At 37.7% G+C, this 137,137-nt stretch overlaps 2 protein-coding genes across 5 annotated transcripts; both read left to right on the top strand.

Moving 5' to 3' along the window:
* Nucleotides 1-21,480: 21,480 nt before the first annotated feature.
* On the top strand, nt 21,481-93,749 carry FAP (fibroblast activation protein alpha). Of its 3 annotated transcripts, XM_034654647.1 has the most exons (27): nt 21,481-21,624; nt 22,884-23,062; nt 23,388-23,472; nt 38,875-38,970; nt 39,893-39,987; nt 41,143-41,217; nt 42,929-42,981; nt 46,405-46,477; nt 47,150-47,270; nt 48,173-48,327; nt 50,312-50,415; nt 52,565-52,700; nt 55,894-55,938; nt 61,894-61,998; nt 62,097-62,167; nt 63,969-64,022; nt 65,973-66,097; nt 70,403-70,450; nt 75,770-75,868; nt 76,346-76,415; nt 77,158-77,352; nt 82,148-82,202; nt 89,817-89,916; nt 90,961-91,025; nt 91,527-91,599; nt 91,862-91,935; nt 93,356-93,749. In XM_034654647.1, the coding sequence occupies exons 2-27, from the start codon at nt 23,057-23,059 to the stop codon at nt 93,455-93,457; spliced, it is 2,280 nt and encodes a 759-aa protein (XP_034510538.1). In that variant the 5' UTR covers nt 21,481-21,624; nt 22,884-23,056; the 3' UTR covers nt 93,458-93,749. The 3 variants fall into 3 exon arrangements, with proteins under 3 accessions (XP_034510538.1, XP_002924909.2, XP_019661098.1); XM_002924863.4 differs by lacking the exon at nt 21,481-21,624 and having other exon boundaries at nt 22,788-23,062; XM_019805539.2 differs by lacking the exon at nt 21,481-21,624 and having other exon boundaries at nt 22,788-23,141.
* Nucleotides 93,750-116,558: 22,809 nt separating this feature from the next.
* Nucleotides 116,559-126,121, top strand: GCG (glucagon). 2 transcript variants are annotated; one of them, XM_034644271.1, is made up of 6 exons: nt 116,559-116,642; nt 119,676-119,776; nt 121,317-121,478; nt 123,137-123,274; nt 124,829-124,972; nt 125,646-126,121. In XM_034644271.1, the coding sequence occupies exons 2-6, from the start codon at nt 119,685-119,687 to the stop codon at nt 125,650-125,652; spliced, it is 543 nt and encodes a 180-aa protein (XP_034500162.1). In that variant the 5' UTR covers nt 116,559-116,642; nt 119,676-119,684; the 3' UTR covers nt 125,653-126,121. The 2 variants fall into 2 exon arrangements, with proteins under 2 accessions (XP_034500162.1, XP_019661097.1); XM_019805538.2 differs by lacking the exon at nt 125,646-126,121 and having other exon boundaries at nt 124,829-124,976.
* The last annotated feature ends 11,016 nt before the right edge of the window (nt 126,122-137,137 follow it).

The following is a 137,137-nucleotide window of genomic DNA, read 5'->3' as shown; positions in this document are numbered from 1 at the left end:
GAGCAGGTGATGTTTTCATCTGGATGCACTGGGCAAAGAGCCACTTCCAAGCTCTCTCAGGCTGTTGGCTGTCATTTCCTTACAGCTGAAGGTGAGGATTCCTGTTTTCGTGCTAGCTGGCCACTGGGGATCACTCTGAGCAACTAGGGCTGCCCTCACCACGTGGCCTGCTCACGGGCCCTTTTATAGCACAGCTACTTGCTTCTTCAAAGCCCGCAGGACAATCTCTCTTTTGTGTGCTAAGATAAAATCTTAACTGTAATCACAGGAGTGACTATCTCATTATATTTATAGGTCCTACCCACACTCAAAGTGAGGGGATTTTGAGGGCATATACATCAGCAGGCAGAAATCTTGGAGGCCATCTTAGAATTCTGCCTCTCACACCACTTGTCCAGCTTTTGTGAGTAAGTGGTGATATATGTGTACCTAGAAAACCACTTTGAATAATATGAAGCACCTTAAAAGGTGAGGTATTATGAAGCAGCAGCATCAGGTAACTTAAGGCTTATTTTTCAGCTTTCCCTCCGTGAACGTAGTAACCCTATGCTCAAGGAAGATTAGCATGTCGGTGGAGATGTCTAGGGCTCACCCAGGATTTAGCAGGGAGCAGATGCTGGATGTTACTAGAGAATAAAGAGAAGATGTCTACCTCCACTTGTCCCTAACACCAGGTAGAAGAGTAACCTCTCCGTGACTGTGATATTTTCAGTGTTTCCAGACTAAGTATGATCATTTGGAGATGGACACAGGGCCCAGCCTTCAGAGTATTCTCCCAGTAGACGAGTAGCCTCTTTTCGCATGAAGACCCACATGATTGACACAGAGCCACAACTGACCATTTTAACCCACACACTTATTTGGATGGTCTGTTGCATGGAAAGTGTTACCTCCTACGACTACGGAGAAACAAAATGTTGGAGGGAGTGAAAAGAAAATTCTTCTGTGGTTTTGATGGATTCATTAAATTCAGTCTAACATTAGCTTTTGTTGATAAGAACCAAGCAAAGATGAATATCAACCAATCAGAGCTCTTGGGAATGCAAGAGGACAAAAGAAGATTGTGGTTTTCTTAAAATACTTTTAAAAACTCCAGCTGACTCCATTTAAAGTATTGCTGTCTTCTAGAACATTTTGGAAACTATGCAGGAAACCAAATGCATAAAATAGCTAAATGTACTACTGTAACATATGTAGACTGTTTTTGAGGTGTCAACAAATATCAGGTTTTTTCATCTGTGTTTTCCAGTAATTTTTTTTCAATAAAGAAGTGTTATTTCTACCTCAAAGTTTTAAAATACGTGTTTTAAATAGTATAAAACTTAACATGTGATGATACCTGAAAACTCAAACTATGGTGCATATGATAATTGCAGCATTTTGATTGAGCGTTACTGAACAGTTTAATCCTTCTAGTATTCAGGGATGATTTACAGATTATGCACATGACATATAGACATCAACTTGGGGTTGGAAGGTCTAATTTTAGTTCCCACAAAACCTTCAGTTGGTTGGGGCACTTTGGGCAACCCCATCTCACACAGGTCCTGTGTTTCCTCTCCCGGAAAATGAGCAACTGGATTAAGTGGTGTCAAAGGTCCCTTACAACTCGTCTATGCTTCTGGCTCCCTGACTGCTTTCATTTGAAGACCTTGTCTAATGACTTGTGGTAATATCAGCTGTGGGCTAAATACCTGGCAAGCACATGACACATTCGAAGGTACCTCATGTCTGCTAAAGGTCGTTGCAGGGGTCTCAACAGGACAGGTACATTGGCTGAAGTCATGTGTCTCAAGGCAGGTTTGAAAAGCCTGGAGGAGTCAGGAAATTTTAGAACAACAAGCCAGTAGATCATTGGCCAACCTTGTGGATAAGAGACTGTAAAGGTTTTATATCAAAAGGTTGAGATCATTTCAGGCCTTATGAAATTAAAATACAATAATTTACAGTTTAAACAGACATCTTGCCTGTGAAGCATTGAGGCAGCACCTAAATGAGTAAAAAGTGTTTTTCCAAAGGACCGCGAGTGCATGTCCCAAAAGCAGATGTTGAAAGCATAAAACACTGTAAGAGAATTGAATATTTTTCTCTCTGCAAATTAATATATCAGAGTGTTAGGCTTTAGAGGAAAGAAGGCTTCTGGTGGTGTTTTCAATTCAGTTGAACATAAAGCCAAAGAAGATTGGAAGTTTCCCGTCATTGTTGCTTTTCAGATGTGAGAAATTCGAACATACTTATGTGCAGATGGGAAAGAACAATAAAGAGTGAGAAAGTAGTAGCAATGTTCAACCCCAGAGTAAAGTGCTTATTGGTATTTGTTTTGTATATTATATGGTATTTCTGTATTATTGACATTTCCTGCCAAATGATATCAGCACAGTCTTTTCTGGGCACCCTGATCCTTTCTCAACAGTGCGTCTTTGCACATAGTTGGAAGCCCTTCTTTGCCATCTCTCCAGCAGACATCTTTTATGTTCCTCAAAGATGAAACCCATGTGGCACTTCCCAGCATCTAGCACAGTTCGTGTTTTCAGAACTAGAACAGAGAGAACATGCAGGAGAAGTAAGGTTTACTCACCCTGAGCATAACAAAGTGCTTGTTTCCAAAACCTGATAAAAGATTACATTAGTCATAGCAATAAAGAAAAAGACAAAAAAAATTATTTTATTTCCTTCAAAGAGTTATAAAGTTCATTTGAAATCACTATAAGCTATGCAGTCTCCTCCAGTTTGTGAATTTCTCCTTCATCTGTCATAACAGATATACAATTTTACATCTTTGTTTTTATGTGGAAAGCCTGGACTGAGACTTAATTGGGTTTGAAACCTTGGGCAAGTCACTTAATCGCTCTGAGACTATGGGAATTATAACCAGCCTTGAGGGACTGCCATGAGAATTTGGATATGCATGGAACATACCTGGCATTTGGCACTTAGTGGGAATTGAAGTTTAGAACCTGGTAGCAAGAGTGGCCAGAAAAGCAGCAGCAGTTGTAACAGAACAACTGTAAGCAGAGCATAAAAATAGTCAACTTTAGACCTAGGTTTGATAATAAGTAGGATACATACAGCCCCCACATCCAACATTTAGCCTAGAGGGCTTATCCCGAGAAGTTAGTGATGGCTGTGATGAATCATGATTGCTATGAGTATGCTATTCTGTGTCCCTAGAAGGAAGATTTAATGTCCAGATCCATAGGCAGAGCAGAAAAATGGGTATTAATGTAAATAAAAAGACCAACACTAATTTGTTAAGTGGTTGTAGGCCTTTACTAGGTCTATTATGTAGATATAATTTTAATTAGATTCTGTCTTTACCTTCAAGAAATGTTGTACTGACCTGGTCAGCAATTGCATGAAAAAGAGTGAGAGAGAGTGAGAGAGATTGGGCTGTAGCATGTCAACGGTAATTTTTGATCAATACAAATGGTGATTTTATTTGTTTCCAAATACTTAAACTTTTTACTTTTTACTCAATTCATGGGATACAAAATAGGAAATTCAGATGGAAAGCATTACAGATATTTTTTGTTTTTTTAAGATATTTTCCACAAAGAGTATTACCGAGTTCCTCTTTACATGAAATTAATCATCCCGTAAGCATCTCATTTGAAGATGAAATTGGCTGTGAGCCCTATTAGTTCATAATTTTTAAATCCAAATTAAAGCCCAGATCCTAAGTGGGGCCATGGAAAGAGAAACAGACTTTATAGGAAGTAATGTTTAACCATGCAGTTGTTAGACTTCATTTGGGCCACTATTTAAGTTGAATATATTTGATGAAGTATATTTCATAAATGGACATGATGTTGACACTTACAAAAGAAATTTAGGTGTTTAATTCAGTTGTGTAGATAAAATAATACTGAACCAAGGAAGAGCATTTTTTTCAACTTAAATATTTCCTTCAATCCCTGTCTTCTGCTGTCTCTTATCAATATGCTTGTATTTTATTGTAAACACATAGAGCAAGTGAACTGTTTGATGGTTAGTTCTTTAATTTTGAATCCTTAACAGGCCATAAAGTGATCATAATTCATCAAGCTGAAAGGATCTGTATAGTACTAGAATGACCAAAACAACTGATACAGTGCTATGTTATCTGGGACAGGGGTGCCCACCTGAGATTAGTATCAATTCAATACCACACCAATGTTTCCACTGCTGAATTTACTTTTTTTCTTAGCATTTTACCCAGGATTATAATTTCATGACTGTACTTTGCACAATTTATGCTAATAATTGTGATAACCTGTTGAGCTCAAAATTGCAACTTTCAAGGGATTTACCTCATTTGACAAGCATATCCCAGATCTTTCTCTAAGAGTGATGTTTCTTGTGTTTCATTAGACTATATGTTTTTTTCTATTGAAAGCTACTAACCTCGTGGAGAAAGATCAGTTAAGGCCCTAAATTTTTTAATGGACAACTTAGTTCAGTGTTTTATTTTTATCACTCATTAATTTTGGGATAAAATGCAAAATTCAAATAACTGCAAGAAACAAACCAAAACGTCATTCCATGTAATATGCTGTGCTCTGTGAAGGAGAGGAAAAAGAAGATAAAATGAAGGTAAAAAGGGAATAAATAGAAGCCAGGGGTGCGTGGGTGCCTCAGTTGTTAAGCGTCTGCCTTTGGCTCAGGTCATGATCCCAGGGTCCTGGTATTGAGCCCCTGCATCAGGCTCCCTGCTCAGCGGGAAGCCTGTTTCTCCCTCTCCCACTCCCCCTGCTGGCATTCCCTCTCTCGCTGTGTCTCTCTCTGTCCAATAAATAAATAGAATCTTAAAAAAAAAAAAAAAAATAGAAGCCAAATGAAATAGAAGCAAAGAGATTTAAAAAATAATAACACTATAACTCATAGACCAAGAAATAAAAACAAATAAGGAAAAACAAATTTAACTGAGGGATATTCATACATCTAATAAATGACCAATTATTTCTTTTCTATTCATAAGTATTTTTAAGTCCTACTATTTATAATGTACTGTGTTTTAGGCACTAATAAGTAAAATAAGGCTATTGCCCACAAGATTTTTTACCTAATAGTGAGAATCTTTTACTCAATAATGAGTAAAATAAGGATCTTGCTTTTAGGATTCACTTACAGAGATTAGCCATGTTCATAAATATCAGGATGGGAGACTGAGAAGGGAAGGAGAGAATTACTTCCAAAAGGGATGGAAGATGGAGGTTGCATTGGATTGTGGCATGTCCAGGAGATTTTTCAAAGTACTTTTTAGAGTTTTCCCATCTTTGGGGTGGGGGAGTTGAGGATAGATGATACCTAGAGATAAGAAAAAGGATAACGCCTGATAATCCATAAAAAAAAATTTTACCATCAAATATAGTTAGAAAAGGAAAAATCATCTTAATTATGTTTAGAATAAAATATTTTTTGTTCAAAGTATATAATGTTTGAAATATCTTACAGATAAACGTGCCATTTAATTTAAAATATTACTAAGCTTTATTTACCCAAATCACGATAAAACAGTTACACTAGTCTCAAAAAGGTTCAGCTCCACTATAAGGGTTTGAGATGGAAATACACTGGTGAAAACGGTTGCCAGCTTCTGATGTAACTAACAGTCAAAAGAAGAGGTCAAAACTTCTCTAGATGGAGCCAGAGGTGGGAGAGAGTGTGAGATGCCTGTGCTCTGGTCACATCCATCCTGGTCAAAAGATGTCTTGAGACTCAATCTTATTTTTCCATCATTCTCCTAGACAAAGGCCTCAGCATCTGGCCCAGCAGTCATCCTCTGGCCCAGGTAAGGACACTACCTCATAACCATCTGAGGAAAAGAATGTTTAGACAGCCATTGTTTGGTCTGGGACAGATGGAAGGATGGATAGTTGGTACCATGTCCATCTTTGTTCACAACATCCAGTGACTAAGGTCCTTTTTAAAAAGATTTAAAATATGTTTTATAATGTTATAATATAGCATATTTTAATTTAAAATATGTTTTACAATTTGACTACACTATGTGATTAGGCCAAGGAAGGCATCTACCAAGCAGGCCTGGCAGACAGTCTTCAACAAAGAGTGAGTTTTGGGAGGTGAGCAAATGGATGCAATAAGCATAGATGATCTCTAAATGGGTATTGTGAAAAAGAGACAGAAAAAGATGAGCAGAAAATTTTGAAAGGGAGACTAAAGTTTTAAGCCTGTTTACAGGCTGAGGAACAAGAGCCAAGGAACAGGGAGAGATTCAAGACTCAAAGGGAGAGAGGAGGGCATAACTGTTGCCGCAAAAGTCACAGGAAGAAGGAAGGGCATGAAATCAAGAGGAAAGGAAAGGATGAAGATTGGATAGAAGGATAGATGCTTCTGCTGCTGTTGAAGCAGGAAAATAAATATGAATAAAAGATACAGTGGAAAGGCACAAAAGTAGGAGGCTGGTGAGGTTTTTCTATTGACATCAACCACTGGACTACCTGCCAAGTTGGGCTTTAGATTTGAGGATGGACATGGGGACTTAAGGAAAGCAGTCAGGATTTTTGAAATGCTTTGATGAATGGAAAATGACTAATTAGAAACTAAGTAAGAGGATTACCATGCAGTATCAGGACTGGCTGATTAAGAAACAATAAATATAGCACCAATGATTTAGTAAATACTTATGTGCGGGATATAAGACTAAGTTTTGTTGTATTTATTCTTTGATACGTTAAAGAAAAAAATCAGAATGTTTAAAAGTCTGATGAACTCAAAAAACTTTAAAATGTTAGGGTTCCCCAAATAAAGCTGGTCCTGTTTATGACATCTCTCAGCACAGAGTTGCATTTGGAAGAAGACCAATATCAACATCTCTTCAAAACTCCTCAAAATTATCTTTCTGAAACAATCCTGTATTCTTTTTTTAATCTCCCCTACTCTTCCACTCAGACTCTTCGTTTTATAATGTAAATCAACATGATTTTACTTGCTCATTTCTTTTCCTCTTTTTGTTCATTTATCCTAGGCCTTATGGCTGTCTGACCACAAATGGTGTTTTCCACCTTAGAAGTATACATTGGAAAGTGGGGAATTTTTTGGAAAGTGGGGAATTTTTTTGTGAATTTATTTATTTGTTATCAATTTATTACCTGTCATCTCCAAATTCAACTTTTTTATCTGGTCCCTACACATGCATCAGGGCCCTTTGAGTATTTTTGCTTTGCGGGCTGGCATTGATATTAAACTGTGCCTGTAGAGGGTGCTGGAGAAACAATGCAGAAAGAAAGGGTTTTGCTTCCTGGTTCGGGTGCGCATGCGTGGCGAACTTGCGCAAGTGTGTGGCTTCTCCAGCAACCAGTTCCTGTGGGACACGTGGCTTTCTCCAGCACCAGGGGTTTGCACGGCAGCCAGCAGTAGTCAGTGGCCAACTGCTGCATCTCCTCAATTACGTGTACAGTGTCTCCACAAACACTCCCATAAACAGCTTTCCCTGGGACTTGGAGGCACGTTTCCAGCAAGCTCCAGAAGACAGACTTCCAGCAAGTTCCAGTGGCACCCTAGCAAATTCTTTGCTTTCAATAACCTATGGCTGCTCTCTCCAATAATGTCTGTATCTCAGCCTTGGGTTATCTATCTCAGGCACTAGGGAAGTGGCTGCTTTATATCTCTGTTATCTCTGTATTCTTGGTTTTTAAAAAGATTTTATTTATTTATTTGATAGAAAGAGCTTGCAACCACAAGCATGGGGAGTGGCAGGCAGAGGGAGAGGGAGAAGTAGGCTCCCCGCTGAGCAAGGAGCCCCATGCAGGACTCAATCCCAGGACCCCAAGATCATGATCTGAGCCAAAGACAGCTGCTTAACCAACTAAAACCGCCCAGGGTCCCCTATTTCTGTATTCTTTAGAGTTCTTTTTACTTATTAGTTAATCTTCTGTTACTGCAATCCCATTAGAGTTAATAATTATTCATATTAAATTTTACCTGTTCAAATTACTCTGTGGTTTCTCCCACCAGACTGGACTCAGTCATGCAGTCATATCTAAAGAAATATGAGAGTTAGTTCGCAAGAAGTTATAATTTTCAAATATCAAGCTACTCTTATGTATAAACATTGTATTTCACACAGGAAATGACTCAAATGCATCTGACCGATTCTCTAACCAAATAACTTAGAAACAAGACAGAATATATCTCATAACTAGATACTTTCATTTCCTAAATCCAAACAATCAGTTTTATAATGCCAATAGTTGAACCACAAATTCCTATTTTATATGAAAGACCATGTAATGGATTGTTGAGAGGATTAAATGAGAAAATGCCTTTATAATAGATTTTTTTAATGGCTTAACACTCTCAGAATACCTCTCAGAGCAAGAGAACGATCTTTGTTTTAGAAGTCCCCTAATGTGTGTGCTTATTTTTGAAAATGAGACTTCCTTATAGCTCCATTGGCAAATGAATCAAAGAAATAGCTAAACTGTCTTTTGCATAAAACAGGATCAGTTAGAAGGAGCTAGAGAGGAAGGGAGAGAATGTTAAAGCAAGAGGGAATCCCAGAAGCAAGGCAGAAGGCTACAGCCCAAGTAGGAATTACCACTGGAAATTCCACCATCATTGTCCCAAAGCACCAGTAAATCTGCTACTTCCACACTTAAGTTGGAGTATCTGGCATCAGGGCAGTCTGGCAGGGCAACATGGAAACGATGAGGGGAAAGCACACACACAAGGAAAAGTGGCTACAGAGAATTCCAGATAACAAATGTTGAACACATTTTACAGTGACTGACACGAAGAAAACATTCAGTAGATATTAATTTCTTTTTCCGATTTGAAGTATAAGATGTAAACTCTGACCTTGGGAAATTAACCAGTTGGTTGAGAGTTCAATGATTATAGGCACAAAATAATCAGAAAAAAATATGAGCATACAATAATCATGTGGTATACAAATTATAGGTATTATAGTATTCAGAAAACTCTTGGATAAATGGAGAAAAGCTTCTGAATTAGAGCAAGTAAGGAATTTGAATAATGCCTTATATATATTAGATGTTCATATTTCATAATAATTTTGAAGGGAGGAAGAGTAGGAAGTGTACTTTAAGTGAAGCAATAAGGAAGAAGAAAAATGAACATGTTTTGCATACCTATAGGAATATCAAACTGAATCTGGGCTTGACTGGGTAACCAATATGAAGTCATTCTAGTTTTTTGAGCAGTAGAGTAACGTGTTGGAGAAAAGATGATCTACAAAGGGTTAGCAAGTTAAATCATATTGAAGAGAGAAAAACTGGGAGGAAGTTGGAGCCATTGAGTCTGAGATGATGAACACCTGGACTTGGCTATTGGCGGTGAGAGCGGAAGCAACGAGTGATTCTGGATGATGTTGAAATAAAATCACGAGCTGAAGAAATTATGGCTGGTATGGAATTGATGGCAACAAACAGAATAAATACAAAAGTACAGCACAGTTGGTGATAGAAACAAATTGCAAGTAACTTCTTTAAGTTACCTTCTATTTGCTTTCATTATGACTCATGCTTCTGCTCGGCTGTCATTCAATGCTTCATTGGGTCGTAGTCCCGGCATATGGAAGAGCTAGTTCACTGCACCCAAGAACTGGCTCCCGGGGCTCCAGCTGTTTTCTAATCCACCCACACTGATCACCGAACTGTGGTGGATATAATTCCCTTGTCCTGAGGAAAGGGTTTAAAATGAGTCAGAATCTCCCAATTTGTGAGTAAAGCAAGCATTTCACTTCCCAGAGGCTCTGGTTCTCAGGAAGGATGGCCACTTCCTACATCCATTCTCAGTCTACCAACGGGGGCAAACTGGTTATAGACCCAGGCGCTATCTTGGTCTCTCAAGAACCAAATAAGGTGCTTTGGGGTTGCCATTGTAGAAAGGCCAGGGAAGGGAGTTTCTGAGAATGTGGAGGTTTCTGCACTCCTCATTCTGTGGTCCTTTCCAATGATGCTCTGTTTTAGGCTGTGGCCTGAGATAATGACCCCTTTGTCAGACTTTAAGATTAGTTTAGACCAGCTCTGTGCAATGAAAGTATAGGTAAAACACATAACTAATTTAAAGTTCGCCAATAGTTACATTAAAAAGTTAAAAGAAACAGGTGAGATTAATTTTAATAACATATCTTGACTCAGTATAGCTAAAATATTACATTGACATGTTATCAATATGAAAATTGTTAATAAGATATTTCATATCTTTTTCCTATCAAGCCTCCAAAATTTGGTGTGTATATTATACTTTTAACACATCTCAATTTGGACTTGCCACATTTTTAAGTGCTCAATAGACATATGCAGTTAGTAGCCACTGTAGTGAATAGAGCAATTCTAAATTATTTTTTAAGATAGATATAGAGAAAATGCTGTTTAAACATGAAGTTCCAATTTCTTCTTGCAAGTTACTACCTAACTTCGAATACTCCTTTTTTTTTCTTAATTCTCTTCTTATCTCTGCAGTCATGCATATATTTATATCTGATAAAAACAATTACTTTTGAAAAATACATAATAAACACCATAGTTCTCTGCCCAGATCTTCTCTTCGGGGCCTGGGAATATGGCTGCTGAAAGCTCATTGCTGCCTCCTTCCCTGGGTATTACCCTAAGCTATGGAGAGCTGTCTTCCCTAGGATTATGTCCTCTTGGCGGTGGCCTGAAGCCAAACTACAGACTGATGAGGAGACACAAGCCTGTCCCCCTTTACTCCATTTGGGACAACTCTGAAGGGCCATCCCAACTCCTGAGACCCCTGTAGGGTAGACTGGGCTTCCTTTGCAATAGTGCCACAGGTCAGTGCCCTCCCCCCGCCCCATTCTGCCTTCTTCCCCTCCCCATAGGTGCTATCTCCTGAGAGCAACCTCTCTCTACTCCCAACCCCATCCACAAACTACATCTTGCTTGCATCTCTCCACCTCAGAACCTGCTTCCATTAAGAAAGAATATAAAGTAGCCTTTCTTCAGCAAAAACGAAATTATAGGCAGTGTTTAAAGGGAGAAGAGGGAAAAGCGGGAGTCAGGCTTTGGTTCATTTCTGTGTATTATGACTCTACTTCTCCACAAGTGAACAAGGCCAGAGCTCTCTCTGACCCTTTCTTTCTTTCATGTCTGTTCACTCTCATTATCTTTCTTTTCCTATATCACATCTCACCCAGAGGCCAAAGTGACAACTGAGTAAAAGGTATCGTCAAAAATGGGATTAATCCCCATTGGGTTGAGGCACAAAAAGGGGAAAATCAATCCTGTTGAAGAGATAAATCTAGATTCCCCCGCATCTTAAAACTTGAACTTGTCTGCCACATTAAGGTCTTTGACTCTCAAATATTTAAGATTATTCTCCTGGGGGATGTTGACTTTTCCAATTTCTGCTTTAGGCTTCTTTGATGACTTCATACCTCTGTCTTTCACACACACACATGCATATTCATCCAGGTTAATGACAATTCATTCTGCACAGCATGACTGATGGTTCTGTTCCAGACCTTACAAAGTCATAATGCACTGAGTACTGTTATAGGTAAGACCATTAGAACCCAAGAAAGTGGAAGAACAAAGCCACCCTTCCCATTATTTCCTCTACATCGTAAGCCCCATAAATAAGGTGAAGTAGTCAGCTCTTAGATGTGAATTGAGAGTTCGGAGGCATTGATTCTCCATCTCTCATTTGGTCTCTTACTGAAGTTTTTTGTGACTGGTTTAATATCTGAAGTATTCTACTATTTAATTGTTACAGAGACTGTAGCAATATAATGATTAAAGGGCTTTGTGTTCCAGAAAAACTTTTCTAGCCTATACTTTCAAGTGAAAAGATTGGATAGAATCTGATATAAGGTAGGCAATGTTTCTTTTCTTCAAAAATCTTGCTGTCTCTTTGGTCTTGATAAAATTCAGAGGGGTGGTAGAAAAGAATTGTAGAGCAGATGGGTATTTTCCTAAAGTATCCCAGAAAATATGTTTTTTCTTGAGTATTTTTATTGTGTGTATAACTAAGATATACTTATGTTAGAAGTACTGAAGCCATGGAAGTTTCTGTGCTTCTGTGAAATATTAGTTTCGACACAATGGTGATACTCAATACACAGCACCACGAGGTCAGTGACCAGGGGTTTTTCAAAGGAGGGACCTCACATTTAGTGAAAGACGAATTGTGGGAATTACAGTGATAAGGAGATTCTCGCGTAAGTAATATTTCAGGCCCTGAAAATATATTTGACAGTATGTAATAATACACATCAGCTATTTCTCTTAGTTGATTAAAAGCAAAACTAGCGCAAGCCCACTTGCAGTCAAGCATGGCCCCTCCTGCATTCAATAAAGGGCTTTTCTTCCTCCTTCCAATAGGAGATGGAAGTTTATATGGGCAAAGGGAATGTTGTTCTTTTTTCCTGCGATAGTGGGAATGAGGTTACTAAAGAACAAAAGAGCATACCTCAGTATCACAGAAAAAGTTTCTTTAGCCTTCAGTATCATCAAGAGAGACATCGTGGGTTTGAGCTCATGCCTCACTGTAGCCAGTTTTTGTGGCATCATGTTGTGGGACAATAAATTAATGCCTGAGTAGCTTGTGTGGTTCCACGGAATCCACCCCCTTCTGCTCTTCCTTTCTCTTGCCCACTGCTTCCTTCATCTTTCTTTAGAGCTCCCTCCTCTGTGATGGTTCCTCAGTGTGAACCTGGATGAGGAGACATCTGATAATCCAGACAGCCCCACAGGCTTTTCAGAGCCCACAGGCACCCATACAACTCCTTGCCTACATCAGCTTAGCTTTGCCATTCAAATCTTGTTATGCCAAGCCACTCACCAAGAATATGGCAAATCCCTTGTCAAAAAAGAGGCCCACAATTCTGGCATGCGCATGTGTGTTTGTGTGTGTGTGTGTGTGTGTGTGTGTGTGTTTTAAACTACAAGTTACCGGAAAAATTATCAGAGTGGAACACAACATTGATTAAATTACATGTTCTTTGAAATTTCACTAATTAGAATGTCAAAAAGAAGTAGACATGGAATTGTACTAATTTCCACTTTACTAATCCATAAAACAGATACTTCTCATAAAGAGCTGGTAATCTTTCCTCAGTTCTCAGGAAAAAATGACTGAATTGCTGCAGTAAAGTGTCCTATTACTAATTCTCCATGTTATAATGAACAAAACTGAAAGGCACACTTAAGCAGTAGCACAAGGATTAAATGACTATTGTTAGATAACAATAGTTAATATCTGATTGTTTAACAATAAAGAGCTTGACCCTTTACTGGTCACACCTGGAGGTGTTCTCCTTGAGCATTATCTAGCTTGGACCCACTATGAGCAGCAGGTGAGTTTCATATCATCTGTTTCACTCATTCATTCATTCATTCATTCATTCATTCATTCATTCAGACAACAATATTATTAAGCACCTATTTTATCCAAAGCATTGCTCCTATATCCTTAACATAAATTAGTGAGACAAACTAAAATGGAGCCATATGTGTGTGAAAGAGGAATAAACAGTAGAAATAATACATGCATATGTCCAGATTATAGGATATTGGGAAGTAGTAAAATCTATGGGAAAAAAGACAGGTAAACTAACAAAACAAAACAAAACTGGAGACTGAGGGGGGTCAATTTTAAATGAGTGATTCACCCTCATTGAGAAGATAACAGTTGAATGAGAACCTCAGTCCATGTTGGTAACGTCTTTCTTATTTTCTCATCCATAAATCATTGCTATCATTATCTTTCCTGATACCATCTACTAGATACATAAAAAACAATTATGGGTAGGTTGAAGACTATATAGATCTCATGTCAAGGCCAGTGATTTTTTTGTGATAACATAGGATTTATCTCTTGAAAACCTAAGAGACCTGGTCTTACTCATGATAGCAGTTGGTAGGTTCCTGAATGATGTGACATGAGATGTGCTACCGAAAGTTCTGTCTCGTCTTCCAGTTCCTTTACTGTTTTAAAATCTGCTTCTTGGGGTGCCTGGGTGCTCAGTGGGTTAAGTCTCCTACTCTTGATTTCAGCTCAGGTCATGATCTCATGATGGAATGGCATACCATGTGTGGGGTCTACTGGGAGTGCAGTGGTCTGCTTCAGAAGGAAGGAGTATTTTATCACTAAAATTATTTAGAATTACTGGACACAGTGGTAATAAAAAAGCAGACTGATTTTAGTGGCTTTTATTACTGTTTATAAATATGTTGCAGATAATATCCTCCTTTTCTTTTCTGCTTCCAGGAGAGACTGCTCACCACACCCCACCTGGGAACCCAATGCTCTGAATCACGTATTTCCAGAATTTCTATTATGTCTATACCTACATAAACTTTTCCTGCCTCTTGTTCACAAAAATGGGATTATACTATATATACTAAACAAGAGATTGTGAATGCTTTCCATGTCAATAAATGTAGACCTACCTCATTCATTTTGATATGTTAATGTTTTTTTCTAATATGTTTTTTTCTAATTCTGTCTGGATGGGCTTTTAGATAGTTTACAGTTTCTTGATATTGTAAACTGAATTTCAACAATAGTCTTGTATTGGCAACTTTGTACACATATCTAATGTCCTCCTTTAGGTTCATTACCAGAGGTAGAATGACCACCCCGAAGGGAATGCATATTTTTTATATTTACTCCTCAACTGCACTCCAGAATGCTTATAGTACTTTCCTCTACTATCAGCAGATCATGAGAGGGCCTGCTGCCATTTTTAAATCCTTGCCAATCCAATAAATGAAAAATATTTCATTTTGTATTTTACTTTGCATTTCTTTGATGTCTAGCAACATTTAACAGTACCTTATAAATTTCTTTTTTTTAAGATTTCATTTATTTTTTTACTTAGATGAGAGAGAGAGAGAGAGGGAGAGGAGAAGTGGAGGGAGAGGAGAAGTGGAGGGAGAGGGACAAGCAGACTTCCACACTGAACGTGGAACCTGACTGGGGTTCGATCCCAGGACCCCAAAATCATGACCTGAGCCAAAATCAAGAAGGAGTCTTAACCAACCGAGCCACCCAGTTTATCCCCTATTTTATAAATTTCTATTAATATTTGTTTTACATTTTTATAATTTGTAGATGTGCCTTGGTAAACTTTATTTTTGCCCTTTACCCATTTATTCTATTGTGCCATGGAACAAATGTTCCAAAAAGGGGGGGAAAGACACTGAGCACAGATGTTAACTACTATATCAGACTACTTAGTGGAGAAGACCTGCTAATATCCATCATATGAATTTGCCGATGTATTTTTTAAACTTCAGAAATTATATGAAAAATCATATGGCTCTATATTTCTACTACTGTAAATATTCCCCTCCTACAATGTGTCCTCAATACTATTTGGAGGTGACTAGGCAAAACCTGTTATGTGTACTACAATTCTTATTCTGGTCATCCTAGATGAAATCTCTCAACTGCTTGCTTTGCGAGATGAGGGCAGAAGTTTCCCTGCCCCTCCCTCTGTGTTTCTTCATCCTCCTCCACTTTCCAACTTCTATTCTATGTAAATCCAATTCTATTCATATACACATAATAAATAATTTTGGTTGATAATTTCTGACTACAAAAAAACTTTCGTGATTTGTCCATCGTGAATTATAAAAATTTAAAACAAATAAACACTCAAATTATAGTGAATATGTAGGTATTGCTTTTGAGCTAAGTAGTTTGCTCAGATTATGTTTCATCCTTTGTGGGTCCAATAGTAGTTTTTATGTTGATCAGTAGAGAATGTTCTTAAGATTCCGCTTTTACATTCCATCAACCGCCTCCATCTGTTATGTGACTATTGGGACTCTTGTTTATAAGTGGCATGAAAAACAACTCCAACTTAGAAAAAAAAAATAGTACTCAAAAGAATAGATCTGACTTAAGAAATGGCAAGAGACAGGCACTCACACTGTTAGCGTCTGGTTTCCAAAGACCAGATTCTCCATTTCTTGGTTCAGCTTCGTTCTCTTCTGAATGGTGATTGTAGTACTTCACTCCCTCACTTTGCCGAAATACACTTCTTCCTAAGAAAGGATATTTGGGGTGTAAGCTTTCCGAGTTTCCACTCCTCTGAAAATATATTTATTTTATCCTCATGTTAGACTGGTTTCTTGCCTAGGTAGATTCTAGCTTGACGAACATTTTCTCTCAGAACTCTGAGAACAGTGCTCTGTCGTTTTGCAGCGTCTAGTTGGGAGATATTAAGTTTGTCGTCGGCCTAATTCTTGCCTCTTTTGTAGAGGACTTGTTCTCCTCTCTGGAAGAATTCAGAATTTTCTCTTTGAAATTAATATTCTGGAATTTCACATTTACGTCTAGGTATGAGTCTTTTCTCATGTTTTGTGCTGGGGATTTTGTGGGCCCTAAAGACATGTTTTCTTCTTCAGCATTGGGAAATTCTCTTGTATTTATTCTGTATAACCCCTATTTCTCTGCTTTCTTCGACCTTCTTCCTCAAACTCCTACTAATTGGATATTGAACTGGCTGGCTTTATATTCTATGTCTCTTATCTCCTCCATCATATTATTCATCTTGTATTTCTGTCCTGAGAGATTTCCTCAATTTTGTTTCCAAAAACATATAATGAATGATTTTTTTTCTAACTTGGCAATCATATTTTTATTATGTGAGAGTTTGAATGTTACTTTTTCATAAACTGGCATCCAGTTGAATCTCACTGAGGATGCTAATTCAAGCTTTTTAAATTTTTTGTTTTTCATTTCAGCTTTATTGAGGTATAATTGACAAGTAAAATGGTGAGAATATTAAAGTGTACATTGTGGTAATTTGATATATGTGTACATTGCGGAAGGATTCCTCCCATCTAATTAATTAATACATCCATCACCTCACACACTTATCTTTGTGTGTGTGTGTGAAGACATTTAGGTTCTATTCTTAGCAAATTTCAGTTATACAACATAGTGTGATCATGTACAGTCACTATGATTCACATAGATCCTCAGACGTTGTTTAGCTTATAGCTGAAAGTTTGTATTCTGTATCAAACTCTCCCTGTTTCCCCCAGCAACCACTTTTCTACTCTGTTTCTCGGAGTTGGATCTTACTTTTCCTCTTTTTTTTTTCTTTTAGTTTCCACATATAAGTGATAACATGTAGTATTTGGCTTTCTCTGTCTAGCTTATCTCACTAAGCATAATGCCCTCCAGGTCCACGTTTTTGCAAGTGCAAGATTCCTTCTTTCTTATTGTTAAATAATATTCCACTGTACATATATGCCACAATTCCTTAACGATTAGTCCATGGATGAACTAGTTATTATGAGCTTTCATATCTTGGCTATTGTGAATAATGCTGCAATGAACATGGGGGTGCGGGTATCTCTTTGGTATCCTGTGTTCATTTCCTTTGGGTTCATAGCCAGAGGTGCAACTGCTGAATTCAAGTTTTTTTTAAAGATTGTCTTCTGTTCTCAGAATTATCTCCATGGTCACTTTTTCTATTTTCCTTGAGTTTCTTTTCTCTATTTATTCTTCTTAGTGTCTTTACTTTTTCTTTCATTTTAGGGTTTTGATTCTTCCTTTTCTTTTTTTAAAGATATTATTGTCAACTGCTTCTTGTTTTTTGTAGCAGATGTAAGAATGAGGTAAGAATGGAGAGACCTTACTATGCAAGCAGGGCTTGTTGGCTGATAGGTTTTGTTCAAGGAAAAGAGGTTGGGAAGCCCATAAGCTGGAGGACTGGATTTATTCTGTAGCGCTGACTCCCAGCTAGCCCCTCTAGGAGCCTCTAGTAAGAGTTTCATAGAGCTTAAAATGAAGTCTCCTGATTTTTTTGCCTGGAATAAAAGCTCAGCTGCAGAATTGTTCTGCATCCAGAAGTGAAGAGTCTATGAATGGATGTCCAAACAGTTAGCACCTTTCCTGGCAACCCCCTTTCTCTCTCCTACCCTCGGTGGTAAATGCCATATCGGTTCTAGAACTGTTCCACAGAAGTTCCTTTCTAGGTGTGTCCCAGGCAGTCACTATTTCTTTTCTGCTTCATCCGCTGATGACACTCTCCATTCCCTCCATTGATGCGTGCCTTATCCTCTCCTGTCTTTATAATCAGTCTAATGGAGTTTCGGAAGGCAAAGAAATGGATTTATATGTTCAGTCTACCATCTTGAATTGGAAATTTCTTCAACTCTTTAATAAATGTTTAGAATGTGACTCAGGGTATTTCTCCCTCTCCCCAAGTATCATCATAATTTGAGGTGAATTAAGTGACCTCCCAAATGACACCAGAGACTCTCACTGCATCTCTAGTTACTTTCGCTCCTTTCATCCACCTCAGCCACCTACCTCTGTGTCTTATGCAGGATACAGGCCCTTGTCAGCACCTTGGACTCAGATCTTAAATTGAAACATGCTGCTTTCTGGTAACAACTTTTTTTTAATTCCCACTCTATCATTCAGTTACTACTACAACACCTGCTTTTGGCCTCGTCAATATATGCAGCTTGTTAGCCCACTTAATTTCTTTCCTCTGTTTCACCTCCTGCTAGATCCAGCCTCAATTACACCTCACATCACTGAACCTATAATATACTCTCCCGTCAGAATCTTAAACATGAACCAATCAAATTCCCTTATAGAGTAAGACCTTCTGGGTTCATGTCCTATCTCTACCACCCACATGGCTTATGAGCACGAGTCATAAGCTGTGTGGCTTTGAAGAAGTTACTTAAATTTTCTGTGCATCCATGTCCTCATCTTTAAAATGAGGATAATGATAGTACTAATGTTCTGAGGATGAGATGAGACAGTTATATATTAAATGCTTAGAAAAGAGTCAGACTCAATGAAAGTATTCAATAAACATTAGTCAGTAGAAATAATATTCTCTAATTATATTAAATGAAATACCAGTGAAAAACCAGTGAAATATGTTATATTAACATACATAAAATATTTACATATTCAATTTATACCATTTAATCAGTCTTTCTTGATTAAGCATTTCTGAGGGATGTAATATTTACATTTTTAAGCTACATCAAGGCCCAAAGAAATGTTTTTTTTCTCTAATGTTTTTTTTTTCTAATCCAACTTTGATTGTTAACTCTCTGCACATCCAAGGAGAACTAGCCCTAATTATTGTGTTTAGATCCACTGACATCTAATTATAACATCTATTAAGGTAGTAGGTACCAATTACAAACTCGGAGGCATGTTGCCTCATATTCTCCCTTACATAACAATTGTGGTTTTAGGAAATAGACCAGACTCAAAAAGTGATTTAAACCTGTCAATTCTCATCGATGCTGTTATGCCACTTCTTTCAGATCTATAGTTATGTGATAGTTATTATGAGCTTTGAAGATCTCAGGAATCCTTTAGCTTCGATCTCAGAATCTCTTTGATGATGGGATTCTGCTGAATTCCTTAATTCAAACAAGTCCCTGGAGGAAGACCTTTTAATCCCAGGCAGTGTATGATTATTGCTCTGATTACCAGACCCCCATTGTAACAGAACTCTAACCAAATTAATATTTTGGACACTATTCCTGTAGAGTGAGACTGTGGTCTTTTAAGACATGTATGGCAACGTTCTCTGAAGATGTGAGGATTGTGCATATTTTCATGGTAATGATTCTATCATCATAACCTTAAAATATCTCTGAATAGAAAATCAGTGAGATGCCAATTAAATTAAAAATATTTATTACTATCGAATCAGCTTCAGGGGGTATTACAGAGAAACAATGTAATATGCTAACATTGGGTCCTATTGGAATCTTGGGCAAGTTATCTAATTTTTTCTGGGCTCCATTTCCTAATCGGTAAAATGGGTTTTGGTTATGAGTTAAATGAAATAAAGTATTAAAACTCTTTGAATATATCACTGAACTGTAAATATTTATTGACTCTGAGGAATCAGATGGGCACTCATGGCCTTCTTAAGAGCAAAGACTTATTTTATAAAAATCAAGGCTTATGTTGACTCCACTTCTGCCCTCACACCCCTTACCTGTCACTTGTCCTTAAATAATCTTAGTCTTAGATTTTGGTTCATAAATGTATCTCTCTTTCTTTATTCCTCTGCCCCCAAATAAAAGGACAGCATCCCTATTTGTCCCTTCGGCATGGTCTTACCCCATTCACTCTCTACAAGTATATCCCTGGATGTGTTTTCTAGGAAAACATCTAAATCAAACTCACTTTTGGCAGACACACAGTGGCTATTGCTAAATAGTTCTAGAAATCTGTCTTAGTAAGCTAAAGATTTATGTTATAGTTAACTTTCCCAGTGGGCTTACCAGAATGTAGTCATATTCCAAAATAAGCCTTAGGAGGCCCATCTTTGGGGAGAGTTCGGTTGAGCCTCTGTTATCCTAATTCTTGCTCTTAGCTTTTTATAGGCCAAAGTCATACTTGCCATTTTTGTTGCCTTTGATAAGATCCAGAGTCACTTTCTGAAAAGAGTCCCAGTCCTGACCAAAGCTAGACCTACTCTATGGCTTACAAACATGGTATTGTGGACTTCGTGACTCCTCCTGTGTCCATGCTGAAGTCAGCAGCCAATCATGAGTCTCTTTCCTACTAAGGATGAACCCAGCCTAAGGCTCATTCTCAGCCCGAGCTCCAGAAAGGGAAAAGAAACAAATATGTAAGAACTTTCCTGTCCTACCTGTACTAGAAAGTCAGCTCCCCGAGGACATAGGCTGAGGCTTATTCATATGCATTTTCCTGACAAACATGCTGATTGGATGTTGATTCACTGTATAAAATAAGAATGGTAGTCAGTTTCCTTAATGTTTAAAAAAAAATGTTAGCATAAGCATTTTCATATTCACTCTGAAAGAAGAAAAAGCCAGTAAAGATGTTGTAATATTAAAAGGATCCAAATGTTTGTGGGAGTCTCTGTTTGGATGAAAGCTAGAGCACGTACACAGTATCTCAGAGGGATGGACATGTGATGCTCTATTAAAGCAACATGTGCCTAACCCATGGAATCACATGGAAAAACTCTTGACAGCTTTACTTCTGTAGTCAGTCTCATTTTTCTAAAAACAGTTTAAACCAGTAAGAATTTTCCAGAAGTTGAATTTGAATCACCAACCTTCCAAGGAAAAGAATAAACAAAACTAAGTAAACATATTTCAGCCTCAAAATTTCCCCCACTCACTAACAGTTTCAACTTAAATTTGTTCCTCTTAAAGCACCCCAATTTCTTTATAGAACCTATCAAATGAGTCTCTTGTAGACACCCACACTTGGCTGCAATCCTAAATGGTACTCAGACCAGACACATGTCGGTGCATTTTTAATTGCTAAAGCGAATAGTATCCATTTTAATTACACCCTCATCATTTATTACAGTCACTCTTCAGAATGTGAAGTCTTGGAATTAACACACTAAAAAGTACTCGTGGAGTCTGGGGCTTTGGCAGCCTGGGACAGAACTTCAGAGAACATGCTGTGTGAATTTTCCAAAGGAGGCAATCAATCTCAGAGGACCCACACGGGAGCTGTTCATTTGGAACCTAGCTGGTGGCTTTTATCTCAGATTTGAGGATCTCACAATCAATGGACATGCCTGCAAGTATAGAGCATAACCTGGATATTACTCTTAATCATTGCTTCAGTCTGTAAAAAGCTGGTCCCATCAACTGCCAAAGAGGGAGACTCATCTAGAATCCGGGTGGCTACATCTCTCTGCCAGTAAGTGCTTAATGACTCATTTTCCTCAACAGAATTTTCATAAGACTGGAATTCAGGGAGGGATGTCTGGAGAATGTCTGAAAGGAAGTTCGCAAACCACTGTCCTGCTGTTTGCTGGAGAAAGCCTCCCATGTTAGCCAGACCAGTTGGTTAAAGCAAACAGCAACGGATTTCAGTATTGTTCCCTCATGACCTTTCATGAACAACCCATGAAATAAATGTCACCATGAAGTTTGTTTTAGTCAGGTTGAGAACATCATAAACTTCCAGAAAAGAAAATCATTAGTGGAAAGACAAAAGACACAGTAGGTGAACGATTGTGTTTATGTGGAGCCACAGCATCTATCTGAGTGACTTGCACTGAACCAGCCAGAATACTCCAAGAAACTGTTGTATGTATATGTTTTTTACAAATTCAGTCAATCACTTTTTCTGATCCATCAGGTTGACCAGTTGCTTTGGAATTATATGGATTTAGCCAAAATGAAATTGCACTTAAGACTTACCTCTGTTTTCAAATGCTTTTTTTATTTGTTTTAGAGGCTTTTTAATTACTGAATGGTCTTCTCTCTTAGTATATATTCTGAGATGGAAGCAAAAATACCACTTTTGCAAAGCCATTTCCATTCTTCCAAAGGTCTGCTGGTAAATTATTCTTACTGATCTTTCCATCTTTCTGGCCTGTGCATACACACCTAACCCATACTAAATTTCACCAGATGGCATTTTATTTCTTTAAAGTAAAGCAGTCGTGGGTTTAGACAGTTGAATTTTTAAACTTCTGTATTTACTGAAAGTGCATATGGTGCTATATGGACAAAGAAATTGTGCTGAAAGAAAAACATTTCTGCCCGCAAGTACCTCGTAATCTCCCAGAGGAACAAAAATGTGCAGTTATGTGGTGTATGTCTCACAAAATCTTATATGGCTTTAATTTTCTTCCTCTGCTAAAAAATAGATAATGTATATTGTGCATACCTGGAGGTTGCACTATTTTAAATTTCTCTTTTGGTTGCAAATAAAAGGGTTACACAAAATGCAATCATTTGCCAAAGCGATCCGTGAGTGATTTCTAGAAGAAAATGAAACATAAACCCGAACTCGTTAAAAAAAAAAAAACCTAAAACCTCTGTATGTCAACGTAAGCAGATGTTGGTGTAGAATTTACAAGGATGAGAAGGCTATAAAGCCTCCCTTGAGCCACTCACAGTTCATTTCAAGGCCAAGAACGCCCCCAAAATCTGTTTCTAATTTTACAGAAATCTTTTGAAATTTGGCACGGTATTCAAAAGTCCGTGGAAAGAAAAAAACCTTGTCCTAGCCTCGGCTTCCAACTCCGAAGACAGACTTGCTTCTTTTCAACGGTTTTCACAGATCCGGTGACCCACGCTCTGAAGTCAGAATTAGCTAACTTTTAAAAACATCTGGAAAAATGAAGGTTAGTATATGCAGCCTCAGGTATTGCTAAAGAAGGAGGACTGGCTGAGTTTCGATCACAGTTTTCTATTGTTTAGAAGGTGAGGATTTGTACATAAGTATGTACTTCCTGGAGTGGGTTGGGATTGGGAGATTGTTCTAAATATACTGTAGAAACATTTGTCCTTGCAGAGCTGGGAGAATTCCAGCAATTAGAGCCAGATCAGTGGAAAACAATCAAAGGCTTTGTGGGGAGGGAGAAGTAGGATTTAGGTGTAAACAAAATCTTGCCATATCTACTATTTAACAGAAACTGTGTATATGTCAATTTTCTTTATTTTATGTAGACATGGTTAAAAATTGTATTTGGAGTTGCCACCTCTGCTCTGCTTGCTTTATTGGTGATGTGCATTGTCTTACGTCCTTCAAGAGGTAAGAATTTTCTCTGATTTGCTCTATCTGCTTAGGATAGCTCAGAAAGTGCACTAAGGCATGGGCACAAGTGATTGAACATTTCCTGAGTGCTTATTTCCCAAAGTAAGTCTGTTATTTCTAAGAAGACATATAAGCTCACAGATACGTTGTTGAGCAACCAGAAATACTGAGGAATTTAAGGCATGAGTAGGAAGAGATTCCCAGTATTACTTCAGCAATAGAAAAACCTAAGCACTATTCCGTATCACCCCCACACCCCCCACAATATCTGCTAAATCGCAAGTTTGAACAGGCCTTTAGAGAAAATATTTTTAACTAACATTGCTTTTCATTACTGGATTGTCTTATGGAAAGTAAAGATAAGTAAGAATGGAAAAGTCAAAACAGAACCCATGGAGCTTTGTATTATGAGACTTTCCAAAAATGTAGGGAGGCAGTGGCAAATAGAGATCCCAGGGATAGCTACAGAAAAGGTGAAATTGCTGTTCTAGATGCAGTAGCAATGAAAAATCAGATTAGAGTATTATCAAGCAAGCATTATGTTTAGTGATAAATTGATCCTTTTAGAAGATTAACATTGATCTCAATTTGCTGTAAGACGGAAGATACCATGAACTGATTTTGGGGCTAGTCTGAATTTGAATTAAGACTCTGTCCACAAATAATCCAGTGGTATTAGGGGAATAGGTTCTTATGAAACAGTTGATGAAGAGAAGCTCAAATTCTAAAACAGGAAAAAATTATAATAAAAACAGGTCTTGTGCCTTGGGGTCTAGGGAAAGGGGGAAATTTTGTACTAGTAAATGTTCAAAGCTTATGATAGCTAAAGTGGGAAATATTTTTGGTTACAGATTAACTGACAGTACAGGAAGACCAATTGGTAAGCCTTTAGCTAAAAAATGATCTGTTGCTTTAAAAAATGAAATATAGAAAAATATGTTGAAAAATTCAAATGCTAGTGGGATTTTCACAGAATTACAAAATGGAGAAGTTAATAAGATGAAAGCAGTGTTCTCCTATCTTCACTGTCAATCTTGAGTCCTTATTTCTGCTATCTGCTGGCATTTGATTACTCTTAGGCTACTGAGATGTGTGTGGGCATCTGTATTTTTCATGGTTTATCAAGTTAAAATTATATTCAGACCAGCATCTCACCTCAATGGTTTCGGGCCATATTTCCCTCATACGAATATCTGTCAGATGGCGGATTAAGTCCAATTGACCTATTGGATGCTAATCCATTCAAAATTAACTCCTTGTTTGGAAAGAAATTCATCAGTACTTGAAATTAACATTTTGCTCCCTCAAAAATTAGTGCTCTGAGAACAAAAGTGTGTGGAAATTATTGTGAGCTTACGCCATGTCCACAGGCAAGATTAGATTGCAATGGGCACTTTGGAATTTAAGCCATAATTTTTAATGAGAAACATACTATAGTTACACATTTATAAAAAGTATATAAGTATACAACACATAGAAATCTGTGTAACTATATACAATCTCAATCCTTACTTTCTTCCCAAGTTTAGCCATGTATCTTATACACATAAATATATGTCATAAACCACATATGTTATAAAATTCCTGTCATTTATAACATAGTTTTCTGTTTCAACCAACAGGATTATTCTCAGGGCAAAGTAATTTCTTGAAAGTGTCAAATAATCAAATTAAACTTTAGATGAAATTTTATTACTTATTGAGCAACAGAAAAATCACCAAAAAAGCTGAGAACTGTATCTTTTCTATCTATAATATCATTCTCTATCTATTCTAAGTTGGCTGTGGAACTTGTCAGAATGCCACTTGAATAACTTGTACATGGGACTATTCATTGCCCTATTTCCTGAGCAGGACCAGGGCTGGAGCTCTCCTTCCCACACGTCTGTGTACCGGCAGGCCTGATGTTTGTCTGTTTCCATATTTTTCATGGTTTTTCAAGTTAAAATTGTTTTCAGACCAGTGTCTCACTTCAAAGGTTCTGGGCCATATTTCCCTCATACAAATATCTGTCAGAGAGCTGATTAAGTCCAATTGACCTATTGAATGCTAATCCATTCAAAATGGATCCTTCTGACCTCTTTCTCACCCCACTCCTTAATCATACCAGGTCCGGAGCTACACTCTTGCCTCTGCCCAGTGCCTGGTGAGAATAGCATCTAAGGTACTAAAGCAGGAGAAGGGAAGGAGGAACAGAGGATTCAACGCCAAGTTAGCTTCCAGTTAGCCTTCTCACACTTCCTCAGAATTCCCATTACCTCACATTGGCCTTAGGTGCCCTCATATTCTTAGCCCAGGATTTCTGTGCCAGTGTAAAAACAGTCTTCTTTTGAGAAACAAAGACCCACTTAAGAAACCCTGGTTCACTTTATTATTTATTACTGAAGTAAATCCCACCAGTGACCTGCCCATTATTGTGTCAGTTGCCAGGGAAAAAAAGGTGCAGTTGGTGTAGATTTCCTTGTGAAAGGCAAGGTAAAAACCCACTATGGAGGCATGGCCATCACCACCAGTGGGGATTTCTGCCATTCCCCACCAGGTCCCAGTGAAAGAAGGAGAGAGATGGACTTTTCCACACAGGGAGAAGGTCCCAGGAACACTGGCCTCAGTTCTAAAAGAGCTGTGGAGGCATTAGATAGGATTTTAGGAACAAATAGGAAAATGTAGTAGTGAAATGAAAAGAATCCATTTAGATCACCCACATAATAATAAAAATAAGGGACAATTTTTTTTGGAAACTTCTAAAATTTCCCGTTTTTATTTTCACTGAATGGGAAACACATATGGGTTTCTATCCCTTAGTCCCAGGCCATCCCCCTTGGCCTCAGCCCACCCCTGATCCATAGATGCCCTTTCTATTCTCCTGCCTCTATTCACCTTCTCTTTTCTTCTGAAGCATCACTCCACTTCCCCTGTGAAGATGCAACCAGGCCAAGAATAGAAATTAACCTCCACAACTTCCCCTCATTTTTGCCAACCCCAAAGACAAATGCACAGATCTTGTTTCAAGAGATTTCATGAGATAAACACAATCACACCAAAAACGGGAATTGGAAAGCGATAGAAGTTCCAGAATTTCAAAAGTAAATTCTATATGGCCTTGCCTCACAATTAACCGTCTCTGAATTCCTGGACCTGAGTTTGTGAAATTTGTGTCTGAGGGGACAGGCAGGCACGAAAGGCCCTCCCCTTGACTTCTCCTGAGTGCAGAGCTCCCCACATGATGATAAGCAAATGCTCCATAAATATTAGCTATTATCTTTCTACAATTTAACATAAAGTAGCTGCTGAAATAATGACAGCTAGAATTTTGTCGTGGTCTTCATCCTAATGTACATAGAACACAAAGATGGCAAGTAAGCCCTACTGTGCGATGTATTCCCATTTCAGCAACGTTCTCAATTCTGAAAGTAGGGAGTCTTTACCCCTGGATATCGTTCCTGTTCCTAACCCCCACCTCCTTGGTTCAAAAACAAATATTTTTCAGGAAGTTTGTGTGTGAGGCACTCATACAGGACACTAGCAGCTCTGACGCAAAAGCAAGAGAGAAAAAAGGGAGAAGATAAAGGAAGTTGGAGACGGGGGTAGAGGATAAAACTGAAGAAAAGAAAAAGAAGAGGGGGAATGCAATGGGGAGAAATTGGAAGTTCTCCTGGGCAGTGCCTCTAGTACCTCTCAGTGAAAGGAGAACCATTTTAAGTCCAGCCTCAGATCTCCCTGAAATCCTTTGTTTACCTTTAAACATTTTGCCTTTTACTGTTGTTTTGGGTTTGCGGTGTTTTATACACATTCATATAGTTGCTAATTTTTAAAAATCTGAAGACTTCACATAAAAATCTTAGATTTTTGGCTCCTCTTTAAATATTAGATCAGGCAGCATTGGGTCCATGGTAATAATTCGTTGAGAAGTACGTGCTATCTTTAGCTGGGTAGTGCATTCTCCAGTCGGCCACAGACCCCACAACTTCATATGTTATTGTGCTCAAGATACCACATTCATTTACAGTATCTGCCTGGTTTCTAGAAAAAGTTGGATTTTTTAAAAGATTTTATTTATTTATTTGAAATAGAGAATGTGAGAGAGAGAGAGCACAAGCAGGGGGAGGGGCAAAGGGAGAGGGAGAAGCAGACTCCCCGCTGAACAGGGAGCTTGCCCCGGGAGTGGAGGAGGGGAGCTCAATCTCAGGACCCTGGGATCATGACCTGAGCCAAAGGCAGACACGTGACTGACTAAGCCACGCAGGTGCCCCGAAACAGTTGGATTTTTAACCCTTGGACTGGAAGAGGTATATGATTCCTCCCGGGATTAAAAATAACAATCTACTTGATATGAAAAGCCTGAAATGAACAACCTACAGTTATCCAATATCCACAATGTACAGTCTGCTATGGCTCCTGACATGTTGACTGTTTGTCCAACAATTATTTGTTAAGCACCTTCCAATAACTGCCACTGGTGTAGGGCGGGAACGAGAAGGTCTCCATCCTTAGGAAAGAGCAGTCTGATAATAAGCAAGTAAACAAATACATAAGGTATTTCAAATTCCTTAAAGTGTTACATAGAACAGCTAGAGTGAGGGTTGTGTTAGGGCTCCAGGGCTGCCAGAACGGAATACCACAGACTGGCGGCTTCAACAACTGACGTTTATTTTCTCCCAGTTCTGGAGGCTGGAAGTCCAGGATCGGGGGCAGACAGGTCTGGTTTCTTCAGAGGCTTCCCTCTTTTGCTTGTACATGGCCGCCTTCTTGCTGTGTCCCCACACGGCCTTTTCCCCATGCACACATACTCCTGGTGCCTCTTCCTCTTCTGATAAGGACACCAGTTATACTGGATTCGGGCTCCATCTTTAGGATTTTTATGTGATCTTGATCACATGCCTCCTTGAGGGCACTGTCTCCAAATACAGTCACACTGATGGTTAGAGCTTCAGTCTGGGAGACACAGTTCAGTCTGTAATGAAGCTCATCCATGAGGCCTCTCGGAGATGATATTTGAGCTGAGACCTTAAGGGCAGAAAGGACACAATCCTCAATGCAGGCTTAAATCCTCAACGCAGAGGAAAATGCAGGCACAAAGTCCCTGAGGCAGGAAAGTGAGTTCAAGGAACCCAAAAGAGAATGATAGCTGTGAGGTCAAGTTGTGTAAACAAGTTAACACAGGAAAATGTGTACATCCATATGTATTTACAATTATACACACAGATATAAAAAATTTATAACGATTATTTACTTAGCTAGGTAATGCCCTATACAATTCATTTTAGGAGATATCTGAAACCATAGACAATTTAGATAAAACAGAAATCAATATTTTGCAATAAGAAATATAATTTAGAATGTCTGCATGTTAGGCAGAAGTCCACTGTTGTTATTATTATTATTACTACTATAATGTCAGTCATCACTTTTTGTAAAATAAGATACATGTGAGACAAAATCATCTTCAAAGGAGATGTGAATATGTTTTTAAGGCTTGAAATTTTCCCAGTATCAACCTTCAGAACCGTGAAACAGACTCCCTCAAACATCTTAAGAGTTTTAAGCTTATTTTTTCACCGTTCTTTTGGAGGAAATCTGGGGAAGTCTGAAGGGTTGAAGAAAAGGTTCAGAAAGTTCATGGACATAAAGGAGCTTTTGAGTTGAGTGTAAATAAATCAACTTTGCAGATAATATTTCCGTAATTCACACTTGGATTTTAAAATCACAGAAGATGAATCTTGGCAAACTTTCTCCAAGTTTTGCCAAATTCTAAATAATATATAAAATAATCCTAGTCTTTGGATGAGTCCCATAATGCAGAGGAGTTTACCTGTCTCTGATTTCCAAAGCGAATTGTGTTACAACTTCCACAAGAACATCTACTCATACACACACCTTGAAAAAAAAATTCTAAAGCCCAAATCAGAGATGTGTAATCCAGGATAAAAGTTTTTAAGAACCAGAGACAGGCAAAATGAGTTTTAAGATATATTGTAATAATTAACACAGTAGGCACAAATTGAATTGATCTTTCCATAAGATAATCAAGTACTAATCAGTCTTTTTAAAAATTTATTCCTATTTATAGGGAAATATTTATATGTAGAGCAAAGAACTTACTTTTCATTTTAGTATCCTTGTGAAATAATAAAAACAGAATAACTTACAGCTGTTCTTAACCTTTATTTCTATTAATCATAAAAAGAATACGATTGCTTAGTACCTAAAATTAATTTTTTCATACTGATTATGATTTTGTACTTGGTAGAAAAAGTGATGTGATAGAGCTAAATCTATAAAAGTCTTTTTAAAAATATTTTATTTATTTGAGAGAGAGAGAGAGAGAGAGAACATGAGTGGGGTGAAGGGCAGCAGGAGAAGCAGACTCCCTGCTGAGCAGAAAGCCAGACATGGGGCTCAACCCCAGAACACCAGGTTCATGACCTGAGCCAAAGGCAGACACTTAACTTACTGAGCCACCCAGGTGCCCCTAAATCTATAAAAGTCTTTAAAACAAAACATAGGACTGAATCTTCATGTTCTTGGATTAGTCAATGGTTTCTTAGATATGACCAAAAACACAAGCAGCAAAAGAAAAAGTACATACATTGAACTTCATTGAAATTTAATGCTTTGGGGCTACAAAGGATACCATCAAGAAAGTGAAAAGACTACCCACAAAATGGGAAAAAAATATTTGCAAATCATATATCTGATAAGGGACTTGCATCCAGAATATATAAAGAACTCTTAAAAATCAATAACAAAAAGGCAAATAACCGGGAGCCTGGGTGGTTCAGTCGTTAAGAGTCTGCCTTTGGCTCAGGGTGTGATTCCAGAGTCCTGGGATCGAGCCCCACATTGGGCTCCTCCACTGGGAGGAGCTTGTTCCTCTCCTACTCCCTCTGCTTGTGTTCCCTCTCTCACTGGCTGTCTCTCTGTGTGTCAAATAAATAAAATCTTAAAAAAAAGAAAAAGACAAATAACCCAATTTTAAAATGGACAAAGGACAGACATCCCCCCAAAAAAAGTATACAAATGACCAATAAGCACGTGAAAAGATACTTAACGTCATTAGTCATTAGGAAAATGTAAATCAAAACCTGAATGAAATACCAGGAATGCAGTTGTAGGTGAGCAATTAGGCATCCACTGTAGTCCACCTAGTGAGAAATGGCTTGGCCTTGGGGGTGCAATAGAAATGGAGAAAAGCAGACAGAGTAGAGAGAGATTTTGGAGACTGTGTTGTCAGGCTTGGGTGATTGACAAAGGCAGTAAGGAAAAAGGGAGCTCAAGGATAATTCCCAGGTATTTGAGTTGAGGAACTCTCTGGACGATAATGCCATTAACTTAGAGAAGTCTGGAGGGACAGCATGGAATTTTTTTATTCTTAGCTTTCAACATATTGATTTTGAAATCCCCGAGAGATGTGCAAGCAGAGATGTTAAGGAGGAGGTTGAATAGACAGGTCTGGAATCCAGAAAAGAATTCCAGTGGGGGTCAGGTGTGGCAGCGATGGTGGAGGTAAGTCAGCCCAAGGATATGTAATAGAAATCCTGGGAGAATGAATTGTCTAAGGAAAGCGGTTCTTACTCAGACCCCAGGGAACACCAGTATGAGCCACACCAAAATCTAAAGTAGAGACTAGAGGAATCTGAGCTGGCAAAGGAGACTGAGTGAGCCTTCAAAAATAGACAAAGTTTTTTTCACCTTCAGGGTCACCCAAATGACGTCTACTGTTCCTGTTCTTATGCATTATGTTGGCCATATCTGCTGGTCTTCAAAGCTTTAGAGATCATGGAAAAAAATGCCCTAATAAAAATAACATAGCACGACAATCACATAATCCACAAATGGACTTTAAAAAACCTGACAATTCCTTTGACTTAACATTGTACAGTGTTATTTGTAGAGAGAACCATGGAAAATTGCTTTCAGAAACTGGGAGCTACTATGTTTTTCAGTGACCTCTTTGCTTTGACGAAGCTCAAATTGCCTCATTTTCTCTTAACCTGCGTTTTGAGGTGTAATTATTCTAACCTCTTGTGTGTTGCTTCGTTCTTCACCTTATTTCTGTGTTTGTTTTGTTCTGTTGTTTTGACGTGCACTTTTGCTTTAAATCACAGCATAGTAATAAAATGCCAGCCTCTAAGATCAGATGGGGTGGATTTAAACCCCATCTCTGTTATATATTAGGCAAGTGACTTTGCTTCTCTGATTTCCATTTCCTAATCTGTAAAATGGTGTTAATAATAGTACTCATGTCAAAGAGTTCCTGTGCGTATTTAATGGGACCAACGCGTCCAGTGTGCTTGTTACTTATAAGAACTTAGTAAATTATTACTGGTTTAAAGATGCCTCAAATCTATTTTTTTTTGGAGTTGTCAGCCTTTACTGAAGTATAATATTAGTTTGTAAATAGCATCTCACACCCTAGTATTTTCTACTCTTGCCCTTGAGGCGCTCACTCCTGCGATGCGATGACTGGAGGTGATGCCTCCTCCCAGACGGCATCTCTGCAGAGCGCCCAGAAGCCTAGGTGTGGTGTGCCTGGGAGCTCTGGTCACTTTCCTTGAGGTGGCTCATAAGCATTGCTTCCCAATCAAGTTCAAAAGTGAGAACAAAATGGCCTGCTGGCTATTTGTGTGCCCACTTAATAAACCATATTTTCTCATTTAGTGTACGATGAATATTAGAGCTAACATCAGATGCCTCCGCTCCGACACTGACTCTCAATTTTTCAGGACTGGAAAATTAAATGGCAGAAATAGAAACAGAATCCTAATAATGAATACACCAAGTTTTAAGAGAGAATTAGGAAAATAGTGAATCACTACTTATGAATCATTTCTGTGAATTGTAATTTCTTGGATTTGTAATTGAAATAATTTTCAGCTTTGCTTTAAGAAGTTGAAAATGCAAATAAAGTACTGTTAATTAGAGTGTTTAAGCAGTGTATGAGTAACTTGTGCTAAAGATGGGCCAAACTGAATTTAAGGGCACTATCAGGAATTAAGTGTTGATCAAGTGAGTGTCAGTTACGTATAGAAGAGAGATATGCTTCCAGAATTCTTTTGTGCTTCTGTTTAATTATTTAAAGTTTAAAAATTATGGATGTCAAAAGTAAACTTCCAAAATAATCAGAAGATTGTATTAAAAATTAAAACATTATTTGGAAAAGGGCATGCAAATCTATTTATTCATTCAATAACTCTTAGTGGAATATTTTTCAAGTGACTGGAACTTGTTTAGTGTGATTGATGCCATGGAGTGACACTTTATACTGATTTGCGTGCACACACACACACACACACACACACACACAGGAAACAATGACCTCCATGCTTTCCCTGCAATCTTCCTTTAATTCAGTCTGGGGCAGAACCAGTCTCCTTACCTTTTCTTCATTCTTCAAGGATCGGCAGAGGAAAAGTACCTAAAGAAGTGTCCATTTGGACAAAGCCTCAAAACAATGGGCAAGAGGACTGAATAGGGGCATAAATGTTAAGGAAGACCATTAACATTCCTTTCAAGCCATGATCAACACTTGGTTATAGGGTATCTGTGTCTGTGAGGTATGGATTTCTATGCAGGCCAGTCTCACCCATGTACAAGGAGTTTATAGGCAAGGAGCGATTCCACTGATAGGCACGGGAGCTCACTGAATCAAGTACATTCAATGAAATCACTAAATTGCAGAATCATAACTGAGGAGCTTGGTAAAAATAAAAACTACCAGGGCCCCAAGGCCTAGAGATTCCAAATCAATAGGTTTGAGATAAAGATTAGGAATCTGTTTTTCAAAAAAACAGTCACTTTGGAGGAATCCAGGTGACTCCAAAGACTAAATTTTTATACATTCTGTAAATGAAGACATGTCCAGGTAGAAGAGTGTTTACATGAAATTCACAACGTGGTCAAGAAGGTAAAGAGTAGGGGCGCCTGGGTGGCACAGCGGTTAAGCGTCTGCCTTCGGCTCAGGGCGTGATCCCGGCGTTGCGGGATCGAGCCCCACATCAGGCTCTTCTGCTATGAGCCTGCTTCTTCCTCTCCCACTCCCTCTGCTTGTGTTCCCTCTCTCACTGGCTGTCTCTATCTCTGTCAAANCAAAAAAAAAAAAAAAAAATTTAAAAAAAAAAAAAAAAAAAAAAAAAAAAGAAGGTAAAGAGTAAAGGCAGGCATATTTTTGTGGGAGAATTAATGAAAGTAAGTTAACGTAAAATCTGTTCAGTTGATTTATTTCTTCATTCAACAAATACTTATCATGCTCCCACTCTATGCCAAGTGCTGTCCTGGCTACTGGGCACATAATAGTGAGAAAAATCAAAAACAGACTGCTATCATGGGTGAAGACCTATGCCTTATACAACTCGCATGAATATAGAGATGAAAACAGTTCATGTACAATAAATTTAGCTAAGTATTGAGACAGCAATAAGCCAACGACATTTTCATAGAGCCCAATGGAAGGTCGTTTCTGTTGGTAGCTGATGCAGGGGTTAACACTGATAGTGTAGTGAAACATAATTATGTTCATGGTCTTTCTAGATGTACAAAGAACCAAAGCTTGGATTAGAAATTCCGAGTAAACTTCATGTTTCATAACTCATAATATGTGACCTATTGCAGCTTCTCAGAACAGATACATTACTCCATTGCATTTATGAACATGTGGTCATTTTCAGGAGAAAGTAAAGAATACCTAATTTATATTCTTCCTATTTGATTTGGTATTACACTGATCCCAGACTGGCTCTGGCAAAATCACACCTTTCGAGCCCTGGCTACACCACATGTGAGGTTAAGAACAGTTGCCTACCCTAAATCTGTGTTATGAACCTTACTTATTTCCACATCAATATAACTGGCTTCTCCGGATATGTTTTCTGTGCATCCATTCATCACTTCTTGGGTGCTGGTGGGGCTTATTATCCTTATAGTGATTAGTAGTATAATTAATACAAGTTTAAAATTGTTTTTCAGATATTTTGAGTCATAATAGGACATATGCTAAGTTCTATATATAGATTATTGGCATTTATAGCTACTATGCACCCATTTAAAATAAATGACTAACTAGGAAATAATATTAAATACACTTTAATGTAACTTTCCTGGTAATCTGAATTAGAAGTTCTTTTTTTTTTTAAAGATTTTATTTATTTATTTATTTGACAGAGATAGAGACAGCCAAAGAGAGGGAACACAAGCAGGCGGAGTGGGAGAGGAAGAAGCAGGCTCATAGCAGAGGAGCCTGATGTGGGGCTCGATCCCCTAATGCCGGGATCACGCCCTGAGCCGAAGGCAGATGCTTAACCACTGTGCCACCCAGGCGCCCCTGAATTAGAAGTTCTAACAGAGTAAATAACAAATCCCTAAAATCTTTTTGAGAAATCTGACAAGGATCAGCATGATTGTTCATGATATGAAAAGGAAAATGAGTAGGCATTCTAAAAATAATTTGAAACTCTTAATTTTTATAAATTTTATTTATCCATATATGTGATATTAGTGCTAACTCTGTTTATAATTGTGATATTTCAGTTGTGGAGCTATAAAGTGACCAAAATGTTCAAGCACAACTGATGAATTTCATTTTGGTAACATGAAAGTGAACATTAATTATATATACTAACAGTCTAATTTGAAACTGCATTTCCCTTACTGTGTATTTTAAATTATTTTTTAAAAAGATTTTATTTATTTAATTGACAGAGAGAGAGCACCCACAAGCAAGGGGAACAGGAGGCAGAGGGAGAGGGAGAAGCAGGCTCCCCACTGATCAGGGAGCCTGATGCAGGGCTCAATCCCAGGACCCTGCAATCATGACGTGACTTGAAGGCAAATGCTTAACCGACTAAGCCATCCAGGAACCCCCCTTACTGTGATTTTAGTAGATATTTAAAAACAAAATAGTCCCAGTGGTCAGATTAGTTCGGAAATCTCTGATCAAGAATATTTATTTGGTAGGAGGTTGGGCAAAATGGGTGAAAGGGAGTGGGAGATACAAGCTTCCAGTTGTAGAATGAATAAGTCACAGGAGCAAAAGGCACAGCATAAGGAACGTAGTGATATTGTAATAGCCATGTATGGGGACAGATGGTAGCTACACTTGTGGTGAACATAGCATAATGAATGTACAAACTTGTTGAATCACTATGTTGTACACCTGAAACTAATGTCAACCGTACTCAGATTTTTTATAAAGGAAAAAATACAGAAAGAATACTATAAGTTATGATAATAACAAAAGCTAACATTTATTCACTGATTACCATGTGCCAAGCATAGAGCTAAATGTTTCATTTCAATTAGCTCGCTTAATTTAACCTTCTATAGAAATGAAGATTAACTGCTATGAATTTCTCAATTAAGCATAATTGCAAGTAAGGAAAATTATATGCAAGGATATTTAAAAAGGAAAATCTATTATGTAACTCATTAGCCATAATCTAAGCATAACTTATGCTAGACAAAAAAGTAAATAAATAAAAACAAATAAGTAAATCACCAAGCTTATATTTATTTATTGAATTAATATCAAAAAAAAGTTTTCTAAAATGCAATTATCTAGGAGGGAGTTTTTTTGGCATTCACAATAAAGGGATTCACTAAATCAAAATTTTTTTTCATCTATATGTTCAGGATTATGTAGATATAAATTAAATGTATCTCAAAAAGGAGAGTAATTTCCACCACAAATAGTGTTAGAATTTCCCCTTAACTATATTAGAAACAGATTGCAATTTACTTTTAGGAGAGTTAAGTAAAATTTAATTAAAATACTTCACAAGTATTCTAGTGTTATTGTAGTAAAATGGTCTTTTATTCATTGAATAGCAATTATAAAATCAGTGGTATAGGGGCGCCTGGGTGGCTCAGTCATTAAGCGTCTGCCTTCAGCTCAGGGCGTGATCCCAGGGTCCTGGGGTTGAGCCCCGCATCAGGCTCCCTGTTCCACGGGGAGCCTGCTTCTTCCTCTCCCACTCCCGCTGCTTGTGTTCCCTCTCTCGCTGGCTGTCTCTCTCTGTCAAATAAATAAACAAAAAATCTTTAAATAAATAAATAAAATAAAATCAGTGATATAAATCTTACACAAGTCCATTTAATTAAACAGAAGAACTTTTATTATGAATAATTGTATGGCATGTACAACCTTACTTAGAATTCAAAGAGAATATAAGAAGAGGAACGTCTTAAAAAACAGAAAAACTTAGTGCTATTATTTAGTGTCTAGTTGCAAAGAGGTTCACCAGCCACCTGCATTCTTGTAGGCACCAGAATAATTTTTAGTAAATGAAGAAAATAATTCAGGGTCCTAATTAAGCGTATGGAGCATACATACATCAGTGTGAATCAGTTAAAATAGCAGAAGATGCTATTATCCAGTTGGTCAATTAACTCTTATCACACGGCTGTACATTTATGTAATTACAAGCTTATAGAGCATGTTGCATCTCGAATTTCAAAAGCCAGTGTGGTGGGACTGGAAGTATTATCACCATTTTCTAGTCCAGTCCTTTATACTGTTACAGGTGGGTAAGTTGTGATGCCAGGGATTGACTTACCAAAGCCCTACCGGATATTAGTAGTAGAATGATCCTGTAAAAAAGAGAGGATTAATCTCATCCAACCATCCATCCATTCATCCACCCACCCATGCTTCATTTCATGTATTCATTCATCCAACAAGCATTAATTAAATGCCTATTATGTTCTAGATACTAGGGATGTGATGGTGAGCAAAACTAGACACGGTCTCTGGCCTTACAGTGACTATTTTGAGAATACAGTGGAAGGTGGAGAAATATAAATAAAATAATCACTCAAATACATACAAGGTGACAAATCAAGGCAAATGCTTTTTTAAAAAAGAACATGGCCTGTGGTAATGTATAACAAGGGAACCAGACCTAAACCAGGGGGTCAGAAGGGGTTTCCCAGAGAAGTGAACTTTATATTAAGCATTAGGGTCTGAATAGAAGCAATGAGAGGGGAGAAGGCAGAAAAAGGAGCAGAAGCCCTGGAGAAAGAAATCAGTATCTGAAAAACAGAAAACCCAGTATGTTTGGAGTCTAAAAAGTAACGAGAGAGAGGCAAGAAGAGACAGGAGAGCCATCCTGGACCGGCTAGGGCCTACAGTTCAGACGAACCTGTTTGGTCTTTATCCCACGAGTTACGGGAAGCTAGGAGAGAGTTTAACAGGAGGAAGAAGTTACAGTTCTCATCTTCGACAGTTTTATTTTTGCATGGGCACATACCAGATTCACAAATGCTATTCAAGGTTGAGGACATTTTTCTAAGTTTTGGTTCTGTAAGGGATGGCCTGGAGAAGGGGTAGGGTGGGAGGGATGGAGAATGGCAATATGGATGTGAAGGAGGATTGGAAGTTGGTTGCCATACTACCCATCTGGCGTATCTGACTGTTTCGGAGCTCTATAATGAATGTGTTCTGAGAATAGAGTCATGTTGAAAAACACAATTGTTTTGGAAGATTCAAATATAGGTGAAATTTGCTTGTGGTTTGTGAGCTACCTTAGGTGAGGTTTTATATGGCAAACCTCTACTTCCAGAATTTTTACGATCATCTGCATAGATGATGTTGCTTTTGTGGGTTTTGTTTTTTTTTTTTCTGGCCCACTTTATCTTTATAAAAAGTCCCAGTCAGGAGAAGGAATTATCTAGGTTCATTGATGTCTCCTCTCTTGAGAGGTCTGAAGGTAAGGATTTGGGCTGATCGCTTCTGACCAAAGGGGATGCTAAAATATGTTGCAGCTACACCAGTAGTAATCCACGCCAAGCATCTGGGACAAAACACAATGAACTGCTTGAAACACTAGGTTTTTAGGCTAGTCTGCAATCCCAGCTTTGCCAGGTTTAGAGTTGCGGGATCATCATCTTATCTTTTTTTAAAAACCTCTGACAACTCCGCACTGCCTGGATAGCATCCTGGCTGCTCAGCACGGCCCTTCCGGCTGTCCTCATCTTCCTTCCAGGCAAGCAAACTGCCTCTCTAGGCCTTCATTAGCCTATCAAGGAAATAACACTCACATATCTTAAAACAGGGCTTAAGCCAAGTGTTTAGCAATGGCAAGTCTTTTCTTTTTTCTTTTCTTTTCTTTGTTTTTTTAAGAAAGAGAGAGAGAGCATGCACATGCAAGGGGGGAGGGGCAGAGAAAGAGAGACAGAATCTTACGTAGGCTTCACACTCAGCATAGAGCCTCACCTGGGGCTTGATCCCGGGACCCTGAGATCATGACCTGAGACGAAACCAAGAGTCGGTAGTTCAACCCAGTTAGCCACCCAGGTGCCCCTGCAGGTCTTTTCATGACATGAGACAGAACAGATGAGAGACAGGCTCAGGATTTATTTAAGTTATTAATCATCTTTTTTGTGATAACGTTTCCATTTCTCCCAAAGTTCATGACTCCGAAGGAAGTACAAGAGCATTCACACTGAAGGATATTTTAAATGGGACATTTACCTACAAAACATTCTTCCCAAACTGGATTTCAGGTAAGTGGATTATTTCTTTACCTTTTGAGGCTTTAAAAAATGTGTGTGTGTTTTATTTATTTTTTTACTTTTAGTGTCAACATATATCTATGGTAACTGAAGCCATATCAATTGAAATGGAAAGAAAGAACAATTATTCAGATAAGTCAAATGGCCACCAACGCACCTTTAACAGAACCGTTTGGACTGCATTTACCCAATAGTAATGACGCCGGTTGGAGTTTCAACAAGAAAGTGAAAGTTGAGAGTGCATTGTTAGAATAATCTGAAAAATGGGAGATATGCACCTATTCAGGACAGGTCATAAGAATTTTACCAAAAGAGAAATTCCACTGTCAATCTGGATAATCTGAGAAATGGACAAATCCCACCCTGACAAAAATATATTTCCCAGGCCATAAAACTGATGTTTTCATATAAGTTTCCAAAATAGGATGTTGCCAAAGAAATCTAATCAAGCAAATAGTAAGGCAAACTGAGTTGTTTATGACATTACAGTTTATACCTAAGGACAACTAAACAAATATGAATATTTTAATTTTTAATAAAATGCGCATCAAATGGGTTTTAAACTAAATCAAACACAGCCCAAATGTAATGTATATTTTTTGCTGCAAAACAAACATAACATTTTAAACTAGTTGATCTTCTTTGTAACACAGAGAAAATTTTGTTCCCAAGCACCCCAGACTGGTCATATTAGGGCAGCTACGACTACATATGGCATTTTTGTGGAGAGTAGAAAAGAGCATCCTGTCCTCCCTTCCATTGTCGACTTATTATTTTAAATCTGACAAAACACCATCCTGGACAGGGAAGAAAAACAAAGTCAATCTATGAAATAAGAGAGGTTTATCTTTCTTATAAATGTATTTCCTATTAAGGGAGATCATTTCAAGTTTGTTTTCCTTCTTGTTTAAAGGACAAGAATATCTTCATCAGTCTACAGATAATGATATAGTATATTACAATATTGAAACAGGAGACTCATATACCATTTTGAGTAATGCCACCATGGTATGTATCCGGCAACATCTTCCTCCTCAAAACTTCGCCATCTCTTCACTGATCAAGGCCGAGTCCAAAATCTCCGCACTTGATCTGGACCCAATCTGCCTTCTCGGCTCCATCTCCCACTAAATTCTCAAATTCTCTCTTCTAGTCACACTAGACAACTTGTCCTTGCCTCCTCTCAATCGCCTAGCATCTTTCTTTGTGGACAAAGTGTAGCAAGAAACAAGAGTCAGGGACGCCTGGGTAGCAGAGTCCTTAGGCGTCTGCCTTCGGCTCCGGGCGTGATCCCAGCGTTCCGGGATGGGGTCCCACATCGGGCTCCTCCGCTATGAGACTGCTTCTTCCTCTCCCACTCCCCCTGCTTGTGTTCCCTCTCTCGCTGGCTGTCTCTATCTCTGTCAAATAAATGAATGAATAATTTTAAAAAAAAAAAGGGAAAAAAAGAAACAAGAGTCAAGAACTCAGTCCTTACACGAGGCAAACTGAGGCTCCAGGTTCTGTCAACTCCCTCGTTATGGAAAGCTACATAAGGTTCCTCACTACACCAGCCACGGTGTGCCTCATTTTCTCTCTCTAAAGAGTAGGAAGAATAATCCTTCTCTGGGTTACTATAAGAGGTAAGTGATGCAACATTTGAATGTGGTAGGACGGCGCCTAACACGGAATACGCGCTCAAGAAACAAGAGCTATGAAATGTAGGTGCATGCTGTTCTGTCTCCCAGGCTCTCAAGCCTCCTGCTTTCTCCGCCCTCAAAAGCCTGCTAACATTTCAAGATCAAGCTCAGATGATACTCTCCTCCTTTGTGCAATCAATGATCTGCTCATCTGGATTAAACACTTCTTTTTTTAATGCTTTTACAATGCTATATTTATATCTCTTTAATAGAATTTTCTAATCTGCAATACATTATTTTCAAGTTTAACATGTTAAGCTTCTAGAAATCACGGAGTATGTCCTATTTATCACGTCTTCCTCCCATAGTGTTTAATAAATTTCTTTGTATACAGTAAGTACCATGTAAACATTTTTAAAAATTGCATTGAAAGCATATGTATGTAGGAGTATATCAGTTGTATGATATCCTTTTAGAACTACACATTTACATGGCTCTGGGTATTTTTTTGTCTGTATTCTAATCAACTTCTTTATAATTCCAGAAAAGCGTGAATGCTTCAAATTATGGCTTATCACCTGATCGGCAATTTGCATATCTAGAAAGTGATTATTCAAAGGTATGGACTATTTAATTTGGGTATATCTGTCTATATCTCTTACTAATCTGCAGTTTGGCTTATAAAAGTAAGAGGAAGCAAGAATATATTTTTATTTTTAAATATTCAAGAAGTTAATGTGGGTTCTCGATGAATTCCCAAAACATAACTAAAACATATACAAATAATTTAGAATTTTGTATTCTTGTCTGGTTATCATCCAGTAGTAGAAACTACTGTCTTCTCCNCTCTGTTTTCCCCGGGGGGGGGGGGACTGCATTTCGAGGCACTGATATTTATCAGAAATGGGAGAATTATACTTGTATTTCTAAAGCTATTTGACTTCATAAATCGTTAGTTAATTCTTACATGTTTTAACCTCATGAAAGTTTATTATTATTCAAAATGGGAAAATCAAGGTGTCGCTTTTTTAACTCACTTGCTCAAGTAAGATAATATAGAGGCAGTGATAGACCAGGGTTTAAATCTGTGGTTCGAAAGCCTGGAGTAGAAGTATCCCAGCAAACCCTAACCCTAACCCTTATGTAATTTCCCGAACCTGAATGAAGTTGTAGAGGGAAGTTAGTTATCTTGTATTTTTCTACTTATATAACTTCAAGATAATGTTTTTGCAAGAAGACAAAAGAATTTATTATCAAATTAAACTTCTAATAATTACCTTTAGATAGACAACCTTTTAACTGCCATTTTTCATATCATATCTGAGATGTAAAACTCTCTTAACACACAGAATGAATAGTTAATCTTTCCTCTCCCCTGCTGTTCTGTCTGCTGATTATTTTCCAATGGACCAGGTTCTGCTCACTAGCCCTCTTTAGGAAGACACGTTTCAACCAGTCGGAGTTTCTTTGCCAAGAGTTTGAAAGCTCTAGGGGCGCCTGGGTGGCATAGTGGTTAAGCTTCTGCCTTCGGCTCAGGGTGTGATCCCGGCGTTATGGGATCGAGCCCCACATCAGGCTCCTCTGCTATGAGCCTGCTTCTTCCTCTCCCACTCCCCCTGCTTGTGTTCCCTCTCTCGCTGGCTGTCTCTCTCTCTGTCAAATAAGTAAATAAAATCTTTAAAAAAAAAAGAGTTTGAAAGCTCTTTTAAGAAACAAAAAAAATAATACTTGTATTATTCACCAACCACAGAACAACTATACTTAATGAGAAAAAGAGCAGTTTTTATTTTTTCAGGAGGAATTATAAACTACATATCTTCTATTTATTTTTCAATTCCTATTATTTTTAAAAAGTATTACATTTGAACAAGGCAAACATTTGTAACAAAACTCTGGGTTGAATAAAATTCTTTACCTAATTTTAGAGGGTATCATTGTCATGAATGCAGGTGTAGGGTAATCCTTATGGCCATGGAGATCATAGTGGCTTCACTTCAATCAAGGTAAAGCATAAAGGGAAAATTCTTAGGAGAGAGTGTGTCAAAGAAAAGCTTTTTATATTAAGAAATGTCTTCGGATATGCTTTTTATGGAGTGAGGGTTGAATCACTGCTGAGATTAGTTCTGGAACTTAGACAAACAGCACAAAAGTCCACAGTAAGACTCTTTAAACGAAGACTCTTTTGGAATTGAAACATATCCTTCCTAGTGCCTTGTGAAAATTGTCCTTTTATAATTCCGACACTTGAGTTGAATGATTTGTGATTATACATTATTAACATAAGCTTTTTAAGAATCGTAATTTGTCTTCGTCTCTCTTCTTTCTGACAGCTTTGGAGATACTCTTACACAGCAACATATCACATCTACGACCTCAATAATGGGTAAAATTTCATGATTTCATGTCTGTTTATTCATACTACCTACATCAACTATAGTTTTTCATTCCAAATTCTGATTTGAGGTTAAGACTACATTGTTTGTTTCTTACTTCTTTACAGTGTATGTGTACCCATAAAACTTAAGAAATTTAAGGAAATACCATTAAGGAGTATTTGCCTCTTTTTATTTGACTAATATTTTGTAACTTTACACACAGTGCAGTTTTATTTTCCCTACTTTAGACACCAAATTATAAATATACCATTTATGGAAGTAAACATATGTACTGAAAGTACAAACCACAGGCGTGGGAATGATACGTTACTTTCAGGAGAGTAGATACTTCATTGGAAGGAAGCAGGAGGGAAGGAGATACAATATTAGTTGCACCTGAATACATACTCCATTAATTATTTTTAGATTAATTGCTCTTGAAATTGCAAAATGTAAGTATTTCTTAAATTTAGGTTGTAGATTGTCATCTATTACATTATTTTCTTTATTTATTTGTAATGTTTAACTATTTGAAATATTTGCAATTTAAAAGAAAAAAAAAGAGTGAGTATGTAGGCAAAAGACCTAGTGAAAGAATTCCTGACAGAAGAAATAACATGTAAAGGCCCGAAGTTAAGGGAGAGCCTGGAGTGTTCCAGAAACTCAAAGTAGGTCAGTTGAGTTGAAATTGGAGAAGGGCGTGCTGACTAGTGAGAGGTGGTATGAGGTGGGGAAGGAGACCGGCCAGGAAGCAGGGGCCAAATAATAATGAGGAAACCATTAAGAAGAGTTTAGATGTCGTTCTGATGACAATAGGGAATCACTGAAGGGTTTTAAATGGTAAATGACATGATCAGATTTACACTTTAGAAAAATCACTCTGACTAAGTATGGACAATGAATTGGTTTAGCTACTCATCTTAATGTGATATCCTATTGCTGTTATATAAAAGGGAAAAATAATTATATGGCTTGAAGAGGTATTGAAAAATTTTATGGTCTATTTCCTCTTTTGTTCAGCAAGAACACAAAAATTCAAAAAAAAATCTACTTGTTTTAAATGTTCAGAAAAGAATAGCTCTGATCTTAAAATGTCAAATTGAAAAAAAGGAACTCTACATAAAGTAGAATCTTACCTAATGTAGTCTGAGTCCTTCCCTTGTCTGTATCCACATCATCACCAAATTCAAAAAGTATTTATTGAACACCTACTATGTGAAAAGCATATATAAGAGAGAGACACATGAACTCAAGGCACTAACCCTACTCTCAAGAAAACTTGAAACTAGTGAAGTAAAAACCTTACTCTTTCAATACAATTTCTTAAGGCTTTAAACATTTCCTTATTTTTCTTTTAATCATTTTGAAATTCTTCACGTCCTATCCATGTTGAGGTTCAACAAATAAAACAGCATTGCAAAAGAAGATGATGATATTAATATTTTAATTATGGCTTGTATAAGCTTTATGGCCTAGAAAAATTTTAAATATTTAGGTTTTGTGCAGTGATATTAGTCATAGCACTGCTTACTCGCTTTCTTTCTTTCTTTTTCTTTCTTTCTTTCTTTCTTTCTTTCTTTCTTTCTTTCTTTCTTTCCTTTTTTCTTTCTTTCTTTTCTGCACAACTATCTAATTTCCAGATTGTTGGTTTTTGGTTTTTTTTTTTTTTTTTTTGGTCAGGTAAATATAGCATAATTTAGGAAGTGAGGGATGACAAATATGTTGAGATTCAAGGCAAGACCAAATACCACTAATTCCAAGTTTTCTATGTGCCTCTGAAGAGTCTATAAAAATCTACCACAGAGCAAGTGAAGATACTTCTGGTTTCTAGCATGGGAAGGAGTACCGAGGAGATGACAGCCTTTGTAAGCAGCCTCCTCCACTTTCTCTCGTAGTGTTAGTTATTTAGAAAACAGAAAATGGCAGCTGTGGTGACTTGCCAGTCATGAAGAGACTGTGTACTGAGATTTTCAGCTTGGTGCTGTCTGCATGCTTGGATAGATGATTCCACAGCATATGGAAACCTAAGATAGTGTTACAATGTCAAGGTAGTGTGAACCCTGGCTTGACACAGAACTGTACCCAGATGAAGAAGGTTTTCTTTTCCGGATCATTCCTTTGCCTGTGCCCTCATGTCTTTTAATATACTCTGGCCCTTCCCGGCACCTGCTGCTCATAAACCATCCTCTGGCAGGCAGGATTCTCACTGCAGCACTGGTGGCCTCTCTCTCCCAGGGGCATTACTCTTTCCCCCATCAGAACTGACCTGCCCATGTTCCCTCGTGGTTTGCTAGGCCTCAGGCTCTGTGACTGAAGAAGTTACATCCAAGTAATGTGGGTTACAAGCCTTTGCATGAGGATGAGAAAAGTAGAAATGTCAGGCATATGTTAGATCCAGGTTAAAGTTAGCTATTGGAGGGGGAAGCCAAAGAGTCTTTCTTCAGAGTCCTCAATTTATACATTGGAGGCAGATCTGGTTTTGTTTCTCTACAAAAGCATTCTTAACAAAACCATTGATGCAATCTTCAAGAAGATAATAGGCAAAACTTAAGCACAGCAGCCTATGACTCTGTAGCACGTGTAAAAATCTGAGCACATTCTTGCTGAAGAACTACAAAAGCTCCACAGTGCAAGTTAGTCAATCGAGTATTTGCAGGGCGACTCTAGGAATCAAAGTGAGATTTTGGGCCAATAAGATATTTGAAATTTCCCCATGGGTGGAGAACTTTGCAAGCTTAAGGCATACTGCCCAGTGTATGATCTGTTTTTCAGTTTAGCTTGAGATCAGATGTTCCTTTCCTTTTCTGATTTCAAGTCAGATCCCTGGGGAGATTGTCAAATGGCATCTTATTTTCAAAATTTGAAATGCATATGCATTCACAGAGATGGGGGTTGTAAATGAGAATGTGGAAGAGTACATATTAAACTTCAGCACAATTATAGCATTTGAGAGCTGGAAGGCACTTCATCGACCATCTCAGCCTGATGTGTACAAATTTTACAGTCCTGAGGGTTAAGAGACTTGAGTTTAGTTAGGGGTCTGCCAAGAACCAGCGATGTGATTTTAAAAAGTCATATCCCTCAAACCTCACGTTCCTTTTTTATAAAACGAGGGGGTTCCATTAGATAATTTCTAGAAACAGTACCACTTTCACAGCCTATAAATCTTTAATAAATCTTTAATTCACCTCAATATAGAGGTCATAAAACTGAGACCCAGAGAAGTTAAGTGACTTAAGTAACTAGTAAAGAACCCCAACTACTACTCAATGTGTCTAGTGCCATTGTTACCACCTTCTTTCTGTTAGGTTTCAAGAAGCAGAGGATGATCTTTCATTGTTATTGTTTACTTTTTTCTGTTTACAGAGATGTTTTTTTCATTGAACAGCAAGGTTTATTATTATTTTTTCTTTCTTTTTTTTTCCTTCTAGAGAGTTTATAAGAAGAAATGAGCTTCCTCGTCCAATTCAGTATTTATGCTGGTCGCCTGTTGGGAGTAAATTAGTAAGTGTTTAAATTATAGAAGTGTTTAATCATTTAAATAAAAGAGGAGCCATTTGATTTTGGCCTTTGTTAAATTTCCCTGCCTGAAAGGAAAAAAAAAAATTCATGACTATTTTAGTGGTTAAAAACGGGAAGAGTTTTGATAAATTGAAACTCATCTGAGAATTCCGCAAAATCTCAAGCTCATGGATAGACTTCTTTAAATATCGCAGTCAAAAACTTTATCCTCATACTCAGCCAGAATGCGTTGTGCCAGAAAGCTGAGGAAAAATATGGTTTTCACAAGTTTCCCAGACTAGCTTCAGACAACATGAAATTTTGTCCAAGCTCTTATTTAAGGACTCTAAATAAAGATTAGATCTGGCTAGCTATTAATATTCAAAGATTTATTTGACTTTCTGTTAATATACACAATTATTTATTTGGGTAATAAAACTACAAATACAATAGTAAACTCTATGCTTTATTTGATACAGACTTTAAAAATCATAATTGTTGTTTATGTGAGTTGGTTGGTTTTTTGACCTATTAAAATGATATTTTAGTTGTCTTTTTTGCATCTGGATTACCACTCATTTTGCAGGTATTAGGTAAATAGTTCATACAAATTTACAGACTTCATTGTATTTCTTATGGAATTCTCCTTATTAACTAACTTACCACCACTTCTAGGCATATGTCTATCAAAACAATATCTATCTGAAACAAAGACCAGAAGACCCACCTTTTCAAATAACATATAATGGAAAAGAAAATAAAATATTCAATGGAATCCCAGACTGGGTGTATGAAGGTAAGCTGTATTCTTTTTCTACTGTTGCTGTTTTAGGCTTTTAATTAAAAATAATTGCATATATTTAGTAAAATGGAGATGAGTGGTATGTTACTGAGATGAATGGTGGCATTTCTGAAAGCTGTTAGCAGGTTAGGAACAGGGTGTGCCTGTTCTGAAATAGCAAAATGTAATAATCTGCCTGGGAGAGTTTATTTTCATAAGCATTATAAAGTGGTAGTAATAATTTATATTTCAAGAAGTATATGGTCCTTAAATACAATGTTAGTACATTTCCTCAGGTTTCTTTTTTCTTGAGAAATAATCTTCTTCCAAAACGAAACAGCAGTCTACATAATTTTGCAAGGAAATATTCCTAGGCTTTGATGCTTTCGTGAATTGTGTCCTCTCTCTAGGTCATGTAGGATCCAGGACTCACCTGGATGTTAAAAGGTCTTGTCGTCCTTGCCTTTATTAAAAAATATACAACTGAATTGTTGTTGTTGTTGTTTTTAATATTCCTAGGATAAAAAGTCATCTTCCAACATTTATGTCACTCTGTAATATAATTACAGTTCCCCTTGTTTGGGCTACTTGAGGTGACTATGAAAACCAGAAGCTGCCCCAAAGGGAAAAGCTTACTTATTGTTGAAATGTTTAATTAATTTACTTAAATAATTATGTTTCTGATTTAATACCAGTTCCTAAGAAGACTGGTTGATGTTTGATATGAGGTATAAGGTTAAACTCTTTCTTTAAACTCAGATTGTCTTTTTTAATAACCAAATTTTGGGATATGTTACATCCACATTAAATAAATTATTTCAGTCAGTAAATGGCTAATACAATGTATTTTGAAGCATTTACAATGATCTTAAGAGTCAGTTATAACTGTAATTAATATGCTTGTATTTGTCTTTCAGAGGAAATGCTTGCTACAAAATATGCTCTCTGGTGGTCTCCTAATGGAAAATTTTTGGCATATGCAGAATTTAATGATACAGAGATACCAGTTATTGCCTATTCCTATTTTGGTGATGAACAATATCCTAGAACAATAAATATTCCATACCCAAAGGTATGTTGAGTACTTTTAGCAGATGCTTCCATTTCTCCGGTGTCAAAATGAGCAACCAATACCATGAATAGAGGTGGGATCAACAAGTTTGGAGAGCTTCTTATCCTTGTGCATTGTAAGGCAAACATTGTACTGTGCTCTATTATTTATGTGGACGTCTGTTGCTTTGGACATCTGGTTGTGCTGGATGAAGTAGTCTTTGCAAAATCCATCGCAGAATCTTTGAAAAACATATGGTCTAGATTATGGAGGAAAAACAAGCTTAACTTAATTTTAATTTTTCATATTTCATGCTCCAAATTCAGGGTAAAGTTCTGTTTTGCAATTCCCTCTTGAATTCTCATGTCAATGCAAACTAGAATGGAAAATACAAATGTTGAACTTGATGTTCCTGTCAGGTAGAAGCAGGCATGTGTTATGATCTTTTCTGGACATACAAGGTAGGTTAAGTTTGTGAGCCTAGTTTCTTCCTTGAGGAAATTAAACGTGGAGTGATCCCAAAGTTTCTTGTATAACCATTCTAGAATTCTCAGTGTACATACTTTTCATTCAGCCCCATGTCTGTAGTGGGAGAGCGGCAAGGTCATGGTGGAGAAGCACCATATCCCGATTTGATTTAGACAAAAAATCTGAAAGGGGATCAAATCATAAATCCTCCTCTCTCACAAGAAGTGGAAGTGATTTTAGAAAATACTTTGTTCTTTAGTCACTATAGTGTTTACTTGCCAAAGAGAACACTGTTACAGATGGATCCAGTGGGTCCCTATATGCGACAAAGATGGACAGATGTGCATATGCACAAGTGATTTTTGATGTGAGTCAAAGTGATTGTGGTAAGAGAAATAAAAATAGCAGATAGTCTAAAATTTATGTTAAAAGTCATCTGAGAAAAGGCAGTATATAGGAGATGCATGTTTAGGTAGGAGACCCCTCAATGGCTGGGTAAAAAGTCTGAAAGCTGGAGATATTTGGAAGCAAGCAGTGTGGTACCTGGGGCCCAAGATGTGAAAGAACTTGGGTCTTTAGGAGGGTAGAAGGGAGCAGGAAGAGACGGAGGAACCCAGTACTGAGGACTGACTGACGCTGGCAGAGAAGTTGGAACCCAGATTTTCACGTTTCCTTGAAGACCAAAGTTGTTGAAACATCTGATGTTAGACTGAGAGGTGAGACGACCTGAAAGAAGCCTAAAGGCCCAGCTAAATCTCACAGGGAAACAGGTCAGAGGAGGGCCTGGACAGTTCTTTAGGTAAATCCAAACAGCATGGAGTCATTTAAGGCTGTGAACCTAAACTTCCTGGACTTAAATTGTTTAACAATTATAAGACTCTCTTTTTCTGTGTTAAAATAACAGGAACTCTAAGAAGCTGTCTGGGTGTGAACTACACTGTCATGTAAATTTAGGGTGCATAATAGCACAGAAAGTACAAAACAAGAAAAGTGCAAATTCCACGGGCACTTTATTTGGAGGTGACATTTCCCTAATTTGGGGGAATGATAGCAGTAGTAATGTAACCAGCTAGGAGATTGAGTGATGATTGTCCTAGACCAAATTACAGGGTGCAAGGCAAAGAGTATCTTTCATTATTTATTCTTTACACTCTCCTCCCCTCTACACTCCCTCTAGCACATGGAGAAATGATTATTATACTTATCCTAATAATAATAATAGGACATATCTGTTTTGAAAGTCAGAAAAGATAATGTCAATTATAGAACTGCATTTTCATATCTAAAATATTTTTTCCCTATGAATTAAAACTCCCTCATTAATCACTTAAACTATGTGTTTTTCACTCTGGTTGACACAATACTTGTAATTGCCGTGCAAGTAAAATTGAAATGAGATTCCTGGGCATGTTATAATTAGAATGTTTTCAATAGTAATATACTTTATATCATTAGCTTATAAAATTCCTAAAGTGTCTTTAATATGTTGGTGATAGAATTTTATGAGCTTATATATATCTCTCCAATTTTTTGGCAGGCTGGAGCTAAGAATCCTGTTGTTCGGTTATTTATTATTGATACTGCTTATCCTGAGCATGTAGGTCCCAGAGAAGTGCCAGTTCCAGCAATGATAGCTTCAAGGTATAGTAAACTCAGCTGCTTCCTATCTTAAACTGAATTTTAACACTGAAATTTCTTAATTGGGATTTACATTTCTTTTCTAGTGAGTTTATGTTGTGTATACTCAAAGCAAAAATAAATAAATAAAATTGGCATGCAAACCCAAATACACAACCAAATTTTAAAAAATCACAAATACATTTCTTATATTGATTTTAAAATATTAGCCTCTTTCACACAGATAAAGATGATCATAGCGATCAGTCTGAGGTTCCCTCAGATGAGTGAATGTAAACCTGGGATCAGTAGGCTAGTAGTTAAATTCCTATGTGTTCTCAGCATGGCTTCTCTCAACACAGGTCTGCTTTCTCTCCAGCCCAGCGTTTATACATCGTGCTTGATCACATATGCATGACAAACTAGAGAAGATAAGCCAACCCTCTCCAAATATTAGCATTTTTTTTTTTACTAGGATGCTGTCTATCCACAATTATCTGGTTGTCCAATTATCTGTTTGGGGTTAACTATGGGGTTAACTATAGGTAGACAGGGACGTGAGGTGGTCTCACTTCCCCAGCATGGTGCCCTATGTAGATATTGGCTGATTAGCCCTGATTATAGCAACCCTTCAGCCTTCCCTCAGTCCTCTGTGGTCATTCTGGTTGGAGAAGATAGAGGCAAGAGGTCCCCTACGCCCTGCCTGGTGGGCCTTCTTACTACCTCCTGAACCCTAGCAGGCCACGGCTTCACTTCTCTCCTACTGCCCCATGAAGGGGAGTTAGCCAGGGCCGAGCAATTGATCACTAACAGGGAAAAGAACCTCAGCAGAGACTTCTGCTGGGCCCTGCCAGGGTGAATCCACTCACGTATAATTGAAAATGGCTTTATTTTTTGGATGATCCATTACTCCCCCAACCCCAATCTAGTTGATTAAAACTCGACTAAATATATCTTTTTTTTTTTCTTTTGAAGTGTCATTCTCCTTAAGAGGCAAATGGAATGATAGAAAGGGTACTGTAGAAGGAGTCAAGAGGCTTGCTGGGGCATCTATAAAATATTAAGAATTTAATAGGAAGAGCTAACATTTTCTCAGTACCACCATGGAGCAGGCAGAATTCTCAAGAACCTTAAGCACTCTCCACAAACTCTATAGCAAGCTTTGAGTTTGGTAATATTATTATTCCCATTTTATATAGAAACAGAGGCACAGATATGTTAAGTAAGTAGCCTTAAATAGTATAACTAGTAGGAGGTAAAAGCAGAATCTGAGCCAGAGACCCTTCCAGTTCTGGAATTTCTTTTAAACATCAATGTCCAAAATTCTGTGGTTTATTTACATCGATGCTCTCTATCTGCGGCTTCATCCTCAGAGCCGAGTAATAATTGTTGCCATTCAGTGACACCAACTACGTGCCAAGCATCATTTGGGTTCCTTAGTATACATCACCTCTGATTATTAGGGTAAACCTGAATTTCAACCCCTGATCATGGTCACAGTTAAAACCCAGCTTCCAACACAAGCCTGCCTGGAGAGAAAGATGGGCATTTACCACACTGGGCATTCTCTCAACTAGTTAAAAAGTGAAACATTGAGTTTACCTGCAAAAAATCACCAGTTTAATGCGTTTTCCCTCTAGATTGACCAATAGCTTTGGCCTCATGTCTTAAAATGTTTCTTAAGATGTAAAAATCCAAAATGAGAAGAAACCCAAGCATAAAATAATTCCATTTAGATGAATGAGCTCCCTTATAGATGTTCTTTAAAAATCAGCAAGTATGGGGTGCCCGGGTGGTTCAGTAGGTTAAGCACCTGACTCTTGATTTTGGCTCCGGTCATGATCTCAGGGTCATGACTTGGAGCCCCACATCAAGCTCTGCACTGGGTGTGGAGCCTGCTTAAGATTCTCTCTCTCCATCTCCCTTTGCCCCCTCCCCTGCCCTGGGCTCATGTGCACTCTCTCTCTTAAAAAGAAAAAATTAATAAAATAAATAAAATAAAATTCAGCAGGTATATTTAAGCCTTCTCTGTAGAGAAGGGAAAATTTTACCTTCCTTATCTATGGAATACATATTTCATAATAATAAAATACATCCTTTAGAAAGGAGAACTTAAATTATTTGATGTGATACTGGTTTATGATTGTGACTCCCTGTTTTGCTTTATTTGCAGTGATTATTACTTCAGTTGGCTCACATGGGTTACTGATGAACGAATATGTTTGCAGTGGCTAAAAAGAATCCAGAATGTTTCAGTTCTGTCTATATGTGATTTCAGGGAAGGCTGGCAGACATGGGATTGTCCAAAGGTAGGTTATATTAAAACCACAGAGGTGTATTTCTGAAGATGAAAGTATATGAGGGGGGACTTATCTGTAGCTAACATTTTGTATTATAAGGCCAGAATTACGGCATTCAACTCTTGATTGCTTTGCAAAAAACTCCCTCTTCACTCACAGTCCACTATTTTTATTAAATAAGTAAGATACCCCTTGTTTTCTTGAATGACTTTAGCACTGAGACTGCATGGAGAGAAAGACTAACTGAAACAATGTAACATTGGAGAAATAAGGCGTCTGGTTCGGAGTTAGGACGGAGATCTATCCTTTTGAGATAATAGGATTGGCAGTCAAAAAAACCAAAATAAGGAGGGTGAAAAAATAAGATGGGTGTATTAGGGAAATAGATGTGTTCTATTAAAAAAAAAAAAGAAGAAGGAAAAAATGCAAATGGTGCTATGTTCTATTCAGTGTCAAAATTGAAAAATAAAAATTTCAAAGGAAATGGATATTGTCAAAAGAAAGCCAAATATTCCCATTTTAAAATTAACAGCAGATAATTGAGACTATGACATGAAATATCAGATCAAATTATCCTGCTCTCCTGTTATCTTGAGAGTACTACATACTGTGCTAATTTTAGGGAGAAAAAAACTTGAAAATTAGGCACAGTTTATTGTTGAGTTTTAATTGTTTCTATTGTTCAAATCCAAACATAATCTGTTAAATTAATGAGTTAGACAAGTACTTCAGCAATTTAAAAGCTTTAAAATGAGCCTGTTCATAAGTAATCATATTAAAGACTAAGAAATACAAAATGTTTTCTTTAAATAGGAAATTTGATGGATACATTTCATAAGACTTCTAATTATGAAGACATGTTTCATTAAACCAAATATAGAACAAACCTATTTTATAAAGTAAGAAAAAAAGCACAGAGCAATCAAAGTAAATCACTAAATTCCATCTCGAAATTAGGACACTATGTTTTGCAAGAAAAGAGTCATATGAATCTATTTGGAAATATATCAGGACTATAATAGTCAACATTACTCGGGCTAAAAATATTTTTTAAATCACTACCCTGTAAGAAGCTTGACTAATTTTGATGGAATATGCTAGAAGCTTATTTTTATCTTATTTATATTTTGATATACAAAACAGAAAGATTTTGGCTTTAATGCAGTAGCATAGGGGGGAGAAAAGAATAAACTTGATTGTGGTAGTTAATTAGAAACCATTCATCTGATAAATCAGCTTTGGAGGAATATATCTTCAACGTTTGTATTGAACCTAGGTATGACAAATTATTGCTTTAATTTTATTAGTTTAAAACTCTAAGATCAGTCATTTAGATACAATTTTTAGTTCTCAAACCTAGGCATTTAAAAACAGCAATTGCTTTGGAATCTGAAATTCTAATTTATCAAAATCAGGGACCACTTTAATCCAAACTGACAGAATATATAAGATGCTTATTCAAGGAGATGTGGAATTCCTTGGAATATAAGCTTTAGTTTTATGGCCCAAAACAGTGATTAAATTTAGAATACCAGGTTTAATTAACCTTAGGATTTCAAAACAACCTCTGTTTCAAAATAATTTGGTAAGTACATGGAACACATTTTCTGATTTAAGAACAACAAAACATTGAGTTAGACAGCAAATCTGTCCCTTAAGATTTATTATTCCCTTGATTTTTATGACAGTACTCGCTCTCATGGTTCTTTTTCTTCTTCACTGACTGTTCTTTTTGTTTCCAGCTCTTCTTTTCTGCTCTCAGGAAATCTTATTATTCTCCAAATTAATGTATTCGCAGGATAGGCTAACTGCTATAACAGCAATAAAAACTTTCCAGTAATTGAGTGGGTTAAGACAATAGAAATATTTGCACATTCATGTAACCACCTACTAGTGAGTCCAAGTGAGTGGGGAATGGTAAGGGGTGGGAGATGGGGTGCTCAGGTTGATGGCATTTCTGCTGTCTTATCTAGTGACTTCCAAGGTTAGTCCAAAGTCATTCAAACCTGACCACCAATATCCAGCTGGGGGATGGAAAAGGGAATGGAGAATCATACACAAGAGGTTTTTATAGGTTAGGCCTAGAAGTGGAATGAGTCACTTCTGCTCACACACCATTGGTTAGAACTTATAGGACTACATCTTATGGGAAGGAGGCCTGGGAAATGGAGCCCAGCTATAGTCCTAGCAAAAAGAGAAAATGATTGCTGATAATCTTATAGGCTTTGCCACAACTCTCAACTTACTATTTAGGTGATTTTTACCTATACCAGAGATTTTGGTTACCATTGGCCCCTCAAATTTATTCTGAGGATTTGAACTTTTAAGTATCTCTGGCTACATCTTCTCTGGTCTGTCCTCACTATCGATATCTAGATGTAGGCCTTTATCATCCTTTCCCCAAACATTACAATAGACTTCCAACTGATCTCTCCCCCTCCTTCTATCTTACTCACTTCTAATCCATTCTCTGTATTATGATCGCAATTATATTTTCGAAATTGTGATTTTGAAATCCTTCAAAGGATTTACCCAGAGGGGGTCCAAACTTCCTAGAGTGGCATCAGAATTTCTCCAGGATGTTTCTGATACCCCTGCATCTTTCATCATCTTCAACTCTTTTCAATAGTCACCCTCGGCTCAGCCTTATTGAACCACACCTGTGGCCTACTAAGCTGGCCTGGTCTTTGTGTTGTTCGTTTCACCTAGAATGTTCTTTCTCTATTTGTCTAGGAAAGCCTATTCATCCTTTTAAGCTTACTAAATTTTGTTCAATAAATGATGGATTGTATTATGCTAAAATATACACCAAAATAAGATCCAGTGCACATTTTAAAATTCCTACCTACTTAATAGGACTAAGAAAAAAAAATTAAACTCCACTGTAAAATGCTACGTGACACTAAGGGCTTGGGGTTTGTGCTGGGCTTCCACAGATGTAATAATTCCAGGCACTGCTTCATGGAAAATTAAACCAGAATTCTTAAAGGTTTGCAGAAAGATCCAGCTCTTACATTACTCATGTGGTTGCAATAGTGCTGATGTACAAGATTTTGAATATGGTCATCTTAAGGGTAAAGTTACTCAATTAGCGATAGTACAGTTTGAGTAGGCAGCACTTAACTGGTTCAAATGCCCAGATTATATTTAGGAAAAACTGTTCTCCTAACAGTATGCTTGATGTGATCTTTCTTTCTTTTAGACCCAGGAGCATATAGAAGAAAGCAGAACTGGATGGGCTGGTGGAGTATGATTTTGCTATCTTTTCCTTATATTTTAATGTCACTTGACAGATTCTCAGCTATCAAAGGACTATTTCAAATGTATCCAAACTGACCCTATTTGTTACATAGAAAAAATAACAAGGTAAAGAACAAAAACAAAGCCAAAAACAACAAAAGTGCTGATCCTTTCAGCAATTTTGTGTCAATTTCAATGTCTGTGTATTTAAAGTTCTGTTGAGAACATATCATATTCCTCATGTTCCAGCCTTAATTTTTAATTGACACTCTGCTATTCTTAATTAATATTCTTATTAAACAAATAAAATAAAGATTATTTTTCAAAAGGGATCACAATTCCTGATCAGCTTAAAATAATAATTATTAGCTATTTGAAGCCAGAAGAACCAAATACACTGGTGTTCTTAGTCATTTAAAGACAATCTACCTCTTATTAAATTTTATATAAACTGAAATGAATAAATGAAGTATATATTTTTTCCAGTTTTTAAGTGATATCAAATAGGAAAATGTATGTTTTGTTGTGGTTTGTGATCCCTTATATGTAGAGTTTTGGGGATAGATTTATTCTGTGATTTGTGAGAATTTTTAGTGTAAAAAATCATGTTTTACAAAATTATCAATTTTGTCTAATAACCCATATGAAGAATACACGACAGGACAGAGAATAAGTGAATGTTGTGTGAATGCTGCCACTTTTTACAAGTATATTGAATTCGACTAGCGTTTGGATTTAAACACACACACGCAGAGTTTTTCTGAGTGTCACATGCAAAGAAAAAGGAAACTCTTAGGACCTGATTTAACATATTAACCCCTGATACAAGGACAATAATGACTTCAGAGTCAATTGTAAGATGACAACTCATAAAAAATCGAAGTTAAGGTGGGTAGAAAGAAGGTAAATTGCAAAGTAGAAATCTTCAGTATTAAAAACTCTTTGCTGTACACTTTTCTGGATTTAACAATATTAGCTTACATGTATTTACTCTGTCTTCAGTTGAAGATATTTCAGTTTTATTCATTAACTTGAGAATAGTTATTACTTTATTAATTATATACATTAAGTTACATTCTAAAATAGCAAGGCAACAAGAATAGATGTGTAATTGAGAAAAAAATGGGAAAGTCTTATTTGAGTTCACTCTTTGCCACTGTACTAAATAACACAAGAGAAATCAGGAGTATTCAGTGAAAGGACGGGAATTTCTAAATTTTTGGAATGTTGGTCAATCGAAGCTCATCTTCCAAAAGGGTAATCCCTAGATCATTGCTTGAAAACTTGAAGAAAGGGGGAGTTAATCTATGAGTTCACTCCCATTGCAAAATTTCCAGTAAAGAATGAAGGCAAAGAAGAATTCTTGAAGACTTCCTTTGGTTGTATTCTCCATGATGATAACATAGCTGGAGTTACTACAGAATAACATGAATGATATGATTTTACAAATAGATAAACAATGATACCAACAGTCTTTTCAAAGACATGATTTTAGGAATCCACAAACATTTATTCTGAAAATGCTACCAGCGTTCAAAACACTCTGTAATATTTTAGAATGCATCTTTTGAAATCTCTTATTTATAAGCATCTTAGAGTCAACATTTGTACCTAATCAATTTTTACAATCTGTACAGCACCAACCTTGCAACCTCAGCAAAAATGAGCTGGATGAATGGATCAATTGATTAATTAATTGCCTTTTAAAGCCACAGAACATTGTTTTACATACCCTCAGTGGAGGCACATGCATATCCTTTGAGGGAAGATGAGATGCCCTACGTTAAATCAAAAATTATTTTTAAAAAATCATACCAAAATAAATCTAATCAACAATAGGTTATTTATCTGCAACATATGATTTTGTGCTAGATCATTTTAATTCCTGTTGCTCTGGAATTCTATTGGGAAAAATTACTTTTTCATGTACTCATCTCGATCTCTTAAAATTTATCCAATAATCAGTAAATTTTCTAAATACCAGAAGAGGTATCGTCGAAAAATCTTTGCACTGAGATCTTTTAAGAAGAAGTTCTTATTCTCCCAAGGCAGCTGCTTTGAAGTGGTCTTTCACAAAATTTTGACGTCTTTTGAAAGTCAGGCCATAACTTTATACGCTCATAACTCATACATCATAATATGCTGGATAGCGTCCTTTGACCTATAATCAAACCAATTGCTTAATAAAGCTATCCAGAAATAATCTAGAAATATGTATGTCTTTCAGACATTTGTTCAAGTAATATTTATGAAGTTTTTAGAGAAAGGGTACAGGCTAGTCATATTAGTATAAAATTAAAGAGCGATCTTAGAGAAGTTGTTCCTATAGAATTTATTAAGGAGATTTAAACTGAAAAACACTTGGAAACTGCCTGTGAATCACAGTGAGAGAGAATGACTTGCATAAAGCAATGCACTTGTTAGCTGCAGGGTAACAGTGATAGCTTTACTTATCGCTTTCTGTCCTCCAGCACGGGATGTTCAGGGTCTTAATTTGGGGCAAATAGCCTAACATCTGCTTTGGTATTTGATCAAAAAAATAACAACCACGAGTTCACTTCAAACAAATTTCTTCTTGCCCTGTGGAGAACAGACAAAAAGAGAAGACTTTAATCAAAGGATCCAGTAGTGAGGTAATAAAATTTGGAGAACAAGCACTGAAAGCACACAACTCAGAGTGCAAAGCCACATTTAAATTACTTTATAGGTAAGGAGTACACTACACCACCCTTAGTGTTGGCAAAATCCCTTTGTTCAGAAAAATGAGGGTTGTTTTGGGTTTGTATTTTAACTTTTAAGTAAGCCTTTATTTCCTTGTTTCACAAATAAAGCTGGCCGAATTTGGTTGCCAGAAAAATGAGTTTTCTACTCGATGCTTGGAAGTCTGTGTTTTTCACTGAATGTGGACTCTGTTTAGGCATCAGCCTCTGCTGAGTAGGACCTCAGCTTGTTCACCAACAATGGCAAGAAATTATGTGGTGGTAAATAATCTTACCTTCCAAGTAAAATATTTGAAATGGCTTTGCACGTAGAGGTGAGTAATTTATCAGAAAATCTAAGCACAATAAAGGGGCTGTGAAATAGCCTTGTTAAAACTGAGGACCCCCTAGTTATGGGTGCTTATCTAGGGTCCAGGCGTGACTTGCTGCCAGAAGCACTTAACTCAGGATGCATGATGGACTCGGCTCTGGGAAAGTGAAGGCGGAAATATTTCACACTCTCTTTAGCTCACCCAAGTTACCCGCTCATCTAAAGCAGCTGTCTTCAACGTGTGCAATAAAAGGGGTGAAGATAACAGTCTTTGCTTAGCAGAGATATGCTTCCTGTTCGCCTGATTCTGCTATAACACTCTGCCCTCTGATTTTTTTTCAATGAAAATGAAATTTTAAGTCTCGGTCTAGAACAAAACCTTTTTCACAGCTCCTTACTAACCGGAGGTGGGAGAAGAATATGTTTTTACTCTAGCATCTTAAAATATTTTGTGACCCTGGTTCCATTTTAGCGGTGAAGACAACGTAGCCCTGGTTTTCGTCTTTCACCCTGAGGAGTGAGAGGGAGGCATTGTAAAGTGGCTGCTAGTAAGCAGGTATATCATCATTTTTCTAAGCAGGCAAAGCTTCATTCTGAAATGAAAGAATGGCTTGTCATGATGACCTAGGCTAATGAAATTCCAGCCACAAAATTACAAGCCAGAATTACTTTTCCCTGGGTCTCTTTTTCACTCAGTTCACTCACAATTTCATTTAGAGGCATTAGTCTCAATACCCCAAACTCCACCACAGCTGTCTTCCGATTAATGAAACTAACAAATGAATCATGTAGAGACAGTAGTTTCTCCTTACTCCATTTTTCATCTGGTGAAAGCCATCCGTTCTGTGCCAGAGTGATTCAGACTTAGTTTCCTGGGACCGCCGCAACGAACTACCACAAACACAGTGGCTTCAAACAACAGAAATTCACTCTGCCACCATCCTGGAGGCTGTAAGTCCAAAGTCAAGGTGTCAGCAGGGTCCTGCTCCCTCTGAAGCCTCCAGGGAAGAGCTCTCTCTCTCATTCCTTCCAGCTACTAGGGGCTTTTGGCGGTCCTCGGGCTTCTTTGGCTCACAGTTGCATCTCTCCAATGTCTGCTTCACCATCACGTAGCCTTCTTTCCCGTGTTCCCTGGGTCTAGTGATAGCCTCTCTTCTGATGAGAACACCAGCTGGATTGGATTCAGGGCCCACCCTAATCCAATTCGATCACATCTCAATTCTTACCTTGATTATATCTGCAAATAGGGTCATTATCTTCCTCCCTTCAGGTGGCTAAAACAAAGTGCCATAGCCCGAGTGGCTTAGAGAAAAAAGAAGTTGATTTCTCACACTTCTGGAGGCTGGGAGTCTTAGCTCAGGGTGCCAGCCTGGTTGGGTTCTGGTGAGAGCTCTCTTCTGGGTTGCAGACCAACTTCTTGTATCCTCGCATGGTAGAGAATGGAGCAAGGGAAGCAAGCTCTCTGGTGATTCTTATAAGAGCATCAATCCTGTTCATGGGGGCTCTACCCATGTGATGTCATCTCATCCTAGTCACCTGCCAAAGCTCCCACCTCCTAATACCATCCTAGTGGGGGTTAGGGTTTCAAAATATGAATTTTGGGGGAGATAGAAACGTTCAGTCCATAATAGTCACCATTGGAAGTTCTGGGTTCAAATGGGAATTTTGGAGAATGCTATTCAGACCACTACAGACACCGTACCCAAATAAGTTACATTTTAATATCATGCAATCATAACTATTATTTTTTATCAAAAAGCATCAATTATCAGATCACACATGGAGCCATCACTAAAAAAGCCTACAGCAACTAAAAGATACTGGTAGTTTGGTTGTTGTCCCTTGGTCAGTTCTGAAGGAGTGGAACAACTTGTTGTTGTGGGGAAGCACTTCTGGTTAGAAGCACCTGGTTTGGGATTATCTGTGGGAATCTCTACTGGGCATGATGCTGAGCGGCTCTGTCCTCATGTAGCCATTTTACCACTTTGCCTTTCTTTTACAACCCAAAGACAGCAAAGCCAACAAATATAAGATAAGACTATTTTTTGTTTTTTTTTTTCAGTTGAAAGGAACGTTTTGGGTTTTTTTATTATAATAATAATATTATGTCCAGTTAATGGCTACTTTTTTTTTTTAATGGAGAAACTACTAGCTAAAATTTGGTATGAGAACATTTGTAGGGTTTTAGTTGTGTATACCATTCTGGATATAGAGGTGGGGCTGGAAATAGAGGTTTCCAGGGCACAGGAAAGCTGAGTGTCAGAGACTCCTTGGGTCATTCAGCAGTTCCCAGCAAGTGGCCAGTGGGGGCCCTGGGAAGAGGTCAGAGATAGGCAACGAGGCCTGCTTTGCTCCCTGAACTCAAGGAGTAACCTCCCACTTGCTTGTCCTGGGTAACATTTTTCCCTCAAGTCTAGAAGTTCTAGAAGTTTCTTTCCACCATGAAAAACCATGGCTAGAAGGCCATGATATTTTCATCTTTAAAATGTCTTCATTGAATCACTGGCATTAGGTGCTTGGCATCAGACAAATAAAAAATCAAAAGAACCATCAGCCTTCATGAGTCACACTTTGGTCAAATACCACATTTTGAAGTCTGACTTGGCTAAATACCAACACTCACCCGTGATTCTTTTCCCTCTATTTCAAACCACATTATTTCCAAGCATAGACAGTCAATCGAATTAAACATTATAAACACAGGGGTATGTAGCAGCAATTAAGCAGCAGTTGGAATGTGCAAATGCCTGTTGGAATCACTAGAAAAGCTGTCTAGAGGAAAGAATGGAATTTCAGATGTGAGTGATGGAAGGCAGGGGAGGCAAGGCATTCTGGTTCCTATCATCTTAACTACCCACTGCTTAAAAAAAAAAAAAATCTATAGTTTTAGTTTGGTTTGTCTTTGAACATAACCTCTGTTCATTTCTTTCAGTTCTTTGTTTCAACACCAGTTTTCAGCTATGATGCCATTTCATACTACAAAATATTTAGCGACAAGGATGGCTACAAACATATTCACTATATCAAAGACACTGTGGTATGTTCCTTCCAAGATTTATCTCCTCAAAGATCATTCACTTGAGGTTGCTCAAATAACGCTCAGCTTCACACAACATAATGTTTGTCTTTTTATAGGAAAATGCTATTCAAATTACAAGTGGCAAGTGGGAGGCCATAAATATATTCAGAGTAACACAGGATTCACTGTAAGTATTGCATGAAGCATGATGCACCATTCAGGTTTTAATTGGCACTGATGGACACACAAGTGATACTGTGCCACCTCTTCGTTAAGAGCGTTTTTGGTGACTTACTCTATAGGTTAGTTCAGATAGCTGTAGTTTCATTGAGATTGCACATTCTTTAAGAGCTAGTTAACATGATTTCTTTCAGGAAAGCATATTTAGTAAGTGGTCATGTCTCTTGATACTTGGTAGATAATTAACTAAAAGTATAAAATTTTTAAAATAGCAACTACTTCTAAACACAAATTTTACACTTCAGCACTCAAAGAAAGGAGCAAGCTTCCAAAGTCCATGAAGGGCAGCCCATAGATACAGACATTTGTGTGTGTGTGTGTGTGTGTGTGTGTGTGTGTGTGAGAGAGATTCACTGTTATATAAATTTAAGATCATTATCTATAACAGCTATCATTTTGTGAGCAATTACTTCCTACCACATACTGTGAAGTAGAAACAGAGGTAGGGGAAACCCAAAGGCAGGAGACCCAGCCATGGTCCTAATCGAGGCCTACAATGATGGGGACCTGAACTAGAACAGTGAAATACGGACTCTGGGAGGGAAAAGCTATACCTCCTTTTTCTTGTGTCCTTAGCACTTGGCATAGTGCCTGACACAGCCCTGGAATTCAGTAAATATTTGTTAAATGAATGAGAGGACGGGTACATGACCTTAAGGACAGATAGAGGACAAACAAGACAGCTGACTCCGTGACAGTGAAGGGAAAGGGGAAGGAAAGACCAAGTGGACTCAGGTGCCAGGATTAGATGAAGGCCACCGTGAAGCCTCTGATGGAACAGGAAACCTGCGGGGGGCTGCTTGGAAAAGATACAGAGTAGTTTATTCACTGGTAGTTTGAGACAATGTGGGGAAGGCAAGTGCAGGTGACTGTCCCCATGGTCAGAGTCACGTGAAGTTAGTCAAGGCACGTGGAAGGACGCCGGTTTAGAAGAACAGTCAATCCTAGGAGTGATTTGCACTCTCTTACCTTTTCTTTCTACTTGGGGATAACGAAGTGTTTATGGCAGTGAAGACATAGACCCACCTGGGCCACTGAACAGTCCTAAGAATTATAAATGGGTAACCGAACCTGACTTTCTACACTCCATTATGCTCTTCCAAAAAGAAAAAACAAAAAACAAAACAGTTACTTCGTGATATTCAGACGAACTCACAGAGGAGTGAAAATCATGCCACTAAATTGGATTTCCCACTTCATGGCTATATTAAGACAGGTTAGAACTGGGACCCAGATACTTAAGTAATGAGTATGTTCTCTTGTGACTTCTTTTGCATCTGGGTAAATTAACATGGCCCTTCAGAGTGCGGAAGCGTTTCTGGATTTATAACAACAAATTCACTTATTGTCAGAGCTTCTGTAAAATAAATTCAAAATGTCTTCGGAATCATGGACAGAATTAATATAGCATAGAGAAATCAGTAAACTGTCATGGGTAAGGAAGGGGGTGATATTAATCAATATCCTACCTTATTTTGTGTAACTCATAACCAATGAATCAATATACCTCTAATAAAAAAAGGAATATTCAGCATAATATAATCTTTCTCCTATGATTTAAAAGTCAGAGTAAGTACATAAAATTCAGAGTTATAAACAGCAATGATTTATCTATGTAAGTGCCAATTAATATAGTTTCATTAGGTGAACATTGGACTATATTGTTTATTCTATTAGTATTAGTACTAACAATTCTATCGCCATTTAGTTATCAATACTTATTTAATAACTTCTGAATCTATTTTCAGGTTTTATTCTAGCAATGAATTTGAAGGCTACCCTGGAAGAAGAAATATCTATAGGTAATTTATGTCAATATATTCTAATATTTTTATACATTAATATTTGAATGAAAATCTGTCAGAGGCCTTTAGATTTATAGAATATTTTTAGAGTCTGAAATGTAATAAAATTATTACATTTATATATATATGTATATATATGCATTTCATATAATAAAAATTATATATGAATCAAGGTAAAACATTCAGAGAATATTGTACACTGCATCAGTAAAAAATATACACTTCCCTGGGGCCCCTGGGTGGCTCAGCTGGTTAAGCACCCAACTCTTGGTTTTGGCTCAGGTCAGGATCTCAGGGTTGTGAGATCAAGCCCTGCCTCCGGCTTCAGGCTCAACAGGGAGTCTGCTTGAGTTTCTCTCTCTCACCCTCTCTCTCTGCCCCTCCTCCTGCACACATACTTTCTCTCTCTCTCTCTCTCTCTAAAAGTAAATAAATAAATCTTAAAAAAAATACGTACACCCCCCCCAAATATTAGCTAACTGAAAATGTTTTCAGAAAAAAAGTCAAGAAATTCTAATGCAGATATAAACTTGATACTAAATACTTCAACTAAATTTAGAGGTAATTGAGGACATTTATCCATTTAGCAGCCACTTATTAAGTCCCTACTGTATACCAGGCATTGTGGTTATTCCCATATCATGTGATTTCTTTTAATATTTTAATATCTATTAATATCTTAAATTAGTGTTTAAAATGGTCGAGTTGTCCCCTTGGTGATTGGAATGGTGCCCTCAACAGCCTTCACTGGATATGGAAGTAAAAATCATGGTCACCATGGGCTGGTAGTCTGCTATATGTCCTGCACATTTTTATCTACTTTACATATGTAATTTCATTTAATCCCCACAATTTCAGGAGGCAGGTGTTATATTTAGAGCCAGAATTTTGTACCTGGGCATGCCTATCTAACCCCCTTACTATTAACTGCTTACCTAACATTTCCAAGATGACACCAAAATGTGAACATGAATGTGAACTGTAACCAAGGAAATAAGGGATTTTCCCTCTGCTGCTCCCTCCTGGATCGTGACTTTTATCTATTGGAGAGACTCCCTCTGTGGTGTTAGCGATATCTCGGGCTCCCCTCTACCAGGCCCTCGGCAAGGTCAGGGGCAGCAGCAGAAGGAACAGGGCAGCAGCAGAAGGAACAGAGCAGCAGCAAATTATTTTACCAGCCACAACAGACTTTGACCCTGACCCTATCCTGCATCATACCATCTAGTCTGCCCCAAATGAGAATCTGATCCTGAGGGTTTGGGGTCAGGTCTGGGAGTCTGTATGTTAAAGCCAGCCACCCCATTCAGGAGCCATGCAGAAGGCTCTGGTGTGGAGAGGGTAGGTCCGACGTGGTAGGTACAGGTTGGCTTGTGTAGGAATGTGGTGGGGGGGGAGCATTCCCAGGAAGAACTTCTTTGACCCTAAACCTCCTTCAGAAAGGAATGAAAGGCACAGGAGACACTTAAAAACTATGGTTTTTATTTCCACTTTGCTTATGACTGATTTCCCCTTCCAGATATATGATAAGAACAGCGACCCCTTTCCTGGTGAGACTGCCAGACTCCCCTTGCATGTTTTGCATAGGAGTACAAAAAGAGAGATGGGAAGATGAAGAACCATGCATTGCCAAGCACTCTGTAAGATGTAAGGGATGAATGGCTATGGGAAGTGGTCACCTCACTCCCATTCAAGGTGTTAGATATTTCTCCCACCCCAGAGAAACCGAAGGGCTTCTCTCTCAAGGCTTGTGCCTCTTTAGGCAAAGATGATTGAAAATCAGGCTACATCAAAATACTGTAATTCCCCTTCACTTTAAATGATATTGGCAAGAGAAAAATAGAGTGGGTTTGATGTCAATATGTAAATTAGTCATTTTACATGGAGTAGTACATTTTGATAAATACAATCTCAAAATTTCAGCTTAGTTTTATTTTCATTTTCCTCTAGAATTAGCATTGGAAGCTATCCTCCAAGCAAAAAGTGCATTACTTGCCATCTAAGGAAAGAAAGGTGCCAATATTACACAGCAAGTTTCAGTGACTACGCCAAGTACTATGCACTTGTCTGCTATGGTAGGTAATGGACCCGACACGAGCTCAGCCACCCCACTGCCAATGTTGTCGTCCTCATCACCACCGTCCTCTGATCAGTCCTAAACCACAGGCTATTGAGCACTTGTTATCTATGGGGATCTTACCTATGTTATCTAATCTAACGCTTCTGGGGCAAAAAATGAAAGGAAGATAGGAGAGCATTTGTATCCCGATATTTTGCAGTTGAGGAACTAGGAAAACTTGCAGAAGGTCCACACTGCCGGTAAAGCGGCAGGGCCAGGGTGGAAGCAGGGATGTGTTGACGGTAAATCCTGAGCTCTTACCGACTGTGTGCAGCAGCAGTGAGATGTTGACGTTGTATGCAAACACCATCTACCCGCTATGACAGCAAGACTCCAGCAGTTATTGCAGAAAGCAGCATTCTTTGTTAAAATGGTTGCTGGACTTTGGCCCCATTTGCCTGGAGAAATGTCAAACTCTGCCAGCCAGGGGAAAGAATAATGTCCCAGAAAGCTAACTTCTTCCCTTGGAGGCCAATATTTCTTTGAACTCTATAGTTTCAGTGAGGATAGAAAGTCAACCTTTGTCACCTCGCATGTCTTTCCTAAATTTGGGAAACATAATATAAGTAATTCATTCAAATATTAAAAAGTCATAGGGAATAAAACATACCAAATACTTCCTGGTTTTTTAGGCTGTGTGTGCATTTAGTTAATAATTTCTATCCAAATAATTTTATTTTATGCATAACAGCTTATCTATATCTTGAACATATGACAAGCCATGAAACAGGTTAGGTTAGGCATCAGTAGATCAATGAAATATGTTGGGGTCTTGGTAGGCATCATGGAGATTTGGAAAATGGACTTGAGAAATATCTACTTTAACATTCTCTATCCCAGCCCCGTAATTAATCCCTGAGTTTCCCTGGTGAGGAACAGCAAACAGGGAATGTTATTACAAAATACATGCCACTCCACTGTTTCTGGTATCGACTCCCAGTGGAAGGCAACTCAGAGAACAAATGGAATCTTCTGCTGATGGAGATCCCTGACCAGTTGCAGAAGACCCCAGGTTCTTTCCTTCCCAGAAGGAAGGCTGCCCTGTCATGCCACTTTCCTCATCCCAATCCCCTGGCCCCAGAACCTGAGCCCTAGCTCAACTGACTGCAGACATGAATAAACATTTTAACCCAAATGCTCCCTTCAAGATGGCACAGGATGTCAGTTTGATACAATACTTTCACAAAATGTTGAGTCAGTGACATCTTTGAAAAGCCAAGAGATTGTCATTTATGACTGTATGTGCTGATCATGGTTATGGCACTTAAAGATGCATATTAAATGTCCTTCTCAAATTATATGCAGAATTTTCAACCCAAGCTATGTATTTGTGCAACATGTATTGAAAGCTTACATGCCAGGCATGTAGTATCATTGAATCAACTATACTGAGTCATCTGTTTGTCTTTCTCTCCTGAAGGCAGAGACTGCTTTCTTTTCATCTTTACATTCATAAGGCCAAGAAAAATGTCTACTGCATAATAATTATGCATAACACATAATTGTTGAATGAACATTTGTGGTAAAGAAGATCAAAACACTATTGCCTTTTGCAAAGCCTTACAAAAGACTTGTTCATATGCTGACATATTTACCCATAGAGACCTCAGTGATCCTACGCTTGCATACATTCATTTATAATTATATGCATTCTGCATTTGTGCAATGCCTCAACCCTTTTAGAAAGCACTCTACCACTTTTTATATCACTTTGTCTTCCTAATATTTGCTTGAGTCTGAGTGCCCACTGAAAAGATAAGGAAGCAAAGACTAAGCTCTCCTCAAAAGTTGGTGGAAGAGTCCTTTCTAGAACTTGAATCGCCTGACTTTTCCACACTCACTCTTGCTCGGCAGTATGGTAATTTCCCATTTAGCAAAAAATATACTGTGTGGGAAGCATCACATCGTCTGGTGTTTTTGAAGCTCCAGTAAAATGAGTCACTGAGCCATCATAAGAAAAACCTTGAAATCTTTCCCTTTAGGACTAAGAGTAAAGCCTCATTATGTAACTTCAAACTCTCCAAGAGATGGTGAGTAAATCCCAGATAATAGGATTAAATAGGTAAAAATCCTCTTCCTGACGCTGATGGAACAGAAGTCATGCCAAGGAGGGACTCCAGACAATTGATGCTTTTATGCCCCTGCGACCACATGCTCGGGCCATTTGTATCCAGGGCGGCCAGTCATTAGCCTGCCTCAGAATTTGGCCGGAGAAGATCTGCTAGCTGTCACTACTGGAGCTGCATACCACGGGAGTTCCGTAGGGTGGACGCTGGTTGGCTAAAGTCAGTTAATTCAGATTCGTGCTTCATTTCCTTACATTCTGACCCAAAACATAATATGTGTTTGTCCCTTCTAATAACTTTGAAGAAAAGCTGGTCAAAATGAAAATCTCTGAAATCAAATTCTATAAAATTTTGAAACTCCACACAATAAAGAACTATTTTTTGAGAGAGCCTAATAAATAAATGAATCTCCTCGCTCCCAAGTTAGCCTGAGGGGTCAGGAAGGAAATTAAAATATTGGCTTTATTACCTCTAAAGTTTACTCAGAATTACAATTACAAAATATGGGTATGACTAGACAGCCACTGGCTGCCCCCGCAGGCCCCAGCATGGTTGCGCTTAGAGCACTGAGGATCCATTCAAGCGCAGGCAGAAAGATGCCAGGAACAGAGCAGAAGAAGGGGTTACTTATATCCAGGTCTTCTGAGAACTCATCAAATAGGTTACCCCCTCGTCAGCTTGCTTGGGCTCCAGGGTGCTACTCAAATGATGGTCCACAAGGAAGGAAGAAGTGCAAATGAACCTCTACCCCTAACCTCCATGTTGTGTCTTTTAGCCCATCGACTGCCGGAGCAAATTAATCCTGTAAAGGTGTATTTCCAGGGGCTCTTGGGTGACTCAGTCAGTTAAGCGTCCCACTCTTGATCTCAGCTCAGGTCTTGATCTCAGGGTGGTGATTTCAAGTCCATGTTGGGCTCCACGCTGGGTGTGGAGCCTACTTAAAAAAGATTTTTTTTTAAAGATTTTATTTGACAGAGATAGAGACAGCCAGTGAGAGAGGGAACACAAGCAGGGGGAGTGGGAGAGGAAGAAGCAGGCTCATAGCACAGGAGCCTGATGTGGGGCTCGATCCCATAACGCCGGGATCACACCCTGAGCCGAAGGCAGATGCTTAACCGCTGTGCCACCCAGGCGCCCCTAAAAAAGATTTTAAAAATTTTTTAGAAGTATATTTCCAGGTATTATTTTATCCTATAGTTCAAGTAAGTAAGAGATAATTAGTGTTTAATTACTTGTAGACGTTGTTAAAATGGCCAGTTTCTGCACAGAGAACCTGAGTTCCATGCTGTAATATGTAGTGGACACTGGTGTGCCACCCAGAACCCCCCACGTCAGGACCAAATCCTTCATTTCGCCAGCTGCTGACAGTGCTGGTGGCCGCTGACAGCTCACAGCTGAGCGCCTACCCTGGGAATCGCGCTCGTCCCATGCCACATCCAATGACCGTTCTAATCTGGGGTATTAATGCAGGCCCTGTTTGTACCTAGAGGCCCTTCTGCAGACCATTCAGCTCCAGAACTCCCTGTGGGGTCAGCTGAGGTTTGTGTTTTGACTGCACTAAAGCCCACCTTCCCTCACCACCCCATCCTTCCACTCCCAGAAGCGGGCATCCTAATACAACCCCCAGAAAAACCTCTGGCCCACAAAACTTCTGGGTCTGTTTCCCAGGGAATGTCACCTGCCACAGCATACAGGTAATAGATCCTATATATATTTATTTCTGCATTTATTAATTACATGGGGGAAGAAAAGATGCTGGGTTCCACCCACCAAAATAAACCAAACATTGACCCAAGAAGCCAGACTGAAAGTATCATCTGGATGCTGGTGAAGGTTATTGGATAATAAAGACACAGCCAACGCTGGCCCCTACAACATGATGTCTTCTCAGGAGGCCATTGACCATAGCAGAGCCTGGGGGCCGTTTGTGTAGTTAGAGCTGGACTATTCAGGATCACTCCTGGAAAAGTGCACAGGCCACTCTTCTCTCACATCTGTTCTTTGGTTGGGCTCTGATCTCATGCATTGTTTAAATGTAACTTAAAACGTGGTATTTGCTTCTCCGTAGGAAAAAGGAGCTGTAGAATTCAGATTTACTTGAGCTTGACACTAATTGCAAATACGACCAGTTTCTTATTGGAAACTCAGTGTTGTTTTAAAGCTAAAGCCTGTTTTTGTTTTCATCCTGTGCACAGGCCCAGGCCTCCCCATTTCCACCCTCCATGATGGCCACACTGATCAAGGTACGCTCACTTGTATGCGCTGTCTGCAGAAATCCTGAACTCCGGGTGACGTTACACTAGACACAGCAAGACAGTTTCCCCACACCAACAAGGGGAACTTTGATGGACTCCTGTGGTCATTGAACTTACTGTCACATAGACTTGGATATTCTTTGAGTCAAAGCTGATTCTCTGTAATTTAGTAATGATTTGCAGTAAGAACCTGGCATAACACAGATGAGTTAGATCTCAGGGCTTCATGCTGCCTTCCCCAGTCAGCCTTATGGAAGAGGCAGAAGCTTAGCATTGGAAGGAAACTTAGGGTATTTAGCACAACCTCCCTCCAAAACAAGAATTCCTGCTTTTTTTTGCAACATCCCAAACTAGAGACAAATTCCAGATCTAAGTCCAGTTCAAAGCAGAGGGTGACGATCACACTGGCTTTTTTGTCTTAACAGCTACATCACACTGTTGCTACGAATGAAATCCCTGAAATTTAGAGGCTTTTCCCATTTTCAACTATTATCAAGACAGACCTCCTCCATCCCATATCTGTGATATTGGTTCAAAATAGTTCAATAGATCAAAGATGACCGTCTTTGCTCTTGGCAGAGCGATCCAAGTGTGTGATTGCCCCCATACTCTCCCTGCAGCTTCCCTGTTGTCTTTTGATTTACTATTGAACAACCTTAGGGGTTGAAGTTGATGGAGACGAGGGACAATGAGGGACTTCGGGAATCGTGCCCGTGACCCTCCTTGGACAGCTTTGGTGACAAGTCAGGAGACTGCTCCGGGACTAGTTCGACTGCGAGCTCAATAGCTCAAGTAAAATAGGTGAAAATAAGGTAATGAGGAAAAACAGAGTCAGTTCAGAAGCTCTGGACAGGACAGGCATTGTAATACAAGAACTGTGAATTTAGCGTCATTTTGAAGTTGCGTTTTTGTTTTTGGTTTTTTTTTTTTTTTGGAAAACCTTTAAGAATAAAAGATTGTATTTCTCAGTATGGCTCATCTCAACCTTGAGTAAGAGACACTTTAAAGCAATACTACATTCAAACCTGTAAGATTTTGTTTTAATGGAAATTCCCATAAATGTATGATTCCCATTTTATCATGACTGTTAAAGGTCAGCCTCTCTTTTTTCAGAGCATGAATTTCCACTTTCTTATTATCCTTCTCCTATTCCTGCCAGATACCAATTTCGGTACTGCATGCAAAAGTGTTATTACTTCACCCAATACTTACAAAATAGGTGCAGTGCTCATGTCACTCTCATTTCTCATATGTATTTATATGTTTTCTAACCCTCGAATAGAATGCGATTTTTTTAGAACACAGTTCTGCAAATTCGCCTCGTGATGAAATTCTTCAGAGATATTTATTATGAATACAGATGCTCAGGCCCTCCCCAGAAATTCCAGCTCAGTGGATCTTAGATTGGGCTAAGGAATACGAATCTTTAATAAATTCCCAGATAAGCTGCCTTTTAGATCCGATGCTGGGTCTTCTATTTATTTGTAGGAGGTTTTTTCCCACCCATTTTTCATTTCGTTTGGTGCCAGAAATCTTTATTCAGCAGATATTAATCAAGCACCTATCAAGTTAAGCCAAACACTGTGCTGGATACTAGATCCTTAAAATGAACAGATACTGGGTTAGGTATATTCCATGTCTCAAGGAGATTATAGATCAATGGGGAATGCAAACATGTGAGTGGGTAATACAGTGGGATAAACGATCAGGATGGGGGAAATAGAGCAGGAAAGCACATAAGCAGGGGACTGTATGTGGGGATGGGGGTTAGGAAATGTCTCCTAATGATAGATACATCATACTGGAAACTCACAAATAGAAAGGAGGGATTAATGCTGCTTGGATGTCTGGCTTGGTCAAGTGGACTGATATTGATGCTTTTTACTGAAAGAGGGATTCACAGCCGAAAGAACGTTTTTAGGGAGATGATGAATTTTGTTTGTAATGTTGAGCTTGAGGTGCCAATGGGATATCCAAGTAGAGCTATCCCAGAGTGACAAGTTTTGGATCTGGACATTGGATTGAAGCTGAGGGACAAGAAGTCATTAATTTATGAAATCCATGGTTACTAAGGCCATGGAAGTGGATAAGACCACAGAGTAGGAATAAAACTGTGCAGAATACCAACATGAGAAATGCAAAGAGAAACATGAACTTATGGAGGAGACAGAGAGGGGAACAGAAGGAGAATAACCTTGAAAGTATGGTATCATAGGATGCAGGGAGGAGACGATCTCAGGAAAGAGGGAGGGCTCTTCTGTGTCAAGCATTATAGACAGTGAACTGAATCACTGTCCATAATCAATGAATTTAGCAAGAAGGAGATTACCATTGGCTTGGTCAGACCAGTTTCAGAGAAACTGAGGTGGGATCCAGATTGAAGCAAATTTAGGCTTGATAGGCTTGATAGGACATAAATAAAAAGACAATATTTTCAATAGGTCTGCCTGAGGAGAGAAGGAAAGAAGAGGGATGATGGCTGGAAACAGTTGATAGAGGTTTAATATTGCTTTGGAAAGATAATAAACATTTGAGCATGGTTAAATGCTGATGGAAGAAATTAGGAGACCAGACGGGGTCAAAGACATAAAGGAGGGAGGTGCCCAAAAAAGCTGGGGAAAAATGGAGTCCAGAGACAGGTGGAGATTCCGCTCTGCATTGTGCTGAGCGAGAATGAAGAAAGTACTAATGTAATGGTATGAAAGTGTGCAAACATTGCAGAAAACAGTGCAATGGCTTCCTTTTATCGACAAAGTGGGGTAAGGTCATTTGAAAATAACATAGGACCCAAAGCAGGTGCTTTAGAAACCCAGAAGAGTTGGCATCCGACATAGACATCCCAACGGACGCTTAGTTGCTTCAGGCACAGCAGGTGCTCGTTACAATTACCCAACTGATGGAACGACCTCATTGATCAGCTTTTCCACAAATCCTTTACATAATTTAATGAGTGAGCAACATAGAGTAGCTAATATAATTAAAACAAAAAATTCTTACATGATCCATCACTCTTCTTTTTGCATTTCATCGTAATGAAGAGTCCACCAATAAATAGAGAGCACATACCACATGCATATCGTTTACTAGGTACTAAGGATGTTAGGTACTGAGTATATAATGATGAGTGAAGTAAGGTGAAAGGTGCTCTGGGCGGTAGCACCCCCTCCATGTTATAGGCTTTTAAGGCAAAGCCACACAGAGAAGCCCCCACCACCGACAGTCCTATGAAATCTCATTTTGCTCCAAGGGGTGGGAAAATTGTCAGGTGACCATATGTACAAACGCTTCTCTGGTCTATAGAGCATTAACAAGCTTATAAATTAACTTCAGCATTTCAGTAAGCCATGAATCAGGAAAGTTCAATAGCTAAGAAAAGAATGGAGGAATCAAAGTCTAACCAACTTGGCAAGACTTGTATATAGTCTCCGACTTCTGGTACCTCTTGGTAAAATGATAAAAGTAAATAAGTAAATAATAAATATAATAATACGTAAAATATGAAAATACATAAATAAGCAATTCTAATGCAGTCACTCTGTGACTTGCTCCGCACAGGATTCCCTTTATCCATAATAGCTCCACATACAGAACCCACACAAGGAGAACGAAAAACTGGCTCCATTGTACTTAGAATTGTATATTTGGTGGGGGTTTTTTGTTCTGTTTTTTGGGGGGTTTTTTGGCTTTAACTTTTAAGATGCCACAAGTATCTCTTTCCTGATGGATTATCCAAAGTTAAAATGAAATTTATTATGTATCTTATACAACTCATACCAAAACATCTATACTTGTTCTAAGATTAAATATAACATGTTGGAACAAAATGCCATGAGTATATGAAAACTGAGAGTTATAAGGGAAGTGGTTTGGCAAACTTACTGTAGTTACAAGTACTCCTCCAGTTCCCTATCTTCAAGGACCACTTTTAAAAAGGCACAAAAACAAGAAGTTCGCAGGATGTCTTTTGTAAAAACTGCCATATCTCAGAAGTCATCCAGACCTTCTTTTAAGAAAAATAAATCGACAAACTCCACATGGTATATGAAAACCTAACTTTTCTCTAGAAGATAACTAGTATCAATTCTAGTTCAAAATAAAACATGCAAAAAACCCTCAATTGCTAGAAACCCATTTGCATATACCACCAAACTACAGCATCAGGAGATCAATGGATTGTTCAGTTTCAAAGATTAAAGTGTGAAACATAATTAAGCTCAAATATAAGCAGCAGTTTTTTTGAAGATCCTTTAAGGTGAAAAACAGAAAGAGATCATAGCGTGTATATATTGTTATTTTACTAAAAAGATGTATAACCACCTTGACAAAAATGATCTGAAGGGATACGATGTGCAATAATTCAATTACAGAAAAAGGAAGAATATCCTATATTAATTAAGTACAGCAAGAAAAGATTTAAAAAGAATTATATGTTGGGGTGCCTGGGTGGTTCAGTCGGTTCAGTGTCTGACTTGATTTCGGCTCAGGTCGTGATCTCAGGGTTGTGAGATGGAGCCCCGTGTCTGGCTCCATGCTGGACATAGAGTCTGCTTAAGATTCTCTCTCTCCCTCTGCTTCTGACCCCTCCCCCCTTCTCTCTCCTCTCTCTCTCTCTCTCTCTATATATATATGTATATGTATATATAAATCACAGAAAGAGTATTTAACTTTACACATTGAAAATTTAAAAAGAAATTTTGTGACTACATAATTATTTTTTAAAGATTTATTTATTTATTTGAGAGAGAGAGTATGTGTGTGTGAGCAGGGGTGGGGTGGGAGAGGTAGAGGGAGAGGGAGAGAGAGAATCCAAGCAAACTCCCCGCTGAGCATGCCCTGAGGTCATGACCTGAGCCAAAATCAAGAGTTGAATGCTTAACTGACTGAACTCTCCAGGCACCCCTATTTTAATTTGATGTTTCAGCAATATAGAGTTTATTTCTATGTTTGTTTGTTTGTTTGTTTGTTTTCTTAATAGACGGTAAAAAAAACTCACCTACGCAGGTCATAGCTTCTTGTTAGAAAAGTTGAAGATCGGAAAATATGGTGAATAAACACTGTTACCTCTATGATTCCGCTCAAAAATGTGTTTTGATGCCATAAAGATCAGTTCAGGAGGCAATGATTAATATCCTCATAAATTCATAACTGCTTTAAAGGCTGAGTTAAAAATATGCTTGTCAATAAAACTTCTTAGACAGTTCCTTATACAGTTTCAGTTTCATCTACGTTAAAACCAAAAGAATTTTAAGAAAGGAATTTTCTTATGGAACGCTATTAAATGAAAATGAACATTTTATTTTTTTTAAGAAATTAGAATCCTGGAAGAAAACAAAGAATTGGAAAATGCTTTGAAAAATATCCAGCTACCTAAAGAGGAAATTGAGAAACTTGAAGTGGATGACATTAGTAAGATCTTTTAAAAACTTCTTATTTACAAATATGAAGCTGAATACTTATCTTGCTTTTTTTAAAAAAAAGCATAGGGTATAGGGTAAATATTATAGTCCAAACCCTATAATATCAAAGGTCTTAAGTAAAACAATCTTACTGTAACAATAGAGTGTCACAAAAGATCTTTAATACATTTGTAAATAGAGTTGATCTTATACTTTTCTGTAGCTCCGTTTCAACACTGATATTTTTTTAAAAGTAGTTTATCTAATTTTAATTTTAGAATGTGTGCTTCTAGAAAAACAATAACTCAAGATTTCTAGTAATTTATAAATTTGGCAAAAATATGTAATGAAAATCAAGTTAAAATATATTCCTGATTTTTTACAATTAACTAGTTATGAATTGATTTTGTGTTATCTTGTTATTAAAGAAAATAAATAATGCTATGAATATAGTGGAATGAAGATTTTTCTTTTTTTTCCCCCCAAGCTTTATGGTACAAGATGATTCTTCCTCCTCAATTTGACAGATCAAAGAAGTATCCCTTGCTAATTCAAGTGTATGTAATATTTTCTTTGGTGTAAAAACTATTTACTGAAAATATGTTGAATTAAATACACATTTATGAGATAGAATGAACCATTCTCCTTGGTAACAGTTCCTATTGATGCTGTTTTTATATATTCCTCAACTAATCAGAGTAAATAAAATATGGCTATTTAAAATAGATTGAGGAAGTTTGGGGATTTTAGATGGACTGGTTTGCATTCACTGTCTTGAATTTCCTTTGTATGGCAAATTGCCGAATGTGTCAGAATACCTTTGAGATAGAGAAATTGCAGCCAAAAAATATTGTAAATCATCTTAATGTCTTATGTAAGTGAGTTAGAAATGAAATAAGGGAATGGAATACATTTAGTGGAATCACACCCAAAATCAGTGCTGACCTACACACAATTTGCTTAAAACACCATGCATTTTTTTTAGTATATCTTATGCCTGCTTTTAGCAAGTGGCAGGTGGCAGAAATGACGAAAAACCCACACATATTCCTTGAAATGCCAACCCTAGATGTATCCGTTTTGGGGAATAGGAGAGGCTGTGTCCCAAAACAACTTCCTTGTAGCAAACCTCTGGGAAAAGCCTGGTCCTCTCTTGATTTTGCGCCAGTTCTAATGCCACTGTTATTGAAATTTTATCATACAAATGTACTGGGAAATACTAAAGGCAATTCTTAGCCAAGATGTGAAGTTGAGTTTTACAAAGGAATCCAAGATTCTTTTTTTTTTTTTTTCTTTTAGGTACGGTGGTCCCTGCAGTCAGAGCGTAAGGTCTGTATTCGCTATTAATTGGATTTCTTATCTTGCAAGTAAGGAAGGGATAGTCATTGCCTTGGTGGATGGCCGAGGAACAGCTTTCCAAGGTGACAAACTCCTGTATGCAGTATATCGAAAGCTGGGTGTTTATGAAGTTGAGGACCAGATCACAGCTGTCAGGTGAGCACCTTCTCATTCAAACAGAAATTGATGTGCAACAAGTCATGTGCAATCACTGTTGGGTTTCTCCATCTTTAATGGTTTAATTCTTTTTGTCTGTTTTCCTAACTTCATCTAAAGTTACCATTAATCTTAAAGAGATATTTTTGCCCAATATGAGAAAAAAAATTACTGATGGAAAGAGCTAATCAATGTGTAGAAACATGACTTATAGTGATAAATGACAAATAACTCTCTTTTGATGTTTCAGTCATTCTGATATCCTATCATTTATTCACATGGTTCACACACAAAAAATTGTACAACTCTAGGGACGGTCTGTAGGCATCTGAATTTGCTCAAGCATTGTGGATTCTAGCTCATAAATTTAGAAATGCCTCAAGATTTCATCAACACTATATCCTTACAGATACTAGGCATTCTTTTGTAATTAAGCTAGCTGTGAAATTCGGCTGTGTTAGCATGAAAGTGTTTTCCTGTTTTCATTTGACAAAAAAATTCATTTTCTGTAATACAAATTATATTATGAAAGCATTTATAAGGAAAACAGACTCATAATCTGAGTTCTCCCCAACTACATTCTCAACCATAATCTGTGTCTCCATCATCTTTTCTGAAACAAAAAGAATATAGTCACCAAAATCGTTTATTTAGAAACACTGTGCAGGATTCTTCTGGATATTTCTCTATAGTTGTTGGGTTTCTGTTATTATGTTATGAAATTAACATTTCACTGTAAAACAGTGAAATTAGAGAATAGCTAACGCAGGCCAACTGCACCCTTCATCATGGATGCATATGTGTGCGTAATGGCCTAAGGTCAAACAGTGTTTCACCGCCAAGAGCAATTTAGAAAATTCATTATTAAATTCCTTTTATCATTTTGATGTCATTAAGAGCTACTGATTTCAATATAACATACACAATGAAGATTGTATTTAACAGCTAGGAGCCAGGCCCAGACAACATTTTTCTGTATTTTTGTCTCTAATCACAGCAGAAGAGTTTAGACTCACAAGTAATTATTTTTAAAAATAGAAAAGTAATCATAATCCATATGTTTTCAAATTTTCCTTCCATTCTGTGAACAGTAATATATACACACTTATATACAATATTCAATTAAAACCAGTCTATTTGAGTAAAATCTGACAAATGAATAAGTAGATTATTAAATAGCACTGCACAATCTGTAGTCATTATTCACGCCTCGTTTCTAGGAGGCTCCATCTTCCTTGCTGATGGAGATTTTCGGCCTGTCTGCTATTAACCTGTTTAGGAGAATCTTCTGCCTAATGGAGAGGCATAGAGGAGAGAGCTCAAAGAAAAATCTACCAAGAGATCGGTTTCTCACAAAAAGACTGTGGTGTGCCTTGATGGAAATATGAACACCATTGTCAGTGTTATAGACCTAATTCTATAAGGATTTTTTTTTTTTGGCACTGAGAGTCACATCTATTTGTACTTAAACCACACAATAAACACCATTGGCGTGCAATCCTGGGACTGCACAAAAGCCAGATGCAGATCACACCTCATTTGTAATTCACCTGGATCTTTTCTTAAGTTGGTAGAGCTAAAAAGTGGTTTGTTTTGGCACCGGTTAAAAAACAAACATCATCACCACCACCATCACCACAGTCTCCTGACAACAACACAATACATCATCACATCTTTGAGTGCATTTATTTACTACCCAAAGTGCAGCATTTGAATTTAAGAATACCTCAAGAGACAGAGCAGATAGCTTCTTATCATGTTTCTTGGATGGAAACCTGAAACCCATGTAGAGGCCTTAACAAAAATTGTTTTTCTGATGTTCAATATATAGGACATGAAGCCACAAATTGTACCAATTTTCACAATAATATAAATGTCTTTGGCATTTAGAGTTGAAGCTAGACCAGAGGCAGTAGTTGGCTACCTTTACCTTCTCTGAGCCATTTCTAGGATGGAATCTTCCCGCTACAGAGCAAGCATATGTCCACTCATTTGCTCAGCCATTCGACAACAACTCATCAGATATTAATACACGCCATCGCAAGCCACTCTGGATAAAATTGTGCAACTTACGATTTCTACTTTCAGTGCACTTACAGTCTTCATAAAAAGGTTAAGCCCCCAGCACTCTGAAGGGATGGCACTGCTGTTAGATGGAACTTTTAGTAAACAGCCTCCTGAGCCAGAGGGGAGGCTGTGTGGCCCATGCAGAGCATATACACAACTGTGGAGATGCATTTGGGGCTGGCCTGGCTTTGTTTGAAAGCATCGTTCTGCAAAAGTGAAAGGGACGCCTGGGAACCTGATGCTTTGAGGAAACAAAAGCTAAAAAGGATAGAATTATAATGATAATCCTGGGAATAATTCAACCACACGTCTGCCAAGAAGTGTTTTAGGAATCAGGCACTGTTTGTCTGACATGGGAATTGGGATTGTAATCCCTTTATGGTCCCCCTCAAATTACCTTCCCACGAAAGAATTAAATGTGTCCCCTTCGATCTCATATAAAATGCAATCTGGCTAAATTTTTTACATACCAAAAGGAAATCATGTGTACCTATTCAGAAACAACAGTAAATACTGGTCAGGATCAATAAATAGATTTAAACAAAGCAAAGCAGGATTTAAAAAAAAGAAGAAGAAGCAGCAGCAGCAGCCAGACAACCTCACAACTTTGACCACACAAAAGAAAATGCTTCAAAGGAGAAGCTTGTGAGGGCATAAGTGAAACTGGGAGCTGCTTTCATCAGGCTTCCCTGCAATTGATACATATGTAGGACCCATAAAACTTTCTTAGTTATAAGGTCAGTTCTACTGATTTGGGGTATATTTGGCAGTTTTGACATTCCCACACTTCCCACAATAACTAGAAGGTTGGTGGTGAGAAAACATAATATCATACTCTTATACATGGTATCAATAAGAACAATTCCAAAATGGAATAATAATTGATCCCCAGGATTTCAAATTGACCTTTAGTCTAGGGCCATTTTTGTGCGAGAGAAGTTGTAAAGTTCAGATCAGCCTCCAAAATGCTCTTTCATTTGTTACTAACATTTTTCTTTATTTCACCACATTATCAACAGTGTTTCTCATAGTCCTCTGAGAGCGCTTCAGAATTTGGAGGTAAATTTTATGGAGCCTTGTTGGCCCCGAAGTGCTCAGATTACCTAGCTAACCTTTAACCTCGTCCTGCCACATTAAGTGTTAATGTTTCATTTCCATGTTAACTATTGCACTATCATTTCCAGTAAATGTCATCCTTCCAGAATAAACTGAGGAAGGGAGCTGTTAAGAATTTCCTGCTCCTATGTATCACCTGCTATTTGCTTTTACCCCAGATGCAAGGCAATATGATTGTTAGCTTCTGGGAGATCATAAAATCGAAATTGATTTTATGGCTCAGAACTGTCTTCCAGCACTAGTGGAAAGATTTTTTTCTAACAAAGAAAGTGAACCTTCTCTTTCATTTGGCTTTGGAAGTTTACGGAAGAATTGCTGAAATGCCACAGTTTGCTGCACATTTTCTCTGTTTTACCCTGAGCAGCATCCACACAGGTAGCTGCTTTCCGTTTGCTGCTGCATTTCTTCCCCGTAAGACTCCTCAGTGTCCCTCAGAATCGGTGTAGGGTAAGCTGTGACTGACGGGGCTTCTTCCCATCTGTTGGTCCCGGGCATTTGCCCAACTCCTCTGTGCATTGGAAACGTGCATGTTGAATCAATGCAAGGAGCAAAATGGTTGCTGTGAAATTCCTATAAGAAACTCCATTATTCAACTAATGAAACCATTCTATTTTACTTCCAGAGAAGAAGGAGAAAGGGCATTAACATATCTTAAAGGGAACAACAACAACAACAAAAGTATTTTTCTGGCTCCCTGTGTGTTACTTTGTTCTCCTCCCCTCCTTCCTGTTACTGTAGCATCCAGGTCTCTGCAATGGCTCATCCCCCTTGCTTTATTCTTCCACCGCTTCTGTTTTTTGGAGAGTTCCCCGAGCTTTTATCAAACCATTCTCAAAATAAATCACAATGGCTCTAGAACACCACGCCTCAAGGAGGCATGGGATACATTGGCCTAAAACATTCCTATTTTGTACCAGCTTTGCGAGGTTGCATTTCTGAGGACTTCCCATGCCTTTTTAAAGGTTGCCCTTCAGCATGGTCCCTTGCTCCTAAGAAGATACTTGTTTTCAAAAGAGTTTTCAAAGGAAAGCTCTTCTGTGATGGAACTCAAATGAATCATGTCCATATCCTAAAACATACAATTATCCATACCATGATAAATTGACGGTACCTAAGTATGAAATGGGAGAGGGATGGATATTATTTGGTGGATGAAAGTGACCAAAAACGAGGTGATGATTATCATTAACATCTAAGCATTTAAGATTGATAAAATTTAAAGCAGCAATAACAAAAATCTTTTTTTCCAAAATCTGAGGATTTGGAAATTTGGTCCTAGTCGTGATGCTATGACTTCCTGTGTTACTGTAAGCCTGGGTCTTGACCTCTCTGAATCCCAAGTAACTCACTCACACAGTCAGAATGCTAGACCTGCAGCCGGGAAGTACCACTCAATAGATGTACAGTAGAGTCTAAAGGATCCGTTTTATCCTTTGCTGAAAACACGATAATATTCTTTTAACTATTTGTACGTGCAGTGTTATTATGCATGTGTTTAAACAAAGAAAATGGAGCGTTTCTATTAAATCTTTGGATTAAATATGCTTGTGTAATGAGGTAAATGTCATGTGTACACACTTAAAATTCTAAAAATTTGTTTCTTTTACTTTAGAAAATTCATAGAAATGGGTTTCATTGATGAAAAAAGAATAGCCATATGGGGCTGGGTGAGTTGTTTTATGTTTTATGCCTGTTACTCAGTTCAGCAATCATAATTTTCTAAAGTGTGCTCTTATAAGGTTTTTCATGAAATGTTAATGTTGCAACATCATTTAATCTGTCAATGGAAACAGTCAATTTGGATAATCTAGGCTTCAAAGTGGTGGCTTTAAGTGTTCCTTTTTTCCAATCATTAATTTCTTCCTCATATAGTAAATTAACTCATAGTTGATGCATTTTTACTTTTTTTTTATTAGAGTCTACTGAAGTGAACTATAGTCATCAAAGGTTTAATTTCTTTTGTTATTTTAGAGTTAATGTATATCTTTTATATTTCACCATTTCATTTTCATGAAAAGCTAAGCTAACGTTTGAAATCACAGGGAATTTTAAAATATAAATTCCCTTATACCTAGCCTATCCCAGTCATATCTTGGCTGTTTTGATTCCTCTTTCTTTCTTTCTTTCTTTTTTCTTTCTTTCTTCCTTTCTTCTTCTTTTTTTTTTTGTAATCAAATTATTTTATCTGACCCAATATTAATTTGTACCAATGGGAGAGAAGTATAATTTAGTTTCTGAGTTATAGGTCATGAAGATAACTGCCCATGTTTGAGGAGCTGTGCCAGTTCTCAAAATACACATTAAAAGGAGTGGCAAAACTTCCCAATCACGGGCAATGAAGTCACTGGAAAGTTTAGAGAAATATTGGAAAGAGTTTAGATTTGCCCATTATAAATTATGATAATTACCCTTCAAAGAAGATTTCCTGTTTCACTTTTTGGTCTGAATTTGTACATTTGCAAGTCAATTTGCAGCCGTTTGTGCTTGGGTTGTTTTTCTTGGCTGTTTTCTCTGAGAGCGGCCTGCACAAGATGGAGGGAATGAAACCCAATATTGAAGGGAGTCTGCAGGCTCCGGCTCCGCTCTCAGCTCAGTGACCAGATGAAGAGCTGTTATGAATTTGTGGAAAGTTGTTACTTCAAGCCATTTGGTCCTTTTTAAAACTATCAAATGTTAAATATCTAAACAGAATGGAATTCAAATGGGTGGAAATAAATGAAATATTTTTATAGTGAAATATTTCAGATAAGATCTCTCCTAGCATCCATTTTTATGAAATTGCCTAAAGTAAATTTTTGAAAGATTCAGATTTCTCACTGAACACTTACATATAATCATTAACATTTCTCTTATAGTTTAACTTTGCTTTTACTGCAGGCTTTGAAATAACCATAAGGTGGAACTTTTAATTTCATTTCTAGAACATCCTGGTATTAGTATGGTAGAGAACCATCGATGTGGGATGATTTAAAGAACGCAGTCAGCACCCCAAAATACATCCATATCAGTCTGAAATTCTTCAATAAGAGATTCTCACCATGGCTATGCAAATGCTTCTAGAAGACTTAGTATATTAGGTCCCCTTTATTGCTTACTTTCCAACAAGGCAGTGATTGTGAGGTATACCCTAAGAGCACAGGCAGAAGAAGGAATAAGTGAACTGCCGATGGTTGGAACATCGGAGCAGCCCCTAAATCAGCAGGACCCAAAAGATCCTGAAGGAAAAAGACCTTAATACTATACTGGGTTTTTTTTTTTTCATCAATCCTTTACGATTTATTTAACCAACCATCTGATCACTGACTCGTGCATTCTTTCACCAATGTAGTAAATTTTTATTGGATCTTAACTAAGTCTTGTATTAGGTTCTTTAGAAGATGAAAAGATGAATAAGTTATAGCCTTGGCCATCTATTAGATAAAACAGAGAGCAAAAAAGCAATTGCTCAGCAATGTTCCAAGTGTTAAGACAGATACATCTTGCAGTGGAGAATGTGGGGGAGCAGGGTGGTTAATTCTGGCTGTGAGAGCTAAGGGGAAATTCAGAAGTGAGGTAGTGAAGCTAGGTCCGTAAATGGTGCATTCCAGAGACTGAAGACAACCTTGCCCAGGGGCCTGAGGTGACAATGAGTAGGGCATGGTTGGTCAGGTTGCGGGGAAACCTCAGAAGTGTAAGGCGCTCAGTGAGGAAGGTGAAGGAAAGGAGTTTGGGTAGGGAGGTAGCCAGATAACAGGAGGCCTTTTAGACTGCGTAAAGGGTAATGGACTTGATCCATGGCTCTGCAACACATTTCTCTTACTTTTCTGTGTCTCCATGATCATTACACTCCATTCATTCTTTCAGTGTCAGTGTTTCTCAAGGTCTGGCTGTGACTCTCATTGTTTTACACTTCCTTGGGGAAACCCATGTAATTTCAAAGATGGTGATGACTGTCAGATCTATGCCTCTAGCCCCCACCTCTCTTCTGAGCTCCACGTTTCAAATGCTCACTGACCATCTATCCCAAGTGCCTGACTGGGGCCTCAAACCTAAGCCACAGAAGCTAAACTTGTTATAGCCTACTTAAAACAAGTCCTCATCTTTCTTAAAGGACCTCACCACACACCTAGTCGTCCAAATTAGTAAATTCAGAGCCATATTCAACTTCGTTTGCTCCCCAACTCCAATGTTCCAGTCGGTTAGTAAGTTCTGTCAACATCCAAATCCGTTCTCATCATCCCCACTGTTAGGGCTTTAGCTCGAATTTCTTTGTATGTAATTTAGATCAGACCTTCTCTAACCTTAGCTTACATAAGCATCACCTGGAGAACTTGTGGAAACAGTTTCCAGGCCCTACCACCAGAGATTCTGACTCAGTAGCCCAGGGGAGCCCCAAAGATTTGCATTTCTAACAAGATCCCATGCTGATTCTTTGGGTCCCTGGACCGTTGGGTGGTACCCGTTTAACTATTCCGTTTGCATCTTAACTAGCCTTCCTGCTTTGACCTCGCAAGCTGCAATGTTGCTAATGAACTTGCTGTCCCACAACACAATTCTTACTATGACGTTTTTCTGTTTACATGCTTTTATATTTTCTAAGGCCTCACATTGACCTTGACCTGGTGCCCAAAGTTATTTCCTTGCATACAAAGTGTTTGACAACCTGGCTGTAACCTCAACTCTTTCCACTTTTCCCCATGCCTTATGAAAATACTTTGACTTCTGTCTGCGCTCCTTTGCTCCGAGCTTTCGTGAATCCTGTTCCCTGCACCTGCAATGTGTCCCTCTTCTTCCGTTCTGCTCCTCTGCCTCCAAAATGGAAAACTCCTACTTATTCTTTAAAACCCAACTCAGATATGACTTCCTTTGTGCTGCAGTAGTTCTTTATACTGCTCTTCTAGGAATTACCATATTTTATTTTGTCTATTGGTTTCTCCCGTGAGAATGTAAGCTCATGTTAAAAAAGACTGTCTTTTTTTAAAATTTTTTCTCAAATGTTTAGCATAATACTTGGCCATCCCACACACCAATGATGTTATTTAAACTAAATTTAATCCTATAAGTCAATGTTTCCCCGAATATATCTTATTAGTACCAAGGAATTTTTCAGGAAAAAGGTCCTCTGGGTCTAATAATTTGGAAAATCATGAATTCTACATAATAGTGTATATCGGCTCTGTAAAGGAACAGTGAAGAATCCTGTTAAATTTTGATTAATACAGTATTATCAAAAGGTATTTGATTCCATGGATACTTTTTTGAAATGTGCTCTTGAAGTCAATAGGGAATAGAACTGGTGTCTTAGAAAGATCCTCTTGGTGGCAGGGGTGAAGGGTGGCCTGAGGTAGGGGAGGGAGTGGGCTAAGGAGCTAGGTGAGCAGTAATATTGGCAACAAATACCAAGGGCCTAATTTAGGCAGAGAAGTAGGCAGAGAGTAGAGGCGGGAAGAGGTCAGAGCTCCAAGGGCCATTTCCCAGTATAATAAGCGGGGACCTGTGGCAAACTGGAGATGCGAAAGAGGAAGATACTGAGAATGACCGAGAGCATTACTTAGCTGTTATTGTGTTTCATATCAAGGAAGGAAGGATCTGTTTCCATGCAGTGTTAGGCAGGTTAGCAGTCTGAGACATATACTCTAGCTAACCCCGTACATTTTTGGTAGTCAATTGGCAAATAAGCTGCAAGTCTATGTTTCCCTCCATAATCCTGATTAAGAAGGGGAAAGGTGGCATTTTTATCTTACCCTTTTATTCTTCTGGCTCACACAAACCAAAATCCAGTAGCTGTGTTTTTAGCTGTTTATTAGATATCCACTAGGCCAGCAAAAGGCCTAGGAAGTGTCTGCTATACCCGGTTCTTCACCAGGCCATCTTGCCCCTCAGGGGACATTTGGCAATGTCTGGAGTCACTTTTGGTTGTCACAACTGGCGGAGTGCTGCTGGCAGCTAGTGAGTCGAGGCCAGAGATGCTGTTAAATATCCCACAATGCACAGGACAGTTCCCCACAAAAAAGAATTATCCAGCCCAAAATGTCAACTGTGCTGAGGTTGCAAAACCCTGGTTAATGTGAAGAAAAATTGAAGTAATTATTCTGACAATTGAAGGGCAGCAGGGGTTTTGCCTAAATTATTAGAATAACAACCTCATTTGTGGGCCTTGCTTTGTTAATATAGGCCTAGCCAGGTGGTGTTGAATAAGCATTAGTTCATGATTTAATCTTAGTTCCTTTCTCTTCCAGTGACTAATTATAAGCAATTTGAATTGCTATGTGTGATCAACGATGTAAAAGTAGGACAAATGCACCTCTAATGAGACTACATTAGATTCCAAACTTAAAGTTTCCTGATGAGGTTTGCCCCAGCACAAGGACAGAGAGGAAAGTCATGGGTTGTAGGGGCAGGTGTCCTGGCTTTGAGTCCCAGCTCTGCTGCTTCCTGACTCCCAGAGCCCTCTCAGTTCCCTCCGAGCCACGGCTTCCTCGTCGTGAAAGGCAACCATGATTTCCTCACCGTGAGGATGAATTGAGTTAACAGGAAAGTGATATATTTTACAAATATCGATTCTGTTCCCCTCTGTGTTCCCGGCCACGTTGTCAGTGCTGGGGATACATTCATTAACAAGACAGATGAAAACGTCTACCTTTATGGAGTTGGGAACAGTTGGGAAGAAAGACAATAAGCAGGACAAATAAGTACAAAGAATAGGATGTTAGATGATGATGAGTGGTCTGGTGAAAAACAAAACAAAACAGGAAGGAGCGTGATGCAGGGTTGGGCATTGTAGATGAGAAGGACAGGTGCGACTCTCTCTGAGTTAAGACTTGCAATGGGGAGGAAGTGAGCCATGGCCGTATCCAGGGACAGAGTGTTCTAGGCAGAGGCCAGCAGCATTTGTGAAAGTCCCGGGGCTAGCTTGTGCCTGGAGAGTCCAGAGAGCACGGTGAGAGCTGACAAGCAGGGGAATATCTGAGGAGGGAGAAAGGAAGCAGAGCGCGTGGGTCCTGCAAGAAGGTTGCAAGAGCCTTGGCCGTACAAACGTTAGCTATTCATTATTATTGCCTGTCGGTAAAATGTTCCAGTGTGCGTTATGGCTCACATAAGAGCGTTCTATAAACCCCTGAAAATTCTGTGCCCTTCTAAGAATGTTTTTAAAGATATCCTTCGTTTAAACAAAATGGCAAGGCATCTAAGTGCAAAGGACAAAATTCTAGAATTCTCATGGCCAATCTGCTCCGTGGGTTCCGTTCTTGCGACAGCCACCCACTCTGCCTTGGAGCCCCACCCATGGGAGAGCAGAAAAAAGTCAACGCGGGTTTATTTTATTTCCTCTTCATTTCTACAATAGGAATCGCTTTTCTAAGCTGCCTGAGAATTTAAAGAACACCTACTTTTGTTTTGCTGCTGCTACACTCGTTTTGCTCTTACAAATTCCTAGAGACAATTCGTATTCATCCTGGAAACACGGACATTTTATTTAGGTACAGCACTACTCTCTAATCACTGAGTAGATACAGGTTAATAATTTGTAAGATTTCGAACAGAAATGTTCAAACCCATTTTATGTGTAAATGCTTTCCACTTCAAATCTCACTTCATGCTATTTCAGCGGGACCCACCGTGGTTACTTGTAGTGAACCCCCTTTTCCAATAAAACCACAAACAATAATATTTCTAACTCAGGCTTACTTTCCTCTCATTTGAACCTAAAATCAAGAAAGAAGGAGAGGACTTCCATTTCAGTAATAGTCGTTGCTAACCTATGAATCAAAGCAAATCATTTTTATAAGTGAAAATTTTCACTTACCAAAATGATTTTTAAGCCCACGGTTCCTTCCGTTTTTAAAATATATTTTCCCCTATTAGAACATGTTTTAGTTCTCCTCTAAGTATAATAAAAAGAGGCCATGATATAACTGGAGCTGCCTCTTCTGTGTTTTGTCACCAAGGGTCCTCAATAAAATTCCCCAGAACTGGACACATACGACTGTACACTAGTTAAAAGATTTTGTTCTTCCTTTAACTCATGAACTCAGCAAGATTGTTTAGCTTATCCCCCATTCCATGTATTTCATGGGTTAAGAATAGACCCCTCCCACTGACCTGCCCTCATTAGCATGTCTATCTGTCTGTCTGTCTGCCTGTCTGTCTCTCACTCTGTAAAGCTCTCCCTCTCACTCTTTCACCCTCTCTAAAGACTGACTTTTCTGTGGCAAAGGGTGATATGATCTTTGCTGACCTAAGGGAAAATGGCTGCCAGAGGTTTGTGGTAATAAGGTCCTAAATACAAGGCACATTCCTAGTTGGAAAATCCCACTGTCCTCTGGGGACTTATGGGGACGTTCCTGTGTTGGGGCAAGAATATGCACTGAGAATCACTTCCTGATCTATCCCACACATTTTGGGGGGTTCAGGACAAGGAGCACTGTTCAGTCCACATTCCCAGGAGAAGCATCTCTCTCAAGCATGTTTCTACAGCCCAAATTTCACTTCTGGGGGAGATGCCGCCTTATTGTGTTCATTTCTTCACTTTTAGGAAAACGTTCAAATTTCCAAATGACATGCGCAGACATCTCCTATTATCAGGGTCACATTTCTGAATCATCTGCCTGATTCCTTGGGGAAGAAAACTGATGAGAGCCAACCCCACCCGTGAATCCTCTTGCATTTCTTTGGTTTTCCATCAACTTTGTGGGGGGCTATGTAGGACTTTTAAAGACACGAATGCCTTTTTCTTCTTTGAGCTGCTATGCTAGAAATCTTCAGAACAGAATATGTAACACTACATTATACACAAACTCTGGCCATGTCTTCAACTCTCCAAAAGGTTCTTATGTCCTTCCCTTGTTGTTCTATTATGAAAACCAATAAGTAAATACACAGATGTGAGTATTGTCTTACAGGACTTTTGCAGATTGTGGGAAGTATCTCGTTTTTACCTTTGGGGAATAATCTCCTTTCTTTGTGCCTTTCTTTCAAGTAAAATCCTGGTTTTGCTCTGGCAAGGTCCTCATTGGAAAAATATAAGAGGGAAAAAAATTTGGCAGAAAAGTTGCAATTATAAATATCTCTTAAACTGCCCCTACCATGCTCTGATCAGCACACCAAGTATTTTTAGTTTACTATGGGTGAAATTATGCTGTGTCAGGTGGAGCTTGCTTCCAAGGGCCAAGATAGACATTTAATCTACCCCATGCGTATCCCCGGCTCTCATCAGTACTTATTGTGAGCAGAGTTGCTGTAAAACGATGTTGGAGACTTTCTGAAAGCAAACCTGGGGCTGACTTGTAATGATGTCTCCACAGTCCTATGGAGGCTATGTTTCATCGCTGGCCCTTGCTTCAGGAACTGGTCTTTTCAAATGTGGGATAGCAGTGGCTCCTGTCTCCAGCTGGGAATATTACGGTATGGAAACATTTCATGAATGTTGCTGCGAAAACATTTAACACATAATTACTCTATATTTGAGGTTGCTAGGAAAACAAATTATGCAGTAAAATTCACCCCAGCTTCACTGGGGAAAGTATAATCTATAAATGAGGTGGTTTATATGATTCATTGCAATCATGTTGCAACAATCAAAGAAATCTTAAGAGTGAGGAAGGACTCTTCCAAAACCCAGTGTATGTTATCCTCTCCCTGAAACCTGGTGCCTCCTGCTAAACCAAACCTTTAAAGCCAGAGCCAAGTCTGCATTTTTGCAGGCGCACAGGTGCAGCATGACTGGCCTGCAAGCACATTTTAGGCAAAGTTGGGCGGAGCCAAGCTATTCACCTCCAAGCCACAGTTTGCAGCGGCCAGATCCATTGCTCCAGAAACCAGAGCCACAAAAAAATTTGTTAAGAAATACATCTCCCGTGTGTGCCTATTTTTATGATTAACATTAATGCAGGATGATTGTTCGGAATTAACTCGAATAATTGTGCAAAAATTAGCCTTCATCAGATCCTTGTCCCTGTGTTGGGGTAGAAATGAGACAACTATAACTTGCAGGGAATATTTATTCAGGAAAAAAAAAAGTGTGTGTGTGTGTGTGTGTGTGTGTGTGTGTGTGTGTTTGGGGCACATAGTTTCATCCCAGATTACTTTAGAAAACAGCAGAAGTACTAGAGGTGGCTGCATTTGTGATCTCTTTTAAAATACAATGAGGCCATTCCATAAGGTCCTCCCTAGCTCAACATTCCCCCCACGGAAGGGTGGAAGAGAAAAAGCTTAAGATCAGTCCTTTCTAATGTTAGCTGTGCCTGTCTCCTCCTTTGCGTCTTTAGCCCTGTGGAGGCAAATCGCAGAGCAAATGTCTTGGGTGGAGCGTTACAGTAAAGGAAAGCAAGAACCTTCCTCAGCAGCTCCACGGGGAAAAGGAAGAGCGGTTCTCAAACCGAGGGGTCTTGTTGGTTAATGAAATGACCGATATCACATGTAAACAGCATATTCTTATATATTTTATAGCATCTATCTACACAGAGCGATTCATGGGCCTCCCAACAAAGAACGATAACCTCGAGCACTATAAAGTAAGCATTTACTGTTTCATTTAGGTCATTGATTTCTTGCAAACGTGCTAAATAATTTTGAAGCAGTCATTCAGAGTTTACACTTTTGCTGGGTCCCCAAGCAAATACGCTGATCTTTTGTTAGCTGCAAAACACCTCACTAGGAAGACATTTACTCTCTTTGGATTCTCTTCTTTCTTTCCCCATCCTCCCTTCCCTCACCTCCCTTTTCCCCATCCTCCTGCCCACCCCCAACCCCTACACAGCTTGAGCGGGCATCATTTATGCCTAAGGTCTCACTCATATGTAACATATGACACATAAACTTCCCGTTTTTCAAACTAAGAATCAGATGGAAGTAATGCAAATGATGATGAAAATGTGTTGCTCTGACTCTTAAATATTTATCAACCAAAGCAATACATAATTTCAGTATTGGTGCTAAGTCCATCGCACAATGATTTAGCTAGTTTTCTATTAGAACTTGCAGCAACTAAAATGTTAATTTTTCCTCTTTTCCAGAATTCAACTGTGATGGCAAGAGCAGAATATTTCAGAAATGTAGACTATCTTCTCATCCACGGAACAGCAGATGGTGAGGTTTAAGCAAGACTCTTACACATAAAAATACTGAGCCAACATCACTTTGTTTAAGAAACATTAAGCATCCTCCTATGCCTGTGCTCAGGGTCAGTACCTAAGAGTCAGGGACATTTCCACAAATGAGTGCGATGACTCACTGCTGACAATGTCAACCGCATGACTAGATAATTGTCGGTGTTCATTTGCAGGCGGTACATTGTCACTCGATGCTTTCTGGTATTTAGCAGCACTTTAACTCTCTCTCTTTGTTGCAGATAATGTGCACTTTCAAAACTCAGCACAGATTGCGAAAGCTCTGGTTAATGCACAAGTGGATTTCCAGGCAATGGTACATAATTTCGTTTTACTCCTGTTCGTGGCCTTAGACCTTAAGCTCCAAGGAGGAATCTGATTTTTTCATTAGTATTATTATTTGTTTTACAAAAACCTGGCACAAGGGCTGTGGGGTCGAGTAGGCAGAACCTTAGCAAGTGGGTCTTGGATCTTTCATGAACTCCCTGAAGGACACGAGGCGAGCCATGTCCCCTGTGGGGATCCCAGTTGAGTCCGATATGAAATAAAGGCATCCGTGAGATTACGATCTTCTAGCTAGAACATCCGATAGTTCTGTGATCCTGCTTACATAGTGTTGCTGCAGGTTTAGCGTCCCCATAAAAGCCGGGAGTCCCAAGGCAGCTAAAAGATTCTATGTATTTAGTAAGGAGTGATCGGGGAATGTTATCAGCGGCCACAGAGGCTTCCCCAAGTCGGGCGGCTCCACTCAGAGTTAGAGAACCCTTTCCTACATGTGTTCTCAGTGCCTGACACAAGCCTGGCCCAGCACAGAAGCTGGAGTGTTCCCCGAGCGAATGAATGAACGAGCTCGCTGGAGAAGCCGGGTGGCACAAGGACTAGGAAATGACAACAGAGAAAAGGAAGGTCACCAAGGCAAGGGAGACAAGCCCTGATGGCTGCTTCCCCTCTTCAGGGAGCAGAAGCTGTCCCTCACTCGCTTTTCCTGAACAAGAACCTCGAAAAGGAAAACCCCATTTTCGGAAATTGGGCTTTTTAAAATAATTTACAAAAGGGGATGGAAGATTTTTCTGATCTTTTTTATCGTGACCCCCGAGGTAAATTCACCTTCTAGGCATATAGCATTCCATCATGACCACTGTCCACCTTTATTCAGTGAAAATAATCATCTCACCAGCATCTCTCCAACAATGAAGTTTTATAATGTCATCTTCCTGGGTGTTTTTAATGATACTATGTTTAACTCCCGTGAAAGGTGTTCACAGTTACATGTGTTGTGGATTTTCTGCAGCAGAGAGGAATTGGATTCAGAGGCTAAAAGCCTCATAGAATTTTTGAGCTAGAAAGAGCCTCAGAGAAAATCAAATCCAACCTCCTCATTTTTTCAAATGAGGCAACCAAGCTCCCGAGAAGCAGAGCAATAGACCCAGCACACCAGCTCTGGAACACATGCCTGCCCCCTGGTCCCCCAGGAGGCTGGCCATTGTGAGAGCTCAGCCACCAAGATCGAAAATACAAGCTCAAAGAATACGAAAGAATAGTCCGGGTTGATAAAAGGCTTTTATTGTCTTCCTGTTCTAAATGTCTGCGTGTGAGCTATCTTATTAAGTGCTCTTAAGTAGAATTTCAATCACAATATTAGAGAAATTGTCAGGAGCTGCGAGCGTTAACAAGTCAAAGCTGGGTGCATTGTGTGGCTGTGGGAGTGACACCCGCGTCTGCTCTTTGCCTTTCAGTGGTACTCTGACCAGAACCATGGCATATCCGGCCTGTCCACGAAGCACCTGTACACCCACATGACCCACTTCCTAAAGCAGTGTTTTTCTTTGTCCGACTGAAAACGACACAGACGCAAGCCTGTATCACAGTCGGAACACTTCGTATAAATGCCTCAGACCATTTGCTTGTTTTACTCTTTATGCTGTTAAATCCTGGTACAAGCAAACAAATGAATGATGTTCTAAAGGCTGGCGGAAGATTAAGACCAGAAGTTCAACCCAAATATTGTTTACATTTTCTGGCACTCTCTGAAAGAAGAGAAGAGGGAACCGTGCCTTTTGCTTTGGACACAGACAGTGTTTTATCACCTGTTCATTTGAGTAAAATAATAAAGTCAGAAGTTAAAGCGCTGTTATTTTGTCTGTGTGCATTAATTTCGGCTACCAGTTTTATCACGGAAAATAAACGCTTGTGCTAGGCACGCACATGAGTAACATTAGTTGGTGATGGAGAAGAAGAATCTAGAAGAGTTTGGATTTTTGTAATTAGAATTCCAAATGCTGGAGTGAATAGTTCAGAGTACGCAAAAGCCTTGCTCAGAAATCAAGTTCGAGATGCATTTTGTAGAACAGTCCTGATGTTTGCACTCTATGCTGGCCCTCCAAGAAATGTTTATTAAATTTCTCCCAGATTTCTTCAACGTGGCCAAAAGCCACGTTGGATGGATAAAGGATAAAGTCAGAATTTTGAATTCAGGCTCCTTTTAATAAACGCTTCAAATTTAGAAGCATTTCTATTTTGTATCCCTTTCAAGAATCAGCAATGGTAACTGCCTTCAGATTGCTAACCTGCACCAAAGTAAACAAGCAAAACAGCGAAATAAAAAAGGACATTCACAGCTAGAAAGGAAAAATGTCGTATCTACGAGATTTTTCTGGGGTTTGAGTTTGACATTACTGAGCTCATTTTGAAAAAGAAAAAAAAAAAAGCCACAGTGCTTGTGATCCCAAAGGTGGTGCTCTGCCAGTAAGGTCCCCATCAGTCAGAAAGTCATGGGCACCTTCCATCTCTGTGACTGCCACCGAATTAAAAAGATCGGTCACCAGAAGATAGTTCTTAAATGAGTGTTGGAAATGTCTGTGAAGCCACTCCCTAGGGGACTTTTCATTCCTGTGTTTCCTGGCTCTAGATTGCTCTGGAAGATTTCTCCCCATCCCTAGCTTGATTCTTCCTAGTTGCAGGTAGAAAACCCTCGCGCCTTCTCTCATGCCCTATAGCTGGAAGAACCAATCTGGGCATGCAGTGTTACAGCAGGAAGGGGCCTCTAAAATCAGAGACCACAGCCTCCGATAGAATTGTCAGACATTTCTCTGTGCAATGCTCTCTCCACTACTGCTTTCTGAAATCATGCCTCCCACTCAGGCCACAGAGTCCCACCGCACCTGTCAGGAAGGGGTGCTCGGTCAGGAAGTTTGGGCAGCACCCTCACAGATTCAGGGCTGGCCATGGCCCCTCCTCCCCATATTATGCCACTGCCGATGCCCTGAGGGGCAGAGAGGAGCTATTCCGTTCCCCTTGTGTGCGGCCCGCAGCAGCCTCTGAAGCGAGCCCAGAAGATGTCCGTAAAATATCCTGATCCTCTACTCTCCAGCTGGGGAGAGGAGACTAAGCAAAGTTCTTTCTTAATACTCAAGGCAGACAACAGGGCAAGTGCAAAGAATAAGAATCTTGTTCCTTCCACGTCTTTTCTGCCTTGTAGAATTCTGCAAAGCTGTTGTTTAATATCAACATGCAATAAGTGGTCTCCAGCCTCACGCCTCTGTTCCCACTGCTGCAGCGGCAACTTCTAAAAGACAAATCGAAACGTGCCATTATTCCAGGTGGAAGCCTCCAGTCTTCTCCGCGGTCTACAAAATAACATTGGAGATGTTAGATGTAGAACATTTCCATCATCACAGACAGTGCTATGGGATGGTGCTGTCCTAGCAGTCTTCACAGACCGTAGCTTGGAACATAGCATATGGTAGAAGCTCAGTGACTGATAAATGAGTGAACGCATCTATGCTCGTGGAAGATTCATTTTTCTACATTACTGTTGCTAAAACCTCCCCTGACCTCGTCAGGCAGAGTCATCCAGGTGCTCCTCAGACATTCAGTGTGTGTTTATGTATTTATTCGTTCATTCAACAAGTTTTTGTTGAGCCTGTCTGTATACCAGACACTGTGCAAGACTTTAAGGATATAGTGAAAAGCAAGGCAGCAGCTTGAGAGGCAGTGGGTTTCTTTAATGTTCACATTTTGTACAGCTTTACTAGACTCTTCTTTTGGTGTGGGGGATAAAAGACGCATAAATTACAAAGGGGAAAGATTTAATAGAAAAATACCAAACCAAAAGGGATGGTTATAAACATCTGACCTCTTCCATTTGTAGGAAGCAAATTGTAATAATAACTATCTCTTAACCACATTTTATTCTTGCTTATGAGATTTGGGGAGGAGGGTGTCCCAACACCGTAACTGACGGTGAAAGTATAATCACACCTCATCTATCACAAACTTGAGATTTTCCCTCATCCGTTAGACAAATGTAATTGCAAGCCACTGTTCTGGGTACTAGCGGGGACCCTCACCCCCCCCCAAAATGCATGTATATAGGCAAATACATGTCTATAGGCAAAACTTGAAGTCTTATACAGGTGAAAAATGAATGTAACTACAGTGAAAGTTCAAATGACACCAGTCATACGGGGTGGGATTCTAATATGTGTAAGAGGGGAATCATAAAACATGTTATCATCTCAAAATAATCTGCAATGTTAGTCCTGCGATGCTAACCTTAGAGCTCTTTTAAATGGTTTCAAAATTCTGAGTGACCATCTCCTATATCCTAGTGTGAAAGAGAAAGAAGTAGTAAGAAAATGGGTATTTTGTTAAATTTAACATAAATGAAGGAACTTGTACTGAGGCTTTAAAAATTTTTTTAAGTCTGCTCAAAAGCATAAAATGTATGAATTATTTCCTTCAAGAAACATTTTTTGAATACCTGTGCTGTGCCTGGCAGTACTCTGGGTCCACAGGGGACAAGGGTATTACAAAGATGAATGCATGTACAATTTCTCCATTTCTAGACTGTTTCAGTAAAGGCGACTTAACGAATCTGATTTTCCCAACATTTGAGCATTTTTCAGAAACTGACAGATCTTTATGCAAATGTTGTTGCCAAGCTGTTTGTAATGGTGAAATTATACTTTGACAGTAACTCTTTAAAATATATTAAACCCAGCTAAGGTTTTTTTGGAAATGTTGCCAATTAAGTGACTTTAATGAGCTTCTTGATGGTAATGTAATTAAAATTCAGATGTTCTAATTGTAAAAAAAAAAATTACAGTTCTGGGAAAGTTAACAGTAAAATAAGCAAATGTAAAATGAATTAGGACTAATTTAAATGGTGATTATGTGGTCTTCTGAGAAGATTTTACCAAAACAATGCTTTCAATTATGCTGTTTGTAAAGAAGAAAGAAGACACCTAACAGATATTTTAAATTTATCCAATAAAGCAGATATTTTGAGTTTATCCAATAAAACAGATTTAAAAATTCTGAACGTGGTGAATCATTCTCAGCTTGTGAAAGAACTGCTAAAACACTCCCTTGGCATTATGGACAGGTACCTTGGTAATTTGAAGTGGAATGATTTCTAATTCAGGGAAAAATAAGTGGTTGGACCTTACCAAGCTATTCAAGGGGGAAAAGATCTGGCTCCTAGCAAAATCTCTAATGACCACCTGCTCAGATTATTGGCATGTGATGCTAACTCGCCGATCATAAACCGTTCTTTTTGACACACAGGTAATATCTGAGGCAGGTTAGCACAGTATAATTTCACTCTATTGGCCTCCAATTAATATTCCATTACTTACTCTACTTACTTAAAAAATTGCTTTGACAGTATGTGTTTTAACAAATACTTGTTGGTACAGCATTATATCCCTCATACTTGATTGTACAGAATCCATACCCTGTGAATAAGAGAGAGCAAAAATGAAGCAAAGGGCAAGGCACCATGGTTTGACAACTCATCTTCCTTCTTTCCTAAGTACTGCCCATTGGCGAGCAAAGACAGAAGCATCTTTGCTAGACATTAATTATTGGAGGCAGAAATTTTTCTCACTGTTACAGGGGCTAAATTTTTGAGATATATGTCTTAAGGAAAAATTGAGGATGGTAGAAAAATCATTCATATGTTAAAAACTACCATCCATTCACACAGATTCAGTTTGTTATTGAGACATCCTTTCCAATATTCATGGTCATAATAGAAATTTTAAATATGTCATAAAATGTGTTTATATCACACCAGCACTAAGCTAAATCTCCAGCTTTGAGAAACTATAAAAAGTAATGATGGTTTAATATATATAAGCATGTTATATAACCAAAAGAAACAATGTTACTGTCTGAAGATTGAAGAAATGTTTTGCAATATTACAAATTTCTTCCTATCAAATAAAATACAAGATAGTTCATATGTCAATTCTTTCAAATATAATATATGTTCATTATAACTCATTTTAGACATAGTGGGCTTCAATAGGTAAGGACACAGAGATAAAAGTAGATTACCTGGTGTGAATTCCAACTCAGTAACATATTAGCTGTGTGATGTTGCTCAGTCATTATAAATTCTTCCTGTTTCAGCTTCCTTATATATGAAGTTGAGGATAATAATAGTCCCTATCCCATAAGGTTGTTTGGAGGTCTAACTTAGTTGTTATTCATAGAACTAACAGGGTGAGACGTATAGTAAGCATTTTGTAAGAGTTTGCTAGATATATAAGGTAAACCCCTTTTTAGTTGGCATTTTCAATGAATTAATTTTCAAGGAATTAATAGTCTGATGTTTATTGCAGCATTATTGACAATATCCAAATTATAGAAGCTGCCCAAGTGTTCATTGATAGATAAATGGATAAAGAAGATGTGGTATGTATAATGGAATATTATTCAGCCATTAAAAAAGAATGAAATCTTGCCATTTGCAACAACATGGATGGGTCTAGAAGGTATAATCCAAAGTGAAGTAAGTCAGTCAGAGAAAGACAAATACCATATGATTTCTCTCATATGTGGAATTTAAGAAACAAAACAAAGGAACAAAGAAAAAAGAGACAAACCAAAAAACACTCTTAACTATAGAGAACACACTGGTGTTTAGCAGAAGGGAGTGGGTAGGGGGTACGATGAAATAGGTAAAGGGGATTGGGGTACTCTTATCCTGATGAGCACTGAGAAATGTATAGAATTGTTGAATCACTATATCGTACACCTGAAACTAATATAACACTGGATGTTAAATATACTGGAATTAACATTTTTAAAAAAAGAAATTAATAGTATAAATCAGAAGCCAATAGTTTCTTTTCCATATCAGTGAATTTAGTATAAGTGTGAGACTCATTAATCACTTATAAAGGAATCTCTATGTTCTCTGAAACAATGTGGCCTTTTAGGAATAACTAATATAGAAATCATGAATGTCCAAGGAAGCTCATCAATCTTGATACTTTCTCTTGAATGAGTTTGTTCGACCCCACATCTCAATACCTGTCTGAGGAGTCGAATATTTGCCAGCATTGATGGAAACACTGTTGGGGAAGACATACTTCCTGGGAAACGTGCAGCTGAAGGACACAAATGGTTTTCTCACCCAGCCTCATGCACAGCCTCCGAAGTACCACACAGGTCTTCCACCTTGGTCCTGTCTCTACCGTGCTCCCATTGTCCTCAAAATGCCAGCCCCATGAGCCTCCTTTCTGTTTTGTTTTGTTTTGTTTTGTTTTGTTTTGTTTTGTTTTGTTTTGTTGTAAAGGCCAGGATCATTTCTGTTTCAGGGCCTGGAATGTGGTTTTCTCATATCTTCACTTGTCTCTGTGCTTGTTATCCTGGTCTCAGTTCAGGTGTCACCATCCAGTCTCATCACAGGATCTAATGTTTCTATCATAACCAGGGACTTCCAACTACATTATCTAAATTTGCTTTCTCAATAGCACTTATAAGCATCAGAAACTATTTTATTTATGGTGTTCACCTGGTATGTATTTCTCCCTTTCGAATATATGCTCCCTTTGAGCAGTGACTCTGTCTGTCTTTTTACCTTTTTGCACCCAGGGCCTAGATAACCCTGGAATAAGGTAGGAGGAGCTTGGTAAATATTTGCTGAATGTGTTCCCATGTTTTGTGGATAGAAGGGCCCATGAAACTAGCACCCTTATGTGTGGTCTCACAATAGAAACAGATCACTCCCTTTCTGGAACTTAACATGTGATAGGAACTTGCTGTTTCCCCCTCAAAGTAAAGAGAAAGAAAAATCCCTGAGCACCAAGTGGACCACAGTCAGAAGAATGGGGTTAGGAAAGACGTGAATCTAAGCCAGAGATATAAAAGAGTCTGGTCTGTGAAACAAAAATGATTTGGGTCAGAAAATGGAACAGAGTCCACTGCCCTATCCCAGATATCGCTGTTTCAAGATCAATCACCAGGACACTGCAGACTGAGGAAATTTGGCACAAAATGTACAGACCGGGAAAAGTCAAACAATTCTCTGGAATGCTATTGATTACTCTAGCAGCTTTTATTAAAAAAAAAAAAACAGTAGTTTTTAAAATACGTCTAATCTTAAATGTGTTTTAAGTACTAATAGTTTCTCTCACCTAATAAAACAAGAATACCATGCTTTATATTGTTTCTATCTCCTGGTTAGATAGGTCACAAGTTCAAACCTTGGAAGTTTGGTTGGTTGAGTCTTTTAAAATCAGAATATCAACTGCAGTCATCAAAAACAAGCCAGTGAAATATATCTTCCAAAAGTTGAACAATTTAAATTTTTTTTTTTAAAGATTTTTTAATTTATTTATTCGACAGAGATAGAGACAGCCAGCGAGAGAGGGAACACAAAGCAGGGGGAGTGGGAGAGGAAGAAGCAGGCTCACAGAGGAAGAGCCTGATGTGGGGCTCGATCCCATAACGCCGGGACCACGCCCTGAGCCGAAGGCAGACGCTTAACCGCTGTGCCACCCAGGCGCCCCCCAAAAGTTGAACAATTTAGATCATATTTTCTAGCCGACAACTCAACATGGGTGAACTGAACTTTCTAGGGTCTCACTGATACAACTGAGTGTAGCCTTATGTATCTGCAAGATTACCAAACAGAATCGAGAAAATTGAATTCTAAATCTTGTGATTTTGACAAGCTCCTTATCTTCCTGACATTCCATTGTTCCCTCCATGTGCCGCACTTATTGGGCTAGATTCATGGCTTTGCAAGACCTAAGAATTCCTCTGTGTCCCAGTAGGCAATAAGGCCTTAAATCATCTTCCAACAACTGAGAACCATAGGTCAGATAATAGAAGTTAATCCCATGTTTTAATTCACTCTTTTCTCCTCTGATCTCATCATCTTCTGGGATTATAGTGGTTATGCTGAGGATTTCTGTTTCCTCTTAATATAGAGCTCGCTCTCTCTCTCAGGTCTCTTGGGCACTATTTGAAGAGATGGTGTAGAGTAACAATCTTAGATCCCCTAGAAACACTGTGGCTGAAGTGTTCTCCCTGCTCAGGTGGTAAACATGAGACCAGGGATCCAGCATGGTACTTTGCTTGATGCTGGTATGAGAGCATTCTCAAAGGAATTGTCATCAGTATCACCATCCATCAACTTTTTTGATGAGGCTGATTTGATATAAATGAAACTGTTAGTTGAGAATCTTGTACTGGACAAATGTAATGGATGCCTCGGAGTAGAGTCCCCAGTCTCACACAACAGCTGAGGCCAGCCAGGCCATCAGAATGAATGAAGGAAACCAAGGAGGGGGTTAACAAGGTCTCCAGTAACCTAAGTGTGGGATTCTGGCGAGCTGGTGAGTACATTTAAAGGCATAACAACCACAGGTTCAAACTGTTGCCATTTGGAAACTAGGCCTATTATTTCCCAGCTTGATTTTTGTCCAGAGAAACCAGGAAAAAAAAAAGAAAAAAGAAAAAAAGGATATTTAAATGGAAACTCCCTCTCAATTTTGAACTCTGAACAACTAATTTATGAGGAAAGAAAACTTATCTGTGTGCCAGATTTGGCCTATGGATATCAATTTCTATTTTAAGTAATAATTTAATTGCCTTTTTTTTGGATTTCAATTATATACCAAGTACTCCACACACATTATTCCATTTAAATCTCCAAACTCTGTAAATTAGAAATTAAAGTATGTGCATTTCTGTTTCAGAGAATGAGGTAAAATTATGGAACTTACCTAAGGTTCTGTGGGTTTAACCATAGTTTTCCTCCCACTTCCACACCTCCACGTAATACAGGCATGCCATTCCAGAAGGAGGATGTGGAATGCCTTTTCTTTTGTTATATTACCATCATTAATCAAATGTTCAATATAGAGTATAAATAAACAGAGCCCTGGTAGCGGGCTCTTATCAGTCATTATTAGAATTTAAGTGCACTTAATGAAGTAGCCATTAAGTGCCTGCTTAAGTAAATATTTGCAGGGTGGCTTTGAAAATGGAATTCTGTGCCTCCCTCTATAACTTAGTAACTTCTACAGGGCTTGCATCTTGTTTCTGGCCCTAGTAAAATTTTGTGTATGTACAGGCAAGCCATCCAATATGTAAATCTAATTCGTGTCTGGACTCAGAATGATGTTAGCTTTCCAATCTTCCCATCACCTCGTCTCCACTCATCAGTATTTCTTCTAGATGACTTTTCTCTAATGTTACCCCTGCTCTGTGTCTTCCCACACCTGTTCTCCTACCAACTCCCACACCATGGCCATGGAGCTACAGAAGGGGGCAGGATGGTGGGGACGCTTCTAAAATATCACACAAGAATGGTCTCCAAGTTGGCATCAGTTGTGTCTTGCCAACAGTACTGAGGCTGCCAAAGCAGAGGCTCCAGAAATAAAGAACAATGAAAGTGTAAACCTAAGGCTTTATTTCTCCAGATTAGGTTTTTAGAAAAGCAAAAAGTAAAATTTAAAAGACTCCATGTAAAATAAGTATTTTGTATCTCTCCCGTTTTTAGTTGGTAGCTATCAATGTATGCTTTAAAAAAAAAAAAATCATGTGTCTCCGGGTTGCCAAAGCACTGTCAGCATATCTGGAGTACTTTTATTATTTACTTTTTCAAGATACAGTATCAGGAGCCATAAAATATTGTTTACATAATCTTTGGAGAAAAAGCCATGCCCAGTGAAACCCGCTATAGGAAACCCTCCTATCAGTTCTTTGATACAGACTTAGACTCTTCCGCGTGGTATTTCCTCTGCATGAATATTAGGAATTTATCATTATCAAAGTGGTAAAAACTTGTGGAAAAACTTATAAATAGCTACTCAATATTCACATCATCCATGTGCCATATTTCCCAGAAAATAAGTCATAGAAACCATGAATACAATTGTTAAGATGTGTAATTTATTAAAATGTTTAAGTTTTTTCATTAAAATTTTACTTTTTTGAAAAAGAATTTTGTATATATTATTTATGTTTTATATGTATACTATGCATGTTTACATATACATATATGTATATATATGCATATATGTTGCATATATATACACATATAATAATTTGTAGGGTCCAGTATCTAGAATATATACAGAACTCTTAAAATTCAATAACAAGTTAAAAATAAGCAAAGGACTTTAATAGGCATATTTCTCCAAATAATATCTACAAACGGCCAACAAGCACATGAAAAGATGCTCAATATCCTTAGTCATTAGGGAAATACAAATCAAAACCACAATGAAGTACCACATCACACCAACAAAGATGACGATTTTTAAAAAAAGAAAAGGAAAGAAGCATTGGCAAGGATGCACTTTGCTGGTGGTTCAGTTGCTGTGGAAAACAGCTTAGCAGCTCTTCAAAACGTTAAACATGGAACTACCTACCATACAACCCAGCACTTCCACTCTTAAATACATACCCCAAAGAACTGAAAACAGGTCCTCAAACAAATATGTACAAGCACATTCACAGCAGCGCTATTCACAATAGTCAAAGGGGGAAGCAGCTCAAATGTCCATCAATGGGTGAATGCATGAACAAATTGTGGTAGATGCTTACAATGGAATACTATTTGGTTATAAAAAGGAATGGAGCACTGATACAGGCTACAACATGAATGAGCCACAAAAACAGTCTAAGTGACAGAAGCCAAACACAATGGGCTATTGTATGATTCTGTTTATATGAACTATCCAGACTGGGTAAAGCTACAGAGATAGAATGCAGACTGGTGGCTGCCAGAGGATAGAGGAAGGAGGAAATGGGGAGAAACTGCATAATAATAGAGAGTTTTATTTTGGAGTGATGGAAAAGTTTTGGTGCTAGACGGAGGTGGTTGGTTGCACAACATAGTGAATGTGCTAAATGCCACTAAATTATTCACTATAAAAGATTTGATTTTGTTATGTGAATTTCCTCTCAATAAATTTATAAAAATCTGTTTGGAAAAACTTCATTTGTAAAGATTTTCAGTATAAGTAATCTATAATAATTATGGTGTCATTTCTAGAATCAGTAGACTTAAGATTTCGATAGAAATCTATATTCCAGGAAATTAGGCTCTTGGGTGTTTTATAAATATTTATTTTGGTCCATCTTCCTTGCTAATGAAAGGAATATTTTCATTCTCAATTAAAGAAAAATTAAAATTTGTTAAATCTATTTTAACCAGTTGCCATTCACACCACCACACCTCTGGACACAGAAGAGAGAAAACCCGTAAGATTCACTACCCCCTTCAGTCATTACAGATCCATACCTTATACCTCATGAGCAATCAAAACATTTAGACATCTCAAATACCAGGAATTCCCTTGTCTGACTTTTAAATTCTGTTCCTCTAACTTCTTGCTCAACTGCTGTAGGCACAGTGGCTCTTTCAAAACAATGTTTTCAAATACCTAACCTCAGCCTGCCACCTTCTTGGCCCCTCCATTCCTGCCTCCTTATCAATTTTCAGGAAAACAGTAAGAATGGGCTCTTCTCCTTGCCAACACCTGTCCCACTCCTATGCCCTGCTCTGAATCCTATGCTCTTTTCATACCCCCAGCTTTTTCATCAGAAAGTGAAATCTGCAGCACTTTGAAAGGGTGAAATCTTATTGTGTGACATGTCCTAAACTATGGATCTGATTCTTTAAAAAAAAATGGAATGTCCAGTTTTTTTGGAAAGCAGTTAGGAAGGCCCTCAAATTAGTAAACATAGAGTTATCATATAACCCAGAAATTTTACTTCTAGAATTCTTCTTTAGAACTCTTCTAGAATTCTGCTTTACCTAAGAGAACTAAAAACAGTCCAGACAAAAACCATGTACTTGAATGTTTACAGCAGCATTATTCATAATAACTAAAAGTGGAAAAAACTCAAATGTCCATCAGTTGACAAATAGTTAAACAAAATGTAGTATAGATATTTAATGGAATATTATTCAGTCATATAAAGGAGTGAAATACTGACACATGCTACGATGTTGATGATTTTTTAATTAATTAATTAATTAATTTGAGAGAGAGAGAGAGAGAGCACACAGAGGCAGAGGCAGAGGGAGAGGGAGAGGGAGAAGCAGACTCCCCACTGAGCAGGGATCCCAATGCGGGGCTCGATCCCAGGACCCTGAGATCATGACCTGAGCTGAAGGCAGACACTTAACAGATTGACCCACCCAGGTGCCCCAACATTGATGAATCTTGAAAGTACTATGTTAAGTAAAAGAAGACAGATGCAAAAAGCCATACACTGAATGATTCCATTTATATGAAATGTACAGAATATGCAAATATATAGAGGGGAGTGGGGGGATGGGTTAGCCCAGTGATGGGTATTAAGGAGGGCATGTATTGCATGGAGCACTGGGTGTTATACACAAACAATGAATTATGGGACACTACATCAAAAACTAATGATGTACTATATGGTGACTAACATTACGTAATAAGAAAATTTTAAGAAAAAAAATAAATTAGTGATCATTAAGATTTGGGAAAGGGACAGGGGAACAACTGCTAATGGACACAGGGTTTCTTTTGGGGGTGATGAAAAAGTGCTGGAAGTAGATAGAGATGATAGTTATACAACAGTATGAATGCACTAAAAACTACTGAATCATACACTTTAAAAGCTAAACTACAAAATACCTGAAATGGCCAATTGTTTAATCTTTAGACATCTTGCTATCTTAGCCATCTGGTAGCTGTGAATGGTTTCAGACAGCAGTCAAGGCAGATTCTGCGGAGGTAACAAGATTTTGCCTGAACTCCCACCACTTCTTTTCAGGCTTGCTCTAGAAAGGCAGTGGGGTCTGGATTCAGATCCAGATGTGGCTTTAAGCAACTTGGTTGCCTATTCTAAGCCCCCATCTCATTATTTGTAAAAGAGGGTCAAACAAATTTAACTTACTGTGTCTTATAAAAATTAGGCAATAATGTATTCAGAGAGCTTTGCCCGTAGTAGGCATTCAGTACCTGGTAGCTATTTCCGTTACATTAAGGAACTTGCTCCTCATTTCTGAAGTCTAAAATAATCTGGCTTTAAATGATAGAAAAATTTTCTATTTCACTCAAATTATTGTTGTTTTCTAAATTGATTGGCTACAATTAAGACTATATGAATTCCAGGTGAAAAATGAAAAAATAAAAGTTATCACCTAATAAATTGGTTGGTGCTACATGGTAACCACCAGAAGGAATGGCTGAGACACTTTCAAGTGTTCAGTCAAATGTAGCCCTGAAATTAATTTATACGTGATTGTTTTCATAAACATCAACTGTCTTACATGATACATTTATGTAGGACAAGTGCCCAGAAAAAACATTAGATGCAAATCGGTGCTTAAGAAATCAAACCAAATTTTGAGATAGCATTTTTTGCTACACATTGCGCCTAGTATTGAGAGGAAAGATGCCCAAAAATGGTGTAAGAGTCAGGGTGTTTGACTTCCAGAATTTAGCGGATACTACCGATGGTGAACCAGATCTATGAGATGGGGAGAATTCATCTTTCTGCAGCATTAGAAAGGGCCCACTATTAATACTCTGGTGGGCTCTATGAAGAGAAAAAGATTTTTATTAAAGTAAAAACATTAGTCTTTACTTCCTCTGATAATGTGCCAACAAAGAAATGATTTACATTTTAGCAAGAAAGAGTTGGGATTAGAGCACAGTACTGAGGACTTCTGGACCATAGAACTATTTCTAGGTGCAGGAACAAATTATTTTTGGTGATTTCTTACAAAATGAAATTGTAGATATTAATTCTTTGTGTTTGAAGACTAAAAGAGCTAAACAACGAATTGTAATAAAGGAAATAAAACTTCATTTTAAAATAGGGTAATAGCCTAGAGGGCTTTGTGAATTATCCTCCATTCTGTGATTTTATTATTTTAATATCACAAAAAAACAGGGCATATCTTTACAATACATCAGATAAAATGTGAATTGGTAGCACTGAGCAAGTTTCAGGCAGGGGGCAAGTCTGCTTATAAGGCATAATGAATAGAAAAAAGTGTTTATAACTCCATTTTGCATTCCCTGCATTTTTTAGGATACAGACTTCAAATTTTAATTTTCTAATGGCTGAAGTTACTTCCTTTTACAGAAGCCTTTGAAAAATTGCAATGTTTTAATTGGTTCACATTAAAGACTCTTAGAAGCTTGAAGAAAAAAGTCTTTCCAGATGAGCAAGAGGTTGGATAAATGTAATGACATATGGTTTGTTTTTTATAGCTACAATATGCGAAAAATAGAAGCATAACACATGTATTCAATGATATATATGTATTTATACATATAAATATATATTCTGCTTATAAATTATGAGATAAGATTATTTTGTACAAATGTGATTTTGTTTTCTTTCTCTTTCTTGTTCCCTTTATGAATAAAAATAACAATTGAAACTTAGAACAATTTTAAACATCTCATTATACCAGGGATCTAGCAAAAGATAAAATCAATGTATGCAAAGCCGTGATGCGACACAATCCCCTGCTCCGACTTGGGAGCGGGGCTCTCTCCAGGGTCTCCGAGCCTCAGGGCGGGAAGACTGTCCGGTGGTCTCATTACTGAATATTCCCTGACCCAGCAGGCTTCCTCTGAATCCTTCCAGATGGGTGGGTCACGAACTGTTTCTTCAGTGTTCCTCTGTAAGGATACTTCTCACATCTTCTGGCAAACTCAGAACACCCCCTGCAAGTTCTTCCTTCATGGCCCCTGGATGTCCAAGCCCATCAAGTCACTCATAAACAGGTAAAGACGTTTGATTATGCCATTCCGTGTGTTCAATTTTTACATTTTCAAAGGCTATGGTCAAATGACTATACTTTTTTCTTCAAAGCTAAAAAAAAAAACAAAAAAATAAAAAACAAAACAAAACAGAAAAAGCACACCTCAATGTGAACTTTTCTTTCATGTATTATACTTTATTTTTTTTACTTATTTATGTAGGTTCACACCTATTTTCAGAAGACCATTGTTGTGGAAAAGAGTGCTAACCTAGGAAGAACATGGCATATTGAGAGGATTACCTCTGAGAAGCAGAAATGAACCTCAAACTCAAGGCAATTTTAGCCATCACTCCTGAGGCTTATATAACAAGGCAGAGGCCTACTCTCAGGACAGGCCTGAGAGAGGAGAGAGGAGGAGGGAGCTGTAATAGTCACTCCCTTACCTGTGAATGGTGGCTCCCTCACCCCGCCTTGCCTGCAGTTGTTTCTCTGTTATCCAGGTCCTGTCCTGGCTACCATGTCACCTCTAGGTTTTGTTGCTACCATATCTCCAAATTACATTTATTTTACCTAGCTCATACTTAGTAACAAAAGGGTCAAACTCTTTTTTTTTTTCCTTACGATTAAATCGGTATATAAGGTTATATAAGTTTCAAGCGTACAGCAGTGTAATTCAATATTTGTATACACTACACAGTGATCACAAGTCTAGTTACCATCCACTACCATACAACTGAGCCCCTTCACTCCTCCACCTGCCCCCAATCCCCTCCCCCTCTGAAAATCACCACTATAATCTTTGTATCTGTGAGTTTGTTTTTATTTTCTTTGTTCATTTGTTTTGTTTTTCAGATTTCACATATAAGTGAAATCATATGGTAGTTGCTGTCTCCATCGGACTTGTTTCACTGAGCATAATACCCTGCAAGTCCATCCATGTTGTCGCATATGACAAGATTTTCTTCTTTTTTTATAGCTGAGCAGTATTCCTCTGTGTGTGTGTGTGTGTGTGTGTGTGTGTGTGTGTGTCTTTATTCTATTGTGTGTGGAATCCATTCATTTATCAATGGATTCTTAGGTTGTTTCCATATCTTAGCTATTGTAACTAATAATCAGCATAGGGGTACATATATGTTTTCAAATTAGTGTTTTCATATTCTTTGGATAAATACTCAGAAGTGGAATAGCTGTATCAGATGATAGTTCTATCTTTAATTTCGTGAGGAATCTCCACACTGCTTTCCCTAGTAGCTGCACTAATTTACATTCCCACCAACAGTGCACAAGGGTTCCCTTTTCTCCACATCCTCTCCAACACTTGTTGTTTCTTCTCTTTTTGATAATAGCCAGTTTGATAGATGTGAGGTGATATCTCATTGTAGTTTTCATTTGCATTTCCTTGATAATTAGTGATGTTAAACATGTTTTCATGTACCTATTGGCCATCTGTATGTCTTTGGAAAAATGTCTATTCAGATCCTTCGCCCAGTTTTTAAATTGAGTTGTTCTTTCATTGTTGAGGTGTGTGAGTTTTGTATATTTTGAATATTAACCCCCATCAGATATATGATTTGCAAATATCTTCTCCCATTTAGTAGTTGTCTTTTTGTTTTGTTGATGGTTTCCTCCAGTGTGCAGAGGCTTTTCAGTTTGATGTAGTCCCATGAAGTCCTATTTGTTCATTTTTGCTTTTGTTGCCCTTGCCTCTGGAGTTGGATCCAAAAAAACATTGCCAAGATATTGGGGCCTACCACTTGTGTTTTCTTCTACGATTTTCATGGTTTCAGGTCTTATATTCAAGTCTTTAATTCATTTGGAGTTAATTTTTGTATAAGGTGTAAGATAGTGGTCCATTTTTATTTTTTGCATGTGGCTGTTCAGTTTTCCAACACCATTTCTTGAAGAGACGGTCTTTTCATTATTTGTATATTTTTGCCTCCTTCATTATAGATTAATTGACCGTATGTGCGTGATTTTATTTCTGGACTCTGTTCTTTTCATTGATCTATGTGTCTGTTGTTATGCCAATACCATATTGTTTGATTACTATAGTCTTGTAGTACAGTTTGAAATTAGGGAGCATGATATCACCAGCTTTGCTCTTTCTCAAGATTTCTTTGGCTATTCGGAATCATTTGCAGTGCTGTACAAATTTTTACATTATTTGTTCTAGGTCTGTGAAAAATGCCATAGGAATGCCATAGGAATTTTGATAGGGATTTCATTGAACATGTACATTGCTTTGGATACTATGAACATTTTAATAATGTCAATTCTATCAGTCCATGCGCATAGACTATCTTTCCATTTATTTGTGTCTTCATTTTTGTTTTAGTATCATACATCTTCTCTTTCATTTCTGATTTTATTTTTGAGCCCTCTTTTTTCTCCCGGTGAGTCTATTTAAAGGTTTGCCCATTCTTTTTATTTTTTCAAAGACCAGCTCTTAGGTTTGTTGATCTTTTCTATTGTCTTTTTAGTTTCTATTTCATTTATTTCTCCTCTGATCTTTATTATTTCCTTCCTTCTGCTAACTTTGTGCTTTCTTTTTCTTTTTTTTTTTTTCTAGTTCCTTGACTAGAAGTGTAGAGCTAGATTGTTTATTTGAGATTTTTCTTGTTTTGTTGAAGTGGTTAATCCACTAACTTTATTAGATATTTGCATTTGCCAGTGAGATATTTACCTTTATATGTAGTTACTAGTTTGTGCTTTTTCTTTTCAGCTTAAAGAAGTCCCTTTACCATTTCTTGTGAGGTCACTTTAGTGATGATAAACTCTTTTATTTTGGGGGGATATATAACATATTAGGTCAGAAAACAAGTCTCAATAAACTTAGTAATATTGAAATTGTCTCAAACATCTTTTCAGACCACGATGGTATAAAACTAAAAATTAGTTACAAAAAGAAAACTAGAAAAATCACAAATATGTGGAGATTAAACAACATGGTACTGAACAACCAATGGTTCAACAAAGAAATCAAAGGATAAATTAAAAAAATACCTGGAGACAAATAAAAATAGAAATACAACAGTTCAGGGGCGCCTGGGTGGCACAGCGGTTAAGCGTCTGCCTTCGGCTCAGGGCGTGATCCCGGCGTTATGGGATCGAGCCCCACATCAGGCTCCTGTGCTATGAGCCTGCTTCTTCCTCTCCCACTCCCCCTGCTTGTGTTCCCTCTCTCGCTGGCTGTCTCTATCTCTGTCAAGTAAATAAATAAAATCTTTAAAAAAAAAAAAAAAGAAATACAACAGTTCAAAATCTGTGGAATACAGCAAAAATAGTTTTCAGAGGCAGTTTAAATATAAGTCCACTTCAACTTCAACTTTCATATGAAGGTTAAAAGACAGAGAATAGTAAAATTGTAAGTATAATAATTAGTTAAGAAACAAAATAAAAATCTATACATACATTCAAAGCAAAAATCTATAGTAGATACACAAATGTCAATGAGAAAAGAATCCAAACATAATACTAAAGAAAATCACCAAACCACTGGGAAAGAAAACAAGACAAGAAAAAAGGAACAAAGATGAACTACAAAACATCCAGAAAACAGTCAACAAAATGACAATAAATACATTCCTGTCAATAATTACCTTAAATGTAAATGGACTAAATTTTCCAATGAAAAGGTAGAGTGGCTGAGGGAAAACAAACAAAGACCCATCTATGTGTTACCTACAAAAAACTCACTTCAGATCTAACAACACACACAGACTGTAAGTGAAGGACTGAAAAAAGATATTTCATGCAAAAGGAAGCAAAAAGAAAGCTGGTGTGGCTAGATTTGTATCAGACAAAATAGGTTTTTAAATAAAGACTATGATAAAATACAAAGAAGGGCATTGCATAATGATAAAGAGGTCAATCCAACAAGAGGATATAACATTTGTAAATATTTATTCACCCAATATAGGAGCACCTAAATCTATAAAGCAAATATTAACAGACCTAAAAGGTGAAATGGACAGCAATACAATAATAGCAGGGGACTTTAATACCCCACTTATATCAATGGATAGACCATCCAGAGAGAAAAGCAATTAGACCAAATGGACTTAATAGGTATATACAGAACATTCTATCCAAAAGCAGCAGAATATATATTCTTCTTTAGTGTACATGGAACATTTCCTTTTAGCACTTTGAATATATTATGCCACTCCCACTGGCCTACAAAATTTTTGCTGAAATATCAGCTGATTGTCTTACAGGGGTTCCCCTATATATAGCAAGTTGTTTTTTTTTTTCTTACTGCTTTTAATATTCTCTCTTTCTGTTTAACTTTTGACAGTTTGATTATAACATGTCTTGGTATGGATCTCTTTGGGTTCATCTTGCTTAGAACTCTCTGTGCTTTCTGGAGATGGATGTCTGTTTCCTTCCCTAGTTTAGGGAAGTTTCCAGCTATTATTTTTTCAAATAATTTTTCTATCCTTTCTCTCTTCTTCTTCCTCTTCTGGGACCATTATAATGTGGGTATTATTTCACATGATATTGTCCTACAGGGTAAAGGGTCAAATTCTTTAGCTTTCAAAATAACTGATTAATTGGTGCTAATGCCCCACCCCACACTTATTTTATTGCAGTTGTCATTTAACTTTTTTGAAAATTCCATATTTATATAGTAACAGCAGAATCACATATTAAACCCTGTTTACTAATCAGCTAACTCAACAATTATCAATATTCAGCCATGCTAATATGATTTATACTTCCACCAACAACTCTTTTTATTTTCATTTTTTTAAAGGTCTTTTTTCTTTATTTTAGAGAGACAGCACAAGCAGGAGGGGCAGAGGGAGAGGGAGAGAGAGAATCAGGCAGACTCCACATCGAGTGTGGAGCCCAACGCAGGGTTTGATCCCAGGAATCCAAGATCATGACCTGAACTGAAACCAAGAGTTGGACGCCTAACCTAATGCACCACCCAGGTGCCCCTTCTTTTTAAATTATATAACTTTTTTCTTTTAGTTAAAATTTATGTAAGTCAAATTTATATAAATCTGATTTTTTAAACCTTAGTTTGCCTGTTCTTGAACTTCTGAGAATGAGTTGGTATGGTATGCAGTGATTTTGTGTGTCCAGCTTCTTTCACTCAGCATAGTATCTGTGAAATCCATCCACATTGCTGCCAGTACCAGTTTTTCATTCTTTTTTTATTATTGTTGTTTAGTAGTATTCCATTATATAAATTCCATGCCACAATTTGTCTATTATTTTATTTTCTGACAGACAGTTGAGTTGTTTCCAGTTCTAGCCACAGCTAGAAAGCTGCTGTGAATATTTTTGTATGGGTCTTTTTGTAGATAAACGTTTTCATTTCTCTTGGGTGAAATTACTAGGTCAAAAGGTAGTTGTTCATTTAGCTTTAAAGTTTAATCTCTTTCCAAAGTGGTTGTGCTGTCACTTCTTTTTATATTGCATTTCTTTGTCATTTTGAATAGATAATTAAGTCAAGTGGACAAAAAAAACCCAAAGTACAACAAGTATATATTGAGAAGTATTCTTGGCACCTTGTTTCTGTCTACCTCACTGCTCCATACTGCCTCCTGCAGGTAAGTGCTTCCATTAATTTCTTGTGCATTCTTCCAATTATTTTTAAATGCAGTGATGATTAAATAAACATGTTTTGTCCCATTCCCTCTCCTAACACAAAAATGGCCTACTATATATCCATAATGCACCTCCCTATTTTCACCTATCTACATATCTTAGAGTCTTTCTATATTGGTGAATAAATAGCTTCTTCATTGTTTTTTCTAAACCCAGCTCTATTGATGGCTCCTTGGATTGGCTCCAACTTGTTACTATTCTATACAATGCTGCAGTGAAGATCCTTGTATCTACATCATTACATATATATGTAGTAATAAAATGGGGACAAACGTTCAGAATGGTGCTTTAGCCTTATGAGGCCAAGGGTTATAGGTATTTGTAATTTTGTACTATTATCAAAATTGTGCCCCCAAACATGCTGTAACATTTTGTGCTCCCCTGAGCAATGCAAGAGAGATCCCCTTGTCCATAGTCTTGCTGCCAGAGTGTAGTGATCTCTGCCATTCTCAAACATTTCAACCCAACTATTCTGAAGAGCTGAGGAAAATAAACATGCAAAAACCCTACACTCCATGATTTCATCAGGTGAGGTCCTAAGAAGAACCCACTGCATTATTTGTGGGGCCAAGGGCAAAACAAAAATGCAGAGCCCTTGTTCAAAAGTTATTAAGAATTTCAAGATGATCAGAGTAGAGTATTAAGCCAAGCACAGGGCCCTTCTAAACATGTGGCTTCATGCAACAGCATAGCTTTTAAGCCATAAAAGTTATCCCTGGTCCTAAGCATCATAAAGAAAGAAAGAAATCTTTGAATAAATACCTTATTTTATCTTAAAACTTGATGCATATTTTTGTACTACTCCATATAATAATTACATTTTATATTATTTATATCAAGTCAAATTGATCTTTCAGGAAGGTATATCATAGTATTATGGGGCAATGCCCCCTGGCAGCCACCAGGTACCTCCAATAGTCTGATGGGAGAACTCTAGATGGCATATCCCAGAATTTCTCTGCTTCCAGACAAACTATTTAACACTAGTCATTTAAATATAAGGACCCCCACTTTCTCTGCCTCACATCTGAATGACCAAATAACCGCAGTGATGGGAATTGAAGGCCAAGTGGAGGCTGGTGTTGGGACAGTCATTGGAAGAAGATCCACAAATCCACAATTGCACTGATGTTTGTCTTAATGTCTGATTATACGATGTCCATTTGGGAGCCTGCTCTGCTCTGCTAGGTAAGAGAACAGTGCTCTGTACAACAAGGCTTGGAATGCTTCTGCGTTTTCCAAATGTTCTTATTAGTGGTGTTGGGGACTGCCAAGAATCAGTGTTGGTGGGCTGGACATGAAGCTAGAGGAAATTTCCTCAAAGAACTTGGGATAGTTCCTTCTGATATAATAGGAAGCAAGTGCAGTGGAGGGGAGCAAGTTTTGTAGTAAGATATGAAGGAGAGCAAAGCCAGGTGCTGTGTTAAGGGCTTTATATACATCCTCACAGAGCCCCCTTCTTAGGACTGCTCCACAAATAACATCTGAAAAGACAGACACAGAGGGGTGAAGAGACATCTATCAAATAGGCAAAGAGAAAAAATAGAACTGAATGTCAAACAATTAATACAAATATAGCCAGTATACTCATGAGGATTGAGGTAAGAGGGAAGAACAATTTGATAGTAAACTAATCCACACTTTGAAGCCATTACTGTATCCCTGAGTGTTAATCCATACTGTCCTGAGGAAGCCACCTTTCCCTGCTCTTTCGCCCCCTCTGCTGGCAGTGCTAAGGAGCGGTCCTCAGGTGAAAACAGCCGCAAGCACTGGAGAGAAGATGAAGAAAATGAGGTAGGTATTTTCCGCAGCCATACTTCTCAGATTTTAATATGCATATGAATTGCTTGGGAATCTTGGTAAAATACAGATTCTTATTAAGTCTGGGCTTGGGCCTGAGAGTCTGCATTCCTAGCAAGCTCCCAGGTCATGCTGGGTTTTGGACCACACTTTGAACGGCGTGGCTTTACACCATCAGTAACCACTAGCACAAACCCTCTTCCTGAGGTCCCCCAATTTCACATAGAACTGATCACTATGGCCTTTAACTGGCTTTACATTCAACACTGGGTCCAATTCACAATTGAAGAGTTTAAGTTCTCCAGTTGCTTCCATGATTTGCTTCCATGATTTACTTCCATACAAGTCATCAGCTTTGTCATGCAGTTGATGGTAGTCAAATACTAGAATCTAGCCAGGAGATATCACAATGATTTTGTCATATGGAGTCACAGTTTTATCTTACAAGAGTCATTTAACCAACCCTCTCATTTTGCAGGTGAGAAAGCTGGGGCACAAGGAGAGAGTGACTTGACCATAGTTACACAGTGTGTTGATAGCAGCCAGACCAAAAATCTAATTACACTGACAACTGTTCTTATGCTGCCCGTCCAGGTCATTTCACATTCTTCTCTTTCTCTAAAATGACCAGACTCATATCTGCTAAGTCCTATAGACCATTAAAGTCCTAAGTAGTGGATCACGAAACCCAGGAAACGTAACAGTATGCATCTGATGTCAAGAGTTTTCCCCACATTCTTTCTTTTGTGAATTGGTGTCCAGGTCTCTTATCAACAGACTTAGTCTTCATAAATCCATGAGAAGAAAAAAGAAATACTAGTCCCCATCTTACTATCATCACCTATCTTGGATGTTTAATCCTTGTTTTGCTTTATCTTTTCTGCCTGAATCCAATTTACTACAACAGGACACATTAGGTCTTAATTGATACATTTTTTTTTTAATTCTCCTCCAAAATAATACCAATTAATTCTGTAGGGTGGGGATGAGAAGATTCTTATTAAGTATGTGTTGAGTGAATGATTTATTATTTGGGTAGGTAATAGAATGAACTGATTATTGCATTCAGATAAATACATCATAACTAGACAGCAAAAGGAAGGACTTGTAAGACCCCCAAATGAGACCCTGCTCAAAGTGGGGTTAGCCATAAACTATGCAATTTCAAGGGTTGTTCCCCCCCCCCTTCGGCATCAGAATTTACTTTAGAGCACTTAAGTGATTTTCATGCCTGAATGAGAGTGAAGGGTGAATTTCCAAACTGCCCTTTCCATTCCCAACAACAAGAAAAAAAAGTAGGAGAGTAAATACAGTTTCCTGGTCTCAGAGGTCCCACCCAACGTAAGCATAGAATGCAGATGAGCAAAGTGAGTGGGCGAGTGAAATCGTTTGTAACAAAAACTCATTATTTACAGATGAGAAATTTATATTGTCAGCGTAATATCTGTGAGTCTGAACGACGCTGAGAGTATATAAATGCAATGCGTTCTGCTGCAGAAGTACAGAGCTTAGGACACAGCACAGCCAAAGGTCCACAAAGAGGGCTCGCTCTCTCTCCACCTGCTCTGCTCCAGTCACGGTGTCAGAAGGTAAGATTCAGAGGGAGTGATTGCAAGACTCTCAATCCTGTTTGGGGTACAGTTAGGTATTTTTAGGGGCGCAAAGTATTATGAATTAAGAGCTTTTATTTCATCTTATACCTTATTGCTAATAATTCAAGGGGCAGAATGGAGATGAAAAAGTGATATAAGATACATTTACATATATTTATTTCAACATCGTGAAGCTGAAAAGTGACTTGGATAAATAATCCAATGCAAAGATATAAAATAGAAAGAAAAACAAAGATTCAAATCAATGCACTTGTTATAAGATTTAACTGTTAGGAGAACTGCTTTTTTAAAATAAGTGGTAACATTTTGAAAAATAAATATTTTCCTTGGGTTTGATAAATGTGTATACTACTTTGAACAGAAGGCGCCTTTTAAATTCAGCAGAAATGTGTCCATTAGAGAAGCTATAACAGCAATTGCTCCTTACCAATGAAAACTTATGGCTTTCTAAAAGAGCAGAACCAACATCGTCTTTCAAATATTCAAATTTCTGATAAGTCTATCAAAAAAATCAAAGCCATGAAATCAGCTCTTCATAAATGAGACATAGCATATCTGGTGCGAGAAAAATAGAGTTAAGGATTGGGAAGACTTTGGATGGAACTGCGTAAAACCACAGATTAATAATCCCTTACTATGTATTAAAAACCAATAATAATAAGTAATATATCTAAAATGTTCACATTCTGAAACGAAATTTTAGTAAATCTCTTTAGGAAAAAAACAGATGTTCTAAAGTACCTATTTAAGTTCTTAAGGACAAAGAACAATTTTGCAAAGATCCTCAAAAGCTGAAAATGATTAAGTGGTGTGTTTTTGCCCCACATATGAAGGACCTATAAAAGAAATGAGCCAACCCATTTGAAGAGTACTTATTTGGCCTACAACACCAATATATCTGGGGATATAGTATAATGACACCTTGCCGAGGTCTAAGGTGTATCTTCCTAAAAGACTTCCTACACAAAGAATACTATTGTTACGATACTTTCCCTTAAATTTGAGCAGAAATGTGTGGTTCTTAAAAAACTGCAGATTCTTTCCTTAGACTACCAAAAGGGGGGTGATTAAAATTCTTCTCTTATTGGGTAGGAGCTTGACCCAAAATAACATAAATATTTGCTTTCTCAGTAGTGGTATTCAAACACTTAATATTACTCTTAAAATTTTCACAACTCTGTAGGCTTCCACTAAATGAATGAATGAAATTTTTAAAAATCAGTTCCTTTTTCAGTAGAACTCATTTTATTGCCTATAGAGGACTTCAGATACTCACTTCCGTACAGTTGCTTCTCTTTCAGTTAGTTTCCACTGTGGCAGAATCCCACCTGTTCTAAATCTGCCTCCGTAGAACATACTAGAAAATACTGTCAAATCTTTTGGAACTTTGCAAAAAAGGAATTATTTAGGACTAAACTGACTTTTTAACAGTAAGTTAACCCTAAAAAGAAATGCTTGCTGTAATTTTTTAAAAATTCCCCAAAGACTGAATTTACAGTTGAGAATTATAATCAGAAGACACTACCTGCATATGTGACAAAGTTTCCAAAGTTTGCTGACTAGGTAAGCTGAAGCGGAGCGAAATGCCTAATTAGTAACTTAATACTGATGAATGAAGAAGGGCGCATGTGTGATTCCTACTGTGTTGCTTTGTCTAATTGACCACTTACTCCACAAAGACAATATTTCAAAGAAAGAAAGAAAAATACCACTGCAGGTACACGGTGGCCGTGTTTTAGTGCCAAAGACAGATTAGTAAATATGGCGAGGATGTTAAAGAAAAGATTGATAGTTTAAAATGATAATATTTGTAAAATCCTTGTTTCAAACCAAATGCCATGTGCTAAAAATACTCATTCAAATTATTTATGGGTAAGCATAATCAAACTTGGATTGAAATCCCCACTTTTCAAAGTAAACACGGTCGGTCTTTGAAAGTAGCAGAGAGAAGTTCATGACAAACATGGGACTCAAAGTTTCCATGCAGTGAATAGAGGAGGTGGCCCCGTGGGCACCTGCCGCCGCCCCGCATTCATATTGATCCCCACCCCATCCACGCCGCATCATCATGGCCTTGGCATCCAGTGGCTTCACGGGGCATCTGCTTGAGCTACGGAGACAAGCAACCAGGTGTATCGTACAACCAGGCCTAGGGTGTCAGTAGCAGTGAATGACATGTCCTGGACTAAGTCCAATTATAAAACAACCTGGGGACTTCCAAGACTCCAGAAGCAAGCATTAATTTTCTTTATGACAGTGATCTCTTAGTTTCTTAGTTGTGATTGTCCAAGTTGCCAGAAGCATTAGTTCTTGTTGCAAATTGCTTGTCTTTAAAATGATTTTTCCCTTTAATTTAGAACAGGTCAAAGCACCCTAAAATACCTCAAATCTGTTGGCCGCTTTATAATTACAAAGTCTAGACCAAGTTACACTATTTAAAATATAAATGAATAATACATCTGAACCGACAGCTGGTATGCCAAGTTGTAGCCTGAGGCTGCTTTAAGATGGTTGAAATGCAGTATAATGTAAATGCTTGGAAGTGGAGGACTATTAATTGAAAGCCAGACTGATAGTGAAGGGGGTGGCATTATGGATAAGGTGCCATTCAGGCTAACCATATGTAGCATATCATCCACAGTAGATATTTTAAATGTTTATCATGGACATTTTTAATTTCAAGTCTGGAAATGAGCCTTCTAATCATTAACACAAGTGTCCTGCACTAATGAAGAAGCTTAGTTGGTGGTACATATCTTTTTTTTTTAATTGGGTGGAACATATCTTTTGTATCCTCTTTATTACCAAACAAAATCTGGGGAAAAATATAATCCACTATTTGAAATTAAGCTGGAAATACTGTCAGAGTAAAATTGATGACTAGCTTATTCTTTCTATTTGTAATATTTACTTAGTCAAAAATGAACTAATTTAATCTGACAGGTTTAAATATGGTTGCTGGCCTCCTCCTACCCTCTAACCCCCGCCCCTGACTCTGTGTTCCCACAGGCAGCAAAAATGAAAAGCATTTACTTTGTGGCTGGATTGTTTGTAATGCTGGTACAAGGCAGCTGGCAACGTTCCCTTCAAGACACAGAGGAGAAATCCAGGTATTAAATCCCTAGACTTGAACGAACATAACATTATGGTTAGAATAGAGCCTGTAAAAACTATGATCAGTGAGTAGGTCTCAGTAAAATACTCTGTTCGTTTTCCAAATGGTCAAGGTATCATTGTGATAAAGGCTTTTCTGCAGCATAAATCAGAGTATGCGCTATTTCATAACCAAAGGGGAGGGCAATGTTGCATATTCGTTACACAGGAAATTATATCTCTTTGAAATCTTCAGCTGATACTATCTATCCATTCATTCCACACTGTAGAGTAGATTATTTTAATTGTTCATACCGACTTTGTGTCTCTTTTACTCCTTTGAAAAAATAATGGTTAGTTGCTAATTGGGAAAGTCATGTGCGTTCATGATAGAAAATATTTTGAAAACATGCAAAATTTTTTTCAAGTACTCAAGCTTCACTATTCAGAGAAAACTATTCATAATTCTAAAATTTGGTGTATACTTTCCTGTATTTTATGTTCACTGTATATAAATATATCCCAGATACTGTTTTTTCTCATTTATTATTTGTTTTTTTCTTATATCATTAAAAATATCTATTAAATATATGACCTTTAATGGCTGCATACTATTTCATCTCATAAATGTATAGTATTTATTTAGCTATTCCTCCTTTATTAAACACTTAATAATTCTTCCAATTTTCCCACAAAGAATGCTGCAAATAACATTTTCCCCTATGTTTCTTACTATTTTCTGAGGATAGATTTCTAGTAGTAGAATTACTATGTCAAAGGGTTTGAATGAGTCTAAATTTTTTATATTATCTTGCCAACTTGCTTTCCAGAAAAGTCACACACATAACACACTCCCATCAGCAGTATAGAAATACTTCTCTCACACTATCCTTCCCTGTGTTTAATCCTTGCTAATTTGACAGGTAAAAATAGTATCTCATTTCTATTTCTGAGTATTAATCACATTGACTATTTCCCCATATTTACCATGCCAACCAACTGTTGATCACTGGCATGCATATTATCCACTATACAGTTTCAGATTACCAAGTGCACTTTTTCTTGTCTTTTTTTTTTTTTTTGAGTGTTTAATTGTCTTTCTTCCACCATTAGCTGCCATATAACCAGGTAACTGAGCTACCTTTTGATATTAATATATGCAAAAACACAATTAGGAACAAAAGTCTGCTACTGCCCGACAAACAAGGGGGAATTTTTTATTCTTTTAAAATAGTGAAGCTATTGATCTCTTCCGTCATTATGAGCATAATCATGAGTAGATGCATTAAAGGGAAAAAAAGACTCCTTTAATCCCATTTCAGAAAAAAGAAGCCAGTTGAGAAATCTACTACCAGAATACAGAATCAGAGTGTATTCAATTCCAATAAAACTGTGGAATTCCCATGGCAAGCTAAAGGTGTCTCTGAACTACCCACTGAAATACTCAAGGCACCTGCCTTCCAGCTTCAGAAGTGCAGCGTTTTATGGAGACGATGCTGTTCAAGTGATTCTACTCTTAAGGAGAGATTTACTTGCACCAATTACTGTTCTTCACAGATCGCTCCCAGCTCCGCAGACAGACCCGCTCAATGATCCGGATCAGATGAACGAAGACAAGCGCCATTCTCAGGGCACATTCACCAGTGACTACAGCAAGTACCTGGACTCCAGGCGTGCCCAGGATTTTGTGCAGTGGTTGATGAGCACCAAGAGGAACAAGTAAGGGTCTGAACCTGGTCCAAACATTGCACACAAATGTGTTACATAAATACGTCTACAATGTCTCCTGAGTTTTTTTATCATGCTTGTCAAATCGTGCCCATAAACTCTTCCAATTTTGATCATTTTCAAGGTTGATGATGCTATCCTTTGTATTATTCCTCAGAATATCCCCTCCCCCTCCACACCTCCAATCCCCTTACCTATCCTCCAATGGCACATGGACTTTAAATGGTATTCTCAACTGTGTCTTGGCCCATTTCCCTTTAAAATCGGAAGTCGACCCTTGTGGAGCCACAAGGTTAGGCATGTAATTTCTGACCAAAGGATAGAGCAAATTCAACATTCCCTTGTAGGGTTCAAACTCATGACTGTGATCACATTCAAAGTATCCTCTAGCCAAGTTAATCATGGTAAGGAATGGAAACAGATTCAGTCTTTTTCTTGTAGAATACAATCCAAGATACACATTTAAAATTACAGCCTAGCTGCACAGCATAAAGAGAGAAGAAGGCAAATAAGAACACAAGCCTATCGTAAGGCATACATTTTAATGCTGGATTTTCTTTGACAGTGTTGGGTTTTTTGCTACATCTAGGCTACTGGAGGAAATCATCCGCAAGGGTTTCACAGAGATGGTGGAATTTCACAATTTCTTTGGAGGGTGGCCCACAGGGGAAGGGAGTTATGCATACAAAGTAGCTGAAGGAATCTAAAAATCAGGAAAAGGTTATAGATTTGTCTGGATAGAATAGAGAAGGGAGAGAGGAAGTTAGAGCAAGAGAGTGAACAGAGCCAGCAGGAGAAACAGGAGCAACAGAGTAGTTGACCTAAAGTTCTTAAAGTGGAAGTTACAGCTGCAGGAAAGATGGCGGGCACAGCCAGAGCAGACACTGGGAGAAGTCCCTGCCAAGGACTACAGATGAGACCATTGGCAAAATGTTGGAAATCACAAATTTGAGAAAATGAAAACAACTGTCCTCATTTCTAGAAAGGGATTGCCACAACGTGTTTAACTAACTGGAAACAATTTTTTTCTCAGGCGGTTTCTGTTGTGTGTTTAAGATCAACCTTCTGGGGCAATATATGTAGGGGAAACTGAGGGAAGCTGGTCACCCCCCTACACAAGAGCTCTGCACACCCTTGAGGGTGAAATGGAGTCTTCTTCTTAGCTTTCCTCATGGCTGGCCCATCACACATTTCCTTTAATCCATTATCATGTGGTCCCTTTGATGATATTTTGAGATAATCCTTTGCTTTCCCTTGAATCACTTCATTAACTCTGACCCCCATATGGACTAATAAACAGCTGCCTTGCTTGCGAGTAGCACAGCACAGGGCAGAGCCCACATATATTGAGACTGAAGTAAATGCAGCTTTAATAATCAATGGCACAGACAAGCAGGGGAGGCGAAAATGGGTATGCTGGGTAGAGTGGAGGGGCCTTAGCCTACCTCAATTGTTGTTAGCCCTATCCCATCAACCTTGGATCCAGGTAATAAATGTAGCTTCAGAATAATCCCCTGGCCACCGTCATCTCCCAAATCTCCCTAAGCCCCTTGTACATAGGATCCCGAACCCAAAGCTGCACTGCTTAAAGGTGAGAACCATATTGCTAAAGAGACAGATCTTCAACTTAACTTTCACATTTCTTTCAGGAATAACATTGCCAAACGTCATGATGAATTTGAGAGACATGCTGAAGGGACCTTTACCAGTGATGTAAGTTCTTATTTGGAAGGCCAAGCTGCCAAGGAATTCATTGCTTGGCTGGTGAAAGGCCGGGGAAGGCGAGAGTAAGTCTGTACATTCTTATTTAACATTTTTTTTTGCATGATGCTGAAAACTTAGACTACAGTTATCTATATATGGATCTGGATTACAGAAGCAATTAGTATAGTCTCACAAACTGAGGAAATAACTCGAATCGGTGGAAGACAGTCTACAAAAGTCTAGTCTGTTTTATTTTTGATAGAAAATATTAATAATATTTATAATTAATAATCATCTTCTAGTATAGTTGTGTTATAATTAAGGTATTCAGGGGGCGCCTGGGTGGCACAGCGGTTAAGCGTCTGCCTTCGGCTCAGAGCGTGATCCCGGCATTATGGGATCGAGCCCCACATCAGGATCCTCCGCTATGAGCCTGCTTTTTCCTCTCCCACTCCCCCTCCCTGCTTGTGTTCCCTCTCTCGCTGGCTGTCTCTATCTCTGTCAAATAAATAAATAAAGTCTTTTAAAAAAAATAATTAAGGTATTCATTTGTCAAGCCACGACACTCTTGATAACAAAGAGAATGCTTTTGATAACTGTACCAGGACGACAAGCTTAGACTAGAACTGTCTCGGGAAATCTAGAGATAAGGAAAAAGAAGACATAGGGCTGAAAACTGAAAGTCTGACTGTAAATATTTACACGTGGGATCACATGTACGTGTGTGTCAGGTTTCAGATAAAAACGTGATGAAGACGAAAAAGAACAAAACTTAAGATGTGTAATGAATTGCCCCTCAAAGTACGGAGAGGTGGAAACACCCATAGATTTAACAATATGCCCATTTTTTAATAGGACTGTCATATAGACAACCACTAAATTGTCAAAGTTGAAAATGAAGCTAAAGCCTTTTGGGACTTTCTTGGAACTTACCACAACCAAACAGATTCCTGAACCATCTCATTTTCTCCTGATCATTTTGATTGACATTTGAAATATGAGAGGCAGGAAATTCATGTTCAACTCTGTTTTTTTTTTAGTGAGATTTAAAACAAGCTCAGTGAGACTTAAAGAGGTCTTAAGACAAAAGGAAACTAGTATTGCCGCTGACTTTTAAAACATGAATGACCAAACCGATAAAACTAATGGTAAAATAGTCGCTTACACTTGAGGATATGTTATGGTGTTTTAACGTAATAATGCCAAAATTCTGCTATACTAAACCATTCAAAAAGAAAATGTTGTATAGACTAGTTTTAATCCTTTCATACTGCACGTCGCAAGGCTGTTCAAATAATCACTAGTCTTATGAGACATAGTACATTTTTCTGAATTATAGACAAATTAAGTCTCAGTAATAACATCTGCTGCCAATACACTAAAATCTTCGAAGTAGCCTGGAATATTGAAAAGGGCATGACGCTACATAGTTTTGGTTTCAGATCCCAGCTCTGCTCTTTCCTACCTAAATCATTCCCTTTCCCACATGGAAGTTTCTGTGAGGCTTTTTCCCGGTAGGCCCGTGGAAATAGAAACTGTTTTCTCGGTGGTCCCCCTGAGACTTACCAGGGATATGCAATCAGTAAGGACTTACCTAGAACATTTAACCAAGTACTTATTTAATCCTTTCTTCTCAGCTTCCCAGAGGAAGTCGCCATTGTTGAAGAATTACGCCGCAGACACGCCGACGGCTCTTTCTCTGATGAGATGAACACAGTTCTCGATGATCTTGCCACCCGGGACTTTATAAACTGGCTGCTTCAGACCAAAATTACTGAGAGGTGACTGTATTTTAGTTAATTCTGAAACCATCAAAACTTCCATAAGTATTATCACACAGGCGACAGGTTGTTCCCGACGTCCGGGAGAGGGTCTTTATTTAGTCTCTTGGTATATAATCAAAATTAGGAATCATTTAAGAAAACATTATTATATTCATTTTTGACCATTACAGTCCTCTCCATTCACCCATTTAGTCCAAAAACATTTCCTGAGTGTCAACAAGGGACAAAGCATTAGGAACACAGATAGGAATAAAACATGGAGACGCAAAGTCATTCGCATATTAACGTCACATTAAAAATTGCTATCTATATATGTTGACACTTTAGCACAAAGTAAAATACCAGCAAACACTGTATTAGGGACTGAATGTAATAAGCATCGTAGTAAAAATCTAAACACCAAAACTTAAGGACTTATTTTGATAAGTTATAATTGCTTTTTATGATTATTCATAAACTTTAAATTTCTTGATAGAGGAACTTTAGGATAAGTCATCTCTGAATGCAAATGTTTGAAGAGTTCAAAAGAGTAAGGGATTTATAAAGTGAAAAGATTGACAAACAAGTTTTATCAAAGTAAATCACTGAAATATTTCCTGGATAATTTAATTACATCATCTCAGTATTACAGCTATGCTAAATCACTGCCATTTTTTTTTTTAATTTCTAGGAAGTAAGTATGTCACTCTTCAAGATCACCTTCACATCACCTGCCAGCCATGTGGGATATTTGAAACTTTAAGTTCTGTAAATTTAAGAGGTGTATTCTGAAACCATATTGCTTTGCATGCCAATAAATAAATTTTCTTTTAATGTTGTGTAGCCAAAGATGGTAAATGAAATAAACCATTGTCAAAATATTACTAAAATACCAACTTTAAAATATGAAAATGCAGAATTCTCTCATTTTCTTATTTTGGATGAAGTACCCTAACCTGCTTACATTAGCAATGAAATTATTTTTCTGTGGTTTAATTTGTACATATCAATTATTTCAATCACAATATATCTGCATTGTAATGGTAGGATAAGGGCAGACTAGTAGCCACAGTGGTAAAACAGGAAAGAGACATTCCTCTTGAAACGTTTGTCATAAAAGTGCTCTGCTTTCAATATATCAAAGGTAGATAAATAAAATTTTCAAGCTTCTTTACCATTGTCTGTTTTCTGTCTTCTTCGTGACCCCACAGCTTCCAAACACCCTTTCTTCCTAAGCTCATAGCCCATGAGCCAAATCTAGTGCCCGGACATGGCTTCATGATTTGAATGGCGGCAGGGGCTTTAACATTTTGGGCCCACACTGAAAAGTCAATGTATTTATATAAACATATTGATTTCTGGCTTATTTTTAAAAAAATAGATCATCAGGCAATATCAGACCTACAAGACAAATCGCTGCTGGAGCTAAGTACCAGCTGCACCCTTCCGAGGGGGCACAGGCTCTTAGTCAATTTTGTTTATCTTAAAAAAGAAAACAAAACAGCTTTTAGTTTTGTTGGTCTTTCAATTGTTTCTCTGCTCTCTATTTTATTTATTTCCATTCTGATCTTTGTTATTTCATTCCTACTGCCAACTTTGGGCTTACTTTGTTCTTGTTTTTCTAGATCTTGAGATGTGAAGTTGGTTGTTTATTTGAGATCTTTTGATTTTCTCAATACATGCATTTATCACTTTCTCCTTCCCTCTAAGAACTGCTTTTGCAGCACCCCATGCATTTTGGTGTGTTGTGTTTCCCTTTTCATTTATTTCATGATTTTTTCAAAATTTCCTTTTTGATTTCTTCTTTGGTCTATTGATTGTTCAGGAATGTGTGGTTTAGTTTCCACATGCTTGTAAATTTTTCAGCTCTCCTCTTGTTACTGATTTCTAGTTTCATGCCACTATCTGCTTAAATTTGCTGAGATTTGTTTTGCGGACTATTATATGACCTATTCTGGAAAATGTTCCATATGCACTTGAGAAGAGTGTGTATTCTGCTGCTGTTGGACGGAATGTTCCAGAACTGTCTTAGGTCAATTTAGTCTAATGTATGGTTCAAGTTCACCATTTTGTAGTTGACTACATGTCTGGAAAATCTGTCCATTGTTAAATCTACTCTAGGTTTTTGCTTTTTGGTTGCCATAAGGCTCATATGAAAATATCTCAAAAATAAAACAGTCCATTTTAACTTAATAACAACCTAACTTCAATTGCATACAAAAGCTCTACCCTTTTACTCCTCCCCTTTTATATCTTTGATGTCACAATTTACCTTTTTTATACTTTTGTGTTTGTTAACAAATGGTAGTAGCTACTTTTCTGTAGATGCTTCCTGTTGCATTTTTTATTTCATTCACTAATTCTTCAGCTCTAGAATTTCTGTTTTGTCCTTTTTTACGATTTCTGTCTCTTCGCTAAATTTCTCATTTTGTTATATATTGCTTTCCTGATTTTGTTGAATTGTCTTTTTATGTTTTCTTATAGCTGGTTGAGTTACCTTAAAACAGCAATTTAGAATTATTTAACAACTAGACTACACAATTCTGTGTCTTTGAGTTCTCAACAATTGGAGGATTATTATCTTTTGGCAATGATATGTGTCCTTGATTCTTCATGCTTTTAAAGTTCTGCATTGCTGCTTTCACATTCAAGGTAGTAGATAGACTCTCAAATTTTCACTAGTTGCCTTCAGGTGGGATATAGGGATATATTGTTTGTTGGTCCTATTAAATGAGGGGCTCCTCTGACCTTCTATGGGTACACTCCCTCCACACTTCTTACTTCCTCTTGTGGAAGAATTCTTAGGCTTTTGTGTCTTCTCTGGTTCTTACGATTCACCAGGCTGGCTACTGAAAACCTAAGTTTTGTTTTCCAAAAGGTGGCACTACAGCTCAAGTTTGTGGTTTCTCCCTTGCTCACAGACCCTGGTCTGATTTTCTGAGTGCACTTCATTTACCAGAGCTGGCTCCCCCACACACTGCACTAAGGAGCACATGCCAGGGACCAGGCGTAGAGTTGACGGAGCCGTGGGTTTAGCACTTGGAGAATTGAGAGTGCCTGCGAGCCTGATGGGGGTTGTCTACCATGTTTTCTTGTATGCAAACTGTTGTCTTTACCACTCCAGAACAATATACCTATGGATGACTTAAAAGGCTCCATTTGGAACTGAAATTTGGTTTAGAAACTGTATTCTCACTATATCAGAGTCAAAAGCTTGAGAACTTCTCAGTATGTTCCAGTTAAGCGGAAGCCTTCAGAACTATGGAATATTCTCATACAAAGCAGGAGAAGTAGTCAGCTAAGAAAATTATCACGTGGTTGAGGTGAATGGAGAAGGGGAGGATAAGACAGAAAATGTGAGTCAAGCCCAAAGGAATGCCCAAAGTCAAAAGCAGAGAAAATTAATCTTCCCTTAAGTTCAAAAGGCAAACTAAGGGATGACAATGGGAAATAAAGCTACGGAAGAAGACATGTAAGTGTAGAAATGAAGTTGAATTTGTTAGTTATGTATATGTTTAACTGTGTGTAATACAAATCCAGTCACAGAGAATTAGCTACATGGGTGTTTATATCTTTCACAAAACAAGAAGTTCAGAGGCAGGGAGTCCAAAAGTAAACATGTCAGTTATAGCACACGGTCTTCATCCTTCCGCTTTGCCATCATTAACAATGGCTTTCCTCCCATGGTCACCTTAAGATTGAAAGTTGACTGGTCCATCTCCCAGTTTCATGTTCATTTTCCAGGGAAGATGAAGATGATGAAGAAAAAATGAGTAGGAAGAAAAAGAGGAAGAGGAGGAAGAAAACAAGAATAAGACACATAGGAAATGAGAATTAACAATCAAGAATAGAATGCACAATTTTGAAAAAGTGAAACATTCTCAGAAATCCGCAGCTTTTCAGTCGTGTCTTGCAGGCCAGATATGTGTCCCATGATCACATCCTGGCTAGAAAGGAGGCTGGGAAATGTTATCTTTCAGCAGCATGCCAAATCAGGATTACATTTATTAAGAAAGGGAAAAAGAGAATATTATGTAGGGAATTAAAATCAAAAGGCATATTACCAGTCAGGTTTAGATGCCCAAGCCTTATTTTAGTGAGTGTCACCTTTGTAGTTTGAGGTTTTGTCCACCTAACATAAGTCCAAGCATTTTTACAAAATCCTAGATTCCCTCTGAATTCAATGTGATAAAAGGAAAATATCCAACAAAGAAATTATTGGAGAATATTCAGATAAAACTCATATAAGCATCCTATATCTTTAATTATAAAATTAAAATTAATGGGAATCAAGGAGTAAAGGATTCACGTTGAATGAACCAAGCAGATATAAAAGAAGCAGAGTTGTGCTCTTGCAATCAGAAGGTAAATCTCAAGCAAAAAATATTAAGAAAAGAACACTTTAAAATCCTAAGTGCTATGAATCATAATGAAGATCCATAACAGCTATTAATATTTATGCATCCAATGGCACATCAACCACTTTCACAATGCAGAAACTACATGAGATTAAAGAAGAAATAGTCAGAAATACACTAACAATGGGAAATCTTAACTATCTTCTCTTAAACCAAGATAGAGCCAGTGAGGTAAAAAATTAGGATTCAAAAGACCTAAACAACATAATCAATAAGATAGATATTATATATATAAATTGAATTATGAATTCTATGAAAGAGGATACATGTTTTCCAAAATGGAATGGAAAATTCACAAAAACTGACCACATAGTAGGCAAACATCAATATTTGTACAATTATTGTTCTCTGACCATAATGCAACAAAACTAGAAATAAATTAAAAAATGATTTTTAAAAGCTTTTTTTATACCTGGACATTAAAATACATAATGTTAAGCAATTCTTGGGTGAAAGAGAAATTATAATACAAAATTGTCAGTTTATAGAAAATAAAGACAACAGTGTTACACATCAGAATTGAAAGAACGTTGTTAAAGCACAGCTGTACGGGAGGTTCTTACTATTAAATATTTGTAATCGACTACAAAAAATGCATTGAAGATAGATTAAACATGCAACTCAAAAAGCTAGAAAAAGACTCAAAGTAAAAAGAAAGTAAAGAAATTAATAAAGAAAAAAGCAAAAATAATGAGATAGAAAATAAATAATAGAACTTATGATGAAATAAAAATATTGGTTCTATGGAAGAAAAATCAGCAAAATTGACAAATGACTGAAAAGCCTTTATTTTAAATAGAAAACATAAATACCATAATAAGAAATGGTAACAGTAAATAATTATCAAAGTAAAAAAATTTTTTAAATTGAGACTAATTTGAACAACTCTATGTCAATACATTTAAAAATGGATTGTAAAAATAGCTTTATAGGAAAACACAGTTTACCAAAATTGTTCCCAATATAGATGGACACTCTAGAAAGACCATTTTCCATTAAAGAATAGAGAAAAGTTTTAAATACGTCTGTACAAAAAACATGATGTCCCTACAAAAACCCCAGAAAACCAGATGATTTCACAGTGGATTTCTACTTAACCTTGAAGCATCAGATAATCAATTAGATTTAAGTTATTCCAGAATATTGAAAACACAAAAAGCTTGTAAATTCTTTTTCTGAAATGAATGAGTAGAACATTGATACTAAAATATGAAAACAAGGGGCGCCTGGGTAGAGCAGTTGGTTAAGCCTCAGACTCTTGATTTAGGCTCAGGTCATCATCTCAGGGTCCTGAGACAAAGCGCAGCATCAGGCCCTGCACTCAGCATGGAGTATGCTTAAGACTGTCTCCTTTTGCCCCTCCCCCTTTCTTTCTTTCTAAGATAAAAAAATAATTTTTTAAAATTAAAAAAATAAAATATGAAAACAAATTGCACAAAATTCTACAGATGAATTTCACTTATAAACCCAGGTTCAAATATCTTTAAAAAAGAATCCAACTGTCCATTAAAATATTATAATGTGGAAAAATCAGAACACTTGGGCACTGTTGTTGGGAACGTAAAATGGCATAGCTCCTGTGAAAAATAGTACGACAGTTCGTCATCATAAAATCCAACAATTCCACTTCTGGGTACCTAAAGCAAATCCTTGAAAGCATGATCTCAAAGAGATATTTTCCGTGCATATTCATAGCAGCATTATTCACAATAGCTAAAACATGTAAACAACCCAAGTGCTTATTGGCTGATGAATGGATGAGCAAAATGTGTCATATACATACAATAGAAAGTGATTCAGCTTTGGGGGCCTGGATGATTCAGTCAGTTAAGCGTCTGCCTTCCGCTCAGGTCATGATCTTAGGGTCCTGGGATGGAGCCCAGTGTCAGGCTTCCTGCTCAGCGGGGAGTCTGCTTCTCCCTCTTCCTCTGCTCCTCCCTCCCTGCTCCTGTGCTTTCTCGCTCCCTTTCTCTCTCTCAAATAAATAAATAGGGGCGCCTGGGTAATGCAGTCCTTAAGCATCTGCCTTCGGCTCAGGGCGTGATCCCGGCGTTCCGGGATCAAGTCCCACATCGGGCTCCTCGGCTGGGAGCCTGCTTCTTCCTCTCCCACTCCCCTGCTGTGTTCCCTCTCTCAGGCTATCTCTCTGTCAAATAAATAAAATCTTTAAAAAAATAAATAAACAAATAAATAAATAAATAAATAAATAAATAAATTTTAAAAAAATGATTCAGCCTTAAAAATGAAGGATATTCTGCAATATGCTACAACATGGATGAACTTTGACGTTATGCTGAGTAAAATAAGTCAGTTACAAAAAGACAAATACTGTATAATTCAGCTTGATGTATTTGGAGTAGTTAAAATCATAAAGACAAAAATTGTAATGGTGGTTGCCAGGGACTGGGGGAAGGGGAAAAGAGGAAGTTGTTTAATCAGTATAGAATTTCAGTTTTTCAAAAGAGTTAGGGGGATGGATGATGGTGATGGTTGCAAAACAACATGAATGTCTTTATTACCACTGCATTGTATGTACACTTATAAATGGTTAAGATGGTAAATTTAATGTTATGTGTATTTTACCACAATAAATTGTGTGTGTGTGTGTGTGTGTGTGTGTGTGTGTGTGTGTATAATGACCAATGGAAATTATGCTTTGGATGTAAAGCAGTTCAATATTAGAAAGCCCCTTAATATAATTCATCGTATTAATAGGCATGAGAAAACCATAATATCGTCTCCATAGATGCAAAAAAGGTATGCATGACAATATTGAACCTTCATCCATGACAAGATAGAAATTGATGGATATTTTTTAAATATGATAAAACATATACTAGCCCAAAATTTTGCAGTTTACTTAATGCTAAATATTGGAGATATTCCCATTAGACTCAGAAACAAGGAAAAGCTACCCATTATTTTGACTATTTAACATTGTCTTGGAGGTACTAAGAAATTTTAAAAATTAAGGTAATTAAGTTAGAGAAAGTACACATCCAAAAGGATTTAACAAAACTACACCTACTTAAAGATGTTATGTTTGTATATCTGAATAACTCAAAAAAAATAAATGGAAAAAACACTACAAACAATAAGATAATTTAGTATATTAGAAGATATAAAATAAACATACAAAATCACTAGCCTTCAGAAAGAAAAGAAAACAAGACAAATACATCAATTCTTGTTAATTCATAGTAGTTATGTTACATAAAATCACCACGAACACTGAATTAATGAATACGAACTCCTAGGGGAACTACAGAGTTAAGGTCTCACAAGCCTCCATTTTTGTTAACCAAAACACCACTTGCCTTTCCATAGGTTTGTTCACCAATGTCCTTGTAAAACAAATCACTCTCATAAGCATTGAAAATCTCTTCCGTATAGTTCTTTTCCTTATAACACTTAGCAGGTATTTTTAAAATTTTTTCTACAGTCCCCGGATCTATACAACCTGCCTGTTTACTTGCAAGTTTACCATTTTCCATACTATATATCACCTTCTGAAACATGTGGGCCATGGCACTAACTGAGAAGGGTTTAATATTTTCTGGACTCTAGGTAACTCAACCATGTGGCTCCTTGTTTAACTTTCAGTCTTGCAGCAATACTATTGCCTATGCTTTTTTTTTTTTTAAGTCACTCATTATCTCATGACTCCAGAAATTTAGCTACTTTTTTGCACTTAGGAACACTAGGCAACACTTTGGGACTACACTTGGGGACCATTTTAAACAGAGAAGTCACCAAGAAAAGTATAAAAAATGTGAAAAATACAAAATACAAAAATACAAAAAATACAAAAAAGACACATATTTACAGTATGAGAGCTGAAACAAGAAGGCAGAACATCACCTATTTTGACCTCAGGAATGTGTGCATAGAGCGACTCAAATTTTTCACCACTCTGTGCATGTCCATGAATAACCATGAAATTGCTGTGTTGATTTTGGGATTACAAATAAATTTTAGTCAGTAGGTGAATTTGCAAATATGGAATTAGGAAATAATGAGGATCAACTGTAATAGAACCAAAATAAGATAGCAGATATAATCCCAATTATACTAGTTTTATACTAAATGTAAATGAAGTAATATTCATGTTGAAGAATAAAGTTATCCAATTGGATAAAAAAATATCCAACAAGCTATTACTATTCTATACATAAAGACATAAGAAGCTAAAATAAAAAGACTATACAAGTTTACAGCATGCAAATGCTTATGCAAGAAAGCTTGTGGGGATATATTAATAACAGAAAGTAGACTCTGAAGAAAACAGTATTACTAGAGATAAAGAAGAACATTTAAATATGATAAAGTAATCAACCCTTTGGGGATATATATCAATTCTAAATTTTTATGCAGCAAAAAGCATCTATTCAAAAATAGATGAGGTCTAAAATGACAGAATTAAAAGTAGAGAAAATTTCAATTATAGTGAAAGACATAAACAACTTGGCCAATAGTTAACAGAACATTAGTTGAAAAATCAATAAAACCTTATAAACTCAACAAAATAATTTTAACATTTATAGAATATCACACCTTGTAACAAAAGAAAGAATATTCTTTCTAAGTGTACATAGAATATTTACTAAATTAACTTCATGCTGATCAAGTCTTTAATAAATTTCAAAGATTCTAACCATGGTAGAATTAAGATAGAAATTAAAAACAAAAGATACCTTAAAAATTCATAACTGCTTGAAACTAGGCAATAACTTCTAAATAACAAATAGGTCAAAGAAGTAATTATAAAGGAAATTTAAAAAGACTTTTGAACTCTATGAGAATGAATATACGATAAATAAAGACTAAAGAGACAACTAAAGCAGTGTTTAAGGTTAAAATATAGCCTTAAATGGATTTGTTAGGAAAAAACAAAGTACGAAAATCAATAGCCTAAGTTTTTACCACAGAAAGGACACTAAATCTCAACAGGTAAAAGAAAGGAACATTTTAGGGGCGCCTGGGTGGCTCAGTCATTGAGCATCTGCCTTTGGCTCAGGGCATGATCCCAGAGTCCTGGGATCGAGCCCCACATCAGTCTCCTCTGCTGGGACCCTTCTTCTTCTCCTCCCACTCCCCCTGCTTGTCTCTCTCTCTCTCTCTCACTGGCTGTCTCTCTCACTGGCTGTCTCTGTGTCAAATAAATAAATAAATAAATAAATTGAAAGGAACATTTTAAAATATGTGAGAAAATTATTATAAATAAAGAAAATTGGCAATAAAAATGAACAAAGCCAACAAATTCTTTGACTTGATTACTAAAATTGATAAATCACTAGCAAGACTAAGCAAGAAAAAAAGGAGGAAATTTACCTAAAAAGGGGGACATCTCTAAAGATGTTACAGACAAAAAAAAGGGTATTAAGAATATATTATGTAAAATTACAAGCCTGATAAATTTGACAGATAAAATGGAAAAATTTCTTTTAAAAATGTAACTAAAATAGACACAACTAATTGGTAAATCTTAATAGTTCTCTATTTTGGACATTGGATCTATTATTTAAAAACTTTCCCAGAAAAAATAAAAATAAAAAAAACAACTTTTCCAGAAAAGAAATCCAGGCCCAAATGGCTTAACAAGTGAATTCTTCTAAACATTTAAGGAAGAAAAAACACCAATGTTACATAAACTTGTCAAAATAAGGAAAAAATAAGTAATATTTCCCAGCTCATTTTATTGGACAAGGATAACATTGACACAAAGATCTAACAAAGATTTTGCAGTAAAGGAAAACAACAGATGAATCTGATTCATGAACATAGGTGAAAAATCCTGCACAAAGCATCAATGATCAAATCTAGAAAATTTTTTTTTAAATCTAGCAATATATAAAAGGAATATTACAGTACAGAGAAACAAGGTGTATTCTAGGAATTCCAGGGTGGTTTGTTATTGGCAAAAACAAAATCACCATAATTCACAACATTAACAGAAATAAATAGAAAAAATTCACATGCTGGTCTCAGTAAATGTAGCAACATATTTGATAAAAGTCAAATATATTAACAGTTTTTTAAACTCTCAGAAGGAAATAATAAAGTTTAATAGAGTAAGAAATTCCACAGAAAACAAAATAGAAAACAGTAGGATTATTAAACCAAAACTACGATTTCATGAAAAGAAATAACAAAATAGAAAACCACGAGCCACCCTACACAAGAAATAAAAGGAAACAATAATATATAAGATAAAATTAATTGGGAAACAATCAATGAGACTGATAAAATTAAAACAAATATGAGACTATTAAAAATGCTAAACAAATATATTTGAAAATCTAGAAGAGATGGATAAAATTTTAAAGAAAATATAAATTTAAAAATTGACACTAATAGAAATAAAACTGAAATAAATCAATTTCCATAAAACAAATGAAGAAAAATATCAAAAAACTACCTCATTAAAAAGCATCAGGTCCAGATGATTTCACATGGAACTTCTATCAAACTTTCAAAGAATGGGTAATCACAATGCTTCATAAATTATGGAGAATTACGAAGTTGGGGGGAAAAAAAGAGGAGAATATCCTAGTTTTATTTATACAGTGAACATAACATTGATATCTAAACTTGCTAAAGATAGAAAAAAGTTCTGGACTAATTTCACTTATGAATATTGATTTTAAAATCCTAAAAAATATCAACAAATAAAATTCAACGGCATATTAAAAATATTAATACACTGTGACCAAAGGTAATTTATCCCCAAATTGCCAATGGTGGTCAATATTAGGAAATTCACTAATATAATACAGCATATTAAGATATCTAAAAAGAAAAAAAAATCTCCATATATCTTGCATAGGCTTTGGACAAAAATCAGCACCCATTCCTCATATAAAAATTTGGTTAAATGGAATTAATGCATTATACATTCATATCAAATTTGCAAAAGCCAGGAGGCTAAATGGTGGCAAAGATGCAGAATTCTCGGCCAGAGTTCTCATACGTGTCTGGGGGTAGTATAACATGAGACAACCACTTAGGAAAACTAGCCATTTGTTACAAAGCTAAACATGCACCTACTTCATCTATATTAACTAAAAGGAACAGACCAAAACACCCATATATCTACTCATAAGACACTGGTTGAATGAATTAAGTTACACTGACAAAATGGAGAACTACATAGCCGTTAAGAAATAAATGTATAGGTGGGGCGCCTGGGTGGCACAGCGGTTAAGCGTCTGCCTTCGGCTCGGGGCGTGATCCCGGCGTTGTGGGATCGAGCCCCACATCAGGCTCTTCCTCTATGAGCCTGCTTCTTCCTCTCCCACTCCCCCTGCTTGTGTTCCCTCTCTCGCTGGCTGTCTCTATCTCTGTCGAATAAATAAATTAAAAAAATCTTAAAAAAAAAAAAAAGAAAGAAATGTATAGGAATGAATATGATTTGAACAAGGATGTTCTTAGTGACTTTTATAACAATCAAAAAATTAGAAACAACCTGAATATCCATCACAGAAGAATGGACAGAAAAACGGGGGTCCTCATACGATGAAATATTACACAGCAATAAAAAGAACAAGTTATTAATACATGCAGCAACACAGGTCAATCTCTCCAATAACATGTTGCACAGAAGAAGCCAGATACAAATAGAATGTACTACATGATTCCATTCACAGTCCAAACTAAGCAATGGTGGTAGATTAGCTTAGCGGTTGCCTCTGGAGAACAGGGTGTGGAATTTGAGTAGAAATGGGCACAAGGCAGCATTCTGGAGTGATGGAAATGTCCCATTTCT

Source organism: Ailuropoda melanoleuca, chromosome 2, assembly GCF_002007445.2.
Source record: "Ailuropoda melanoleuca isolate Jingjing chromosome 2, ASM200744v2, whole genome shotgun sequence".
NCBI classification, from domain to species: domain Eukaryota; kingdom Metazoa; phylum Chordata; class Mammalia; order Carnivora; family Ursidae; genus Ailuropoda; species Ailuropoda melanoleuca.
Note: the sequence above shows the minus strand (reverse complement) of the source record. Positions and strands in the feature narration are given on the sequence as shown.

Bases quoted from the DNA above. Each gene is read 5' to 3' on its own strand.
- FAP (XM_034654647.1), top strand. The intron at 50,416-52,564 runs GTATAGTAAACT...CTTTATTTGCAG, and splicing joins CCAGCAATGATAGCTTCAAG to TGATTATTACTTCAGTTGGC. The intron at 89,917-90,960 runs GTATGGAAACAT...TATATTTTATAG, and splicing joins CTCCAGCTGGGAATATTACG to CATCTATCTACACAGAGCGA.
- GCG (XM_034644271.1), top strand. From the start codon at position 119,685: ATGAAAAGCATTTACTTTGTGGCTGGATTGTTTGTAATGCTGGTACAA. The intron at 121,479-123,136 runs GTAAGGGTCTGA...CATTTCTTTCAG, and splicing joins ATGAGCACCAAGAGGAACAA to GAATAACATTGCCAAACGTC. The intron at 123,275-124,828 runs GTAAGTCTGTAC...CTTTCTTCTCAG, and splicing joins AAAGGCCGGGGAAGGCGAGA to CTTCCCAGAGGAAGTCGCCA.